This window comes from Centropristis striata, chromosome 5 (genome assembly GCF_030273125.1).
Source record: "Centropristis striata isolate RG_2023a ecotype Rhode Island chromosome 5, C.striata_1.0, whole genome shotgun sequence".
In the NCBI taxonomy this organism is placed as follows: domain Eukaryota; kingdom Metazoa; phylum Chordata; class Actinopteri; order Perciformes; family Serranidae; genus Centropristis; species Centropristis striata.
Window position 1 is genome coordinate 30889935 of NC_081521.1, and position 113257 is coordinate 31003191.

The window sequence follows — 113257 nt, forward strand, 5'->3', positions numbered from 1 at the left end:
TGGAAAAAAACTTCAGCTTTGTGAAGTTACATTTTACAGATGATCCAAGAGGGTTTTTAAAGAGTTTGTCTAGGGAAAGAAGTAAAGGTTTTTTTTAAACACAAAAAGGAACACTTTATGTCTTCAGTTTGTCACAAACATTAAATACATGGTTTTCACTGATTCTGAAGTAAAAATATTATTTAATTATTTAACATTATTCACTTTTAATATATATTTTGAGTTGCTTAAATTAAAGTACTCAAGTAAAATGCAAGGACATTAAATTTGCAACCAAATTGCACCATGACAGGCATTTAAAATAACTATATACACCGTCTCCCATAAAGTTGAGTGTACATCTTCTCAAAACTTTATTAATAAATCTCTTCCAAACATATAAAAATGAAAATGAAACCACAATTAACAGGATTGTGTCTGAAAACCAGTGGTGGAATGCAACTTAGTACATTTACTCTGTACTTAGTTTGAGGTATTTTTGCTTTACTTGAGTATTACCACATTTGTAATTTTATACTTCTACATTTTAGAGGCAAATATTGTACTTCTTACTCCATCACATTTACTTCAGTAAGTTTTAAATGCAGGACTTTTACTTGTAGTGAAGTAATTTTTACAGTGTGGTATCAGTAATTTTACTTAAGTAAGGGATTTAAATACTACTTCTTCCATCACTGTCGAAAACAAAATGATTCCAACTTTATGGGTGACTTTGTTTATAGAAATAGTGAATATTTTCACTGATTGGGTGCTCATTTAGAGGAATCAATAATAAATTGAAATGGTTTCATAACCTGTTAAAAATTAATTTGTAGAGAGTTCAAGTACAGTACTTCAGTAAATGTACTTAAATATATTCCACCACTGGTCTCTGTTGATATTCTGCTGATTTACACTGTGCGTTTTATCTATCTGCTGGATTATACAATATTATTCACCTGAGACTGTATTGTGATGTGAGGTTTACCTCCAACTGTAGATAGGCTTGTTATTAATGTGGAAATGAGGGGGGACGTTGGAGGCTTTTCCTGGTTATGGTGCATTATCTTTTTATATGGCAGGTTATTTCTCTCCTGCCTCCAAATGATGGAATATTTGTTAACAAGGAACCGGTGGCATTATTTCTCTGATATACTGGACATCTTTGGAACACACCCTGTAAATAATGTAGAAGGAGGAAGAACTGCTACACCCCAGGTCTATTTCCTTCCACCATTAAAGCTACATTACGTTGGTCGTGTTTGCAGCACTGGAAGGAAATTACTGAGTGGTTTTGCTTTGACATCTAAGCGCTATAGCTTGTGAATGTGAATACAGGTAGGCAGTGAACCTGTTTGCATTAACAAGGCCATGGGGCAAATGAAGAGGGCGAGTCAGTATCAGCTGCAGCAGACGCACAGAAGTAATTGAGTCTTTTGAAAACCCGCAGCCAGAGACAATTTGTTATTTGCCTGTTAATCAGGATTGCCGAAGAAGAGTAGATCCAATCTTCAGTGACAGGAAGCACAGTAGACCCCCAGACCCAACCTTCAAGTGAAAATGCAGGGTGGGGGCTATGATAAGCTCCCAATTATCTAAGTTATCTCAGTAACAATAGCCTGAATGTAGACAGCCCAGTATTTACGCCCTGGTTTAACCAAATTAAGGAAGGGAGTCAACCGAGATCTGGTTAAACTCAATATCACTTAGTCATTAGAAAGGCATGGAATTTTTCTGATGCCTCATTTGTCACAGGGTTTATTACGAATTACTTTAATTAATGCTTAAGAACATAATTAAGGAATAAGGTCAAGCAAGTTCACCTATAGTTCAATTCAATATAGCAGAAAAGTCAAGTTATTATAGCGGAAAAGCAAAGTCAATTAAGTTTTTTTCCCTCGTCTGGGGTTTTTGCACCCATCTTCACAGTCTTGATTTGAAAATAAACACATTTGAATGCTCATTTATTATCAGACATGAATAATTAATTTGAATTGAATCCTCTGAGGTTTATGTAAAAACAGCAAAGGGAATCAGCTGCTAGACATGTGTTTGCTTTTATTGAGCTTCATTAGCTGTAGTGTCCCAACAGATAGTACATTAATGAACATTTTCTATCCCTTAGTTCCACTGAGAAACAGCTGCTGCAAAGTCAGACATTGTATTTGAAATAAATGCATATCCAAGGTAGGAAAGTAACCAAGTACATTTACTCAAGTACTGCCCTGGAACACAGTTTGAGGACACTTTCACTGTACTTGAGTATTTCAATTTTATGCTACTTTACACCTCTACTCCACAGGTCGGAGGGCTTTTTTATTTCACAACATTTATCTGACAACTGTAGTTACTTTTCAGATTAAGATTGTACAAAACATACGATCAATTTATGAAATATTGTGCCAAAGCTGGGTGATAGTTCAATTATGATAATTTATTGTCTTTCATATATCATATATTACGATATTTGTGATATACAGTTATGCCATATATTGAGTATGTATATTTATTTTTCATGTTGTTATGAAGAAATGAAATTACCTGTTTTGAGATAGAAGATTATAGCTATGTCGCCCAGCCTTACTGTGCTGTAGATTAAATAATGGTATGTAACAGCAGATAAAGTAATTCAAATGTGCTTCATCTCCACCAGCTGTAACATTAAAATTATGCATATGTAATATTTTAATAACATGATCACAAAACTACATAGTTAGATTAAAGGTATGTGATTCTAGAGGATGATAGTTGATTGTTCAGTCTCATTCCCAGGATGACATGGAAACATTAGAGAATTGCAAACTGTACTTTTCAGGCAACGAAATAACTTGGTTGGGTTCAGTAAAAGAACATGGTTTGGTTTATGATAAATCCGTTATTTTACTAGGGGTCTGGAGATATACTGGTGTAGATGATAACTATGATATTTAAACCATGATATTTAAAAAATGAAAATTAAATCATGTTATTAATACATATATGAAAATATTTTGTAAATAGCCCAGTGCCTTTTTTGTTCAGCTCATCTGGTTGCCTTTTTAATATCAGTTATTTTTCTTTTTGAATGCTTTTGTAAAGTTATGGTTACAGTCTCTCTCTCCAAAACCCCCCCAAAAACAATATGAAAAAATGAAAGACGAATGGTAGCATTTTAAGCATTTAAACATTTTTTATAGATACTAGGGGTGCACCGCAATTTTCTGCCCGATCACCGATCACCGATTTTTAAAAAGTCTGACATGCCGATTCCGATTTTGGCCAATACCGATTTTTTTATAACTCACAGCATACACCTTCAATGTTTGAATCTTATTGTATTGAAAAACAATAACACAGCAGTATTTTTCTTTAACAAATAAAGGAAATCACAATGTCTGAGGTAGTTAATAAAATATTGAATTTAAAATAAATAGCAACAATTTACAGGACAAACGCTGTAGAAGAAGAAACAAACAGAGGAGAGGGTTTTCCACAGCGGGACAAGTTAACCCCCAGAGGGATTTAGAGACTCCGGAGGTGACGTATGGTTTTCACCGTCATTAACTGTGCACAACGTCAGCAGCTGAAAGCAGCATGTCTAATTATGTACAGTGTCTCCGCTTATCATAAACATAGTGATTGTGAATTAACAGCATCACTAACTGTGCACAGAGTGTCCGGTGCTTGTTGTAAACAAACAGAGATCGCTAAGTAAAGACCTCCTGCAGCAGCAGCATATACACACTGTACTGCTACAGAGCTAACTGTAGCCACCTGCCGCTAACGGAGGCTCTTCTTAACAAGCCGGCCTCTGGCTCGTTAGCAGCTCATTAAGAAGAGTAAGAAGGAGTTGCTGGATTTGTCTCCAGTGGCTTTCTTGAAAAATAGTCGCTAAGGGGGTCTGAAAAGGTGCTAAATTTAGCAACAAAGTTGGGAGCACTGCTTCGCCGGTGGGGGGTTATTATCGAATATTTGAATATTAATCCATTAGCACCCCACGATTATTGAATAGTACTTTTGCCTAAATGCACATCCCTACATACAACACAGTCATGCAGAAGTACGCGTACTTGCAGACGCACTTTCAGACCTTTGCGGAGGTAGATAAGATCACTAGATAAGATCGGCTTGACGTCAAAGAATTGGCCGATCGCCGATCCCGCAAAATTAAGGAAATTGGTGCCTCTAATAGATACTGCAAGTTATTGTGAATTATTTTGGCTATGAGTCAAAATGTACAACCACGTAGTAAAAATCTATTTGTTTCGTTATATAATTTGTGTATTGACACAGTTAAGCATGCAACGAAGAACATAACGTACATTTGCACTTAATATAGTTATGTTAAGTAAAAAACAATTAAACAGTGACTTTCAGTTTCACGCAGGTCATGAACAGTGGTTTTAGTGGGTCGAAGTACTGGGTTTCTTTGACTATTTCACCTCGACTACCTTGCTACACAGACTTTTTTGCTCTTTATACTACATCACCTTACTTCCTCCTTCAGCTGCTTGCACAAATGACCTATGAAGTAATCTTTTTCTTTAACACTCTATGTACATTTTTCAGTTAATTCTTTTGACTTTTTTTTTTTTTTACTTGATTTTTTGCTGCATAATTTTGCTACTTTTACTTAAGTAAGCAGATATGAGTACTTCTTCCACCACTCCACATGTATCAGCATTTCTAAGAGACCATTTCCTCACATTGTTTGCAGCATCACAACTCTGCCCGTCCCTCTCCGTGCCCTTGTTTCTCTGTTTCACACACACACATAGTTAAACCCCTCATCATTACAGGTTGTAAACACTCAGGGATCACAATCAGAGCGATGGGGGACTGTCGGTGTTAGCGGCAAGACCTGGCAAGTCACAGGTGGTTCAGCTCACGGAGGAATTTATCACAGGAGACATTTTGACCTGCAGGGAACAGCCGAGTCAGTCAAACTGTGAGAAAAACAAGCCCAGTGGTCGTTATGTTTTTTTTAGTTGTTGTTTCTTTGTGCACACTCAGGGAAGGAGTGATGGTGGCATTACAATCAGACAGAGGGTGTGAGTGTTGAGGAGGGGACTTTAAAGGACAGAGGTGGAGGAGGGGATGGTGGCTCTGGCTAGTTGTTGTGTTTCTTTGCTTTTATAGCGTACATGTGATGCAATAATTCTGCCCTTCTATCACCTGGGGACAAATGTGTCATCACACATTAGTGCACACACACATTAGTACGCATACAACATGTTCATGCACTTAACATTCGAGGCCCTTCCTACTCACACTAATTCAAATCCCCCCCATCCACCCACACACACATGTACATACATTCAAGTGTGTTTGTGTGTAAACACACTTGGGAGACGGTGGAAGAAGGAGAAGACAGAGGACGGGGACAAGTTGCATTCATCTTCTGCTAGGCTGCTGCTACTGCTGCTGCGTGTGCGTGTGGGGGTGTGTTAGTCCCCTTGGATGAGCACACACACGGCTGGGGATGCAGCTGGGAGCATGAGTTCTGACCGAGAGGAGTATGACATGGTCTGTCAGAAAGCTGTGACCCTAATTGTTGACCTTTGCCTGCACAACAGCTCACTGTTGGATCAGGACACCTGTCAGGATTACCTCTTTCTGTTGTCCAGCCACAGCTCTGACCGCAAAGAAGTGGGTAAGGACTATAATTAACTCCTGATCTATATTGGGTGAAAGGCAGCGGCTATCCTGATGTGCTTTGTATGTCTCCGTGCTTATCTTTTCCTCAGAAGAAAGCCAATTTTAAAGCCTTGTGTGCACTTGTACATGAATGCCAAAGCTACAATCTGCTTTTTGCACATTTAGCATGTAGTTTAACCTCTTGTTCCTTTTGTTTACCTTATGTGCGGACACCAATGGTTGCTCAGACAGAGCTTCGACTGAGCCATTAATACATCCTTAATGAGTTTTTGTGACCCCAGGGCAACAGGGAGCAATAGGTGAATAAAACAAACTCACATTGACTCCCCAGTGTGCTCCAGAGAGCAGACCCTCTATACCGTTAATAGATAAGCCTTCAGGCTGACTAATGCCAGCTGATGCTGTCCTGACCACTCAGCCTTACGAAGAAAAGAGACGAGAAACAAACAAACCTTTTCAGAAATGTGTGTCGCTGTGCCTGGGTTAACAACAGAAAGAAACAGCGGTGTTGTGCTTTAAGTATCAACACCCTGGATTTTTGACTTATTCATGAGGGATGATTTACACATCTGTTGCAGCCTCTTGCATCTGTTGCTTTGGCACTCGTAGTGGTCTTCACCCCCTTTTAAAGGAATAATCCCTCACTCTTAATGCATTGTTAATAGAGGAGCTCTACTTCAGGCTTTGTGTGCTCTAAGTCTGCACTGTGTGAATTCTAATTGTGAAATTGTGGCGTTAAAGCTGGCAAACACCGGCTGAATTGTCTTGAAGCAGAGGGAACTGCTGAATTTAGTGTCACGCTGCAGATAGCACCATGCAAGAAATAACCAAAGGCTGTGTGAAGAATTGTAGCTCTACAGATTTAGAAAAGCGGAGCTGACAGTGTAAAGATTTTTAGATAGGTGCTCTTATGTTTCTGTGTATATTTTTGAAAAAATGCTTTATTTTTGTCTGGACAACTGGATTTAGAACTCCAATGCATATCAGGAGGATTTCATACCAATTTTTTGATATGTTGCATTTAGATAAACATAACTGTAATCTATAATAGTTTGCTAATCCAGTTTTTTTTTTTTTTATTTCTTCCTCCAACGATGGACAAATTGGTTTTTAGCTCTGTCAGCAGGTGCACAAGAAAAAGCAAATATCATTTTATGACTGCTTTTTCAAGGATGGGTCCCCGTTCAGTGCATGTCACACCAATCCTGACCAAATCCACTGTCAACTCACATCATTCTCAGTGGAGGAATTGAACGTACATCACAGTGCCACTGGCATCCACCACTGAGCTGTGGGGACATTAAATGCCATTGCATGTTATGCAGCCATTGATGTAGATTATTTCTGCCACATGGAAGCTAAAGACAAGCTGCTTCTCATAATGTTGGAGGATGTGTAGGTTGGGGGGTTGTATGAAATGTCTCCTTGTATATATTTTTCTTTTTCTATAATTCATAGATCACAGAGAGAACAATATGTGGTTGCAGCAAGCGCCATGTCCAACAAACAGAAATTCAAGCAGATGATCTTCTACTGAAAAGGTTTAGGCTGAGAATTTAGCTTGTTATTCACTTGCTTCTTCTAAAAAATGGTATTTCTTATTGTTAAAATTGAAGTAAAAAGGGTCCATTTTGCTTACAAATCAGTACAGTATCCATATATAAGGGGTGTCCCAGACTAAGAATTTGAAGTGAAATTTGGTTAGTCAAATCTTCCCTATGGTCAACTGATCTTTGAATCCTATTTTTTTTTTTTAAATGATTATTAATTGATTTCCCTCTGTTTAGGCTTCATGTATCTATATAAAAACAGCAAAAACAACAAAATCATTGGCCAAGATAAATGTGACTCTCACTTGTTCTTATGTGAGCGATACACGTATAGTTTTATTTTGAAACACTAGCTTTATGCTGTTGTTATCGAGCTTTATTGAGGCTCGGATGGTCCCACAGATTTGGATTTTGCAACTAAGTCTACCATGGTGATATATTCACACACACTAAGGAGACCAATTGAAAGCAGTTATTTTCAGAATATAAATCATCATTTATTGTGAGACATCGAACAATTCTCAAGTCAAATCAGACACTGGATTTTTCTTTAGATTTGTGTCCTTTTTTAGTCAAATTGTGATGTAATTAATAAGAAATTTAAGATCAATTTATGTTTTTATCTGAATCTTTGGTACCAACTGTTTGTGAGGGTACTGGTAATTTAATTGATTAAAATCTGTGAGGGCAGGCTCAGAAATAGTCTGTAACATTGCTTCAATAGTCCTGACATCTTGAGATTCGTCGCCTATATTCTAAGATGAATTATCATCCTTTATAAATAGTAAATAAACAAAAGGTTATTGATGTATTTTTATTAGAAGTTGAAGCTTCCCGTTTTAAGTTAGATGCTTGTGTGTTCAGACAGACAGACAAAGCGAATTCTAGAGGTCAATAGAATTGCACAATTTGATGCGAAAATGCATCTGTGCAAGTTGAGAAATGTTTCAAATTGTGTGCATATTCTGGTGCTTTATGAATCCATAGAGTGTAAGCTTAGCTAACTAGTTTCCAATTTTGAGAGTGAAATACAAAGTTAGTACCATTTTTAAATATTTTAAACTTGTGGAGTGTGTTGCATGTTTTAACTTTCTCATTGTTCCATAAACCTCAAGATGCACATTCCCAAAGTAAATCTGAACCTCCGTTGCTCCGAAATATATACACTTTGTTTTCTCTACTACATCTCAGGTTTTAGGGAAATTTAAGAGTATAAAAGTTCATTGCTTTAATTTGCCCCATTTTCTCCTCTGTGACAGCGCAAAAGAGCACATTAGGTTTGCAAACATGCAGCTGTTGAATATATCTGCAACTATCAGGCTCACAGCAGCAGAGACATTTTCCTGAGTAAAATCCCCCTCCAAACTCCCCTCTGATGGTTGTGCATCCCCTTGCTAGTCTCGAATCGATTATGATAAAATAAGAATGACTAATTAGAAAGCCTGGGACTTTAATTCCCCTGTCCTGATGCGGCTAGGAGATAATAACCCATTGTCTTTATTGACCAATTTGTTGAATCTTGAGTTGGCTGATTGTATTCCAATCAAGGCCGCGTCGGACCCACCTGCTGTGCATGTGAGAGGCAACACAAGACTTTTTCAGGGAGATAAATGAGAGCTCGTATCGGCGCCTCACACTCTGCTGAGCGAACATTTCCCACTGATCAACTGCCTGACTCAGATATTGATATTCACTCCCAGCGTTGATACAGGTTACAAAACATATCCCTTAAGCCTGTGTAACTCCTGAATGGCTGGATGCACTTATAACCCACCTCCTGCCCCCTCTCCTCCAAACAAACACAACACTCACACTCATTATATATTCCTCCTTCATTATCAGCGGCAGCTTCAGGTGTGGGCTTTGAATCGACAAGGCCTTTTATTTTTTTCACGTTATTTCTTGCACGCCCATCTCATCTTGAGGTTTATTAAACAGGACCTTGGCTGGCAGAGGATATTAGCATCAGCAGATCATTCATTTAGTTCCCACTGGTATCCACTCTCTGTGTCCGTGGTATTTTCAGGCACGGATGGTGCATTGCAGGTTGGATCCAAAACAGAAAAACAAGAACATCAAATTAACTGCACTGTGGAGATTAGAACCCCAGCTGAACCACTATGCCTTTTAATAATTAATACCCACTGTCTACTGTCTCTGTATTTTATTGATACAACATTTCACTGTAGACCACAAAAGGACAATGCTGTCTGTTCCTGTTGTGGAAGATAACACTGGAAAAAATGCCTGTCATCAAAAGACCAAACGCCAGTCCTCTAAGGCCTGTGCTATTATTGCTGTAATCATTAGAATAATAAAACACATTTTGGTATTTTTTCTTATAGCATTCCTTGAAGAAAGGTGAGTAAGAAAAACATCCAATATGTAGAATTAAGAGGTCCTCTCTCCTTACTTCGCACATTAAAGCAACATTACATAGAATTGGCATTTTTCTGCAATTTAGTGTCCCTATAGTTTGTAATTCAGAGTGCAGTTCACCTTTACAAAGCTCCCTGTCATAAATAAGAACATCTGTATAAGTCCACTTGGTATGATTACACTGCTTATGATCAAAAAGTAGTTGACAACTTTGCAAACGCAGCCAAACATCAAGCAAGTGGAGCAACACAAGACATGGCAAGCCAGGTAATTTTATGTAATTCAATAACCAAAACCCCAGTCTTTAAACCAGGAGACCAGTGTTTGTGTCTGGTTAAGTTATTTAAACCCTTATCCTGTTCTTTTCCCTTAACTATTGTGGTTTTGGTTGCTAAACCTAACAATATTACTGGACTAAAAGCACTTATCACCATATCACATTTAGTAGGATGTCAAATGAATCGCACTGTTTGTAGGAAATCATAGGAACCCCGTCATGAGAATATGTTGAGCTTTAAAATGATGATCAAACATTTAGTTAATATACATGAGGTAAGAATACAGACAAGCATCCCAAAGAAACATCTTATCAAGGTCTTTGTTGTATTGTTGCATTCAATATAACATTCCATTCCAGCTTGAAAATGCTGAGATTCTTTGCCTTCCAAGATTTCACAAATTTCCTTTCCTTTTTTTTGTTCAGGTTCATCTGGTTATTGTCAGTTGAATCAATTTGCGGATTTGTTTGTGACATTTACGGTTGACGGGTGAGTCAAACTTTTCACCCCAACAACGTAATGTGCTTCACCATTGTCTCTATAACAGATGCCTGTGTGCAGCACTGATGCATGGGCTAAGCTCAACTAAATCACTGCAACAAATATTGACATTTTTTTATGTTGGGCTCCACATTTTGCTGTTTGCTGTCACAATTTTGTGTAAGTTTGGTTGCCTTTTTTTTTCAAAAATGGTTGCCAATGTCTACTTGGCACCTGTCACTGTCAAGTCAAGTGTTATTTAAAGGTAAAGTACCGGTAAAATGTTGACATTTAACACATGTGAAAAGGTATAGGATAATCTAATGTGTTTGTTTCATGACAGCAGGAGTTCAAACCGCATTCGATGGAGTAGGGTCAGTGAGCCGGCTCAGTAGGAGGAGGAAATAATGACTGGCAAAGTGGAACACATTTTTCATTAAAGTTAATGCGCAAAAGACAAAAGTCAAACAGTGGCTTGAATACCAATCAGCTCTTCTGTAAGCAGTCTGTGAACAGCATTATAAACAGGAACGCCTTCATCTCTCTTCCTCTGATGGTGTTTCCTCCCCCCACATTTTAATTTTAAAGCTCAATGGCAACTGGGACGTCCCCAAAGGTGCTAATTTCAAGTGATGTTATCTGCTCCCCAGTTGAACAGCTGTGGAACTATCTTGAATGTGAATCCATCTCCATGAATAAATAATAAAAATCCTTCTTCCTTGACTCAATAGCCCAGATAGCACCACACTGTGTTGTACCTTGTGTCAGTGTTTCACAGGACAGTGCTCTCCACATGGCTTTCTCCTGCAAAATGCATCAGTGTCATTAATGACTGAGGTGTTAGGAGGATGAGTAATGTAGAAACCTGCTGCGTGTTATTCAGGCCAGCGCACTGGGCACGGCCTCTGCTGAGCTATTGAGCAGTAACATCGGTTTATTGATTAAAGAATCAGGCCCCAAGCGAGCAGAGCGGTGAGAGCCTCACAGGGAGACCAGAGACACGAGAGGCATAAGAATTTTTTTTCTTTTTTGCCTCCTGCCCCACTGAAGCACAACACTATACTACATATGGTACTGAAATACAATAATTGGCCATTTGCTATGTGGCATCCCCTTTGTTAGAGTTGCATGTCAAGATTTCTGCTCATGTGCAGCACATATGCAGTTTGAAACGAAAACAAAGCGAGGTGTAGCACTAGAAAGTCATTTTTACACAATGGGTCCTTGATTTCAGGCTGAGGTAGATAAATGCAGGCTTCTCCCCTTCTAGCTGGTGGTTGTTAAAAACAAGCCAACCAATAATTCTGTTCTTACGTAACACATGAATGTTGATATTGATCGAAACATGCATTTGGACCTGTAGTAGCACGCTCTTTGACAAATGGCATCACTTCTAGAAAAAAAAAATGGCATAGTCCACCTTCCGTCTGATATTTTGCCATTTGGAAAGAAATTTAAGAATGCTAGATAAATATTTAGTTGTTTTTTTGTTTTTTAAATCCAAGTGAATGGTGGAGTCCACACCCCAATTATATCTATAAAAGCAACAAGTGTGTGTGTGTGTGTGTGTATGTGTGGATGTGTGTCTAGGGCATATCTCGCTGACCATTAGTCAGACTGACCTAAGATTTCATATGTGGCTTGTGCACGACACGAAGGTGTCCATCCTTGATGTTCACGATTTTTTAATTCATTTTTCAAAACATTATTATTTACGTAGGACGTGTTGCGGCATTGCACTGTTTCTGATCGGACGCCTTTTAGGGGAGCTCAGCCCCATTGTGTAATAGGCCTACACCTGGTCAGAAACCCAATTCACTCTGGATTTCCATCCCTGACTCATCTCATCTGTAAGTCTATTTAGCCTACATATCTTTCTGAGTTTTAAAGTGCGCTACAAGGTTCAATTTTCCAATATTCTAATAGTTTCCAGCGAATATAAATGTTCAATGTGTATGTGCTGGATGGTGTGTGAATACATACTTCCTATGGGCACTGCACTAGTAATACATAATGAGTGCTTAATGAAATCAACAGCATGTCTCTCCCTCTCTCTCGCTCTCCTCGCCTTTGTCTCTTTACACTTTGACCCCATTTACACTTGGTATTAAATATGTCTTGGGCAATCGGATCACAAGTGGTCAGCGTTGAATACAACAGGTCAACAGGGGTGAACAGGGTCCAAGATGCATTGTGATCAGATCATTCAAACAACTTACCGAGGTGGTCTAGGACGCACATTTGACCACATATATTTTGAAGTGGAAATGGGATGTGTCCTAATGCGTCTCTGCAGGCTGTGTGGTGGTCGTTTTGATGGCAGAGCACAAATGGTTGAAAAAATGGAGAGGAGCACTGATGTACGTGTATGGGATGCAAGTGAAATCATATCTAACCTCGATTTGAGCTGAAGCTTTATTTCAAAGAAAACTTGACGACTCATATCGTAACGCCATTTACGAGGGTATAGCAAGAAAACAACTAGCGACTCGAGTTGTTGTTATCCGATGTAATAGATGTGCATGGGGCAATTTCACCTTCTAGAAGAAGTGGAGTAGGTAGAAAAGAAATCCGGACACAAATGGTCAGCTGGAAACCCTTGGAGACCCATGATACACACAGGTGTTAACTGCAATATGTCTCATCTGTCCACTTGTGATTTGACCGCCAAAGACATGTAAACAGGGTTTTGGCTCATGTTTTTTTAGTTTCATAAAGGCTAAAAAGTCTCTTACTACAGCCGCCATACACCACAGATTACTATACTATACTTTAAGATGGTATCATTTTTTGGTAGAAGCTTAGAAAAAGAAAAGACAAGTGGTTTTTAGTCTTTTGTTTTGCTTCATATGACTTCCTCATGTCACTGATGTCAAGCTCTTTCCATTCTCTCTTTTCTAACGAAGCCGCTTGTTCCAATTTCTCAGTTTCACTGGCTGGTTTCAGTTCGTGAAGCCGTTTTGTCATAATGGCTGTTGAGCTGTCTGTCACGGTGAGAGCTTCGGGGCCTCTGGGGGCCGACACTCCTGTCACGCTCGTAGGGGTTGATGGTGTAGAATGAGACGTGGGGCCCGTACACCTCATCACACAAATTAATGTGCAGTCTTTGAGGGTAATATCACTAAGTGGTTGAACACTAAAAATACTGAATTGTTCAGGCAAGACTAGCTTGGACCTGCAAATTGGACTGGCAGTGGGAAACCTTTTTTTGTGCCAGCATGATGCAGTTCAGGCTGCAACTATTGATTGTTTTTGTTAATCTGAAGTTAGATTCATCAGGTGGCCAGAAACAAACTTTAAATGAATGCTAATGTTCCTCAGTCACTGCTGGTGGTAGAATTTGGTAATTGTTTGCCAACATGTGCAAAAACAGCTTCATGCAGTGATAATACCTTGACTCAGTAGAAATCTGCAAAACCTGTATTACACTGTAAATGGGTGGAAATTGTTACGGCACAATTCAAGCTTGAAAAACTTAAAAACTCAACAAGGGGCTCAGAAAATACATTTTTAAAGTCTGGAAGCATTTCCTTTCCCATTTTAAACAAACTTCTGTATCCAAACATTAAGTATAGGTTCCCTTCTGTCCCCAGAGTGGTTGGCAGTTTTGTTTTTGGATGAGATTCTTGTATGTGTATGAACGTCTATGTGTGCATTGGGGTTGGAGTATTTTGTCAAGCTGTGATGCTGATTGTTGTGATTTGTGTCGCATTTGGACAAAAAATTGTGGTTGTTTAAAAAGCTCAGTAAAAACTTTCAAAATATACAGTGATGGTATGTCAGTGTTGCATTTACAAGTCGACAAAAAAAAACCCTAAGTTTACATTTTTTACAATCTAATAATGCGCTATAATTTGTCAGATTAATGTAATGTATAGGTGAGTAGGTAGGTAAGTCTAGCAAGTGCCAAAGTCGAAGTCAAAGTAAAATTTTACCTATAATTACTTTGCTTCCAAGAGGTTAAGTAATGTATTTTATTTCCAGAACCTACAGTCAAAATGCACCATCAAAAATAGTTGCTCCATGTCTGATAGTCACTATCCTTAACCGCTTATCTGAACTTGTGCCACAGGGGGCTGCAGCCTATCCCAGTTGGCATTGAGCGACTGGCGGGTTACATCTTGGAAAGGTCGTCAGGCTAACATATTCACACCAACAGGCAATTTAAAGTCACCTACCATACCTAACCTGCATATCTTTGGACTGTGGGAGGAAGCCGGAGGACCCACACAGAACCCACGCTGAGATAAAACCTCCACACAGAAGAGCCGCAAGCCCGAGTTGAATCTGTGACCCTCTTGCTGTTAGGTGAAACCGCTACACCACCATGTAGATAGATAGATAGATAGATAGATAGATAGATAGATAGATAGATAGATAGATAGATAGATAGATAGATAGATAGATAGATAGATAGATAGATAGATAGATAGATAGATAGATAGATAGATAGATAGATAGATAGATAGATAGAACTTTATTGTCTGTCACGAGTGACAGAAATTAGTTTTTGACAGGCTCATATAAAAAACACTACGAAACAAACAAACATTAAAAACACAAAAATGTGTACAATCATGCTAAAAAAGAGGGGGTTAAAAAGTAGCAGAGTGTTCATTTTTTATTGTTCAGGGTGGTTATTGCAGAGGGTATGAAGGATTTTTTGTAGATGTTTTTCCTGGCCAGTGGAACCTTATAACGTTTGCCTGATGGCAGCAGCTGGAAGCAGTGGTGGAGGGGGTGAGAAAAGTCTTCTGTGATCAGGGTGGCCTTCCTGATCACAGACCGGCTATACAGTTCTGAGAGGGGGGTTTGTGGTGCTCCAATGATTTAGCTCCGTCTCTGCTACCGTAGATGTAAAAATGGGCAACTGTTTGCTAACACGTTCACCATGATATCTTTATGAGGTGATAATGTGTCAGTGTTGTGTTCACAGCTTGTTTCACTGCCAAGTGGCCAGAAATTAATTAATGCTGGTTGGATAAATGAATAAAAGCTGGAAGGTGTTCAAACAATTAGTGTTGCATCTGTTACTCATTTCACAAAAATCAGTTTTACTTTCAAATGTACACAAAAATCTAAGAATATCTATCCTATATAACCTATCAATGAGGTTGTTTTTGAACAGACTTCAGAACAATAAAAACATGTTTTTGCTCATAGCGGTTTTGTATTATTTTATAGGGCACCAGTACTTTCTATATACCCAATATTAACAAAAATACTTTATTTCCCCTTTCTCTCAGATATCCAATTGTTACTCCCTTGTTACTCGTAGTGTTCTTCCACTGTACCTACATTTATTAAATATTTTATTGCTTTTCCATACATGAAATCACACTTGAAATCACAGGCTGTAATAAAAAAAAAGATTCTCCTGAGCATATCCTTACCCGAGGGAAGATTATATTTCAGATAATTGTATGCTTAAATGCTTACACAAGTGGAGTGACTTATTGAAAGAGTGTTGTTATTCTCATATAGACGGTGTGTGAAAATAACACACATGAGGTCCAGTCAACAGGAAGGCGTTTTCATCTGTTGCCTCTGGGAGAAGGATGTGAGATATTTTCTTTGTTCTATAACTGTAACTACCCACGAGCTATGACAAGATAATGAGGAGGAGGTCTACTACATTAAAACTTCATCCACTAATTAGATAGAGACGCTGCACGCATGAAAGGCTAAATTAAATACAAATACCAATGCTTAAGGGGCAATCCAAGGGTGTAATATGCAAGTAGCGCTGCATAGTTTTGCACTATGATGCCAACAGGGTACTGAATCCTGCCCCATTGTGTTGTGACAGTGATTGAAGATGTTTTTCTTCTTTATTTTTTTAAGTTTAGCCAAAGGGGACAAGCACCACTTTATATAAAAAACAGTCCATTATACAATGTGTGGACTTCTTTTTAGGTTATAGACAGTGCACTCTTGTATCTGCCTATAAATCTTGTATTCGTGAGCTGCCAGAAAATGTGTTAGTCACAGTGCACCTAGAACATATGGTGCCTTAGGCCCTCCGTCGGTTCAGACTATATCATTCCCATTTCCTGGAATCTCTGCTGCTTCCTATATTTTGTGTTTTCACTTATACTGCCATTAACAATCCCCCGAGGTAACATGACCCGCAAGAAGTACAACCAGGGTAGATGGGAGATGGGGGAAGGACAAACTGAATAACATCCTCATAACAAAAGACTAGGAGGCAAAGAAAAGTGTGTCTAGCATGTCAATATGTGTGCAAATGTGAGGCTATGGAATAACGAGGTGATCATGTTTCATTAAAACTAAAAGGCAGAATTTGATTTTTCCCCTTCTTTGAAAACAAGTGGGAAATAGAGGTGTGCAATTTGAGGTCTGTTGTGACATTTCATCCTCTGATTATATTAGCGCCCTCTGCAAAGCAGCCGCTGCCTGGTCTGAAATGATGTTACCTAAGCTGACAAGAATTGATGGAATGACCTTACAGCTTGTCCACCGGTGGAAAATTGTTCCACGGTTTCACTGTGAAACATCGGAGATGTGAAAGAGGCGTGTATCTCTGTTGCATCTTTATCACTAATATTACATCAGTTGAGCAACACTAGACTGTAGAGCAGGAGTTCAGATGGGTAAGGAGTTCTTATAAAACTTACAGAAAAAGCCTTTTACAACAGTGAAATATATGGTGAATTCAATATTTGGCATACAGCCAGACAAGAAGTAGTTATAATCACCTCGTACATACACACACTCTGGGGGCCATGTTCCATTATTCATCAACAGACACGTCCTCGAAATTAGCATATTTCATTTATCTGTTAGATGCAGTAATAAATATCCAGATATAGATTCTGTTCTGTGACAAAATTATTTAAAATTCATTCATTCGGAGGTGCAAGTTTTTCCTGGAAAACAATGTGAGAAGAAATGTTTTGAAATGCAAATAGCAGAAGTGGAACTTTTTCTGAAACATAAATAATTACAACAGTTTAGAAAACAGGTAAGCTCCATCTCGTGAGTTCCAAGGTTCTTCTCGATGTATAGGAGCTCACCAAGAATAAGTCTTTCAAATCAATTAGTGGAAAACAACTAGTATTATTCAGCAATTTTTTTACAGAGGAACACATTCTTTCTTTTGCAAGTAAAACGTAGTAAAATGCATCTTTCCAAATCAATGCTTTCTCACTCCCAACTCCTCACATGCAAATGCTTTTTTGTCAGTGGTCCTATACGTCAAACTATGGTGCTCCATGAATCCCTCTAGCTCAGTTTTGCAGATGCAGGGTTACAAGGAGGAATTCAGGTGACGTAGTATAAAATGTAAGGGTGTCATGATTTCAAATCTCAACAGTAAATCGATCAAAATAGATGATAACATAAGATAAAATAGATTTCAAAAGCAGGATTGACAATCTGTTCAACTGTATGAATCAAGAGTTGATGACGGCAAAGCCGTCAGTGCTGGAAAAAAGGTTCAAATTGAAAATGTAATCAAATTGTGACACGCCTAATGAAAAGCATCCAGAAGACTGCTGTTTGTGTCCCGCGTGAATAGCTCCATACCAATAATAATAATAATAATAATAATAATAATAATAATAATAATAATAATAAATAATAATAATAATACCAATAATTTTAAGAAAATAGAGGCCATGTTCAATTAGTCGATCTGTAAATAATTTCAGCTGAACATGAAAATATATTTATAATAAATAAATAAATAAATAAATAAAAGCTGTGGACAGGCAAACATGCGATTCAACATTTATGAGGAATCCAGATTCCAATAATTCATGAATAATGAATAAAAGCATGTTTATTTCAGTTTAACTGAGAATTACTCACTGCTTTTAAACTCACTATTTCACTGCCATAGTTAATACCAAAACACAGTGTTATTTCCAGGAAACTTTCAGTAAATTGTCAGGACTTAATTAAAAAATAACAAACCTGTAACATAAAGTGTGACTAATCAGCATTATACTGCAGACTTTAATTGGGCCCACATCTGTGAACTAGCTGCTCTGCATATCTATCAGCAGGTTTATTATGATTTTAATATTAATCACTATCGTTTACATGAGAGTAAGGAAATATATCTGGTGGTATATCCGTGTTGTAAATGTCTTGGGTGAATTTATTCCTGTGTGGCATTAATATTACAACAGGTGAAACATGTCGGGAGAGTGATAGGAATGAGTCACCCTAATTTACAAGTTATCAGTAATGACCTGGGGGTCACTTATGGAAATCTCTCTATGTAAATAAGTTTTAAAGATGGTAATTCATCCCCTGGTAGATCATAGCCCCCCTCTTTGACAAGCTAATCCCCAGCCAAGCGTGTAATTAAGAACAGAGTCGGGTATGCTGGGAATGCAATGCATGCATGTGACATGACAGTGAGGCAGCGCGGTGTGCCATCATCAGTGAAAACTAATCACCTGTCACTGGCTGCTACTGACCAAACACACACTTACACATCCCACGAGCCAGGTTTGGACGAAGATAGCGAGGAGGAACGCTGCTAAGTGACGAATGCAGCTTCATCATCAAATGACAGAAACATTCTGTCACATGTGCAGGATTTTACATCTGCATGAGACTGCGACAAACGGCGGATGTGTTTCAAAATGTTACACTAAAGCCGGGGGGAATAGTGGAGGTGTGTAGCCTCAGGCTTAAAGCACCCTTTACAGTGGTGGATTGATATCATATCACTGTATTACCATAATATAATCATCACTCCATTGCTGCAGAAATAGCGCACATACCTGAGGGTTTGAGGCTAGTCAGCAGTCTGTAGATGATAATATTATGATGACCAGCTTCTCTTCTACCTTCATACTGTGGTTGATAGATGGATCCACAGTTGTACTGAAAGAAATGAGGTTAAATAAAGTTATATTGACTTTTTTGACTTACATTTGATTTATTTTATGATTGGGTGCATCATAACTAAAATACAGGTGCATTATCTTTCAAGCATAGTTCCTCAAAGTGAGGCCACTGGTTCAATGGCCCTCATTTTGTCATTAAATACATGCATGATATTTTAATTTTTGCTATGCATTTCAAAACCGTCACTTTAAATAGCTTACAAATTCAAAATTCAAATTCAAAATTACTTCATTTAAAATTCAATCAGTTTGTTAGCTCTTGAAGAACGAGACAGCCTGATGGCTGTAGGAGCGAAGGGTATTTTGAATCTCTCTGTCCTGCAACGGACAGAGAGGAGCCATCCACTGCTGTTTCTTTGGTCCATAAAGTTGTTGTGTAGCGGATGATCCAGGTATTTCAAGATGGACTCAAACATCTGACAGTGCATCCCTGCACCACCTCCTCCACCTCAACATTTAGTAGAGAAGGAGTAGTCTGTCAAGCTATGGCAACTCATTAATGCTAGTGTGTTGCTAATGTTAGCTAAAGTTAAGCGTCCTTGGGTTTCTTGAAAGGTGCTATAAATTTAAGTTTTTATTATTATTGTTATTATTATTAAAGTTGCTCTTGCACTGCATTTCTGGGCAGTCCTCAATCAGATGGTGTCTCCCTAAATTGGCACAATGTAGGTATAATGTATAGACTTACACAGAAATGATTCCTATCAATCACCACTTATGACCCACTAGGAGTGTGTTGTGGTGTATGAATCTGTAGAGAATCTGTTGCTGTTGTCGAAACGTTTCTGTCAGCCTTATGTGTTGATACTTAAGTTAGAAGCTGGCTAGCTATTTAATGAAGGGTTAAGGTCAGGGTTAGGATGAAGGACAGGTTTTTTAGATAAGGATAATACAGTATCTAGTTTCTTATAAGTTGAGTCACGTCTTAATATATAATGAATCATAAAGCAGATTTTGCTTGAATTGCTCCATTTGGCCTCATATTTATTCACTACAATGTCACAGTGAAGTGTGCTTTAACTGTGTGTTGGCTCTTTCACTGTATGCCAGATATTTTAGATTAGAGTGCTTGGTGGGTACATTCTAGTGTCTATCTTTTGGGCATTTAGTGTGTAGCTCTAAGCCACAACACACAGGGTGATAGGGTTGTAGTGGAGTGATAGCAAACCAGGTGCCAGATTGTGTGCATCCAAGAGGAAGCTACAAATGGCGGACACAACACTATACATCAAGTGGACAAAGCTTGTTTGAAAACAAGAGTGAATCTGGGGTTGGTTTCACCTGCTGGCAAGCACTGCATTGATGGGGGTGAGCGCTTCTGGTGTTGTTAAGCAGGGGAGGGGGTTGACCAATATCATACTTAGTGTGCCTTGAAACGGGAAAAATTATATTTTAAAATGTATCAAATGACAATGTGAAAAGCTTTCAGCTCATTGTTTAGCTGTCACGACTTTACTCTTACTGCTCTCATAAGCCCGTGTTTGGTTTTGTGCAGGTCGTGTTCAGTGGGTTTTTAGAGTTTCTTTGTTAGAAACTGTTGCTTTCTACTGCTGGAAAGAATGTTGATGAGACCGGTGAGTGTTAACCAAGACTGTGGGCTTTAAAACCAAAACAATTGGCTCAAAGATGCTAAATAAGCTACACACAGCTGATTTAATAATACGTACATAATTTTGACCCATCATGAATATAAAAAGTGCAGCTTTTGATAGTTATTTTAGGGCTTTGTAGCCTCCAAGATGTGCATGGACTGACATCTGTGCAGCTTTAAGTGTGTTTTTGTTGTATTATAAGGACAATGATTGAATCCCCCCTCAAGAGGTGGGCTCTGCATACCAACAAGTTATTCATGGAAATGACTCTCCGACACCCTATATAACGCAAAGATAACACGTTCGATAGGAAGGGGTTTCCTATAGCTACAGCCTCTGTGGCATTTGGCCATGACTGAAGTGAAAATGTGTCAGTGTTGGAGAGCTGCCTTGCATTCAGAGTGGAGCAGGTCAGTTTGAGGGAGGAAATGGAAACACTCTCCCAGGACTGCTCAAACCACTAGAAGGAGAAGTCCTGTAATATCCGGCTTCTGCCTGACCTGATCAGGAGCTGATATATCTCTGTGGCTCAGCAGTGTTTCTATGCTTAACCTTTACCAGAGTTAGTACTGGAAGAAAACACTGTCTTTAAGCCAGGTTTCATCCAAAGGCAGTGTTCATTTTAGTTTTTTTATTATGTAAATATGGGATTTATGTTTGTTTCATGTATTAATTTAAGGAAGGTTACAGTCTCCTCATCGCTCCACACACAGTGCCTTTTTTTCCGCATCTCCAGTGGAGCTGAAGCACCAGTGGACATTAAAATCACATGCCCCATGTAGCTTATGCCATGAGTAATTTACCAACTCTGTGTCCACTGCACTTTCTCACATTTTCCTTTCATTGATATACCAACCATTCCACCTGAATCAGGACCGTTTTCACATTTTTTTAATTTTCTGTGATTCCACATTTTGCACAAATTGCAATTGTGCATAAAAAAGGTAAATACTATCTAGTATCTAGTCAGAATCTAATCGTTGTACTGTCGTGAAGGGAGTCAGATAAAGTAAGTCTTAACTTAGAGTCTTTAACATAAACTCTGTTTTTTACTTTCATATGACAATAAATATGTAAAATCTTGAATCTAATCGCTGGTGTGTTTTTGGATCTCACTTACACTTCCATGTCTGTACTCGTTGCTTTTTTCTTTGTTAATTCAGCCATAGTTGCTGATTACTCACAGCACTGACAGAGACTGTAAAAAACAGCGCTAGTTGCTACTCTTAAGTAAAAGATTGAAGTACTTTATCCAGAACTTATTGGTTGCCTGTTCATTTATCTTTGTTTCTAAATACTTTCATCACAGGAAACCATCATAAGAAATGCTGAGCTAACACTTGCACATGTGGTGCAGACTCATATGAAACTAAAGTATTTTTTAAAAGAAATTAGGGCAGGGCGATATGGCCCTAAAAGAATATCACGATAATGCAGGCTATTTTTGCGATAACGTTATTCTTGACGATATTAGGAAATACTTAAAAAGATATAGAAAATCTCAACAGTTGCCAAATACAAAAAAAATTACTCTTGACTCTTGAGTATGAGCAAATAATAAAAATAACCATTTTGGGGTTCCGGGGGCATATTTTAATGACATTTTGTAAAGGAGAATAAAGGTTCTTGTATGTTTTATTTAAGGCATCTTATTTTGACAGTCTTCTTGTAAATTCTGGCTGACTGGTGACAGACACTCAACCTTACGCCACTACATCAAGAAGTAGGAACGCCCATTGCTTATGGTCCTGCAGGACTATACAAAAGTTCTGGCACATGGTGGGGAGGGAGATTAATAGGATTTTATCTAAGAATCTGCTATGTGACCCATTATGCATCTTGCTTGGGATATCAAATGGCTTTATTGTTGATAAGTATGAGAAAAAATTGTACAAAATGTTAACTTTCTGTGGTAGAAAATGTATTCTCTTAAACTGGATAACAGATAAAGCTCCCTCTAGAACACAATGGCATAAGGTTATAATAGAATATATATCTCTTGACTATCTGACTATGCTGCGTGATAAAGATGACATCTTTCATATATTATGGGACCCTTTTATGTTATACATTGGTATGAATATTTCAACCATATTTACACGAGGATTTACATAGGATTGGAACATGTGGGGTGCTTAACTGTCATTTATTTTTGTATCTATATAATTTCTGAATCATCTGTCGATATATATATTTTTTTATTTTTTTATTTTTTCTGTGTCTGTGAGCCGAGTTGTAGTGTAGTATAGCCCAGTGTGGGTTCTTTTTATTTTATTTTATTTTATTTTTATATATTCTATTTTATTTGTTCGATTTTTCTTTGTGTTTGTTTGTTTTCCACTGTGTGCTGTGAAAACCAATAAACATATTGTTTAAAAAAAAATAAAAAAGAAGTAGGAACGTTGCCAATATCATGATATGCATTTTTTTTTAACCATAAAAAAACTATACCGATATTTTCAGGAACGATACGATATGGCACACCCCTAAAAGAAATACATAAAAATGTATGTGATGCCAGATAGAAAGAGAGCAGAGCCTAGAGCCACTTTTGTTCCTTCATTAAAGCAGCAGAAGACGCCCTCTGTTCCCTGATGCTCTCATGCCTGCACCTCTTGAGTCCAGCCTTACTAAAGTCTCTACTTTCACCTTATTTCCATCCTTTCCAACTTAATGCAGAGTTCCAGGTCAGCTTTGCTGATGCATGGGAGGATTTCAGGGGGCTGTATTAAATCTCCTCTGGCGAATACCTGAGTGGATTTTGATTTAGATTTTTATTCTCAAGGCGTCGGTCCGGGGGGAACACAGCCCTCCAGCAGGAGCTCAGATCCCTTTGAACTCTACTTAGAGTTTCTCACTGGGCCACCGGCCATAAGCAGATCCAATGTGTTGTTGAGGCCTAAGAGGACAGGAGGCGCCTGATGTATGGTTCATTAGAAAGATGAATTGTGCTGAGTGCAACCCCAGTGAGGATTGACCCTGTTGAAGTTATGTTCTGTATGTATTCAGGCCACTGCTTCATGAACATTCACTTGCAGCGAGAGAACATGTCAAGCATCCTAAAAGAAGAGCTGTCTACCTAGATATGTCAGAAACCAACACTTTTGAGATGCAACAACAGGTAAATAAAGTCAACCCAACAATACAAAGAACTGCATCTTCAAGTTTCATCAAAGTCTGACAAGCGGTGGTGTATTTGTGCCCAAATCAAGCAAATCTAGGTTTATTTTTACGGCATTTAATAGTACTCAAAGAGGGATCCGTGTAGCAGGAGTGTGTTTGTGAACAAGGATTAAGGACTCTAGTTTAATTTTCACATGGCACAAAACACAGTGTAGTACAAGGACACATGATGTGCTGAGTGATTGTTTAAATAATCTCGTGGTAAAAAGCTACAACTCCTCTCCCTTTAAAAACACACTATGACATGGCACTCTGACATTTTCATGAGTGAATGAGCCACAAAAGCTTCCCCACATGAGTATATTAAGGCTGCTGTGTCTCCTTGTGCATGAGGTAAGGTATTGTAGTGAGGGAAATTCTGAAACCAGCACGAGATCTGAAAATGGTGTTTCTGTTCTTGGGTAAACCATTGCCCATATAACAAACTTAAAGGCACTTGAAGGCAGAAAACTAAAGATAACAGCCGCTCTGTTGGAAGTCACACAAAATGCATTCGTTGTAGTCAAACCAAAGCATGATAGCTATCAGAAGATCACTGACCGTTTTGTGCAGAACAAAGGATTTAAGATTTAAATCAGATTAAAACTTTTCTTTAAAAAAAAAGATGTTAGTTAAATGGTTAGTGGCTACAACTGTGTTTAGCAATCTGGAGAAAAATGGAAAGTTAAAATAATTAGATTAAAAAAAATGGATTAAAACAGATAAAAGAAAATTAATTTTGTGTTGATTTTGGCGGTAGCAGTAGTGTTCCCTTTCATAATATTTCGTAGACCATATGTGAGGATGATTTTGCAGCCCAACTCGGCTTTTGTGCCTAAGGTGGCGGGCTCATGTTCTCCTATTGACCTTGTGGATTTTGCTGCCTCACCAGGTGGGCAGGGGTCACATGCATTATGTCCAGTCCGTGCGGTGCGCACTTACATGGATAGGATGAGGGGTGTCAGAAGGAGCGATCAGCTGTTCGTCTCCTGGGCTAACCTTCATAAGGGGAAACCTGTCACCAAGCAGCGTCTATCCCACTGGGTGGTGGAGGCGATTGCTTTGGCTTATATGAGTCAGGGTTTGCAGCCCCCTGTGGGCCTGCGAGTGCACTCGACTCGGGGCTTGGCTGCATCTTGGGCATTATTCAGGGGTTCAGGCCATTTGTGCTGCGGCGAGTTGGTCCTCGCCTCTCACTTTTGTCCATTTCTATATGCTGGATGTCTCCGCCCTTTGCATGGCACGAGCAGAGTATTTTTCCCTGTGGGTTGGTGGACGCTGGATAAGCTTGTCTGGCAATACGGGAGCAACCATATCCCATAGCAAGACATCAAACAAAATATTATGAAAGAGAACTTTAGGTTATTTACATAACCCGGCTCTCTGAGTAATATGAGTGAGATGTCTCACCAGACAACCCTTCTTGCTTGGGCGAGTGAGAAGAGGTGCTTATCTTGAATGACGTGGTGCTGTCCGCACAAACTATTTAAGGTTGGTGGTACTACCTAGGGCGGATGCACACGTTTCACCAGCCAAACAGGATTGGTGTAATGAGATTAATGCTTCTGAGGTCTGCAGCAGGGCGTTCATCCCATAGTGAGACATCTCACTCAAATTACTCAGAGAACTGGGGTTATGTAAATAACCTAAAGTTTCCATGTGTACCACCACTTTCTGTCGTAAAGATGTTTATTTGGCTGGTGTGTCCATTTGTTTTGGAAGAAAAATGCAGCTTATTTTAAATACAATTTTTCTGTTTCATACACAGGTGTTTGCAGGATGCATAGTGATGAGGTAATGTAATTGATAGTATGCATTTTGAGGTTGATTAGAGGAAGAGAACAAGTGGAGAAGTGTTTGTTTAATTATTGTAATTATTCCATCCGACGTCAGACTCATCTCTACCATACTTACAGAAGATGAATGAATTGTGACAAACACTGTACACTCATATATGGTTGTCATGGCACGGGGCCAGCTATTTTGGACGTTGCAGGATGCTGAACATATACATAGTCAACATGTCATACACAGATGAAACATATATGTGTCGGGTGTAGTCAATCTGGTCAGACTGGCCACAGCTTATATGGTCAGACTGTCATAGCTGAATGAAGTGGTCAGTGCGTTGTCAGCATATAATTATCTTACTCAAATGTACAGTATACATATTTAGTACAGTATACAGTATATATCGATATAAAAGATATATCGATATATCTTTAAATGTGATATAGAATTAGACCGTATCGCATATATTGATATAGTTCAATTTTTTTCTTTCTTTATATATAAATGCTGCCCTTACTAGGGTTTGTCATATTTAGTTATTTTGTAATGTTCATTATTCTTTTCTCATATAAATATATTTATCTCAGAAAAAGATCAGCCTATTCTATTTCATAAGCTATTTTAATTTAAGATATTTTTTATTTAAATGTGCACTTTATGGAGCTTTGATTTTTTTTAAAAAGGTACTCCTGTTGTTATACAGTATTTATGTTCACTTAAATAAACGGTTTCAATAAAACTACTTGTGACATGTCATATTTGGCTTTGACTTTGACTGAACATTTGCTCTCACTTTGCGATAAAAATATCAGGATATATATCATATATGGATATTCAGCCTAAATATATCGGGATATGACTTTTGGTTCGTATCGCCCAGCCCTACTGTGGGGAATTGCTAAAAAATCCACACTAACAGTAATGTATTGTCTCACTATTTTCTGATTTCCCATAAGCATCCTGAACAAGTCTGAGCAAAAACCAACGAAAAATAAATAATAAAAAAATAGACTGAGCATTCTAACATGTTTGTGCGAATGGACATCAGAGAATGCAGGTTTAGGTTTGGAGTTGAGCACTGACCTAGAAAGAGTGTCAAGGGAAACATCCCGAGATCCATCATGGGAGTAATGATCAAAGATGGCTAAACTCTGTGTTCGAATTACGGGAGAGCCAGGGGGGCTCAGCTCCCCGAAAAGAGACCTGAGCTCCCCCAGAGGCAAGAGAATTGAGAGTCTCGGGGGGTTATAATGCTGCAATGAATTATAACACATGTATACTGCCACATTAAAATCTCATATTTTGTTATGGTATTATTCCAAGCTGAGTATCCACTCTCAGCATGCAGTGAAGGCTTGACTTTCCTATCACACACACCTTTGTGCAGCAGGCTTTCCTTTCATATCAGCCACAAAAACAAGATTACAGAATAGAATCAATGTAGGAAACAACCTGTTCTAGCCATTTTACCACAAAAGGACAAATTATTATCAATTATCAACACTTTAGCTATGAAACTAGAACTAGGCATGAATTCCTGAACAAGTCATTGGTAGTGAAAAGCTACACTATCTTCTTTCATCCAGACGGCTTGAGGCAGTGTTTAATACTGGATAAGATCGACTTGCATATGCCCAGGTCAAGAACTTTGAGCAGCACAGTCTGTAAAATAGCATCACACAGTTTCACTCAGTTGGTGAGGATGTATTCAGATTGTTTCTTGAGTAAAAGTACCAATATGTTCTTGTAGAAATATTAAACTACAACTATCAATAATCTCACTTAAATACTATTAGTAAGTATTAACAACAACAAAAATCACATTTAAATGCTTCAGTGTGGAAACAGCATTTAATTGCCATACCTGCTCAAGACCGAGCTAGTTTAAGCTATGATACTTTAAATACTGTTAGGTAGTTTAGTTCTGAGAGGTCATGTGATGATTAATGTGATAGGGAAACAAAGTTGTTTTATACAAATCAATATTCATATTTTGGATTTTATTCTAATCCGTGGGGTTGTGTTTTGTAAAATATTGGATATTTTCCTCTATTTTGGCCTGAAGCAGTTATTTTAATGAGACTATCTCAGAGGGAAAGTAGCTCCTCAGTGGAACTGCCAACTACTCAGACATCTGAAACATGAGTCAAAGGGCTCGTACTAGAGACTGCTCTGTAAGTGGTCACAAGCCGGAAAACAAAACAAAACACTGTCATCATATTAATTTTAACAACAATGTATTTTAGAAACGTAATAAATGTTCTCTATGTGAAACCCTACTCCGCAAATAGGCAGTAACTGCAGCTGTCAGACTAATAGGCAAGAAAAAGTACAATATTTGAGAAAATGGAAATACTGGAGGACAAGAACACTTCTTGAGTAAATATCTCTCTGGCTTTGTGACAATGGTGGAAGAAATATTCAAAACTTTTACATGAGTAAAAGTTGCAATACCACAGTGTAAAAAGTAAGTTTAAGAGTTACAGCAGCAAAGTGGATGGAAAAAAGCAATATATAGTAAACAGAAGTATAAACGAGAAAATTAAAACAAAAATAAAATAAAAACATTAGGAACATCATATACAATGTAGACAGAGTCAGCAGTTGGATATGGAGATAAAACTGAAAATATTTTGTTAGATGTAAAGTTTTGCATTAAAATCTGATTTTCGATAAGCATGAATGTGAAAACTGCCAACTATTGTCACACATAAATAATGCCACAAAATCTAGTGGATTAAATATTACTGCATTGACTCCCAAAATGTTGTGGAGTAGAAGTATAAAGTAATATACAAAAGAGAACAGTACAAGTAACTCAAAACTGTGCTTAATTACACTTGATGAGCTGCTTTGTAGCCTGATCACAGAAGATCATAATGACTGCCACAGCTCAGCAAAATGTTTTCTCCATGGTTCACTTAAGACTCCTATAGTGTAACATATATTGTGCTATGAAGCGTAGCTATTTATCTGTTTGGCCCCTGGAGTAGTCATCTACCCACAGTGCTCCCTAATCAGAGTTAATCAACTTATGTTAGCCAGGTACAGATGCTCAGATTACTGCTCTAGAAGGAATACCTTTATCCAGCTATCCAAAAGTAAATACTGTTGAACTTGTGTGCTCTCTGACACCTGCAACAGCTTACATCTCATATCGGAGTGTTTTTGTTGGTTGCCCAGTTTCCTCAGGCTTGCAAACCACCTGGGCGGCATGTCTGACTTTCAATTGTTTGTGGTTGCTGCTGTTTTGCAGTTATTTCACCTTTTTTCTATTTATTTACCACGCTATGCTCTCTTCTGTTGCAGCAAGCATGTAAAATGGCACCATGGTGACCTTTTTCTCTGCAAAACAAGCCTAGACAAAGAATAAAAATGTCTCTGCTCACTATGGTGGCCCTTGATGCCATCTTCAACATCATCATCATCATCATCAGCTGACAAGACAATTCACTGCCTGCAGCTTGAAATCAATTATATAAGGTGAAGGAGAAGAAATACTTGTACACCTGCTGTTTTTCATCTCACATGCTATCTCCAGGTGTAGTTGAAATAAACGAACGCCTGCTGAATTAGTACCTCCACCAAATGACCATATTGGAGAATTGCAGATGTACTGGAGGAAAGAAGGATTCATTGACTGTAGCAACTATGCAAGACCATGGCCGGTAATATTTGGATCAGGCAGGGCCTTTGAGAGCTTTGCTTCAGGCCCTTGAGCTGTGTTATGACCCTCATTACTCCCGCCCTGTGATCATGTTTGCCTTGGGCGATTTTTGCATTCGACTTGGTCTGACCCTGCTGTAATCCTTTGCATTTATAATAAGGAACCTTGCTGTTGATTCTAACATAGTCAGGCCACCGGTTATACCAACATCCTCAAGCCATAGAAAAGCAGGTTATGAATACCTACGATGGTGGAAGGCTGAGCCAAACTGAGACTTTTTGCCCCTCCACTCATTACTGTCCATAAGGGTGCAATAGAGCCTGTAGACCAGCCAGGATTTTACTCAATTTGTTTGTACAAATTGTCAACAAATGTGTGTTAAATACTAGAGCCCAAGTGATATGGCAGTTTTGAGACCAAAACCGTATTGATTTTAAAGTTTAAAAAAATAACCGATATCGTGGTATGTCATGAACTGGAATGAATGTAGAACTTTTTTGTATAGATTTTGCACCAATTTTGCACCGAAATGACTGTGCAAAGGTACGCAGAAGTGTGCTTTCATAAACAAATAACTTTATTAAATAATATTTAACATTATTATACATTATAATATGTAATGTACAATATTGTCAACCAATTCTAGAAATGATAACTGAGCAAATAATTAAATTAATATTAGAAGTGTCAGTCAATTACTGACCATTTAAATAAGAATACAAATAGAATAGAATAAAATAAATAGGTTACACCCCGAATCACCCCAATCACCCTTTAATGCATTATATATTGTGTAAAAAAAATCGTTCAGCAGACATACACTACCGCTCAAAATCACTTAGAAATGTCCTTGTTTTAAAAGAAAAGCAAAAATATTAAAAATCAAAATAACATTTAATTGATCAGACATACAGTAGACATTGTAAATGTGGTAAATTACTGTTAAAGCTGGAAACGGCTGACTTTCTTATGAAATATCTATTATATATTGTCAGCAACCATCACTCCTGTATTCCAGTAGCACATTGTGTTTATCCACATTTATAGTGTTGAAAGGCTGATTGATCATTAAAACACCTGCTGAGCATTATGTTAGCACAGCTGAAAACTGTTTTATGCCGATTTGAGAACAACATGGTCTCACAGGAATCCGTGAAATAGCCACTGATTCGCTTAACTCAAAATCCGTGGAATAGCCACGGAATCACTCAAATTTCCGTGAAACTGACACGGATTTCGCTACAATGCAAGTTAATGACATAATATGACAATGTCATATCCCGTGGCTATTCCAACATACAAAGTGATTATGTACATTCACTGAGTGAATATTTAGAAAATAAAACATATATTTCTCACTAGAAATGTGATCAAAATCCATTTTTATGCAGAAACTAAGTCAAAATATTGATTTTTTTTCACTAAAAATGAGAGAACTGTCCGCCATGTTTTTTGTTCTGACCGCCGGGACCTTGAAATGCATGTGACTTGGACACAAACCATTAGGAAATAATATCCATGGATTAGCCACAGGACATGACTGTCATTAACTTGCATTGTAGCGAAATCCGTGTCAGTTTGAGTGATTCCGTGGCTATTCCACGGATTTTGAGTTAAGCGAATCCGTGGCTATTTCACGGATTCCTGTGAGACCAGGTTCTTTGAGAAGCAATAAAATGATCCTTCCTCAGGCTAGTTGAGTATCTCGAGGTAAAGTTGGAGATTTGAACAGGTTAAAATTATTATTTCTACTCTTGTCAATGTCTTTACTATATTTTCAATTCATTTTGTAACTCATTTCATGAATAAAACAGTTTTTTTCATGGAAAACAACACAGACATTTTCTGGGTGTCTCCAAACTTTTGAGGGCTAGTGTAACTATTCTGGCTCTATTAAATACACCTTTCTAGTCTTGAAGTGGATTCCAAGAAATGATAAAAGTGTGATAGTACTTAGGCTCTCAATGTTCCCCAAAAAAGTTTTCTACTGAATCGCATTAAGGAGAGTGGAGCACCTGAAATATGAAACCATATCAATGCACACAGACTTCAACAAGCCAGAGGGAGAGACAGCAAAAACTGTTATTAAATGTTCAAAAATCTTTCTGTGTGTGTGTTAATTTGTGGCCTCATATAAAACCAAACTAAAGTTTTTTTGCTAAACTCTTGTTAAACAAAACATTTTGGGCTGTCTTTGCCATTTTATGTGAGTTGAGCATTTAAACCGAGCTAAAATAAGAGTACCTATTGGTCTTACATTTGTCATAGAGGTGGGAATTCCCAGAGGCCCCACGTTACGATTTTATCCCGATACTTGAGTCACGATATGATATTATTGCGATTTTAAGCATTTTTCGATATGGTGAGTATTGCGATACAATATATTGTGATTTAACTGTTTTAACTGCATTTTTTGTCCACAAAATTAAATTCAATCAAGAAAAATGTTGTCAAATAAGAGAAAATTCTCAGTCTATTCATCTCACTTCAGTCTTTTTATTTCTCCACAATGAGTCAAACCCACAGATTGACCAACAATGTATTCAGTCAAATTGAACTGAACTGATATTAAACCAGTGTCTTTAGCATGTAGCTAAAACCATTCTAACTTTGCAACATGATTTCAAGAACTTTCTGACAAGCTATCCTAACACACATGGTGCGATTCTTTAGATCTTCTAGTTCCATATGATACCAGTATCTCCAGTATAATCCTAAAAGTGAGGCTGCAAATACTGACGCTAAATAAACGCTTAATATGCTTGCCGATACTTGCCGGCCATGGATCAATATAATATTGCCACGCAAAATATCGCTATACTATGCTGTATCGTTTTTTCCCCCACCTCTTATTTGTCAGGTGGCCAGAAAGGTGACTTAATGCTGATGTGTAAATAGACAATTATCTGCATACTGTACATGTTTGGCATGGCACCTTAATACTGTTTGGCCAATGTTGTGTTAACAGGTTTTTCCTTTCCTCCCAAAGTGACCATGAAAATCAATTAATAATGTTCTAAGAAGCCTGAGATTTAAAATGTTTACCTTTAATTATCCCACTGTAATTACAAAGATTAAAGGGATTTGTGAGGATACGGTTGGTAGGAATGTACAGCATGTTTTGTGTATCAACTGGACTTTAATTACAGTTCTCCACACTAACAGTTAAAATGTCCATGTTCAGTCAAAATTTGGCTGTTTTATGTCCAAGATGTCATGTCTAAGCTGAGATTCCTGACTCTTAATTACATCGATCTCCTCCTTTACATCTCTCAATACAAGATGAATCATGTTTGGGGACAGCAGTTTTTTTTCTCTCAGTTCATACTTATTGTGCTCAGCTACATACTGGCATTTGTTTGGCTACCCCTCATCAGCAGTTTACCTCGAGCTGAGGTATCACCAACCCTCCGCTTACACACATCAAGGGCCTGTCCAGCCGCTGTCAGCTGATTGTCATGCTGTTCGCTTCTTATCCGTCATGCATTGTTAATGTTTAAAGAATATTGTTGTGTAGGCTGTTTGCAGCAGCTACATCACAGGAAACTGGGTGATGTGATTCGACTAAAGGATTATGGGTGCATCTGTTTCTTTGATATTAGTTTTATTTTTGGGTGGGTGGGTGTGTGTGTGTGTAAGGTGGGTGTTATTCAGCTTACAAATGCTTGATTTGAATTTAATTGTTAAAGAAATGAAAGGACGATGCTGTAAGTCAAAATTACATAAAGCTTCTTAGCGGGGTGTGCATCGTGTTGAAGCGGTTGGTGATGAAATCCCCAACGTGATCCAGTGTTGGGATCAGACAGATAAAACTGTTTACTAATGCAGATTTTGCTGGAACTGATCTCTGACACCAATCTCTTGTTTCATTAACAGTTTTTTGTACTCGTTCCACAGCACATGAATCAAAAATATATGTGTCAACACTGCAAATGCACCTAAAATGACATAAAACCTGCAACAAGTTCTTTAAATTACACAACAAAACACATTGTTTGATTGAAGCATTTTTCTAATCTCATCTGACACCGATTTGTCTCCCTTGAAAAACCTCCTGCCTGTGTGGACTTTGTCGTTCTTTATATAACAACATCACTTGTCTTTCTCTTTTTCTCATCATATGAGTGCTTTGCCGTTAAACATATATAGTTTTGGTGCATTTGCTAAAAAGACTGCAAAAACATATTGAGCATAGCCACCATGATGTCACCCATTTGTTTTGGCATTTTGATGTGCATCTTGTTTTTTTAGACAGACAAAAGTGACCATATTGTTATATTGGTGACTCTGGCTGACAATCTGTGAACACAATGCATTAGGGCTGTCCTGAATACCCTTTTTTAGGTTCTGAAGCTTTGAATCTTCGCTTTGTCTGGGGTGGGGTGACTTTTTTCCATTCATGACTGGGCTAGAAGGCATAGCGCTGCAGTCAGCTTAAGCCTATCGCACTTAACACTGAATGATATGAGAAGCTGGCAGACTTTTCCTGAGCACATAGCCTTATCTAGACAGAACACCACAGTTGAATTTCAGCCTGCATTGCACAGTCTTTCAGCCTAACATTGTTGAAACAGAGCAGCTAATATTGGTAGCAAAAGCAACAAGTTAGGGGACTGCTGAGTCGTCACTGCAGCCCATCTGTGCTGAAACATGATTTAAGGAGAGGAGAGAAACTATCCAAAACGAAATAAAGACTGGGAATGGAAACACTGCATTGCAACATGTGTCTTCTGGTCTAATTAAAGGCATTAACTTTTAAGGATTCTCTTACTCTAAAAAATGAAAATACCCTCATATTACTCTCATATTATGCTAATCGCTGCACCTCTATCCTGATTGACAGTTCGCTGTGGTTGCAACTTTTTAATCACAAGGTAGCCATGCCCAAAGCATCCCTGCTTTAACATCTATTTTACTTTAATGGGACAATAATAACATCATACTGTGTTGAAGAAGACTTGAACTAGTGATTGAGACCTTTTTTTTTTCTTTCTCACAGACCTCTATACAATCCATCTTCTTTTTGCATCAAGTAGGGTCGCCCCCTGCTGGCCAATAAAAATAATGCATTTTTAGGACGCTTCAGCGGAAAAAAGTCTCCATACCTCATCGGTGTCCTTCTTACTTTCAAAATAAAATATGCATTAAGGACAAGCCAACATATTGCACTATCTAGTTTTAAAATATTCTGCAGGAGTATTTCGGTGTAATACATAATGTATTAGCGACTGTAACAGCAAAGAAACCCCCTCAGCTGATAGAGCCGTGCTGTTCATGTAATCCGGAACACACTTTCTAGGATATTACATTCTGAATGCTTGCCAACTGCACCATTTCATACATGTGTGCAGCACTCCAAATGCAATTAATTTCTATCTATTTTGTCAGTGTTACTCATCCAATTGATTTCAAGGTTCTCCTGCAGTCGGAGCCCCTGGTCAGAGAAGCATCCTCTGCGGACCACAGCCTGTTGAGGAACTGATGCTAATCTTGATAGAGGGAAGACTTGGGGGCTGCACTTTCTTCCCCCACCCTCCCTTCTCTCTCTCTCTCTCTCTCTCTCTCTCTTTCTCTCTCTCTCTCTTGAAGATTGTACTGATTGTGCTGCAATATGTCGCATGACCACAGTCAGGACTGCAGACTGGGGTGCAATTTCTCCCATGCTTATTAAATCAATGGTGTGTGCCTCTTTAAGCAGTGTGTGGATATACATGTGTTCATCACAGCAGCTTACCGCCGGCTCTCTTGACACAGAACAAAGCAAAGGCTTGCATGTGTTGCTCATCAAAAAAGACTCCCTTTTGATCCCGTATGACGCATTTGCCTAATGTCATTCTATATAGAAATAAAACAACTCTTTGAATGTGTTATCTGGACATCTATTGAAAGAAAAGCTTTGATATTCATGAGGAAGCCCTCATGTATATTCATGATCCTCAACTTATGCATGTTTCCTTTCTTTTGCTGCATTGCCTGTGTTTTTAGGGAGCAAACAAACATTTCCTTGGTGGGCTTCTTTTTTTTTTGCTTTTCTCCTTCACAACATGTTTAGTCTCCACGCTTTCTGCAAGAGAAGTTGAAGTGGCTTTCGGGTGCTTTAGCACAACAAGATTGAAGTGAGAGGCTATTGAGCTTGTTTGACTGTTCGCTGGGCTGAGTGAGGGATCTGCCCCTAGACATTTGCTCTACAGTATCCTGCTGACTTGCTTGCTTGCTCACACTGCCATAGAAACTGGGTTCCTGAGTGCAGTGGAGGCTCATTCTGTTCAGGAGCAAGCAAGGGAGAGGATCGGGAGGAGAGAGTGGAAGGGGAGAGAGAGAAAAAAAGAAGAGACCAAGAGAGAAGAAGAGAAACAGGGAGGGAGAAGTGAGAGAGAGAGTGAGGGATCAAGAGAGGAAAAGTGAGAGACTCTGTCACTGGTGAGTACAAAGCTGTCACAGCAAATTGAATCAGTTGTTGAAATCTCATGCTTTGAGCATGTTTTTTCCTTCTTTGTTCGCTTTTAACTATTGATTTCCCCGGCTTGATTTCACTGCTGCGCTGAGGTGTTGTGAAGCAGGTTGCAGGTTGTCAGTTTGTTGGGGGATGTGTGAGGGTGAGACGCACGGCGCTGTGCTCTCAGATGCGGAAGACAGATGCAGAGCAGAGCAGCGGTGGCTCTTTATTTGTTCATCAGTCATTAATTCTGTTGTAACCTCTCAACTGGTAATCTCTGGCGAATATTTACTTTTGAATAATACATGCTGAGATAAAACTACTTTTCCTTTTTTGGCAGCCTTTCTGACTATATCATACTCTTCTCTATCATTTATGAAGCACTGTGTTAATATTTGATAAGAGTGGATGTCTGCAGCTGCACTTTCCGCCTCTATCTTACACACCTCTGCCCATTATACCGCTGTCTGAACCCGGGTGAAAATTGGCTAGATATTGACTTGTCCTTTCCACAGCTTTTTATCAATTATTGAACAACTGATCTAATGCTTTTTGTTCACAACTCCACCTGCATGGCAGAGGTGAGGAGACTAACTCAGCTGCACAATGTTAAGTCAGGTCACCGCTTTGTGCATGTTTTCTATTTGTGTCTCTGTCTGCTTCTGTTTGCACATCACTTTTTTCCCCCTTCCTCCTCGCTCTTGCTGGGTTTGATCAATGTGCATCATGACACTTTGATGAAGCGCCAGAGCTTTGGGGCTAATAGAGGGGGAGAGATACAGCAGGATACCCCGTGCCTCATGCCAGGAAATTGTGTTATTCTGATCATGGTCTGCCACATTGTCACTAAGGATTTAAAGTACTTTAGATGAGTTAATTTGCAAAGATTCCTGCCTTGAATTATTTAGAAAGTATACTTGAAAACGTACACCACAAAAATGTACAACCTGTTATGTGGAGCGTTAATCCTGTCAGTGTTTGTGTTTATCTCTGCGGTTCACTTGGATCCCCTGCCTCCCTTCACCTGTTCCTACAGTGCAGTTATATTTTTCCCTCCCCCTCCAGCAGCAGCAGCAGCTTGGGAGAAGGCTGAATAAAACAAATCCAGCCAGCCTTATCAGTTTTCTGCTGGCTCCTTCCATGACTGGACCCCGGTGGCCCTTCCTGGCAGGCTGTGTATATTTGTGTGTGTGTGTGTTTGTAGATGTGTGTGCGGTGGCTCTGCTCTGGATGTGTTACAAAGCACATGTGACCATGTGCATGCATGCATGCGAGTGTGTGTGTGAGCGGCGTTGACATGATTGTGTGTGATGAGGATAGCCGCAGGGGTCGTTTTGCTTTTCTTTGTGAGAGGATTCAGGGAATCTGGCATTTGTTCCCCTTCCTCTCTCCTGTGACATGTTTTATGACTTCTTGTTAAAATGTCACTCACCAAGGCTGGACTGTATAAATGTCCCTGTGCGGGAGCTTAGTATGTGAACAATTGTGCACAGCGGTGTGATAAACTCGGTAAATCACACAGCTGGGAATGCATGGATGCAGGGTGCGTTGAGATAATACCAAGCTCTCTGACGGCCCCCTCCAGGCACAATTTGTTTCAATACAATATAAAATTGGGCTGATTTTTGACAGCTCTGTGGCCTGGATCAATACCCCGGTCGTCCGTGAGAGGCAACAATATTGCTCTTGTAAACGAGAGGATATGCTACACTGACAATGATCGCACTTGTTTAGTGGAAGCACGAGAAGCTAATGTTAGATAAAGCACCTGAGAGGAGCATCCAGTTTATGAGGCGGCCAAATGTTGCATCTCTGAATTGTTAGAGAGAGAAAAAGCTCTGCAGGGCATAGCTGCCACTGAAATGCAAATGGCTGTTTAGCAAGTGGGGGTTCTGATAGTCAGTTACATTTCAGTAAAACACCTGGATTTATTTAGTTTAGAGACCAACAAATCCCTTATCAATTTTTTATTGACAATCACTCTTAGATATAGTGTCTTCTGCCTGTCTGACACTGCTGACGTACACAAACATATGCTAACTTACTGTTAATGTCATGGAACCTAACACCAGTTCCACAGTGTGCATGCACTTTATCAAACGCTACTAACAAGCAGAGGAACAACAAGTGCCCTTCTCAAATATTTATCTGCTGTCTATCATGTTAAAGCAACATGCAATCCAGTCACCAGAATGAAAGTTGGCATTTTACATTACTGCAAACCACTGGTATGTCGAATCAACGTTTTTTGAACCGCTGCAATCCACTCTCATTTCCTATTGCAGTGGTTATAAATCTATGTTGGGAAAAAATCATACCGACACACTTGGTCACTGTTTTTAATATTATCAATTCAAACAAAATGAATTAGTTAGGTTTAGGCAACAAAACTACATGGTTAATGTTAGGGGGGGAACACATCAGGATTTGGGTTTTAAAAAATCTGCTTCTGTTGGTTTTTTACTGGACTCAATCATGCAGATGCTTAAAAAATATACAGGACGCAGTTACATGAAACAAAAGTAAGTTAAAATTGATCAACCCAACCTCCTTCTTCCACAGACAATCAGTATACAAGGTCACAAGCCCCTTGCTAAAGCTAAAAGGTGACAAAAAATAGAATTCCCACTGCATTGATGCATTGATTAAAAAGAAGAAACAATCAGGACAGGGTTAATGAATGTCGCAGAGCACTGACCAAAACGTGGTGAAATCCATGCAGCCTTTAAGGTCTGATACTGAGTGAAATAAAAACGGGAACTAACAATTATTTTTATAACTGATTCATTTCATCTTCTTCTCAATAAATCATTTGTCCACAGAAATGTCAGAAAATTCTTTTTTTAAAGGCCTGCATTTATTTAATGGGGAACAAATTGCTTCTTTTATCCGACCAACACTCCAGAACCTTAAGATTTTCAGTTTCTTATCACAAACTTTCAGCCTTGAATGGTATACGGTTCTGCTTGACCCTACTCGACTCGTGTTAAGCACAGAGATCCTTTTCTCTATTTCAATTTTACTGCTGATTACCCCTCAGTGTAGGTGGGATTCTCAGCTCATTGCCAAAGCACCACTGCATGAAACTGCCATGATATCATCCTCAACATGACACACGCTGAATCCTATTATTGGCAACCAGAGAGTGGAATGGTTAGTGCAGGGTGCCCTGTGACCAGTTTCACTCTGACCAATCAGTGGTCTGCAGTGTTTTTATTCCACCTTGTATTATTGCATTAGCTCGCTTTGAAACCTTGACCAAGGCAGTAACAAAATATACAACTTTTGCAGCTAAAATCTGTGAAAATGAACAAACATTGCTTTTTTAATTGGGATCAATTTCTGTTTGGGCTTCTGCACTCTACATCCTCAAATAAAAACACAAAATACCTTTTTGGCATACTGAGTGTAGCTGCTAAAAAAAGCTATAACAAGGAAATAGTTTAAGCCAGACAGCCCATCTATAGACGAGTGGTATGACATCATCTACGAAATTTTTGTAATGGAAAGAATCACTTTCTCTGTGAGGCTTCAGAATTTGAGGAAATCTGGGACAAGTGGAGATTGTACATCACCCCGAAACGCCCATCTTTTGTTTAATATTATGTAACTTTCTTTTTTTGTTAATTTTTAATCTGTTTTACTACTTGCTGTAGATGAGACACCCCAGGTTCTGTTCGTTTATGTTTATAACTAGATTAAAATCTGAAAATATGGATCACAATGCCAAATATCATGATGGTGATGACTGCTGTAATGTGTTATTGAAATGTGATTCCAAATAAAGAAAAAATGTAAAAAATAAAATAAATAAAAAACAGAAAAAATCTGTGGAATTGGTGCTGAAAAGTTGTAACGGGAGAATATCTGGCTTTTTTCCTCAAAAAAATGTTATTAGATTATTTAAAAAATAGCTACTTATTATTTCCTTGTTTTTTTCCTAACTAATCTTTAAGCTCTAACAACATTTTTATTTCCCTCCAAACAAATTACCTGCAAAGATTTGATGAGGGATTCAGATTGTATAAAATGCTGTCAAACCTAATTTCTATTAACAAATAATTTACATTTAAAGGTTCTCAACCAATTGTTGATAAATTGCTCTTTAATTACACTTTCTATCTAGCAAGAAAATGTATTAAATATATAAGGATATTATGTAACCCAAGACAGTCATGAGTGGCAGCGGGCTTAAAAGCCTTTATTTCATTAGCTTCGGGCTTTGCTTCTTACTGTAAGTCATGTTGCTGCTATAAACCGCAGCTTTCATCACAACCTCATGTTGTTGTTGAACACTTTGATCTTTTCCCCAAAACACCACCACCAAATATAATACCAAAACAGCCTAAAGGCTCTCTTTCACTCTGTTTTTGTCCGGTATACAGAAGAGTGTAAATTTAGGTTTCCTCAACACAAAAAGTCGATAAGGACAGTTTCAGCGTTGGAGGTGCATCCCAGAATGTTTCACAGGAGAGAAAAGTGCTTTAATGGGTTTTTGTTTGGGAGCTGAGCTGAACATATGACACGAGGCTTTAAAGAAAATATGGGCAACAAGATGAATCAATGATTAATTCATTGCTTCACTGTAAATGTACACTCGTTTCAGTTTTATACTTGATGCCACAGCCATATACAACATAGAGAGCTTCTGAGCTGCATCTGCACGATCAATATCATTTATCAAGATGTGATGGATCAAGCCGACGTATAGAGGAGACACGAGTGGATTCAGCAGGTAAACTGCTTTGTTGAGCAGCGCTGGGGTTCCTTTAAGGCCGATAAGTCTCCCCTCATGATAAAACGCCTTCTGCTTGCCATTTTTCATGTTATCAGCTGAGCTGTAATGCATCATGAGGCGACCGGCTTCTGAGCACGTGGCGCCCAAATGTCAGGCCTCGGTTGATTCAACAGAGTCAGAGTGATGGATGCATCATTTCCTCATGCTGACTTGTTGTTTGCTGCCATCATTCGGGGGCCCAAGGCCAAAGGTCAGGTCAAACCAAGGTCCTGACCCCCACTAAGAAGTCTATGTGGCAGCATTTTCTTTTCAGTGAGCGGTTTACAGAGCATGATTTATGCTGTTGAAAATTAAACACGCAGAGGAATTAAATCTGAAGAAAAATATCACAGAGATTATGTTTTGACATTTCGGGAAATAAGCTTATTGGCGTTTTTATCCCAGAGTTTGATGACAAATATCCCCTATGTCTCTATGATTAATATGAAGCAGCAGGTTAGCTTAGCATAAAGACTGGAGGCAGTGGGAAACAGCTAGCCTGGCTCTGTGCAGCACCTCTAAAGCTCACTAATTAACACATATATCTTGTTTGTTTAATCTGTACAAAACCTCAAACTATTTATTGGACAAACAACCAGAGGAAACTGCTTGATGTTGTTGGTACTGGCCCAGAAATAGTCCAATACATACATTTATTTTATTTTTTTTTACACTTTTTCTATAGGTTAAACAAATAAAAATAACTTTAGAGGTGCTGGTAGGCAGATTTTGTTACCTTTATACTGAGCTAGGCTAGCACTTCCACAGTGTTTCCAGTCTTTATGCTAGGCAAAAGTAGCTGGTTTAAGCTTCATAAATTTAACATACAGATTAGGGCTGCTTGATTATTTATTGATTATTTTAGTCAATACTGAGATCATGATTACCGAATTACCCATTAAAATCAAGTATTCATTGAACTTGAAAAACAAAAAAAACATTTTATAGTGGATTTTCTTGAACTTGAACAAATTTAAAAAAAGTGTAATATAACAAAACATTTGACGATAAAATTATATATATATATATATATATATATATATATATATATATATATATATATATATATATATATATATATATATACATTTAAATAAATAATGTATACAAATAAATTAGATACAAATTAGATCAAATATGTTGCATTAAACTGCCACAACCTACTGAAAACAAACATTTAACATTTTGGTAAACTATATTCAACACAATCTGGTCAGTAACGTGAAAACAGGCAAAGTCACACGGATGTAAAGGAAGGGGTGCGTATCAATGGTATCAATCGTCTTATCTAACTATTGATGAGAAAGCAAACAGGTATTTTATATATAAATATATAGGCCTATATATTTACCCAAAATGTAGCACTATGTTAAACTCTTGTGTCTATAGTGTCAATATGGAGCTAAAGCCAATTAGCTTAACTTAAAGATGGGAAACAAGTAAATTAGTTATTTCCCAAAATACTACTTCTACTACCAACAACAAAATTAACAATAAAAAATATTTGTATTATATAATGTGTACATATTTATTGCTACACTGTCTTAGAAACAAACATACCCATTGCCCTTACAGCCTCGGGTAAACAATCAAACATTTTAATAGGCTCTTAACAACGTGACAAAACATATTACCATTTCAATTATGTTTCTCCCACATATTATTCCTAAACCTAATCAGAGACATTAAAAAGCTATAGCATCATCCCACTCGCTTCCCATCACTCACACCCTCTCTATACACATGACAGGGTGGCTGCTGGTCATATTTATTCGTCATGATTAACAATGCAATATTTCAGGGCAATGAGGCATTTTGAGCGGAGCAAAAAGCTTTCATCAAGCAATGCCGGGTGTTTATAACTTCTGTCTGTAATGGATGTAGCACATCCATTTAAAATCCCTGGTGATGAAAATTACTGAGACTGAAAATGATCTTAAGCTGTTGATTTTCAGTGTTTTGTTTTTTACAGCCAGCTGAATGCAGCTTGTTAGTCGTATTGTGATAGCTAGTAGAAATTAAAACATCTATATAGTGGCATGCAGGAAGCATGGGCCAAATCGATAAAGGTTCTCCGCCCTTGTAAAGCCGTCCATTTTCAGTCTTTATTATTTGATAGCATCATGCAGTCCACCTGCTCAGCAGGTCTCATGAGTTCTTATTATAGAGATTCTCACCCCAGCTGGTTTATGATATTCTTTTCCTCCACATCTCATATAAAACAAATCATACGACTTCATATTGGATATAATATTTATAGCTCTCTGTACGGTAAAAATTCATTAGCCTGAGAATGATGGGGCCAATGTGAGACAAGGCTGTGGAGGATGATGGATCAGGCAGGATGCAGACCTACCACACGCCAGGTGGCCGGGGGAATGGCATGTAACCTAACTGACTGAGATCGAGGGCAATGATGAGGTGTCTCAGGGTCAGAGGCTCATAACTCCTGAATTATGGAAAGCGATCTCTGTCTAACGCCGATACATCCAAAACGAAAGTAAAGCCTGAGGGGGTGGTAAAGCTCAGGAGGTGTGTTCTTCTCAGCCTGTTATTCCTACCAAAAGTGTGTTTATAATTCAGCATCTCAAGGTTTACTTCCAATGCCAGTGTTCAGTAAGAGTAGACAGTGTGGGATTGTAAGAGAGTGGAGGATGCAAGGCTGGATAAATGACTGGTACAAGATTCCAACTGCCCTAAAAGCCCCACACCCACAGCATGTCGGGGAAAGAGCCCTAAAAGCCTGAAACAAGTCCACATTTATGCATTTCTTGTTCCCTTTTTTTAAATGGTAGGTCAGTACGCTGCAAATAGACACAACATGAGCAAATTAAGAAGAACTTCAGCAACTTAACAACATATATGCAGCATGTAGAACTTAAGAACACTTAAACATTAACTTTGTGACACAGAATATAAAGCTGACAACATGTATGAAGCTCAAGACAGCTGTTTCCCAAAGCCAAGGTAGGATCCTCAAACACCTTTCTTTGAAGGAAACAACGTCATCGATACTCGCCAAAGGACTGATCCGATGTCAAGGATACTCAGAGTTCTGCCGAGGACAGAGCCCTTCTTTCAGGAGTTTCCAGGGATGGCCGTATCCCAAAGTCAAGGATCCTTCCTTGGTAGGATCCTTCCTTCAGAGTCTGGTTCTCCAGAGGCGAGGCCAGAGTCCTTCCTATCACTGGTGTAATGCACAAATGGAACAGCCTTCGTAGTGTGCAGGTGTTCGTCATTGCGTAATTGAACAGTTATTTATATATATCAATAACAGATATTAGTGGACTGTCGGTCCCTGTTAACACAATAAACAAATGTACTTAATGTATAACTTTCTGAATGACATAGCTACGTATACTTTGCATATCGTACATCATCAGACTGACACCTATATGTGAATTAACAATTAATAACTTTAGCCGATTAAGACTGGCAATGTATCCAGATGATGTTTATTATCTTTTACCTAAATATTCTGGCATTTGTTTGCGCAAATGTTTTTGCTTGACTTTGAACACAAGTTTTGTAAGTTATGTGATAACAAATATTCAGTGTAAACCGAAACTACTTATGTATTTAAATTCATGCTGTGCTGTCAGCGTCACCGTTTCTTGGCTTTCCATTTTTTAAATCCCTCGGTTTATGGGTCACGGGCTGCATGGAGGATACACACATGCATCCTTGGAATTTGGGAAAAAGAAGGACTCTGTCCTCTGCAGGATCCTGGACAGTGGGACAGTCCTGTGAATATTGATGACGTAGTATCCTTCAAATTCAGCCGTTTGAGGATCCTTCCTTGACATTGGGATACAGCCCGTGTGTGTATCAGCTGCGCACCTCGTGCACCCATCTTTTTGTGGTGGCTGGCAAACTAGCGTATAGGTGCATTACTGCCAGGAGTTTTAAAAATGGTGGTCAGGGAGTATAACATTTTTTTTATAAAAGTAGGTTTTCCTCCATTTAAAAAAATATGTTGGAAGCACTGATGCTAAAACCACATTCACGGTGTGCATTGGTTTGAAATTGTAGTGCTGAATTGAAAGTAGAACCTGCCCAATTACACAATGATGCACATCTGCACACTAGTAAGCCTGTTCCATTTGACTGTTATACCAATGATTAGAAGGAGTCTTGCCTTGCCTCTGTAGGACCAAACTCAAAGAAGCATCGCTTTTTTAAAAACGATGCAAATATCTTTTGTCAACTTGATGTGTGTTATCAAGTTGATGTTTAGTGTGTCGTCAAATTGATGTTTTTGTGTGTCGTTAAGTTAGTTAATGGTGTCTAAATGCTGCATATGTGTTGTTAAGTAGGTGAAGATGCTTCTGGGTCTAAGTGCCACCGTATTTCTGGTTAGATGTCTGAAATAAGGTCTGCGGTTAACACCAGCTTAGAGTAGAGAAGTCTCTGCATGAAACATGTCAGTAAATGCTCCTCTCTTTTTGGTCTTTTCATGGCATTTGCTGACAGTAACAAAATGTTAAATATCACCAGACTTTCTCTGACTACTTTTGAGGAGACAGTTTAGAAATATTCAAGTTTTACTGTTGTTCTTTCTGTGGATTCAGCATAAGTTTTCCCACCAGTCACATAGCTGATGCCTTTTTACTTGTGTAAACAAGACAAATCTACCGCGTCTCGAGGGGAACAGAACCGAGACATGAAGGCGTGTTTTGCACAAAAATCGGACTCAGCACAGCTTGAAGAACTAATTTACACTTCATTTAAATTGCAGCAATCCTTACAAAAGTTTTTTTTAAACATCTTTCAGAATTAATCTTGATGCCAAATATAGGTACCCGTTTTACTCCATTATTTATATACATTGCTGATGCAAAAGAATATTTAACACAATATAGCAAACCTTAATAACTTAATTGTAGTTTTAATTTGTTTCTGTGTGTAGTTGCTGCTCTTAATAAGTTAGTGTGGATGGAAACACATTTATTTGGTGTAGAATGATACAAAGGATTTTTATTTTATACAAGTCTTTTAATTTGACACTGTAACACACATGTACTATTCCAATATTGTCATCTCTGTACGTACAAAAAAAATCCTACCACCCTATATCTTCAATTTCTTGTTCATTCTTTTATGCCTGGTACAGCTAAAGGTACATTTGTTAGGACAAATATAATGATAACAGCAAAAATAGCTCATAAGAGTTTAATTTTTTTTTTTAAGATTAATTTTTTGGGCATTTTTACTGCTTTATTAGATAGAGACAGATAGAAAGGGGGAGACAGAGGGGAAGACATGCAGCAAAGGGACCTCAGGTTGGATTCGAACCCAGGTCCGCTGCAGCAAGCACACGGTAAGCAAGCACATGGTAAGCGCTCTACCAGTGTGAGCCACCGGGACGTCCCCATAAGAGTTTAATTTAAGAGCTGACATCTAGCCATTTTCCATTGCTTTCTTGATAATGATTTTGGTTTTTATCAAGAAAACCATGGAAAATTGCTAGATATCAGCCATCTTTGTCCAAACAAATGTACCTTTAATTTTACCAGGCATTAAAATGAACAATAAATTGAAGAAAACAAGGGTTCTCTAATAATTTTTTCCATGACTGTATAAACATATTTTTTCTTACAACAAATTACAATTTTTATTTGTCATAAGTTGCTGCAAAAGATAAATTTTAGGCGCTGTTAGGCACCAGTTAGTATGTTTTAAAACATAAAACGAAACTTTTAAGATAGATGTTTTAATTTAGCGCCATATTGTGGTAAATCAATATTCAATTTGATATTTGCCTCAGGAAAGTTAGTGTGTTTTAACTGCTATGAGTAAGGGATCGATTCTGCAATAAATCTCTCATAAGTAAGGTAAACTGCAACAGTGTGAACACCTAGCGCTCTAAATCTTTCTATTTTTGAATGTTTATTTTCTCTTGAACAAGCCTCTGAAGCTAAGCAATCTATTTCAACATTTGCTCTCTGCAAACAGCCCCCATGAGTAACGGCAACCTGGCAGGCTGAAAGCTGTGCGACAGAGATAGGGGCGCCTGGTCAACAAGCAGGTTAATTGTGTGATAGGACCAGATGCTAATGCTGCACTGAACTCGACAATCACAGCTCGGCGGGACGCTCCCCTGTGGCTTCTGATTGGCCGCAGAACACAGCAATCAAGTCACATTTGACTCAACAGGAAAATAAATGGGCTCAGGCCAAAATGTATTGACTTTTGTAGCGAGTTTAATATTCCAACTTTTCTGGATAGATGACAACAGTGTTTGAACCGTTTGGAGGATTAAACGTTGCGCAGGGGAAGAGAGACTGCACTTTGATTAACTTCACACTTGTGAAGGCGATAACAGCTTTCTGAGAGCCTCTCCTGGGTGGATTATTGAGTGTGAGCGCTGGTACATTGTATGAACCCTCTGAAGTCCATTAGCAAACTCAAGTCATTACACAGTGAAACTGTGGGAACCCAAGATATAGAGTAAGCGTCTTCTGGGTGGCGAAAAATGAATTTAAAACCAGTTGATTTCTAATAAACCTCAATACAAATCAGTTAAAATGATTATCAATACATGTGATACCTGTTAGAAAACTGTAATAATATGCTTAAATTGATGTCCTTTAATAGGAATCATGAATTCACACACTCATTCAGAATTACTTATATCCTTCACTTAGTAATATGACAGTCTACAATACTCCATTACAAGTAAAAGTAATTTATAGAATTAGTATAGAAGAATGTATTGTCAGCAAAGGTACAGTTACTTATGAAAAATGCTTCTTTTGTTATATTATTATAGATTATTGTTCTGTTTTTATCACTGTATCTGTGGAGCCAGTGCTTGAAACTACTAACTATACTACTGTTGGTGGTGGGTTAGTAGTATAACACTTCATCATATCATCTTATATGTTGTTTTATGTAAAAAAGTATGTTACTAGAGGTGCAGTTTACATTACAAGTTTCCCTCTGAAATGTAATTTAGTAGAAGTATACAGTAAGTACAAACATGTCAAAATTGTTCTTTAATACAATACTTTAGTAAATATACTCAGTTACATCAAGCAGAAAAAATTAAAAGAGAATGGCAGGGGTTTAAAGGAAATTTACACAATAAGTTGTTTTATGGCAAAAACTGTAGGAATCACAAAAGTAATGAGTTGAAAATGCTAAATATCCGCAAAAAGAAACATCCGTTAGCTCAAAGGGACAAAGCTAGTTGCATCTTGCGCTACATCGATCTAGTCAGAGCTCTGAATTTTATTAAGATGATGGTTAGATTTGCACAGAAAAGTGTAAGGGGTACTTTAATGCTCATTACCCATACTGAATGTTGAATGTTTTGGGATGCATAGGCGTAATATCTCACAAACCTAAAGCCCTAACTTTCTGAGGCTCCCATCATATCAAATTGCTTTCGGATAATGCTTGATCACATGGTGTAAATGCACTCCAAACACATTTAGGACAGAAAATGATCTGAACACAATGTTTTCAGTCCACATACGAGAGCTACCAGCTTCTAACAGGTGCCGACGACACAGAGCACACAACTTTCAGTCCAGACGCAAAGAACATTTCCATGCAGAAAAAAGAGAAATAAAAAAGATTCACAGTGCAGCCTGGTGCCGTTGGTGCTCAGACGACAGCGCCTGATGCCGTTGGATGATGCACCTCCAGAACGTCCCAAAAGCTTTACTTCAAACAGCAGATCCCGGCAACATGTCTGTGGTGCGCTGTGGCTGCTGTGCGACTCTTCTGTGAGGAGGCAGCAGCAGCAGCAGCAGCCAGATGGTCGCCTCGCCTCTAAAACAGCTGAGAGCTGCAGCAGGAGGAGGCGGTAAAGAAGGAAACCGTGTACGGTTGTTTGAGCTGGACAGATCGATCCAATCATAATTTGAAGACTGAAGACAAATAATAATACCAGATGTAAATTAGAAATCATATCTTGGTACAATCTGGATACAAGACACATTGTGATGCCAGGTGTGAACAGGGCCTGAGTTTGCATTACTAGCTGTGATGTCTCACTGGTATCCTTCCAGGTGTCACGTTAGCTAGCCATAGTCGACAGATGTTGCAGTAATGAATGCAACATATGAATTAAGCTGTAAACTGGTTTCCTATAAGTTGCTTTTTCTTCTAAATAATTAATATAGTATATCCATATTTATACTTAAATTACATAATTTCCAAATGCTGCACATCGTGTGCTCTATGTTTGAGAAATAGAAAAAAACAATAGGTAAAAATTTTGGGAAATATTCTCATTTGCTAAAAAGGAGATAAGATCAACACTTTCTATCATTGTGCCCCTGGCCAAATATGGTCCCAGTAGGACGAAAAAATGTACTATGCTCATGAGGTGGATGGCCACATGGTGACATTGTTGTCACATCCAATAATGGTCCAGTCAGACCTCTCTCTCTCTCTTATAAATCAGGAAATAACCATAATAGCATTGCTAAGAATAGAGCAAATGCATGTGTCTTTGTCTTTACAAGAACATTTGACTGACAATGTATTTGGCTGTGATCAGTCCACATTATCCACATTATACTAGATTTTGGCATTTTACTTTCAGTTTATATGATGTATAAAGCTGTCGAATGCTAGCAAAATAGCTTAAAATATAATGTTTTGGTCATGACGTATTTCGACGTTGCATATATGTCCAAAAAGGACGTCCAGCTAACGTTCAACAATATTTATTTAACGTCTCAATGTCTGCAGGGATAGGACATGTTATTTGGTAAATTTAAAAGGTCCTGGTAGGTAGATTTTGTTACAGTTAGACTAAACCAGGCTAGCTGTAGCCATTTCCCTTTGATTCCAGTCTTTGTGCTGAGCTAAGATAAGCTAAATGGCTGCCGGCCTTACTGTATATTGATAGAGTGGTATCGATCGTCTCATCTCTCTCGAAGGTAAATAAGCGTAACATAAAATGCCCTACCTAACAAATTTAGGATTAACAAATGCTTTAATCCTCATCTCCTTTTGGAGCAGTTACTATCTGTTCAGAAATCACTGATGCATGAGCCAAGCTCGTTAAATTATGCGTGTGAGTAATGTTAAATATGTATTATTAAGCATTTCTGCTGCAAAATCTGTCCTTGTGGGTGCCTCCATCCTTCAGCTGTCACCGAGTTTGAACATTCTCGCCGTGACAGTTTCCTGGACAAGACATCTTTGTCGCTTATTTTGGCAAAACGGAGACAGGAGAAAAAAAAAATACACCTCCCCTCTCTAACAGACAGCCCTAAAATATTTGAACATATTTCCACTTGACAGTATATCTTGGCCTCGCAGGGTGGAGCTGTCAACCAGACTGAATGACTGAGCTGATAAACAACGGCAAGAGAAGGTGCATCCTCCCAGTCTTTTTGTATGTGCTGTTGCATTTGACGTAGTACCCAATTTTCAGTTCTTTCCGCTTAAGGCTGCTGAGTTCACATAATGGAGAAAAAAACGTATCCATTGTGTCTTTAAGGGTTCAGTCTCTTTTATCTTTATTGCCAACACAGCTGGGCGCGCTGAGTGCAGGTTTACTCTGGGATGAAATACAACTTTAAGTTAGCTGAAAGAAACATCCCAGTCCATCCCTGCTACTTTCAGAGTTTACTCACTATTTCAGTCGTTAAAACTTGTTTATTCACCCTATTTCTCTATAAATTAAAGCAATCAATAATGCCTAAGGAGTTTCCTAATATAAGCTTCACTACTGAAATGCTTTTTTGAGCCTCATTTGGAGAGTTTCTGCATAAATATAATAGCCTTTTTCTACCTCGGTGTGCTGTGAAAGTATAATGTTTTTCTCCACGGCCGCAAATTCCTCTTCACACCTCCGGCTGATCTGCTGCAGCCTAAACTCCTCTTCGCATGTGGTGGGGCTCTAGGATTTGGGGATCTGGGGGATTATGGGATTTTCTGATTGCTCTGAAAAAGACACCATGGGATACAGAAATCCAAAAATGGCTGAGGTACCCACATCAAGATTAGAGCGCATTATATCCCCCCTTAGGGAAAGAGGACAGGAAAGCCACTACTGACAGCTTTGAAACAAGTGTGCTCGGGAAACATTTACAATTTAAGGAGATTGTAGTAAAGTACAAAGCTGACTTTGTGCAGAAAGCAGTTGTGCAAAGTCTGTGCACTTTTCCAATTTCAGTTAATGTCATTGTCAGTTGTTTAAAGTGTACTTTTCCCAGTTTAATTTCCTCTGGAAATTGTAACCATTAATAACAAGTCGACTGCACATGATCCTCTTACACTTAAATGTTTGGGCTGAAATTGCTTTTGCACTTGCTGCAATTTATTCATTACCATCACTGCACAGTGTGTTTTCTATCTTTGGGTATTGAAGGGTGATAAACAATAGATATTAATTTGTCCCAAAAATTAGCATCCTAAGGAATATAAATCACAGAAAGTTTACTTCCAACTTTCCTTCTTGTCATAAATTGATGCTTGCCCACATTCACATGTTTTTTGCAGCTCATTTCTTTCCCCTGTGGAAATATCGGATGTCATGTGTGACAGGCAGAGAGCATGAGTAATTGTAGGCTACAGGGCACAGACGGCACCAGCACTCACAACCATCTTTAGACACTGGCCTTTAGGTAAATGAGGCCAGCAGTGCACGCCACAGCAGTCCTCTTATTGCCCTCCCAAGAGTTATGGATGAAAACAAAAATACTGCAACATGTCAAAAAACACAACTATACTGAATTATTATTATATTCACATGTTCAGTTTACAACAATAATGGCTGCAGTCTGTCAGAATTGACAGTCATTTTTAAAACAATGGGCTTTCTCTTTCACATACAAGTTAACAAATGCAGGCCGAAGAATGTTGTCAGCTCAAAAGACAACTGTGAACAAAAGCTAATGCTAAAACTCTGTAAGTTTGTCTCAAACTGCCTCAAACTAACTTTTTAAGGTTTTAAGATGATTCGCTGACATACAGTACGTAGGTTATATGATAACTATATTATATTCATGTATGTTGTGCTTAAAAGACTGAAGCTAAAGCAACCCAGGCAAAATAATAGAAATAAAGAAGCAGTATGGGTAGTGCTAGTGTTATTGTACAATCCCTTTTCCAAAAGAACACATTTTTAAAAAAGGAATGCATCAATTTCCACTTCAGTGTGTATATCCCAAAAAAAAACTAAAGTTTTCTGTGTTTGTGACGTATATTCAGTTGGAACTGTACAGTATATGTTATTTTCAAAGGATTAGCAAATGATCACACTGTTTTATTTATGCTTTAGGCTGGGGTCACACATTTGAGATAGGTGAGTGACCATTGCCTGATGGGGGATATGTGCAGCCATCACATGTTAGAAAAGAAAAGAAAGTGAATCTGATGAGTTCAAAGCCTCAAAATAATATGTACTTTTGTCAAAAGTACAATATTTATCTTTCAAATGTAGTGAAGAAAAAGTGATTAGCTTATTATATATACAGTATATACCCTAGATATACAGAAATATATAGTCAAAAAAAGTAGTCACGCTATCAAGTAAATGTAATTCGTCAGCGTCCAATGGAAGCTAGTTAGCAGAAAGTTAGTAAAGTTTACAGATGACGTTAAACCAGATAAACACTGTTGAACTCATTAGTCTTTTTTTAAAATGTATTTATTTAAATCAATGCCAATGTGGGAATGTCTGTTGGTAGGGATAATGAGTAATCAGATCCAGTGTATTCGATTTTTTCTTAAAACTGACATATTGGCTTTCTGATGCTTGATTTTTACAACAAGTCTTATCAATAAAAGAGGAATTACCTAACCCTTCCCCAGGATAATTTCGCAGACTCCCTTACATAACAACTAACTGTATTAAAACCTATATGGTGTTTTTCCATCACACCTCAGACTTCTGTAAAAGGTACTCAAAATCATTTTGACGTCTCTGTGACCTGTGTGTGTCGTCTTCAGTGGAACAGACTTCTACCAAAGATGAGTTCATTCATATCAGCAAACAGAGAGAGTGCATATTCTCTCTAATGACCGGGTTACTATGGAAACCAGGTTAGATTTGAAAGCGCTTGACGAAATAAAAAAAGAAAAAGTAAAGCCCTCGGGCTTCACTTTGCTCTTCGGCTCGACTTCAAAACAAACCTTGATTAAATTTGTGCACCCTGAGAAACACCTGATAATGTCCAGCCAAGCCCTGTTTTGGTGAGACAAGCAGCATGAATAAGAAACGTCAGTACTGAGTCAGACAGAGAACGCACTGAAACATGAGAGGTGGCAGCTTGGAGGGTACAGCCACCGGTTGCTTACTGCGGAGCTCGATGTGGTTCGCAGCTTCGTGGGAAAGGGTAAGCATGCTACAACATTTTTAGACCACCGAAGCATCCATGCAAGTCACCCGGCTCGGAGGTCAATATCTGAACGATTTTATTTCTAAAAACTGAATGTCTTTCTTTCACACAGCGGTGACTCACTTCCTTGCCCTTTGCACCTGGCCCTAAAAGCCACCTGGAGGAGCTTTACAGTTAGATTGAGTAAGCTTCCAAGGTATTGATTGTGAAAGGTGTTTTCAGCATGAAAGGAACAGAAAATACCCCTTTGATTGACTGCAGTATAGCAATAGTCCACTCTTTCATGGCGTGGGTGTGATCATTAATAGTGTGCTAAACCCGGAGGTCAGTCTAGTCTCACGCTGTCAGGTCCAGAGGGAGTAATACGTTCATACAGCTCTGCTCCATTACCCATCCGCTCGGAGAGGAAGAACAATGGCTTTTCAATCACTCTCTGTTTCTCTTACACTCCTGCCTCTCTCTTTCTGTCTCACTATCCCTGCATCATTAGCTCTCTGCATAAGAGAAAGTCTCGCCTGCTCAACACTAGAAGGTACAAAAAGGACTGAGAATTTAACACTTCTATTTTTGCAGTCATTATGGTAGAAATACTTACTGTACTCTAGGCCTTGCAGTGGGAGTCCTCTCTCATTAACCTTATCGTAAAGACAGATGTCAGCTGTTGTGACTACCCACCACAAGGTAAAAAAATATATATAAATACATTTTAAAAATCACAGTTTCTACTGTTATGTGACTCATTATGTCTGAAAGTCTGCTTGCACTTCTCTTTTTCTTTTTTTTCGTACTTTGATGAGAAGGTTTTCAGACTGCGAGGTTTACTTCACGCAAAGAAAGTGCAAATGAATGGTTGTTTCCATACACATGCAGGGAAAAGTTAGGACTTGGTTCACAGAGATAAGGAGTACCTGGCACCAATTCCCCAGTCGGAAACCACTATACCATTACAGAAGAAGGTGCAACAAGATGACACATTTAAAAGAGCGCTAGTTACTCAAATGATGAAAAACAATGTATTGGATTGAAATATGAAATTTCAGTTTGTTTTAGTGCTCTAGCCCTGTGCTTACTCCCTCTTGCCTTATCAAAGCGGCCCAAATTTAGCGCAGCGGACCCCAGGCAGTGATGGGTGTTACAGCGGGCTGGTGGCTGCAGCAGCGCTGGGTCTCAGCAGCAACAAGTTGCTTATCCATCAGGGAGTTGAGGCAGTCCAAGATTAACGATAAATGTTAGTTTGACTCACTGATTTGGGCCGTGTACTAATACAGTCAGCAGTTGGTTCTCAAGGCAGCGTGATCTCCTAAAAGTTACATTCCCATAAAACTAATCTGCATTGTTAATTACATTTTGAGGAAAACATATTTCCTCCTGAATTATGAAAAAGACATTTTCCCCATTAATAAGAGTTGCATTGTAAAAGAGACATCTGCAAAATCAGTGGATACATTATTTAAGTGTCACAATCGCCAGTGAAACGCCTTCTTTCACAATCTGAATTTGATCCAATTGGTCCGATAATATGTGGAAAGTCTAGAAGAGCTGCATGATTAAATTAGTTATCGCAATTCAATTTAGCTGGGACTTAGATTAGGTTAAGTTAGCTGGCTTGCCCAGCAGAAGTCTCTGGTGCGCTTGCTCTTCGGGCCCCACAGGGCAGGAGATGCATAGAGGATCCTCGTCATTTTATACATGGAAAACAAACTTGTTTGGCTTCATGAGTCACTAAGCAATCATCATGTTTCATTAAGTTTGCTTCAGTATCAAGTTAGTCAAGTGGTGGTTGTCTGTTTATTCAAGGACACGTTGCAACACAGGAACTGCTAATAGCTTTTTCCTATTTTATACTTTTAATAGGGAAAACTGCCCAAAATGTAAACAGAATATATAGGCTAGCATACTGTGGCTCACAGCACAACTCACTGACTTTATAGCAACATTATACTTCCTGCTGCCATCCCCAAAAGCATTGTGGTTCCAAAAGTTATGGCATTATTATCTACCAAACAAATAAAGACAAAGAACTGTCTTCATTTTGTCTGTAGGGGCCCCACACTGTCAGACTTTGCTTTAGTGGATATTGTACTTTGAAGGGTGCTGCTGCAGTGGAAAAAAGTAAAACAAGTCAAAGTTTCATACTCAAATATACATTTTTGACCTGTCAACGTGTTCTGTAGCGAAAGATTGTCACCACAGGCGTCCGTATTTCAGTTCCACAGCGCAGGATCTGCTTCAATTTGCCGTGACGGCGGATGAAGACTCTGCGAGCGACAGTCCAGTCAAGACGAAGCTTTGTGGGGAGCTGTGTGAAATTTCAGATGACATGGAGAGGCCAGGGCTGTGGACAGCTGAGAAATCCTCCTCAGGCATAAATCCTCCAGACTTGAAATCCTGTCCACCGCTTGGCTAAGCTATAAATTCTTCTTAGTGGACACTCTATTTAGTTTGATTTTTAACATGAAAGCTCTTAATTTGGGAGGAAAAGGTGGTAAATGTTAGTCTTTGTAAGCTTATGGTAAACTAAGGATAGTTTAGACATGAAAGCATTAAAAGTGCCATTTGAAATCAAAGACCAGAGGTGGAATTATACTTCTGCCTCTCTACTAATCGTACTTTTTACTCCACTTCAATTATTTGGCAGCTACAGTGAGTGATTACTTCAACGATTTTACACACAAAACATGTGGTGACTTTATAGAATATGATACATGGCTACAGGTTAAACAATTCACTTTGAAACTACAAAATTTTAGCTGTAAAATAGTTCAAATTAGTGTATCCTTGAACTGCTACAAAATATACCAATATCTTCATAAACTACTTTTACTTTTTTCCCCCTATGGAATTAGCACTTAGACCCTTTGCCTAAGGAAAAGTAGCATATATATACCATAACTATAGCAATGTTAAAAAAGCAGCAAAAGTACTCATGCATCAATGTGTAAGCAGAGTTTTACTGCTACACCTACTTTATATAGGTAGTTTCCAGGCAGTGGTTCCTAACCAGGGGGGTCACACCCCTGTAAAGGATCGCGAGATAAATTTGGGGTTGGATAAATTATTCACGTGGAAGTGAAGAAGAAGTTCTTCTCCACACATTTGTATTCATATTTGTGGATTTTGTCTTCTTTTTGTCTGAAATATTCGATAGTTTTATCTTTTGGGGCCTTAAACAGTTCAGTTTGCTCAGTGTGGTGGCTCTGGCCATCCCCATCTTGACTGTCCCTGATTTCCCCTAGCAAATCCAAAACCAGGCAAAGAGGTGGAGCGTGGGGGGAGCTGGTTGGTTCTACATCAACCAGCCAGAGCTAGAAGAAGGGCAGGAAGGCGGGCAAGACCATAGAGATAAAACAGCAGCTAGGAGTGTCGAAGACAATACTGAGAAAAGTCAAAGATAAGTAGATGAAAAACAAAGAAAGCAATCGATGGTGAAACAAACAAGGTGTTTACCTGCAGGCATACATTAGAAGCATTTGTCAACAAGGGTTTGTGAAATTACCCTCATTGCCAGAGGAGCATTGATAAAAGTTTTAGGTTTAAGTAAAGCATTTGAATACTTTTCTGATTTTCCATGTAAATAATAAGTCTTCTCGATAAACCTAACCACACCTGCAAGTTTTGGCGCTTGTCCATGCTCATATTTTGCTGAAGTGTGGAAAGGTTGAGCCGGGTAAATATTAGAGAGAGTTAATTCAATGTGCCTTGAAGCGGCTTCCTGCTATCTCTGGAGTGTTATGTGGAGACGGGAGTTCAGGGAGCCTCTGAGAGGCCACAGAATCGCTCTTCAGTGTGAGTTATTGTAGATAAATCCGAGCAATCACGATGTGTGCAAAAGAAACACTCCAGCGAAATTGAGAGAATTGAATTGAATCAGGACCAGGAAGCGTGGAAAAAACATTCCAAATATCAGGTGGAGAAATACAATTACTTTAAATCAAGAAAGGAGGGACTCTGGCAAATGTCCTAAAAGGCAAAAGCCAGAGATATAGCATTGTATGTTTCTGCATTTGTTCTTTTTCCTTCAGTCCCCGTGAATCCTTGCAGAGTGCTTGTCAGCATTCTTGGTGCGTCTCCAGGTCTTTGTATGCCGCTTGTTCCCTGGGAAGCACATTCAAAATGCTGGAGAATAAATGAGTTTCAGTGTGCCCAGCTCCTCTTATCTGTTTCATGGTAAAAAAAAATAAAAAAAATAAAAAAATAAAAACCATGACACCCTCTATTCCTATGATTATTCATTTTCTTTAAAATTCAAATACATTATATGTTGTTGTTTTTTTGTCATTTGTCAGACTATAATTATTTTTACCTCTGATGTACCTTTGTATGTGTATATATGCATGAGTGCATTCCCATACATTTGAATTTTGTTTACATTAATATTCTTTCCTTACCCCTTGGCTGAACTGGAGACTAATGGAGGTTACTTTAATATTTATGAAGCACATCTCCTAGTGTACTTGGCTTGCGGTCCATAGTCTTATATAAAAACCTCTGATATAGCACCAGAAGAATCATGTCCTAATAGACTCTCTCTCTCTCTCTCTCTCTCTTTCTCTCCTCTCTCACCCTTGTAATCACCATCTGTTTGTCCATATTGTGTGATCCTCTGTTTCTGGTCCCCGTGGCTCGTCACCAGACGCTTCTTTTGGCCTCCTGCTCTGTGTGTTTGTGGTCTGCGGCCTGGCTCTGTTGGGCCTTCTTACATTCATCTCCTGGAAGCTGTGCTGTGTGCCTTGGCGAGCTAAGGCCCATTTCCCCGGTCCGTCCCTTACTGCGCCCTGTGACCTAGAGGACTGCCCAATCCAGCCGCCTCTCCTTCTGCCTAGTCCCCAGCAGCCACTGGTCACCATGGCGACAGAGAAGGTGAAGGACCCCATGGGTTCGATGGGTTTCCTGGAGGCGGCAGTGAAGATAAGCCATACATCTCCCGACATCCCCACCGATGTGCAGCTCTCCATGAGGGAGCACTTCCTGCGCCGCACGCAACGCATGCAGAGGCAAACCACTGAGCCGGCTTCCTCCACTAGGTTAGTCATATATATAGATTGTGCGATGTGGTTATTCATGTGTTAAGATGCTTAGGGATACATACAAGCATGGATGCATGCACACATGGGCGGATTTTAAGACTTAAACTCGTGTTGTGTAATGCTCCCCTAATGAGGGTTGAAATGTTCCATCTAAGCAATTTGGTATCTACAAAAGTTAATTATAATAAATACTGTAGGTCCTGTTGCCTCAGAGGCATCTCTTTGTAAGTCATAATGGTAAGGCTAATTATATGTGACGGCTTCTTCATGAGAATAAATGGAAAGAGAGGAGAAAAAAACACTTTGCTGAAGTAATACTAGCAGAGCTGCACGTTCTCACCATGTTAATAAGTGGACATCAGTACATTCTGCTTATTATGCAACTAGATTTTTAAAAGCACATCTACTTATCCTTCCACTAAAGCAGCAAAAATCTCCATTTAGGGTCCTGACACAGCAAACCACTGGTCACCCCTAGGCCCTTTCACGCTCATTAGGCTGTCACTTGCTTTCTTTGTTGTTGTCATTTCATACATTTATATTTCACCTACATCTTTTATTGTGTTTTCCTATTCCACACACAAAAGACTAGACAATCCCAAAGCAAAGCAAAGAAAAGCCAAAGTAAACAGTGCTGGATGCAAATCAGACATATTCTCAAATTGGTATTCCACACATGAAACAACGCTGACAGTGGCATGAGAGTAGCAGGCTATCATAGCTTTCTATGATAATTGTCTCATGCATTTTTAAAAAACAATATAAATACAGGCCACAGGCCACTGGTTATTTCCTTTCACTCAGGAAATAACTCGACTAGCCGTTGGCTGTTGTCTTTAATGAATTGCAACTTACAAAGAGGACGTGAGTTGACATGAGGTGACACAATCCGTCAGCTTTGGTTGCCACTACTTGTTTGAGGTCAGCTTGGTGTGTCAGGTCCCTTGCATTCAAAAGCTCCCTTGAATTCAAAACCTCTGTGTTTTGAGTTTTCCTGCTCATCTTCACTATAGCCCTTCAACAGAAGCCAGAAGCCATTCCCTGTCAGTCACTGTCTCTTTGTTTCTTCCTTCCTGTCTTTTCTGTCCCTGCAGGCACAATTCATTTAAAAGACACCTGCCCAGGCAGATGCAGGTAGGAAGCCTAGACCTGGGAAATGACTACATGGTGGACAATGAAGAAAAGCCCACCAGCATTGGCCGCATCCAGCCAGAGCTCTACCAACAGAAGACCCTGGAGTCAGAGGATTCGTCCAAGAACGGCAGCAGCAAAAACTGTGGCAGGATAAACTTCTCTCTCAAGTACGACTACGAAAACGAGGCCCTCATAGTCAACATCATCAAGGCAGCAGACCTACCTGCCAAAGACTTATGCGGCACATCCGACCCTTATGTGAAGGTTTACCTGCTGCCCGACCGCAAGAAGTTCCAGACTCGCGTCCACCGGAAGACGCTCAACCCCACATTCAGTGAGAGCTTCCAGTTTCCTGTGCCTTACGAGGAGCTGGCAGTCAGGAAGCTCCATATGAGCGTCTTTGACTTCGACCGGTTTTCAAGGCATGATATGATCGGGGAGGTGGTGCTGGACAACTTGTTTGAGACATCAGACCTCTCCAGGGAGACGAACATATGGAGGGACATCCAATATGCCACCAGTGTAAGAATTTATTGGCTCCTTTTTCTGTTTCTTCTAGATTCAATGTCAATTGATTGATTGTATAGAGACACTTATATTGAATATGTCTAGTGAGTTCAAGTATTCATTACAATCTATGTGGGTTACATGGACTCATAGCTACTAATAGGCACATTGAGGTTATGTCTACTGGAGATTTTCTGAAAATCTCAGGGGAGGGTTAAACCGGCTGCACACTGTACATATTAGACCCCCTGACTAATTTTGGACCATTTTCTTGGACGATATGATGGAGTTCTTGCCAATCACAAGTTTTAGTTGTCTGTTCTGCTCCAGTCAGCTTTTTTTTAATACTAGTGGAGTAATATTTCACATGTTGTAATGGAACCTGCAGTCTTTGACTGAGACTCCTCTGATATAAAACTGATATTTGCTGCAGAACAGATACGCCAGATTGAATCTTCAAGGCCTCTGCAGCTCCATATTTTCCTTTATTTCTTATGACTTTCCCTTTATTGTATAATTGAAAGAAAGAATGCTGACTTTGTTGTTTATCTTATTTGATAAAACTTATCAGAAATGTCCTCAGACAAACCCGACTGGAGGTTCCATGCTTATGTTCTGTGTGAGCTCCATGTCGTGGCCAGTCAATTAATATGTAGGGTTTGAGCATAAAGTTGCATTTTCACACTTATGTCTAAAAACGACGATACGGACAGCATGTTATATATTTACTTGAGTTATCCGTGTCCATTGCCTGTGTGTCATATGTCCTTTGTGTTGCTGTCATGAATTCACATTTTTTTCTCCAGTTTTAAGCCACATTTTTACAGCACACTTTTTTTAGTTTTTGGTGGTTTTTAACTATACATTATAACCAGATGAAAGGTTTTAGTCGTCCAACATTTGGATCTTAATTTATCAGAGGAACAAGCCAAGCAAGCATTAGCAGCAGCAGCTCAACTTTACCTCCTCTGCCAGCATGGCGAACAGCAGCAGAGAAACACAAATGTCTAACATGTAACTGATTTATTCAGTAATATTACCTACAGCTGCAACAATTATTAGATTAATCGAACAATAATCGATTATTAAATTAATCGTCAACTATTTTGATAATCGAATAATGGGTTTGAGCAGTTTTTTAAAGACAGTGGCCCTCATTTATCAAACGAGCGTACGTCAGAAAGTGAGCGTAAAGTGGGCGTAAGATGATTTCTACGCAAGCCTCGGCATTTATCAATTTGGACGTGAGCGGACGGTACGATCAGATCTCACATCTGCTCTCAGCTCGTGTACGCAAATTTGAGTCAGCGTGACGTCCACACGTCTGAGTCGGAGAATTGATCTTAGACTATTGTATCGATGCCTGGAGCTGATAAAACTCTGTGGTGTTTTGATTTTTAATAGTGACAAAGCTAAACATGTTTAGACTACATAGTTTATCATTAAAACATAATCCAAAAATAAATACACCCTGCGATCGTGAAATTCTTTAAACAGAATACTAGCAGAGGATATTAAATGTTGTTGTCTTCTGCTGTTTACTGTTATTATTATTATTATTATTATTATTATTATCCAGCTCCGACACCGGAGCGTCAGCATCTCCTTCACCACCGGTGGTGCCCGAATAGAAACATTTCCAATCAGCGCTGCCACACGCTCCTCTCACTAGGACATCATTATTAAATTATTATTACATTACACATTATACATTATTAAATGTAAAGAGGTCAATAATATCTCTCCATCATAATAATAGCAATATTCGGATATTATATAGATTATTAGGCTTTATATATCACGATGTAATTACTCAAACCTCGCCGGGAGTTTAATAGTCCGCTACTCTGCTGACAGCACCACTGATTTCCTTCCTTTTCACTTTTTATGCTGCCAAACAAAACTAGTTTGTTGTTTTGCAGCTGTTGGACGTCAGCGTTTCACTTCCTCTGAGAAATTCCTCTTCTTTTTGAATTAAATTAAAACAATAAACATTGTTTACCTCCTTCAACCAAAAAGCTGAAAACTTCTAAGTCCGTGCTCCAAATGTAAAATATTCACTGAACTTTTATTTCATAAACCTCCGTCGCTGCATATTTCTTTAATATGTCTATATTATTTATTATGCCCCTTTTGTTAATTGTAACGGTGCACTTTGCTAATAAAGCTGAGTTTAAAGGGTGAAAAAAACCTCTTTTTGGCCGTATTGCGCCCTTCGGTGTCGTAAACTCTGAAGGCGAGTCTTCTGAATCGGGTATATATTAGGGCGCGGTATTTAAATTATGCATGTTTCGAGCCGCCACATTTATCAACAGCCGATCATTCTTACGCTGTGATTGGCGAGATACGATCGTTTGATAAATTTGAGACTTGAGTCCAGTGAAAATGTAATAAAACCTGATAATGTAATAACTTCCCAATAATGTAATAAAGTTAATTTCCCAATAATGTAATACACTTTTAACCAATAATGTAATAAAGTATTACATTAATGGGAGGTTATTACATTATCAGGTTAGCCTTCATTTCGCAAGTCCTGATAATGTAATAACTTCCCGATGATGTAATAAAGTGCAGCAGACCACCCATTGCTTGGGTTCAAGTGGTGATACTGTGTAGGCAACACTAGCTCAAGAGTTCTAGCGCCACCAACAGGTCAAAGTTGAATGTTTATTAACTTTTGACCCGTTCATCCGTTTTTCACAAACTTTTTTCCGCCATCGTTGATTTGATCAAAAACCTTTAAAAGGCCTCTCTTATCACAAATTTTGTCTTATCTTCTCTAATCTTGGCCCAGATGATCTTCAGACCATGACACACAAATGCATTCAACATCTTCTTGAAATTCAAAGGCACTTGGCTGTGACAGCCAATCAAACTTGATGGTGAGGTCACCAAACAGGAAGTAAGCCCATTTCTCAGTAACTCTTTAGCATATTTTAACCAAACTTGCTACATATGACATCATGACATCATCATATGACTCATGACATCATCCTGGGGACACCCAAAACATCTGGTGACCTTTGACCTCTAGGGGGCCACATATTCAGTCCAATCTTCATGAAACTTGGCATATGATCTTCAGACCAAGTTGAACAAATGTGTCAAACAGCTTTTTCAAATTCAAAACCATTTGGCTCTCTGACAGCCATGATAATCTTGAGTGCAGTATCTCTAGAATGCATTGTTGCAAGTGCTTCAAATTTAGTATGAGTGTTTGTAGGGACTTAAAGATTAATTGATTTGATGGTGAAGGTCAAAGGTCTCTCCTTATATGTCCTTGATGCACGTGTTTCATAGCTGTCCAGTGTATAAAGTCCCTTGTTTTATTATAAATGTATTTTATATTGTATATTTACTTCAATTAGTCTATCTACTAAAACATGGAGGGCAAATGAGGCTTTGGTTAGTGAAGTTATTTCATATAATATTCACATTCAATAACGATAATACATTGTCTATTTGCTATTGGTTTATGGATTATACACCAGTTCAGTATATGGATGCCGAAAGAAAGTTCAAATCCATGTTCAAAATTGCCATGATGAAGACATCAACCATAAAGAAGTTCTAAAATGGTGGCTCTAAAATGAGGTTGCTTTTCTGGATAGGTTGCTTTTGTTGTGTGTTGAAATTAACTGAACAATACAAAATTGTTGCATTTGGAGACCACTGCTATTTGCCAGTGATATTTAAAAAGTTCAGAGCACTGTTGGTAACACTATACATTACTGGCTTTTCTGGATATAGGTTACTTTTGTTGTGTGTTGAAATTAAATAAATAAACAAATACAAAATTGTTGCATTTGGAGTCCACTCCAATTTGCCAGTGATATTTAACGAGCTCAGAACACAGTTGGTAACACTTTATTTTACAGGGTCCCTAATACAATGTATCCAACCTATGTACTTAGTAAAAAGTAAAGTGTTACTGCACTGTTTGAGCAGTGCTTTGTAGCCTAATATTGCTGTTGATTATGTGAAAATGTTCTGAAAGCACTAGGCACAAGTAGTTACATATAGTTTGGAATAGAAAAATAATCCATTCCAAAAACATATAAAAGCTGCAAGCAATGATGAAGGGGCATGTATAGTGGATGGCACCAAGGCTGGTTGAGACCAGGTTTTTTTCCTAGGTTCTAAGCCGGTTTAACGTCAATAAGAGTTAAAGTTTAACACCAGGATGCTCAAATATCAGAATGGCAGCCAAATTCAGATGTGCAAAATAGTTTTGGAGCTATTTGGAGAGGTCTTGCAATATCACCAGACATTGAAAAATAAGTTTGCAATCCACTTATGTGAAGATATAGGAGTTAAAACACATTTTCGATATTGCACCGCCCCCTAGATGGCAAAGTTCACCAAATTGTTTAGGTGTTCCCAGGATGACGTCATGACTCTATATACCAAGTTTGGTTAAGATATGTTAAAGGGTTGCTGAGAAATAGGCTAACTTCCTGTTTGGCGACATAGCCATGAAGTTTGATTGGTTGTCACGGCCAAGCACCTTTAGATTTCAAGAAGCTTTTGAATGCATTCGTGTGTCATGGATACCTCGTTGGTGAAAAACGGATGAACGGGTCAAAAGTTAATAAACATTCAACTTTGACCTGTTGGTGGTGCTAGAGCTCTTGAGCTAGTGTTGCCTACACAGTATCACCACTTGAACCCAAGTAATGGGTGGTCTGCTGCACTTTATTACATTATCGGGAAGTTATTACATTATCAGGACTTGCGAAATGAAGGCTAACCTGATAATGTAATAACCTCCCATTAATGTAATACTTTATTACATTATTGGTTAAAGTGTATTACATTATTGGGAAATGCACTTTATTACATTATTGGGAAGTTATTACATTATCAGGTTTTATTACATTTTCACTGGACTCAAGTGCAGATTTTTATTACATTAACGGGGTTATTACATTAACGGGAATTTATTACATTATCAGGTTCTACAGGGCCAGTAAGTCCAAATTCTCTGAATTCAGCTTCTTCAACGTGAATATTTCTGGTTTCGTTGTTCCTTTATGACAATAAACTGAATATCTCTTTAGTTTGTGGACAAAACGAACAAAATTTATATTTTTTAACATTATATTGACCAAACAACTAATTAATTAATCTTTTAAATAATCAACAGATTAATAGATAATGAAAATAATCATTAGTTGCTGCCCCAATATTACCCATTTTAATCACCAGGACAGTTTGTTCTGGAGAGGATGAGACCTCTGCGGATAATTCTACTACTAGTAGAAACCAGTTGAACAATGAACACTGAAGGGAATTTAAAAGGGAGAAACTAACGGCAATGACCCGATTGCTGCATCTTTTGCTATTGTTTTGCTCAAGAGACTCTAGGCCCTGGAAAATGATATACTGCCAATTTACCTTAACTGTACAAGAATAATAAATGCACAGCATCTGTCAAGCTTTAGCCACCAGTGGAAAGATTACATTCTGCAATTAAAACTTATGCCAATTTATTGGCTGATCCCAGTACTTTTAAACTAAATTGTTTATTTGTGACAGCGCAATGACCTGTGGAATGTTTTCTTGCAATGGCATTCAATTTGCCTTTCTGTGTGCTTGGCACACACATTCTACAGGTGGGAGGTTTATTCAAATAAGGCAGCGCACTGCAGTTTTTTGGTGGAAATTGGATCCCAGACAATGTGCTGATAATAGAGACCTCTGAACCAGGTCTGTTTCTGGTGGAGTGACATTCTGTTGCGTCATGAGAATGACTAGCAATCAGCTCTTTTTTAATGTCCCATCTACTGTCACTCTCTATTATTAAATGTGAAAGAAGTGTAGTGATGACTCAAAGAAAGAAATAATAAGGCTGGCTGGTAGTGGGTTGTTTGGGGCTTACCTTGAGATGGCAGCTGGCTCAAGTACAGGCCAGAAGTGGATTACCCAAGCAGGATTTCTTATGCAAGTTTTGTTGGCCGTTGTTTTCCAAAGAGAGAATCTGGAGGTAGATAGATAGACAGTTTTCAGTAAAAGATATAGTCCAACAGTAGCTTGACAAAGCTTCCAGCTAGCCCAAAGAACAAAGAAGACTGACATTAGTTTATTGTCATTTGTTGAGCTTTTTCTGTCATGCCTCATAGATGTGCCTGGCTGAGAGCGAATGTATTAGTCACCACACTTTCCGATCTACATTTAACTTGAGCTCACCCATTTGCACCTTGCACTGTTGCACATACATTAACCAAAATAGTACGTTTATTTGGAGACACTCTTAAACTGGATGTCGTGCTTGTCCTAGGGTCAAAAATGTCAAATTTTCACTTCTTGTAGGCTAGGAAAAAAAAAGGATTCAGCATTCCTCCTCCTGATTTTTTTTTTTTTTTGCAGCATCTCAGTATCTTTGTGTTGGAATTGTATTTTTTTATTTTTTTTAAGAGAAAATGCAATTTAACAGTGAACTCAATGGTTTAAAGTGTAAAATCCAAACAAATAAAACAAATTTAGAGACCTTACTTGTCTGGTTAGCATTCAGTAAGGGGCACATTGATGGAATTAAAATCCTGGCTACAGCCTTGTAAATTGAATCTAATGACTAGAAATGCAACAACATTTGCATTATCAAGTATCAGATACATAGCTCAACTGTCACTTATCAAAATACATAAAGGGACTGGCTGCTGCCTCGAGGTGTTAACATCTCAAACAAAAGGATGTTTTTAACTCACAGGTCACTCATGCAATTATTTTTCTGTTGGCTTTGTTACTTGTCGATGATGTTCAGGGGCCCTTTTCAAGAACAAAGTGTTCTTTGTTTCAGACACCACAGAGCCCTCATCACTTTATCACCTCCACTGTGTTCGTATATCACAGATTTTCCCCTCCTCCAGTTGTTGAACTTGAGCTTCTTCAATGGTTGTTCAATAATCTCAACGTTATTGCTTAGGAGGCAGAAAAGCAGGCCGCCCTCTCCTTGGCACACAAACTTTATTGAACCACCAAATGATTTTATGACAGAATCCCTTGCTCACATTAAAGTCAAGATTGGCAACATAAAGAATGCACAGATGGTGGGGTTCAGTAGAAACAAAGAGAAACAGGAAATGGAATCTTGGGTAAGATAAAGACTCCGCTTTACAAACACTGCTAACTCTTAATGAGTGGGAGGGACACGAGTATTTAGCAGAGAAAGGAAGGGTGAAAGAAAAGAGCCAGCAGCTTTCTTCAGTTCGTACATCAAAGAGAGATATTCATCAATAACACCAACTTCGCATTACTAAGATAAAGAGTCTGGAGGGGAGCAGTATACTTATTGACTTCAGACTATTTCTCATGTGTGTTCGATCTGAGCAAACTCTTTTGGGAAGGTTTCTACTCCCTAATCGGTGGCATGAATGGAGGAGATGATTTGTTTTGTGGAAGCGCCTAAAAACCAAGACGTAATCATTCTTTGTAATAAGGCATCTGTAGGGCATAATAAATACAGTCCATGAGTAAAAAGTAATTGACTTCACAGACTATAGTCTACAGCCATACTGTGAGCAGGGCTAAAGGCATGCTAACATGCTCACAAAGACAACACTAAAATACTTAGAGAAGCATGCTAGCATTTGAAAATTAGAATTTAAACAGTGGCTACAATTTTAGTCAAATTCTGATCTGCCAGTTGAAAAGTAAGGAGATTGTGTGAGCATGCATGAATATCTGTATGCCTACCAAATTTATTTGCAATCCATTTAATAGTTGTGTTTTAATAGTTTTCACTCAAAACAACAAATGATCACCATTCTAGTTTACCACGTTAGCATGCTAAAACTGGATAATTGGAAGTAAACATACAGCTGAAGTTGATGGTAATGTAATTTTGCAAGCAATTAAGTTGGATTATTTGGAGATATTTTGAAGGAGAGTCAACCGTTCACCAAATGTATTGCAATTGAGAGAGGGATGTGGGTGTCCATGGACCAAATTTCAAGGCAATATCTCAATTAGCTGTTGAGATATTTCACTATAAGCTTAAAACGTCAACTTCATTGTGATGCTAGAGGAAAAGTCAAAATCACCCTAATTATTAGGACACAACTTCTTGGAACCATGAATTATTTTTTGTAAAAAAAAATTATGTGCCTTCAGATCCTATTCATGAAAGGTGTTTCTCTCAATTATGGCAAAAAACAGTGTGCATTAAAACTTTTGCACGATTGACCTTTTGTTAAGCCCCTCCCTATAAAGGCCATTGTCCAATCCTACGTTCGCAACCGCAACTAGGCATGGGAAGCTCGTCAAGCTTTCAGGATTTTGTCTAACAAGAGCATGTAGATGGTAACATTAACCGTTGATTGGGATGGATGCAGACTTAAGGGATAAGGAGTTGAGGCTTGGATCACTTTTCCTTGTCCCGCTGATCGTCCCATCTGTTGTGTGTTAGGATGGATGTGCTTCCATTCACAAAGTTTTTATACAACAGTGAAGCAACACTGACACACTGTCCTCATCAGCTCTCTCTAGGTTGCTGCTGTCGCTGACCTGAATATTTTTCCATAAATGTCCTATTATTTCCTTTAGAATAGGTGTCACTGACGTAGTTGAAAACACCATCAATATGCCAGGTGAAAAACCCTGACAGGCCTAAGCAAAGGGTCAACCGAAGAAGTTTTGCTGAGCTTTGTCTGAATGGAAACATGGATAATGTCTGTACAAAATGTCACTATGTTATATAATCATAGATATAGATGTTTCAGTCTGGACCAAAGTGCTAGAGTGAACTGACGACCGACTGACAGAATGACGTCCCTGGAGCTTTGAGGCTAGTGTGGCTAAAATATGATTAATGCATTACATAGGATAGTGACTGGCACAAAAACAGCCTGTGTTTCTACAAGGACAATCAAAGTGTCACTTCATGCTTTTACAACACTTGACATTTCTGCTGCGCTCTCACATTATGGCTGAACCTTCACACCCTTCAAACGAAATCCCTCACTTCCACAGCGGAGAAAGCCAAATCGCAGCTGCATGTGTGAAGAGACATTAAGACTGCAGCGCTAAGACAGTTGTGTTGGGATTTGCCAATCATTGAGGTTCTCACCAAACTCATTCGGAGTGATTAGGGGCTGATGAGACCTTAATACTGTTTATAGAAGAGGGCTACCATCTCACATGGGGCAGATAACAGGACTTTCATTAGCTCAGTAGGGACTCATATAGGACTGTCTCACGTGGCATTTTACTAGACCGGTTGTGCTTGTCTCAAAAGTAATTTCAACTATAGGAAACATTCCTACATGAGGGAACTTGGTGTTAGAAGTCTCTAAATATTTTTCTAACACTAATGGTAATTTGGGTTGCATTATGTTGAGACTGCAAATTTGATTGCCTCTCCGTTTTTACATTTTCATTTTATGTCTTGAGTAATGATGACATCTGGAAATGTAATAAGAAGTTGTATTTTTTTCTGTCCTAATTTAATGAAAACTGCAATAAGAGTAATGAAATTCGCTTGTTTGGCATAAGAGTTGATTGGGAGTCGGCCATGAATTTAGAAAAAAACCTAATTGTTTCAAGGAGAAACTGACAGCTAAATAACCTCAAAGACTTGAAGTGAAGCCCAGTTGTTAAGCGATCTCTTCTAAATTAAATTGCTCTCGTGCTCTTCAGTTTCTTGTCCACAGGTGCATCAGGGTATAAAAGCAATAACTTTACAATTCACTCTTCAAGAAATGCTTGTTAGATGAGAAGCTCAAACTCATGCATGACTGTGCATTAATTATCACCACACGACAATTCTACCCCCTAAACAAATTGTCACTAACAATTATTACTGTACTAATGACTCTTATTGCACTACACCTTGATTGTTTCCCTTTTTTCCTGTAAGTCGCTTTGGATAAAAGCGTCTGCTAAAGGACTAAATGTAAATGTAAACTATGGAGCTACGGCTGATGATTAGCTTAGCTTAGCGTAAAGACTGAAAGCAGGGGGAAGAAGCTAGCTCCTTCAAATTGAATTGCATTTGTTTGTCTACTACAGCATTCATATCTGCTCTGAGAATCACACAAATTTTCATATTTTTTGGTATAATGATGGTGCCCACCATTTCTGCACCTTATTTTAATACAGCTAACAAAATCTTGAATAAAGCAGTGTTCATCAAGAAGCAGAACAGACGGTCACACTGAGGCAGACAGCAACCTGCTGCACAACACCAGAGGCACAACAACCCACATTAGCTGCTAAAATCTCCCTCTTACAAACAAAAACGATATCTTATCCTGCACTTAAGCCTGCTCAATGAGCAACCAAACAAACATTCACAGTGGAAAAGTTCACTGCTGACGTCAGTTTGCAGGCTCGACAGCTAATTAGCTGCTCAGTTGCAGCACATTAAGCAGCATGTTAACTTTAGGTGCTGTGCCTGATCTTACTTTGGAAACTCACCAACACATTTCACTTTGGTCCATTTAAATGCTGGTGTGGCCCTTCTCTTAAATACCCCTAACAACATGCTGTCTGACCATGATCCCTGTGATTTAACCATAGACTGTCTAAATAACACAGGCTCTCTGGGAGCCTGCAAGCTGCTGCCAATCAAACCCAGACGCTGACCGGAACCTCCCGCCAGCTCAGACGAAAATGAACATTTCTGATAGAAGACCTTTTTTTCTTCCTTTTAATCATAAAAATTATTAACAATTCATTTACACTTTAACCTTAATTTACACTTAAACCTTTAAAAAAGAATCTTCTGAATCTGATTTCATCCACCTCTAACCACTATTTGTAACCCTGAATCTCATTTGTTTACTTTGTACACAAAAAAAAGTAAAAACGACACTTAGCCATGTTGCGCAATCGACTTAAATATAACATCCTCTGTCAGAGCATTAACAGCAATTGTATAAAGAAAGCAACAGAGAGTCAGTGGTACAAATACTGTGTGTCTTATTGGCTCATTAACGACAAAGATATCGACATCTTTACAGCTCAGGGAGCTTTTCCTCTCTTCAATACAACCCTAATAAAATCAAATGAGCACAATCCTCTTCCACTCTCAGGTGTAACCAGGCCTTTGGACACACTGCTTTATTGAACAATCTTCATGCTAAGCTAGTCAAGCCAAATTTATTTTTTAAAGCAGATTTAAAAACAACTCATGCTGACCAAAGTGCTGTACAGGTCAGAGAAGGTAGTTGAAGTTCAAAGATAATAAAAACATTGACAAAAACAGCACAGAATAAAGAGACGGATAAAGAAATCACAGGCTCCAGTCTGAAATCATTCACACAAGCTAAGCTAACCTAAGCTATGCTCGACATCTCTGCAGTAAACAAACAGTCATAGGAGTGGTGTCAATCATCTTTTATAAATCTCTGCAGAAAGCATATTTACATCTACATTTTTATTGTCCTTCGTTAAGAAATGGCAATAACTGGTTCTCGTGCCCTGTGCTTTACAACAAATATTATCCATTTGTCTTTAAAAACTTAACTGCTTCCCTCCTGAGCCTGATGAAAAACAAGGCTGCACTAACCAAACAACAAACTCATAATGCCGTTTCTTTTCAGCCAAAAATGCAAATAGAGAAGTTGCATTATTTTGCATCATATTACCACTTTTTATACACCTCTGTGTGTAGTCTGCGCTCTAATTAGCTAGTTTAGTAGTCTCAACTGTGGCCATATGATTTTATTATTTGTGGAAACAAGAGGCCACATATAAAATATACCATGTTTTTAATGATAAAAGGGATAACACATAACCCAGTTGTACAAATAAACATAGTAATGTGTTTGCTAGTCCCCAGGGACTGTGCTCTAGCAGAATATAAACAAAATGTAGTACTGATCCCAGAAGCGGAGGATGAGACGCAATGGTTATTGTCAGTGTGGAAAGTATAGTTATATAATTTGAGTGCTGTACTTAAAGGAGCAGTGTGTAGAATTTAGCAGCATCAATGTGTGAGGTTGCAGACTGTAAACAACTGAATAACCCACCCCTCACCCCTCCCTTTCCAATCTTTCCAAGCATGTGGCCCATAGATCCCACTAACATACTGGTCCTTTGAGTACAATTTTTAGTTACTTATACGTAACTTTATGTTACTTTCTACTTCTACTCCACTACATAACAGAGGGAAATGTTGTACTTATTACTCTATTATTATTATTATTATTATTATTATTATTACTATACTCTAATATTATTGATCACTTTAGTTAATTTATATGAATCAACTAATACATTTTCATATTATCACAGAAATCTACCCATCTCTCTTTAACAAAAGAATCCAAAGACAAAGAACTTCAAAACAACAACATCATACACTCCATACTCCAATCTGACTACTGCTACTCATATGAATTGGCACGCCTGCACAAGCTTGAGAATGTTGTAGCAAAAATGTTTGATAGTAAGATTCTGGCAAATATGCATTTTGAAAGTACTGAGCATCTGACTGGATAAATTAGACGTAGATTATATTGCATGAGTTGTGTGAGAGTTTGAAACTGATATGTTGATGTAGTTTTGCTTAAACCTGGTCTCCACTTAATTCAAATTGTTAAGGATTTACGTTTTCAGTCATTTTCAGATTCTCCATAAAACTTGAAGCCATGCATGAAAGACAACTTTTTTTTTTTTTTTTACAAATTTCATTTAACATGTGTCAAATATTTGATATCCAAATGGACATTTTAAGAGAGAAATATTCCTGTAAAATCACATTTACCAGCTGTATCATTAAAGTGGTGTACCCTTGAATGCATCATTAATTATAATCCAGTAATATTAATATTAATTCTGCATGAGTACTTTTGGTAAATAAAGTATATTATGATGCTAATACTTTTGTACTTTTTCTAAAGTAAGAGTTTGAATGCAGCACTTTTATTTGTAACACAGTACTTCTTCACTAAAGTAAAAGATCTGAGTATTTCTTCCATCCCTGGTCTTCACTGTCTGCTTCGCTGACTGTGTACTCGAGCGTTCACAGACGATGAAACAGGCCTTGAGGATGAGACACTCGTTGTACCTGACATTTGGTCATCTGCATCGAATGTAAATGTGAAACTGAAAGAGATTTTTCTTTTGCTTGTGTGTGTGTTTTTCACAGGAAAGTGTCGACCTTGGGGAGATCATGTTCTCACTATGCTACCTGCCCACCGCAGGCAGACTCACACTTACTGTCATCAAGTGCAGAAACCTCAAGGCCATGGACATCACTGGATACTCAGGTGTGTTTGTGTGTGTGTGTGTGTGTGTGTGTGTGTGTGTTTGCAACCATGTGTGTGTGTGTGTGTGTGTGTGTGTGTGCTCAGTGGCTCAAAATGAATGATCCCCCCTTTGAATATCCAATTGTAAGCGTGTCAGATAAAGTGAACAAACAGTGGAGAGCCGTGTCTACTGCTGCGTTCTGTTTATTTCAGCAGTTATTAATATTCAACACTTGCAATATTAAGACATTGTCAGCAAATAGTTGCAGGCGGTCTGTTTATTGTAATAGACTGCTGTTCCACTTTCCCATTCCACTACTAATATCACTTGTATAACGTGACATTTATTGTGCATTAAATGCCAGGGTTCAGGTGTAATTCAGAGTTATTTTTTCCTTCCCATGTTTAATGATATTTCACAATTAAAGCCCAACGAGTCCCCTTTTTTTATTTTTTTTAGTTGTCGCTGTCTGTTGTTATTCCAATCTGTGCATCATAAAACAGTAGCAGTAAAACTGTGCCTTCAAGCATATTAGGCTGCAAAGCAAGCACTCTTGTTTGTTGTTTATAGATTTAGTGCAGCTCACATCTGACTGAAACATGGCATAATGGATAATACGAGGCGATTTGCTTCTGACGGATGAAGATTGAAATCAACATTCATCAGGAAGCTTTCTTAGTCGTGCTGTTTAAGCTATCTATGGCCTCTCATGCTCTGTGTTTACACAAGCCGTTGACTCATCTACTTTTATGCACATTACCAATGCCAGGTCCTCCAGGGTTGCTTTCATGCTTAAGTACAAAAAAAAAACACACACTGGGTGATGAATTAGGCCACTGATGGCTCTATCTTTACAGATATCTTTGAAGATGTTTTGACAGTCAAGGCAGACATTTGTAAAAGCTCTGTTCTGTAACAAGCCACGGTAATCTGCTCTTGCAGTTTCCTAAAAAAAAGATGAACAACTTGGAACATGATGTTTCTATTATCAGCACTTCCTGTTGAGATAAAGTCACTCCTTTTCTTCTCACCACAATTAGATCCCTATGTCAAAGTGTCGCTCATATGTGACGGGAGACGTTTGAAAAAGAAGAAGACGAGCATAAAGAAGAACACTCTGAATCCCACCTACAATGAGGCCATTATCTTTGACATCCCGCCAGACAGTATGGACCATGTCAGCCTGCACATCTCTGTCATGGACTACGACTTGTACGTACAAACCAAACATCTCATGTGAAACCAGCAGATCAGGACAGTGAATAAAATGTTGTTTGTTTTGTTTTTTGTGGATGTTTTACCTTCACTATGCAGAATTGTGTTTGTGCATTCATCTGTGAAAGATGGAAAGTTTCTCTCTAAAGTTTAAATAATTTACATACAAAAAAGGTTGGCCGTTGTATAAAACTTAAATTAAAAAAGAATGCATTAAATTCAGATTTTTTTTTTTTTTAAAAGCAAAAGTTTCCATTTTGAGGATTAGATATCTTGTCTCTGTACTTTGTAGTCAATTAAATGTGTAGATTGCAGAGGATTTGCAAATCGCTGCATTCTGTTTTTCATTAATATGAATTGGTGTTTGTAAGAGCATAATTTTGGTGCAAATCGTCATCCAATATGTAATTTGCACAAACATGAAACTTGAAACCTACAGCACACAAACACTGAGAACGGATTTTTTAGTGACGGAGGCAGGCATTCTGTGTCCAATACTAACTTTTTAAATGAAACAGGGTCGTTCGTTTTCCACCCTGTTAGTTTGTAGTTTCTCACCTTCCAAATGAAAAAGTCCACATTTCCATTCAGACCTTTTTTTTTTAGAAAGTGATGCATATTTGTGAGACAGAGCTCAAAAGACTAAAGTAGGGTGAGTGTAAGCTTGATCTCATGTCACTTTTTTTTTTTTTTTTTTTTTTTACATATTTCACAATTTTAATCTGTTTGTCACACACTTAAAATTCCATCCTGTTTGGCTAAATTATGAAGAAAGTTTTTCCTTTTAATAAACATAACTAAGTAGTTTTGTTAGCTACACCTTTAACCACATTTAGAACTGCGAGTGTAAACTGTAAGAAAATATGTTTCCCCCAAAATGTAATTAAGAGGAGACAGGGTTTTGAATAGAAAGCCTATATATTAAGACTTTTTTATTAGCTGCTTTTTGTGGAAATTTGTCTGGACAGGATCTTTAATGACATGTTTTCTTTTGATTATATTCCTCATTTTCAAATTGTAGTTCTTGAGAAGAGTGGTGCACTCCACTCCTTTACAGTATGTGCAGCTATAACAGGAAAGAGAAAAGCAGATGTAGCGCAGACAGCTGACAGAATGAGATCATGTGTGTTAAAAGGTCAGACTGTTTTTTTTACTGTGTAGCATAAAAGGAGCAGACACTATTTCCAAACCTAGCCTCCTGTGTTTTCTTTATCTCTGCTCTTCAAATCAGGTTGTGCTAATAATAAGGGATTAGCAGGTCTTTCATTTACACTTCAAATAGTGTCAAAGCTGCAAAGACCTCCTTCCTGAGATGAGTCAATTCTGGTGTCACAGAGACAATCAGCTGCAGAGTCACTGTATCAAATCGACAGGACACCCACATTCAAATGTGTCTCCTTTTATCACAAAATGCCCTTCTTGCAATTAGAAACCACAATTTGATGTATGAGATGTCTTGTCAGGTTAGGTCAGATGTATTCATACAGTGTGTGTGTGTGTGTGTGTGTGTGTGTGTGTGTGTGTGTGTGTCCACAGGGTAGGTCATAATGAGATCATTGGTGTGATGAGGGTTGGATGTCATGCCGAGGGACTTGGCAGGGACCACTGGAACGAAATGCTGGCTTATCCACGCAAGCCCATTGCACACTGGCACCCCCTGCTGGAGTCCAAGAAGTCTGAGAAAGAGGTAGGTTTGAGTCTGGAGTCATTTTTAAAGGAGTATTCTGTAAACGTGGACATATTTATTTAGGATGAGGAGTCAGGCACTTAGGTTGTAATTCCAACCGATTTAATCAAATTGTGGGGAGATTTTGAGAGGAATCATGAGTCAACAAACAAAGTCTACTGCATGTGGTTGTAACCCACACTTTTAAGCAGTGTGCCTACTCAACCCTTCTAGCAAGGCGTCTTATTCTTTTGAACTGGAAGAGTAAGCGTCCCCCCTCTTTTGGCAGGTAGATTTGTGAGGTCATGCATTTTCTCAAAATAGAAAAGATAAGATACACAATACAGGATAGTACAGTGGAAAATTCGATGCAGTTTGGCAGCCATTTTTTTCTTATGTGAAACGGCTTAATTGGCCACTTTGTATGTATAGTACTCCGTGAACTGGTGCAGGTTATGTGTCCTGTCTGTGTCTTTTTGTTTTTATTTTTTAGTGTATATATTTATTTATTTATTTGCTGTCTTGTTCTCGGTTGGTTTTCTGTTGTGCTTGATTTCGATCCTTCTCTGTTCATTATATTTGTATCGTTCATGTTGTGACTGTACTTTGCCTAAATGAAAAATCAATTTATTTATTTTACCTTTTGTATTCCTATTTATGCTGTTAAACATGCATTTAAGCAAGTTACTGCACTGTAAACATATTGAAAATTGCAGTTTCATCTTATCTGGTTAAGTGCCCGGTCGTATATGTGGTCCTGTGGTAGTGTCGCTGAAAAATTGTGGCTCCCTCCAGCATTTAAATTGCCCATCCCTGGTGTAACTTATAGTAACCTAGTAGCTTATTTTGCCATTATTATGAGTACATTGTCTAGTAGGCTATTATGGTGCACTACAGTTCCGTGGTTTGTCCAAATGGGGTTGCCGTACATCAGCTGTTGCTTGACAGTTGGTACAATTAATGTAAAATACTGGCAATTAACGTAAGCTAACAAATAACGTAAGTCACTCAAATCTGAACACACAGACACAATACACATCTTTTTGGAATCAACATGACTTACTCTTTCTGAAGATATCATTATCCCCGATGTTGCGAGTAAACGTCCATAAATCCGCGTAGAAAAAAGACGTTTTTCATAAATCCAGAACTTGCCTAAAAATCTTCCCGTTTTTAGGTTTTCTTCATTATCAAAGTTAAACAGTGATAGTTGTCTGTACATTCATGATTATTTATTTTTTTAGCTAATTTGGTGTTTAATGCTGCTAATGTCCCACATCGTGGACAAATATCTATGTCAAAAGAAAATGTGGCTCAAGTTGTAGGCCAGTTTAACTTTATCCTTCCTGTTTACATCCCCCGAAGCATTATGGGAACAATAGTGACAAAATATATTATTGACTTTTTTTCGTGTTGAAAAAAATATTAACAATTCATCATCAACATTGTTCTTATATTTTATTTCTTTATTGAATATATGTATTTTTGAAACATATACTTTGATAATGCTTTCTATTTTATTTGGGGCATAAGAGGACAGGGCTTTTGTTTTTGTAGTTTTGATATTGTGAAGACCAAAGGTGCTGACAACATTGTGTGTGAAGAGTTTATATTCCTTGAATGAATGTTTTCAGTCTCTTTTATTATGATGTCTGTGCCAATTCTCAGTCATTTACGTCATTTATCAAAGAAAGGGTTGAATGTTCAAACAATCAATCAAACTTCATTTATATAGCTCTTTTCATACATATAAATGCAACACAAAGTGCTTTACAAAAAATAAGAATAAAAACAGACAATAAAAATGACAAAACCCACCCCTCCCATCCTCACATACACATCTGTATGTACACATACACATACATGCACACACACGCACATAGACACGCACACAGCACACATTGATTGACAGTGTAGAGATATGGCAAGGCATATGGCATGTTGTGCTTATTATAAAAAAAAATTCTGTACTATACTAAATGTGAAAATTAAATAAAAACCTGCCCTTATATTCCTGAAACACTGGTATCTTTATACTCATATTTGCCCTGTGTTGAAAGTGACCTGAGAGTGACAGTGCTGCACCATATGCGTTATGAATCATTTCCTTGTGTCTGTGTGTCCTGCAGTGGAAGGCGAGGACAGCCAGCTTTGACAGCCAAGGCTCCTGCCCCTCACCCAGGCCCCCCGCTAGTCCCTGAGCAGAGCCACCTGTGACCCAGCAGCCCAGAAGGGGGTTTCCTCCCTCCTGCTGATCCACTTCCTGTCTGTATGATCGAGGAGAAACACAACCCCACTGTCTCTCTCTCTCTCTCTCTCTCTCTCTCTCTCTCTCTCTCCCTAACTGTCCCTCCCTTCCTCAAGTCTAGTCCCAGAGCACTCCCAAGAACTGATCTAGGACCACTGTCAAGTCAGTTAGTTGTGTGAAGCACAGTCTTTTCGGGTTTAAAATGTGGGTGTTGTGATGACCCAAAGCTGCCCTCGGTGTTCCTCAGAAGCGATTTGCTGGACATCCAGGCTGCAGACGTTTAATATTGGGCTGTCCGAGCTTAGGTGAAGGAATCTGATTGTCCTCACATGCAGACTTTCCAAACACTGAAGATTCAGTTTTGTGCTGCAGAGACTCTTTGATAGATAAACTCGGATGTAGCTCCACGAGAGCTGCGGAAGTTTCACAGCGGAGGACACGTCCAGGGAAGAAAAGAGACTTAAACTGGATCTGAAGCTATTTCAAAACTCTCCAGCTCTCTCTCATTGAATTTCCAGTGCTGTATTAGCATAAAAATCATACTGAACTGTAGCATTTTGGAACTATTAGATGTTAAACTGCTCCATTCGTCGTTATTGTCTGTGAATAGCAAAACTGAAATTTCAAAGCTCCAGCTGAGTTCACTGTACTTCCAATTTCATCAATAACATAAGCAATTATCTGATCTGCAGCTCATTGAGGAGAAAATGGATCAGGCTCAAGCTTTAGTGTGTTTAAACGAGCAGCCAAGAAGTTTTATGTAGCGAGGTCGAGGGAATAACAACATTATTGGTATTCACACAAGAGCAAATTGGCTGCAGTGTTTATACTGATTTCAATTCTAAAAAACAATCTTTTCAATCTTTTTCAATTTTCAATACAAAAAGTAGAAGCTTTAAACTACCTGACAAAGGCACAAATAGCTTAGTGAACACAATAACTAAAAGCCAGATTAAAAAGGAAAGTTAGAAAAATGATTGCAAAAAAAAGCTTTTTGTCGATGGAGGTTTCTGTAAACAGGGAACACGCGAGCACACTTTACCTCCGTCTCTGTTTGATGTTTGCTTTTGCGCAATTCTCACCCTTTTCTTCCAAATGAAAACTCATACAAACACTCATGTTTTCCTTCAGAAAAACACTGTTCAAAAGCACTTCCTTGTCTCCTCTTTTCTTTTTTTCTGAACAGGTTTTGGTGGATGTGTATAGTTTCATGTACAGCCGTCTGCAGGTTACTGTATGTATGTTTTGTTTTTCTAACCAGAAAAGATATAACTACAGGTGAAGATTAAAAAAAAAATCTATATAATGACATTTTGAATATATGTAGCTTTGTTGGTGGTGATGATTGAGAAAAACCTAAACTCTGAAAAAAGGTGAACATATTCGTCTTTTGAACTTAGAAACATGCAACTTTCTTGATGTTTATCATTAATCATACTGTTGTACAGGGAGAACATGTGTTTGAATTTGCCACCCAGATGCTAGATTGGCAACATGTGGTTAATTGATTATTTTTGAAGATTAAGAAAAAGACAGCAGCAAAGCTCTTGTATCAGATTTATTTGCACCAGTACAACTCTTTTAACGGGTCCCTCTATATCAATAGCCCTTTTTACAATCACTTACAGTTTTAGTCAATAAGAGATGCACAAAATTTCAATTAAGGCCTGGATTATTGTCTATAATAAGGGCTGGGTATCGGTACCCGAATTGTCTTACATAGCCATCCCTCTCGCCACGGTGCTGGAAAAAATGTTTTTATTTTTATTTTAAAAAAAGCTTCGGCTTGTTTGTATTTCTTTAAACCAAACACAATCATCCTAGGCATCATAGCTAAGATCACGATGTAGGGATGGTGCCCCTGCAAAACAAATTGCAAAGATAGTGGAGGGGTAGGAGAATGCCACCTGAAATCGGTTATAGCAACTATCTACATCCAGTAATTCACACGAGTACCAAAAAAAAAACCCAGTGCCAAGTAGTATTAAATCTTTTCCAGTCAAACAATACATGCATTTGATCCTTTTTGTATCCACAATCACCATCACCATTCTTGGTTTTAATTCGACGTGTGATTAGCCCATTACCACTGCAGCTACAACCCATAGAGTCTATGGTGTTTTGAAGTAGACCATGGTGTATCAACGCTTGATTTATGACACTGCTTTTCTAGGCAAGACCTGCTCTGTGTAGCAGCCTCATTGAATGAGGTTGACCAACTGGTCAGGGGACAGGGAACAAATCTGTTACTGGAATGAATGACATGGATGCCTGGCCAATCTTTGCACTTGAATGCTACACAGAGTGGCTCTTGCCAAGAAAAGCAATGGGATCCATAATAAAGTGAGTTGGCAGTTCACTGTGTAGTGTAATTCGTATAGAAATCATTTGGCCACCACCACTACACTAGAGAGGAGCTGTGGTGGTAGTTTACACCACTGAATGCTTCCATTCACATGATGGGTATCAAAAGTTTCAAATGAAGTCATCTATTGGTATTGGTACCACTTTAAGGCCACTGGTATTGTCATTTTTTTTTACCTAGCCCTACTTATAACTGATGCTGTAATTGTTCAAATGGAAAACAGCAACAGCGTTTCATTTAAAATAGTACATAATAAAGGTTCAATATACCTTTGAAGTGAATAAAAGAAAAAATTGGTTTAGAGGATTTTGCTCCACTTTTTCCTCCAGTAATAGCAGTAGTTTTGTTTTGCTACAATTGGCAAACACTGATATCATCAGTACATACAGGCTGGGAAATATTAAGGTACAGAGTGGGTGTGATATCTGCCAGGAAACATTCACAGATTATATTTGGAGCAATTTGTACTCTTCATGTCTTTTCGATTGGAGGACAATTTGCTGAACAGCATCTGTATTATCTAAGCAGCAACTTAAATCTGATATGTAACAATAATTGCTCTTGGCTGTTGCTTGGACTGGTCTAGACTTCTGGTGCCTGATTCTGCAACAGAGGACAAGTGATACTACAGCTCAGTGCACTGTACAGTGAAGACGCTATATATCAGGGTTTGGGAAATTGGGGGCCAGACATCAGGACATGAGCAGATGCATTCAGCAGACCCAGATCTGTTTTAGCCATTTCCTTCATGGGTGAGTCTACCCAGAGAGGGCTGTTTAGTACCTCAGTGTGTGTTTGTGAGGCTGAGACGACAGCGCGGGGGCAGCTGATGGGTGGACAGGTCAGCTTCTACAGAGCAGTGACATTTCTCTAATTGGCACTTGTTACAGAGGGATTGAGTCAGTGCATTATTGTTCGTGCTTGGCGTAATCCATCATCGCATCGACACCCCTCCACTAATGTGACAGTTTGCAATTTGTTCTCATTCACACAGTTGTTTTGATGGTGAATTTCCTCTCTCATAGATTTCTAATATCTTATTTTAGTGTTGAAACAAGTGGTTGAATAACGTCTTTTTTGTTTTCTAACATGTGCTTTACAATGGTCATATATTTCTCTGACAATGTGGTGTGTTTTCATAGTAGAAGAAACCTGTTAAATCAATTGCCTCTGTTTATGGACTGTTTTAAAACCTTCTAGCTTTGCCTAATATTGTAATGCTTCTTGATATGATCTTGTATCCCTTTCAACTGTTATGATAGCACTGAATTTCCAATTTTTTATTGAACATTTTGTATTTGTAATAATAGAAATGTTTGAGAAAATGTTCTGGTAATCGATATCAGCAGTTGTTAGTTGAGACGAAAGTCTATTATGAGTTCCTAGATCATTATCAAGACTCTCAATATGAGTGACCCAGTGTGTAATAAAGAAAACTGAAATATCGTACATTATTTCAACCACAGATTGTCATTCTTTTGTTTCAGCAAAATCGACAACAGAAACAAAAAGTTTGTTGTTTTTTTCTCCCATGGATGTGTTATCAGTTATGTGATATGATTTTCTTTTCTTTGATTAAAAGACTTATGCAAAAATGGGCTGTACTGTGAGTTTTGTGGTAATAAAACACTGTATATAATGGCAGCACAGCCAGTTGCTTAACAAGCAGGAAAGCCAGCACAAAGGAAATGAGATTCCGCCTGAATTAAATGGTCAATTTAAATGAGGGAGGACACAAAACACCACATAGCAAGCAAGACTAGACAGCCTCTTATTAACTGAGTGGCATTTTCAGGGCGGTTTTTGTACATGACACACAGAAAATAATCAAATTAATAAATAATAGTTCAAAGGCTATTTCATTTGCTTAAAAATATGTGATGTTATGGGTGATCTGTATAAAATCGACCGTGAATGAAGAGTCTCCAGGCTACTGAGAGACATTTGGCTTAGCATGTGTAAATTTACTGCTCCTATTCTTTATCATTGCCTATGAAAACTCGACCCCACCTCCCTGCTGTCACACCAGGAGTTTCCGCTTCATGCTCAGTCTGTAAATGATTTGGTAGCCATCGTCCCAGCCGTAGAGCTGTTTCTCCTCTGGGTTGTATTTCAGACTTGCGTGGGCTCCGTACCTCCTGGGAAAGTAGATCAGGGGAGCCTCCTCGCTGATCACCATGTCATTGACGTCAAACAGGCACTGAATTCGGGATCGGCTGGGCGTGTGGGTGTTATAAACGACATAGACGGTCCCACAGACTACAAAAGCCGCCTCTGCGTTCTCTCGTGGGCACCGGGTGTCCCAGATTTGTTCTATATCGAGTGTGGCGGGGTCCATCTTTGCAAGGTTAATGTTGGGCTCATTGTCGCTGGCGGCGTACAAGAGCCAGAGGCCTTCATCATCTGCTGCGAGGTCCGCAACAGTTTCTGGGTTGAGGTTGTAAACAGTAGCGCGGCTCTCCACAGGGAACATAGCGGCGTCTGTCATCGTACCACTCAGCAGGTCAAATTTGACTACCTGCATGTCCGTATCAGTTTCCTGCTGTATGTAGTACAAATAGCCATTATAGACAGCGCTCCCGGGCCCGCTCCATTCAGACGGAAGCCTGATCTGTTGGCTGTCGTTCACACTAGGAAAGCGGGAAAAGTCTCGTACTGAGTTGAAATGGTAGAGACTGTCTCCTGATGTCCCGTTGAAGACGTAAACCTTGGACGACCTCGGGTCTCTGGTCCACATGCCCTTGGGACTGCCCACTCTCTTCAGGATCTTCACTGATCTGATGCCAGAGATGATTTCCACACAGTCTGCAGTGAGAGAAGAGAATGATTTTGAGCTCAAAGGAAACGACTGTTCTGTCGCTTTGCCTTTCAAGCCTTCATGGGTGAAGTTTGACTTTAAGACGGAAAGCTTGAGAGGCATTAAAAGTAATTGTATCAGCTGACATATGGTAAATGTGAAATTTTTCTTTTCAAACGTCCCATTTTGGTCAAGGCCTAGAAGTAGTCAGCAGTATGATAGCCTCAGCATTACTTAACATAAAAAAGACAGGACTCTCCCAGATAACAATAACAGGCGCTCAGGTTTATGTTATGGCCACTTGAGTGAATGAATTGAATGAATTTCCTGAAAGTCAGATTTTATACGTCATTTTGGAACGGCTCAGAATACTACAATACCCATGAGTCTAGTTTGCCGTCGCCATGGAGTAGAAGCCAGCAAGAGGTGCCTATCAGAGAGATTGAGGATTAAAAACACTTTCATTACAAATAAACCAGAAATCCAAAAATAAATTGATTTAAAGTAATAATCTCTAATATTTTAATTCAAATAAATGTATATTAAGTCAATATTGCCAAATGAGGTAACTTGTATATGAAGTGCAAGAATTTTTTCTGTGCCTTCAACTTTTTATATCAACGGACGAGATATTTTATAACACACACATCTTTTGAATTGATTTGTGTTTTATAGTTTTAAACTGTAAAATACCTACAGATGTTTTATCAAAACTTGAATTTGGTTCATGATTATTCAGTCACAAATATTAAATATTAAAGAGATATATTTAATATCCTACTTTAATCCATCTCACATGTGAAAACTGTATCTTAAGGCTGCTGCACCACAGATTACATGTCTATCTATTTTGAAACATTACACAGTTATTACAAAAACATTTCACAGATGTGAAGTTAATATAATAATTCGTTTCAGATTTCTCTCTCGCATCTGGCATGATTAGTTCCATTAGCATGTCTCAGCAAAGTACCTTTCCTCAGCTGAAATGTGTATTTGCAACCTAACATTTAGAAAACATCAAGCAGCCTGCAGCCTGCAGTTAATATCTGGCTCTTTCAAATTGAAGCAAATTCAAAGCAGTGAGGGGGAAATTGGACACACAGACTCATATTTTCTCTCATTATGAGTGCAGCACACAGACAGCATGAAGATGCTCTCTGTAAAAGAAGATTAATACAATGCTCTCACAAAAACACACAAATAAAGGATGTTCCTCCTCCCGATGTGTCCTGGAGCGAAATTAACATTATGCTTACAAATCAAAAATAGGTCCCCACAATGCAGTAAAGTTTGTTTTGGGTCACTTGACAGACATTTACAATGGTTCACTGTGTGCAGAGCGAACATGAGCTCGGAGAGTAACAGCACTGACCTCAGGGCAGCTTCCTGTCCCTCCTCTCTGCAGAGACACGGCTACAAAATGCACAGGAGATTTTATACCCAGTAACTACAAGAAAAAGCCCTTTCTCTGCTTTGTACTATCACCTACTTTGATTTGAAACATCTGAATGAGAGAAATCTCCCTCGATTATGTAGAGCATGACTGCAATTATTATTCTGAACAGAGCGTTTAGGATGTTACTGCATGAATTTATGTACTATCGACTGCCTTACTAAGTCCGCGTGATTAATGAAGGAATCAATATTTTTTTCCATTTGGTTTTGGAAGAAGAGTTTGTATAAATGGTACCAAAGGAATTTAATGATCCATCATCACTGATTTAGCTTTTGGAAACAATTAAAAATATAGATTTTATATAGATATGGATTAATGTGCACATTCAGAGAAATCTTACAATATAAAGACATGTTTAAAATGTGGTTTTACAACTTTCCACATCATGCTCTAAAAAGGGTTATAATTCCATGTATAATACTGTGTAAATGAGTCATTGCAGCAGTTATATCTCAGCATTGTGTGTAGCAGAACGCCTTGGGATCTGAAGATTATAACAACAAATGCTGTGTTCAAACAGCGCAAGCAGGGGAGTAGCTCAGTTGAAATAAATTGAGTTGCATCAAGCCACATTTTTCCTGGAAATCATGACTGCTCCTTGACTCAAAGCACTCCGTTAAATGACTTGTAACAGTCCTCTGTTTGTTTCCCATTTTCCAGAGGCATGGCTTTTCCAAGACAGCGACTCTGCTTGGTGTGGTGTGAAATGCTAAACTTAACCGCAGAACATATAACTTATATATCCATTAGGTTCTGACTGTGCCAGGGCTCCATCATGAATGAAAAGATCAAACGCAGCCATCTTACAGAGGACTGTTGGCTGAAGAGTGTTTGTACTTCCCTGCAGCTCACCAGAGACTCTGGAGTGCAGCTCCTCCCAGTCTTCTTCCTCCTCTTCTTCCCCTCTGCTCTCCTCCAGCCTCCAGGCCCCCTGCTCCACCACCTTGTCTGCTTTATTCGCACAGGCCCGAGGGGAAGTCCAGGTCTCCACGTAATCCATCTCTCGCTCCACCCGGTCAACTCGTACTGCAGCTCCTTCCAGGTCTTTGAACATCATGCTGTGCTCATTCTTCAGCCCATCCGCGGCCTCAGCAGTTAGCTTTTTGAAATCCAGAAACTCTGTGTGGTAGCGGTGCGTTTGATCATGCCACAACTGCATGCGGTCCTACCAGACATGGGCAGAACAAAACAAGAGTTATAATAAACTGTCAGGTGAGGTTTTTGCTGGTTTTTGCTCAAGCTGCCACCTGACCAGCCTCAATGTTAGAAGCCCTGTTAGGTTACAGTAGTGCATTGATTTAAATGCTAATGCCAGCATGCTAACATAGTCACAAAAACCATGCTCACATGCTGTCCAACAGGAATAACGTTTACTATGTTCACCATCTTAGTTTAGCCTGCCCACATGCTAACATTAACACTAAATACAAAGGAAAAGTTTTGCAGGTGTTCTGGTCATAAATTAAGGATTGGGCAAAATATAATTTTAACCTGATGGTGGTGCTATATAAAAAGTAAGGGGATTCAGAGTTATTCTATTAAGTCATTCTTAGGGTAACATTATTGTGTGCTCTCAATTCCATGAAAATTCATCCAGTTGTTGTTGAGATATTTCACAAAAAGTCAACTTCAGGCTGATACTACAAGAAAAGTCAGAGGATTACCAAGATCGCTATGGTTCATCCTCTGGGGGTCATGAATGTCACTAACCTCACTACATTTACCAATCCTCACATGCTTCTAATCTTCAGAGTAGAGCAGTTTTTAACATCCTGATGACATATCTCACCACATAGACACAAGATGGACTGACCCAAAATTTTGGATGGAAATTATGGTTCCCAGTTCAGAAAGTGACCTGAACTCAATGGGTCTGGCAAATAATGTTCGGTTTTGATCTGGACTTCTCGACATGGCGCTTCAGGTTCTGCTCAGTTTTTTTACGAAGTTCTACTTCTCCATAATGGCTGGACGCTTAAATAAACAACAGCTTGCTAACATGTTGCCACATCAGCTCAAAGTGATGATATGTCACCGTGTGCTAATTACTAAATGTTAACATCTTTAACCAAGATTGTGAACATGATCCTTTTTTTGTGTGCAAAAAAACACCATGTGAGCATTCTCGTTGGTAGCCTTTTGTTAGCATTTAGCTCATATTCCAACATCACAGAGCTGCTAGCATGACTGTAGACTCTAAGTCATTTTGCCTAGGCAGGCAGAATATATCACAGAAAATAAAATGTCCCTATTTGAATCAAAGCATCATCACATCACCACATCACCAAACAAAATACAGTTCCTCAGTGCAGTGATTGACATGGCCAGAGTGACAGGAAAATTATTTAGAGCGAGATGTAATAACGGTTCGGCTTCTCCACTGTCTCCTCCGCCACAGTTTCATTTTCTGCCCGTGCCTGCTGTGGGCCTGTGGTCAAATGGAAATGAAAGTTCAATGAAAACTTGTTTGATGAATTGTCGTGTTCATATGAATGCAGAAGTCGAACCAGCATATTGGAATTGAGACTGGAGGGAAGCCACAGGGGGCTGAAGAGAGTGGGATTTAGCTGTAAATAGACGATTCATTTCATGCGGATAACAGCTTTAAGATTGTCGTATTTGCAGCCACACAGAGGATGAAAAGGAAAAAATTCTGACTGTGAAAATATACTCCAAAAGAATACATTAAAAGAATTATTTAAATGAGAGTTCACTGAAATTACTCACAGAGGCAAGCAGACATGTAATCCTCTTGCATTTCATATCATAAGCCAACAAAAGTCTTCCCTTACACAAACGGTGCTGTCTCATAACCTCCCTTTATAAACACAATACTGAACTCTTTGTAATTTGATTTCTTCCCTCAGGCACTTTGTTGTTACTCAGCTTCACTCTGCCTTTGCAGAGCACATCTTTCTATCAGGATGCTGGGTGTTGTTTCACATCATGGCAGCAAAGGTTAAGCTTGTACTCATTACTGATGTGTCATTGCCTTAAAACGCTGAAGAAATTGTAATGTTGTCGGACAGAAGCTGCATGTTGCGTGCATCGACTGATACTCCCTCAGTGGCCCCTGCAAAGTTGATGAGCTGGGCAGAGATTGCATTAATTGGGCTGCATCATTTAAGACATTAAATTCACATAAAAGGAGGCAATCAGGAAAATATCAACTGTGGTTTCTAATCTTTTAATGATTATTACTTTAAATATCTGACTTAATGTGTTAGATTAATGCACATTTTGGGGGCAGGGGTTATTATCCCTGCACATTGCACATATTCTTATACTATTTTGCAGATTCTTTTCATTTTAAAAACATATTTAACATCTTTTGTCTTATTTGTATTGTAGTTTCTGTATTATCCTTGACTTTTGGAGTACATATTTACTGTTATGCCTAAAGATACTATGGCAAATTCCTTGTGTATGAAAATATAGTTGGCAATAAAACCGGATTCTGATTCAGGACGATATGTGCTGCCACAACTCGTGGAAAACTACAGTATATTTGATCAATTATCAGTCATTTACATGATATTGCTTCTTACCTCAATAGCCAACAACCTGTTCTCCAGATAATCCATAAGCCCCTGGTAGTAATACTGGGCTCCAGTGAAAGTCCAGGCGGTGGAAACTAGGAGGACAAACACCGGCTTCATTGTGAGCCGATCAATGGGGACAGCTGCGTTTCTTTGTCTGTCCAAACTTCAGATGCTTCTTCAGGGGTTTTTTCCGCCTCCTTGATGTGTAGACCCTGCAGAGCTTCACACAAACCTATAAAGACTTTGGACACAGTGTCACTTCATGTGCAAAGAGGTGCGAAGGATAGAGAGTAAGTAAGAGGCCGCTCTGAGAGTTTCCAATTCTTTGACGGTTCTCACTTTGCTGGAATGTTTTCACAAACTCTCAGGGAGGAGCCTTGAGCCTCTTACCCCTCTCTGTCCTCAAAAAAGTGAATGTGCTCCACTCAACTCTGTGCATGTTGGTGTTTGTTGCACATGTTGTACACACTGTCTCAGGCAAACAAGGAGGGATTATAGCGCAGACAGAACACAACTAAACTTAATAACTGCAGAAGTATTATTGTGCATGAGTAAAATCATAGACTGTATAAAATAGACATACCCTCTGGATCTGGACAGTGAAGCCAATCCAGAACTGCATTAAACCTACATTAGGGGGCGACTTCACTGGACTGATCGTATAGAAATCTATGAGAAAATGACCCTACTTCGCACTTGACTTATTACCTCACTAAACATTTTCTTAATGAGTTTATGGTCTCAATTTCTACTTTATAGTCTTCTTCAATGCAGCATGAGGTTTATTTTGTAAAATATGGTCCCATTTAGACAGAAATAGAAGATAAAGCAGTATATGCTTTGGGACAAATCGCTACCACAACATCCTGTTAATCAGGATAGAGGCATAGCATTGCATATCAGTGGCTCTGAACACATTTAAAAAGCTGTTAACTTGTTTTTAGGTAGTGTCCATGTTTTCATCTTGGATCTTGACCATTTCTCAGTGTGTTGTCAGTTAATCAAAGTTAATTGGAACATTTTTCGTTGCCTAAAAATGTCTTGTTCAGTGTCAGTTATACTAAAAAATACTGTGAGGTTTGTTTGAAGCATGTTTTTTGCTGGCCAAAATTAGCATCCCAATTTATATCACAGTTAAGGTAAATTAGAGGCCCCTTGATAACCAAGCTAAATAGCTAGCACTAGCTATGATCATAACATTAGAGGATTACCGATTTCCTTTTGTTTCGATAACATATAGTTTAAAAGTCTACCGACCTCGAGGTCATATAGTGACACTGTGTTTGTATACATGTGCAATATGTGCTTTAACCCCATCTCCCTCTGTGGCTGTGAGCCTGCTGTGATGGCTCTGTGTAATTGGCTGCAGGTGAACCTCTCTGATGAAAAGTCTCATTTTCTTTCAGAGCTTCCAGCATCCTTCACGCTGTGCATTAGAAAGTTAAAAGACAAAATAACAAAATTTGAGCCCTTCCTTTGTTGCCAACAGGATCAACAGAGTTCAAAAACACACACAAAAAGATGAAAAGAAAGTCATCGTCATCATTATAAAACAAACTAGGTAATAAAAGGCGATTAAATAAAAAAAAAGGTCTGATTACACTGGGGGGAAAGTCCAAGGATATATATTTCTATTAACAAAAGAAAAAAGTTAAAGAAAACTTTCTTCAAACTGCACTAATTTGAAAGTGGGGAATTTGTTACATTAAACAGGAGTCAGACTTTTATGGCTTCACTGGTACCCACGGTTGATCTGCCTTATTGGCTCAAACATATAGCTCCCCTCTCACGTTGACAGCTAGAATTAGTCAATAACACTTCATTGCTGCTTGGAAGGAGATTGCTTTCCTCTGATGTGAGTGAAAAGCGTATACTGTAGATTATCCTCACTGCCAGGGGCGGCGGTGCATGAGAGTGTTTGATTACACTGGCGATCACACTGACTGACAACACCTGACCTTTCACCCCAGAGGGAGATTTGGAAACTTCTGAATAACTCCATTTAGACCACAGACATGCAGAGATTATGAGAAAACAGGCCCCTGGACACAAACATGTAAAAGACCCTTCACCTGCACAAGAAAGACAACAATAAATGATACAGGTACGTTTAGAGTCTCTTAATGCATGTTCCTGGTCCTTTTTCTTTCATTTGTAGTAATTTTTCTTGCACTTTTTCTTTCTTTTTCATCTCTTTGAAATTAATTTAAATGGCTCTGTGGACTACAGATATTAATTTAGTCATTCTGCATCTCTTTTAAGTCATTTTGCGGCTCTTTGTCGTTGTTTTGTGTCTCTTTTTGGTTGTCTTGCAACTCTTTGGGACCATTTTAGTATTGTCTCATATCTTTATTCATCTCTCTCTCTCTGTTGGCATTTTGCTGAAGACTGAAAGAGACAAAACAACAAATGATGCAGACATGTTTAGCTCCTGTTTACATCTCTTTTTAGTTATTTTGTGGCCCTTTGTTTTGCAGCCTTTGTTTTGTGGTTGCCAGTCCCTCTCTGCAATTGTTTTGTGTGTCTTTGTGGTCATTTTGCATTTCTTTGGAACCGTTTTTACTTCCTTTTATAATTGTTTTCCATGTCCCTTTCTGTTCCTTGAGGTTGTTTTGCAACTTTTGTGTTCATTTTACATCTCTTTGGGATAGTTTTATGACACTTTATAATTGTTTTGCAGTTGTTTTGTGTCTCTTTGTAGTCATTTGATTGACTTTCCAACACCAAATGTTAACAGTAACTTCATACAGAGGCTCTGGTCCAGGAGCCGCACCTGGTTGGCCTACCCTCTTGTCTTGCATAGCAGGACCTTTTTGATCTAGCTGCACCCATAATCATTCTGTGATAAGGGGAAATAAAACTCTACAGCATTTTTTGAATGGGTTGGTGGTTAGATGCCTGTTATAGAGTCTGTGGTTAACACAAGCTTAAGAGTTGTTAGCATTCTGTTGTGCAATGTAAAAAACCATAGTAAATGAATACCCCCACATCTGTATTTTGAAGTTTTTCACATGTCCGTAAAAATGGGTTGCGGGAACTCTCTCACTAGTCCGCCTTTTAACCTCTAGTCGTGATTTCAGTGCTCTTGCAAACTATTGTAGATTGTAGATTCAGATAATAAACAATTTATTAGGCTACAGTTTCGCTAGCTTGTCAAAACCATTGATTAGCTTGTCAGAGACTGTTTGAAGCATAACGGTAGTAACGCTGAAGTCATATGACCCTGGAGCAGTTCGCTATAGCATTACGTTAACTTTTTACTTTTGTCGGCTGCATAAACAGACAAGCATAAACAAACAGCGTAAAAGTTTTGTTCATTTGTGAAGATAATCATGATGAACAAAACAGATATGTGTGTTTGATACAGAGCTTAATTTTTGCAGTGATCCAAAACACAATGCAAAAACCCTATAGACTATTTCTCAACAGACCCCATTGTGATGCTAACTCCCGGGTTTCCCTACAAATACACGTCACTTCATTTGCTCTCCATTGACAGGCTTATCAACAGTAAAACATCCACTGAGCCTGGCAAACAACCTTCTGACTACTGTAGGAACAGGCTACCTCTCTGGGTCCACCCCTGTTTCACCCCTTTGCTACGGCAGATCGAATTATGAACAATGAAAGCTGTTTTACTTCAGGAAACCAACCACAAAGTGAGAGAAGTTCGGGGTCAGTGATCGCCGCTTGTTTCTGTATCATCACAGGCTGATTAAGGGTCGGTGCCAGATACTCCAGCAGTCTAATGACTGCGGTCTAATCATGCTCGTCTTTGATTGTCTGCTGCCCTCATCTCTGCAAGTCCTGAACTGAACCACAACCCCTTGTCTATTTTTATGACCGCAGACACCAGACCAGACTGCGAGTGTCGTCATGGTAACAAAGTGCCATACAGCTGCTTTTAGAAATCGAAATGGGCAACCTGGAGTTTGATCTAATCTGGAACACATTGCCTGTCTGGAGCTGGCAGGCGAGAGCACTGACAGGCCAATGGCTGTAAAATCGTGTGTTTATGTGTCTGTGTGTGTGTGTGTGTGTGTGTGTGTGTGTGTGTGTGTGTGTGTTTATGCCCCAGAGGTTTCTTTTTCAATCATAGTTCTTGATTGATGTGCGTAATTACAGTTTTATCCCTTTTTTCCCTCCATTTTGCTAAATCGATTTGAAGCATGCATCGCTCATACTACCTGCCACTCAGTGTGGATTTTTAATCTATTATTAATTACCAGATTAATTGCACCATTGAGTAGTGTGATGTGATCAAAGGGCAAAGCATCATTCAGGATTCATTATGTTCAACTAAACATTGGCATATTGCAGTCTCATAATCTTTTAGCTCGAGGCTGGTGCACAATGAGAGGGTGTAACTGTAGATCAGACATTTGTTTCAGGGCGAGACTCAGTGATTCAATTTATTCAAGGGACAGAAGACAGAAATGTCCTGTGGCAAGCTTCACTAACACACAACTGTGTATGGTGCTTCATAAAGTTTTCCACAAGATGGCAGCATCTCTCTTTTTGTGGAAAAAGTCAGCGGTGAACAAGGGTGGAGGAAGTGCTCAGACATATTAATAAAGTATGAGATACCAATGTGAAAACAACCTATTACAAGTCTTAGATTTGAAATAGTACTTTTGTGAAAGTAGCTATATGTATCATTCGTAAAAGTACTGTTACGTCAAAAAAAGGGGACTTTTTATTATATGTCACTTACTATATTAATACAGATGCATCCAGGTGGAGTTAGTTTAATCAATTGAGATTAAGTTAGATAGTTTAGTCCAGTGGTTCCTAACCTAGGGGTTGAGTCCATCCAAGAGTCGCAAGGTTATTCTGAGAGGTGTTAATTAATGCAGAGGAAAAAACAAGATAAACACAAAAAAGTTTAGGGACTTTTCCCAGTAAATGAAATCATCATTAGAGATGCTTAAGATAAGAAATATCTCTTTGGAAAAACTACTTAGACACCTTAAATGTGACACTTTTCTTAAAGGTGTCACAATCTTAAAGTGTTTATATCTTAGCAATGTATTCTATCATGAGTATTATATAAAATATTATTATGAAAAGTCGGTCGTGACTATAGCTGTAAAATTAAAGTAGTGAAGTAAAAAAGACCCTCTAAATTATTGTGGGGTAGAAGTATAAAGTAGCAGGAAATGGAAATACTAAAGTAAACCACAAGTATCTCAAAACTCAACCTTAATACAGCACTTTGGTAAAATTTACTTTCCACCACTGAAGATCTAAAGTAGACATTCTTTGGTTTTATTTCTGTTGGAATTGGCTTTATATTCTCACTTTCAACTGCTTTGTGTGTAAAATAATAAAAAATAACCACAAAATATAACCACACAATTTCTGATATGTGAGAAAGCATCAGGATTGTAACCTTTCAATTAATCAAAAACTGCGCTTGCAAAACGTGCAAAACCTTGGTTGTATAGGGGGCAGAAGAAAAAAAAAATCAATAAAGTTGCAATGCAAGGACCCGTCCACTGGACCCGTTAATTTTATCTAGGTCTTTCTCAAGCAAGTACCCACAGTAAGGAAATTAGGGACATGTAAAGATATGAATAGATATGCAAGCATAACCTAAATGAGTCTCGCACGAACCTTTGATCAATATGTCAAAAAAGATGCAATAAAACATATCAATCAATTAATTTAGCCTGGTGGGTGCCACAGGTTGGCAAGAAATAAAAAGGCAACAAGAGTCATTAAAAGACAAATGAGTGAAATACTCATAAAAACATCATGGTGGAGCTCTGATGATCAAACTGTTGTAACCATTAGAATTACAGACTTATTTGAGATGTGGTAGGGTGAATTCTCATTGGAAAGTTGAAAAAAGTTATTGAGCTAATAAAACAACATTAAGTATTTTTTTGAGCTCTTAAAGAGGGCCAAAGAACATTAAGGGTAAAATATCTACCTCAATAAAAATAATCAAATGAAAACAGAGTTTTCCTTTAAATAACACATTCTCAGAGATGGATTACCATGAGGTATAAAAAAGCTATTATTTTAATAATTTATCTATCAGAAAGTGTTAAACCGTCTTTATTATAACTTCTATTAAGAAGACATAAAATATTCTCTAATATCATTACTCTGTTTATACAACAGTCTCCACTTATGGGTGCCAACTGGAGGATTTTTAGTTGTGGATAAATACATAAAGACTTAAAAATGTCCGTATATCTGCTTACAGCTGTATTGTAGTATGATATAAAGCATTTATTAAATGTATATGTACAGCTTTTAAATGAGAAATAATGGTGTTTAAATAGAGTGTGCATTTGAAAATGCTCCAAACTTTGATTATGAGTGTGTGTCTATTAACAACATATTTTATACAGTCTATGATTAACGTGCATGTGTTTGTGTGTGTACGTGTGTGTGTGTGTGTGTGTGTGTGTGTGCATACTTGACATAGTGCAGAGGATCTCATGTAATCTCAGGCGTTTGCCTTCACACCAGGCGTCAGGAGCCGCCCATAAAAAACTTCCTTTCCTCTGCAACTGGACAAAAAGCCAAACACCCGTTAAATGCAACATTTTTTATTGCCCTTTCGTATTGATTGAGAGAAAACTTAGCAGCCTGGTGCCAGGTCGTATAAAAGCACAGACCGAATGGGTGAAGCAACGTAAATCCTTTAGTCCCTTGTAAATAGCTTTAATACACCCGAGGCGCCAAATCACTTGACCTGCGTTAGCCCTGCCGTTTGGGGGCTTTCTGGCTGACTGAGCAGTGTGGAGCCAGCACTTCTCCTCCCATTCTCTGGCTGTCAGTCCAGGTAATAGTCAAGGCCTTATTAGTGACAAGCTTGCTCTGCCTGGCTTCGTGGCATCTCCTGTATTTAATCAGCCACTAAGAGCCACATTTTAGATAACCAACTCTTTTCTTTTTTTTCTTGTTATTGTAAGAATTTGCAGTTCCATTTTCCTGCAAGTTGAATATCCAAGTGCTGGATCTCTGTGTTTGTGTTATTGGCCACATAATCTTGGAAAGTTAACAGCTTGCTGTGACTACAGACCAACTTTTGGGAACATCCACGGAGCATCAGTGAGTCATGTTACTACCAGGAATTGTGAAATGGTTTGAGGTGTGAGGTGTATCCGAGCCAGATTTCAATGAGGTATGCATTATGTACACACATCAAGTACGCACAGTACACAGGTGTGTCTTGTTTTAATTTGTTGCATACAGGGGCTTCTTGAGAGAAATATTTTTTCAGCATGATATCTAAAGTTGGCCATGCGCTATAATGAAAACTGTCTCTCAACTTGAATGTTCATTTCTCACTGCCATGACAGCCTACATGCACTTGCCTGGGTTGCTGAGCAGAAGAGTGCCTGAGGGGCTGTGGACAGCTGCTTGCTGGGGTAAAAACTCCTGACAAAAGCAGCATTTATCCATGGTGGGTGCTGCAATGGGAGCTTGACCGCTGGAAATAAAGACACAGTATGTGAGAGAATATCCAAGGAAATGCCGTCACAGCCAGTTGTCCCTGGACTGGAGCACACAGCTGTTAGCCATACTGCTCCCCGGTCCAGACACTGCTCTCTGCTGTGCTTCACAATTTCTGAGCATCCACAAACATCATTATATTAGGCAGTTAAATGCATGAATCCAAATTTTTTTGTCTGAAAAGCAAATTCTCATGTCCATATTAAGCAGTTTTTGAGTGCTGTAATCATTCCTCTTGGTGATACTGGACATTAAAATATCACTTCCCTAACATCCACAGATCCACAGTCCTTGTTATCTGCAAAAATATATTCCAAAGTTTGTCTTAAAGCATCTATAATCTTGATTTTTTTGACAATGTGAAAGGGGTCACTCATAGAGATGAACTACAGAGAATTATCAGTTAAATCTTCAGCTCCTCCCAGCTTTACTGAGATTTATAGCAGGTTTCAGCGCATGCTTTAGCTGTCTGACCCACAACCTTTGCTTTGCCACAACTGTTTTGCTTCACTCTCACTGCTCTCACGCCGTTGTTTTTGCTACACTACTTGCTAAGCACCAAACAGCAGACAGACACAGTCTCGCCACAGTTCCACTGCATGCTATGGAACGACTCAACCCAACAGTTTTTGGGTTTCTCATTTGCAAAAGTTGTGGATAGTTCCTCGTACCATGTTCTTTGGTGCCACTTCGGTCAAGGTTCCAAGTGAGCTGCTGGCAGGCGGAGTATAGAACTAGCCTGGAAACCAGACAAATCTGCTGACTGTCTGGATTCCATTCACTAAGGCGCTAAATGGGCTAATCATTGCCTTTACATTGACTAAAAAAGCCTTATGCGCTATTATCATATTTAAAAAACTTTGGAATGTATTTTTGGACAGAATTTGGTCTGTCAATTACCAGTACATAGACTGTATGTAAAGATGGAAGGTAAAATGTCTTAACCGCTATGGGGGTCATAAGCTCCGCCCCCTCTATATTCATGGATAGAACATGGGCAAGTACACGTCAAACACATTTTTCCAAAGACAGTTGATGGATATCATGTTGATGTATGTTCAAGTGTTTATTTTTGTGATGAACCCTTGAACATACATGATATCAATCAACCGTGCAGTTTGCTTTTAAGTTAAATTTTATACTATAAAATGGGGGTGTAATGTCAGAATTGACAGATGGGATTGACTTTTGTCAGGCTAACCGTGGGACTCTAGCTCCAAATGGCTCTACCTGTATTTGGGAAATTTTGGGTTGTTTCTGTACAGCGAAGGTTGTCCACTCTTTTCACAGTCTATCGGCCGGTATCAACATACAGGAACAATCACTGCAAGCAAAAACTGGTTCAATGTACATATACGGGCATGTGAGTTAAGACAGACTTGTTGCATTTTCTGTCAGATTTTGGTCAGGTGTAAAAGAGTTTCACAGCTGTCAGGAGTACTTGGAGTTTTAAACGAAAGATAGCTCCACACAATCGGATTATATTGCCAACCACTCCTGAAGCAACACATGCGTCCCAAGCTCGTCTACATGACATGTTTCGGCATTGTTCTTGTTGCTGTTTCTGCCTCTGGAGCTGAGTGGGGAAACATAGCAGGAGGCGGGCTCGTGCATACCATTATCTGACAAAGCACTCATTACAGGAGTATCTCCCATATCCTCTATACCAGCAAAACATGTCACCTCACGCTCTCCGCCTCATTCTGAACACCGCAGCACTCAAACCCAACACCTCTCTGGCACAGGGCTCCACTCTAACCATGACTCACTTGAGTGAAATGTCTCAAACATTACGGTTGCCAAATTACGAAGTGAACAGAAATGTATGCATGGGGCTTGGCCTCTTTTTCCTGTAAGCGTAGGGAGGGGGGGGTACTTGACGCAGCCACTTGCCACCCACCTGCAAGCCCCCTTTTCATCAAAACAAACCGTCATGTTTTGCCACCATACATCATGAGTACATATATTTTATTCACTGTCAACACCAGAGCAATAAAAATGAGGTAATAGGCTGCAGTCGAGAACATTAAATTAGAGTTATAATTGCTGGAGCTCATTATGTAGGATCTGTGCGACATGCTTCAGCACTGATTAGTGCATAAACACCTGATCACAGTAGTTATCTTTATGAAAATCACCACATTATCTGCCTCTATGTTTTGTTGAATGATCATGTAAATGGGGTATACTTCTTTTATAAGGTAATTACATGTTTAGTGGCTCCATGTCTGGATTAGTGAAAGTATTCATGCAACCTACCCTGAGATTTCTCTATAGTTGCTCTGTAATTACCGCTTATAAAATAAAATAAAAAAAACTCCAATGCATCAGCCATGACATCCACTGCATGATGTTAACCTGCGATCACCCTGATAAGCAGCTACAATTAGCTACAGCATGGTGCTGTAAGATGGAAACAATTTAGCAGTTCCTGGACCTCCGTTAAATTAAATCAAATGTTGTAGGAAGCCCATTAGGTATTTGTTTATCAGGCTGTCATCTTGAGGTATGTCCTGAGAGTACCTTATCCGAAAAGCCAATGTCACAATCAGAGCAGACTGGAGCAGGGCTCAGGAGAGATGGAGCTTGTCAGCAGCTGTTTCAGTCCGTCGCACGGTGTGGAAAAGCTCTGTCATGGCCTACCTAATGGTAATTGTTTGGAGCAGCGAGGGCCCACCGTCTTGTCTGCATGCTGGTATCTCAGGGGTTTGGGGTGGAGAAGAAGGGGGGGCGGGGGAGATATTACTCTTAGATTTCTGATTTTTTTCTCCCACATTTCCTCACTTAATAAAGTCAAGTTTGTTCTCTTGTTTCAGGGGCAAGTGAGGGACTGTATGAACATTATCAGGCGGAGGTGGGGTCAGTAAAGGGGAGGGGTTATATATGTCAGAGGTGGCAAAAATACTCAGACTTTTACTTCAGTAAAAGTAGCAAAAGTACAGTGTAAAAGTGCTCTTTTAAAAGTGAAAGTCCTGCATTCTAAATAACTTAACTAAGAGTGGAAACAATTTCTTTTTGCTAAAGAGAGTGTGGTCTCATTTTTTGTGCAGAGCAGAGAAGGGCTTTTTCTTTTGTTCTCTTACCCCAGGTTATATTTGATTTGATCCTTTCTTTGAAAGATTTAAATAATAATAAACTTAATAAGTGGTTAGCACTTTTACCTCACAGCAAGAGGGTCAGAGGTTCTGTGTGGAGTTTGCATGTTCTCTGCGTGTTCCCTCCGGCTTCCTCCCACAGTCCAAAGACATGCAGCTTAGGTTTAACTGGTGAGTCTAGATTGCCCATACGAGTAAATGAGAGAGTGAATGGTTTTCTGTCTCTATGTGTCTGCCCTGTGATTGTTTGGCGTCCTGTCCAGGGTGCAGCTGGGATTGGCTCCAGCCGACAGTGACCTGAATTTGGATAAGCAGTTAAGGATAATGCATTACTAATAATGATAAGAATAGTTATAAATGATGGTTTATGTGCATAATGACCCATAAAGGTAAATGGACTGCATTTATCCGGTAGACATATCCAATATGCGCCGATATTTATTCTTTACTGAAATGGTCAGTAATTGTCTGAAACTGAACAAACAGTACTGATGTTTGTTTAGCTATTTTTTTCTCAGTTTTCACTTCTATAATTGGTTGATTATGTAATGAATTGCATGTATAGCAAATTATAATTATAAATATTCTTTAATTAAGTAATTTGTTTCAGAAAGGAGCCTTCTGAGTACCTTTGCATGGTCAGATTGAAGCAAAAAAATTGGTGTACAAGTACTCAATGTGCAACTTGCTGTGATGTGTGCAAAATAAATGGAATTAGAGCTGATGATTTATGTCAGAAGTTAAAGAGTTGTAAATTTGTAATAAAGACATTAAGGTTGAAACTGGTGTGCACTGTCTTAGTTAAATGATTTGTTCTTTGCCTCATTAGATATAAATGATGAAAAGAGTTTAATCAATTGATTGCTGTTGGATTATTTTGACATGCCGGGGGAGTGTGATGCAGATTTTTGGCGAGGAGGACAAGGGCAAGAGCCAAATAAAATATTAATATTAAAAATATTAATAACTGTGTGGAGTTCCAGCTTCATATTCACACCCAGGCCATTCTCATACTGTCTGTAAGATAGCAGGAAAGGTGAGGAAAGAGGAAAAAGAGGCAGACAGAGAGACGAGGGGACGAGAGAGAGAGAGAGAGAGAGAGAGAGAGAGAGAGAGAGAGAGAGAGATGGCGTCTCAGACAGACTGTCTGGCTGCACCGGGATCTCCAGCACTCAGCGTCATATGATTTTGGGGTCAGAGGTTATCCCCACTGATGAATATCGGGCCGAGCCTCGTCTCCCTCACAAAAGAAAGGGAGTTGTTTTCACTCCCTGGGTCTGGAAAGTTTATTTCATCCTGCCAGCGCGAGACTGTAAACCTGTCTCAAGGCAGAAGAGTTACGTCCACAAATATTACTTCTTTTTTTTTGTAACCGTTTTATTGGCCTGCCAAAACATCGAGAGATGCTCTTTCTCATCCAAATGCATCTAATCACATAGCAGTGGGAGAAAGAGGGTATACAGCGAGCGTGTATATTTACTAGTGAAACATACATCCCTGGGATTTTGACAGGATTTGGAAGATTACAGTTTGCAGTCTGTGAACTGTGTGAAAGTACACTGGTGTTTTGTGTTTATCCTTTCATACTGAACGCCTCATCCCACAAGCCATCTCATTATATCCCTGCGTCTTAAGGTGATAAAACACCAGCTTTTTAGGCAACAGTCCCAGCAAAGTAAAAAAAAAGAGAAAGACTCAGTTAAAATACATGTCGGATTATTTCCCTGCAAGTTATTTTTGTCCTTACGGTTATTCTGTGCATCTTCATCTTTCCCACAAATGTGTAAACTCTGTAATGAATAATCACATGGGCACTTCAAATAACACTGTCAGCGGGATTTCTACTAAAAGCTTCTGGGAGATTATAGCTGCCCAGGAGTGACAAGTGTGATATATGAGATCACACATGTGAACAAATGGATGGCAGACGCCTGGGCATTTATGAGCCTACTGGATCAGACTCCGCCAGGATATATACAATCATCTGACAGTCTTGATCTGAGTAATGAAAAACCACACCAGCTCTCCCTGCAGAGTGAGAAAAGGCTGGTCTGACACTGACTGAGGTGTTTCAGAGGGAGGAGTAGGCAGACGTTTGAAGCCTCTTCCCTCAAGTCTGCAAGAGCAAAAACACCCAAAAAGTGGATTCACCAAAAACTAAAAGCGAATGGATGGCGCTGTGATGGAGGTTAGCGAGGCAGGGTGTGGTCATGTTGGAGGTTTACAATTCTATAGGGTAGTTGTGTGCACACAAGGTTGATGTCCGCAAACTCACAGGAGTTACTTTTGACGATTTAAAGAGCCAAAGAGCCTCTCAGGGGAGGGGATCATGAAAGAAGACCTATTCAACATGAAGGGATTTATTTTCTCAATACCATGTCCTCTAATGGTCTAAAGGAGGACTTTTATATTGAACTGTTTATATATTATGCTCTTTTCATCCCTTCAGTCCTTTATAAACTGTTTAGTAATTATTTTTGATTTGACTATGGGGTTTTTTAAATCAGATTGCTGTCCTTGAATGTTGTGTCATGTGTTTCTTGGAGCTTATTGATTTGTCTTTTTTGCTATTCCTTTGCTATATATACAGTTCCTTTATTTATTAATGGAAAACATTATTAGACCACCCATTCTTCTCTTCAATTCCCTGTTTATTTTAATGCCAGGTAAAGGTACAAATATAACGATAACAACAAAAAAAAGCTCACATGAGTTCAATTTAAGAGCTGATATCTATTTTGATTATTATTAAGAAAACCATGGAAAATGGATAGATATCATCTCTTAAATTAATTTTTGTTGTTATCATTATATTTGTCCAAACAAATGTGCCTTTAGTTGTACAAGGCATTTAAATGAACAAGAAGATAAGAAAACAATGGTCTAATAATTTTTTCCGTGACTGTATATTTCACCTCGATGGATTATTAATACCAGTATGTATTTGTTCCTTTTTCTATTGTTGATTGAAGGCTTCTCTTTGATCAGTGGACAGCCTGGTGGTTTTAAAACACCAGCCACTAATTATTGGCTAATAAGTGCCACAGCCTATAGAAAAATGTTACATGCCGCTTCCCAATAATCACAGAAAAAAATAATTTTGTGAGTTTTTAAGTTATGATTCCCTCTGCAAATGTATATTTAATCACTTACTTAACTTATTGCTTATGTAGAATAAGTGTCAGGACCAATCAAAAGCTTTCCTAAGTGCATTAACTCTATTTAAACCGGCAGTGCAGAACTTTTGTCTCCCCCGTCTGGCAGTGAGAGCACATACACAAACACTGTTGATGCATGCTTATGATGTTTACCTGCAGGTGAGTTCCATGTTTGTCCCAACAGCAACCTCCTGACTGTTCAGACTGAGATCGCATTGCAAAAAAGTAGACCTGTATCTGATTTAATGCCATATATGAAAGTGGGCCAAATCAGAATTGAGTAGACCAGCTTAAATGTGATTATTGCTGTTCACACTGTATGAAAACCTGAGTCACATGTGGTCCAAACAAAAAGAGAGCTTTGGTCTACCTTTGGCTGCAGTCTGAACATAGCCTTTGTTAACTAAATTGGATTCACTGCCATTTAATATAAGAGACTGATTTCTGTTTATGAATGAAACCTAAGCAAAGGAAATCAAGGCATGCCACTGAAATAAAGTGAGACAACAAGATCAAGTGCTTCAGTTAGATCAATAGCTATTGCTCTTGTAAATTTCCCATTTTCAGAGGCTGACAATAATGTATATGAGCTGTAGTTCTGGAGTAACTGGCCTATTTTAACAGTAGCCGTGACCCCAATCATGAACCGCATGCTTCATCACTCTGGGGCCACTCAGCCTTTATAACTGCAAGGCCTTATCTTATCCACACCATCAACCTCAGACTCGCCACACCCTCAGACATGAGCTACCGGCCTACAACATGAACATGTCTGCTGTTCTTATTCCCAGGAGCCCCCACGGCTGAGTTGCCTCACCTGCACACACCCCCGCTCTGTCCTCTGCTATCACTGGGGAGAAGATAATGAGGGATATTTGCCCTTATTAGTCTCAATAGTGCTGTTTAAGACCTAATCATCTGTCATATGGAGAGGCATGCATTACACTGGATGTATGACATGTTTTTCATAACAACTGAGCTCAGTGCTGCTGTTGCATAAGAAAGCCTGAGAACATACTGTTGTAACTGGAGGCTTAGGAGAATTTGGGAAACTGATGGGAATTAGCTAGTGGCTAAATCTGGTAGGCTATATGAGACAGCAAAGATACTGCATGTAGTTAAAGGAACAGGTAGTTCATTTCCTTTAACTGGTGGTAGTTATTGTAGTTTTGCCACATACACTGTCAACAGTTGCAACAACTCATGGAGGCAATTTAGGTACTTAAGAAAAATCAAACTCATTCTTGGACTAATAACTCTGTCAAACACACACACACACACACACACACACACACACACACACATGAAACACATAGTTTTAAAGTTACTGGGACTTTTCTGTTTCTGATGATATCTTTATCCATGATGTCCATCGCTTAGAATTCATATTTTTTTAAAAGGCGCTCCTTCTGCGCCAAGAATTTGCCTGAAAATCATCACATTTTTAGATTTTCTTCAGTTTCAAAGTAATCCAGAGGTAGCTGTCTGTTCGTCCATGAGTTAATGGCAAACAGGAACTTCTAATAGCTAATTCGGCATAGTTTTATTGGTGTCAACTTGCCGAAATGTAAAGAAATATAGACTAAAAATATGTTGTAACCCACAGCCCAACTCACTGAATCCAGCAACGTTATGTTTTCTGTTATTTCCCCTAAAGCATCGTGGGAATTGTAGTTTCAAGTCAAAACTCTGAGCATGATTATCCCCAATTAGAAATAAGGTGGCAGGAAGTGCCAAAAGGTGCAGGTGTCTCAGTTTTGGTTGAATTTGTGTCAAAAGAATTTCTCAGTGTTTGTTACAGTGAAGGACTTTGAAAACCCCTAGTTTAATCAGAATCTAAGCCAAACAATTCCTTGTTTCCAGTTGTATCGTAAAATAAGCTTATCTGCAGAATCTGAAGGCAAAAGAACAAGATTTTGATTTTGGAAGCGTTCTAGTTTCCATTTGAAGTCTGTTTCTAGTCCAAGTAGTATTAACGAATCATGTATGAGAAGGGCTTGGTTGACTGCAGGTAAACAGTCGAAAGGCATTGGCTGAAAAGTACTTTCAAAACCCTTTTGGTATCGTCTGATGATGACTTCACTATTTATGAGATATTATCCAAAAGCTAAAACAACTATAAGAAGTAATAATGGAGTTAATCGGCCTGTTAATGATCGGCACTTGGAAGAAGTAGTCTTAGCCTGGATATCTGTTACCCAGATGTCTGCTGGCTACACTGGAAACCTCAAAAATTGGCTGTTGCCTCCAGAGGCAGAGGCACAAGAGTGGTATCAATCTTCACATCTGACTTCACGTCTTAAAAAAAATCTAATAAACGCCATTCCCAAAATGTCAAACTACTCCTTTAACACACACAAACACAAGCAGTGTAGTGAGGCATGAGAGAAGTCAGACAAAACAGGTCCCAAATTACCACAATAGGTCTTGGGTCTGCGTGTGCAATTGTCCCTAATTATGACAATGATTCAAGGGAGCTCCACATTCCAGTGCCTCTTATGGTTTTGCTGCTATGTATCTTGGAGCCTGTGGAGCCATTAACACGATACCAATCTCACCAATGGCTCCAGTTTGGGCCTCCCATGGGCTCCTGAATGCAACCTGTCCAGCTCAAGGGGATCCAAACATCCACCCAAACCCTCCCCTCCCCTCTACACTCACACATTTTTCTCCCCGAGGAGGTGGGCATCAGGACAAACAATCAATGCCAATGACAGATCCACGTCAGACAGAGCGTAATTATGGGAACAGTGTTCTGAGAGATACTGTGTCATTAAAACCCACCGTCTCCACTCCAACTACACCAGACTCTTTCCTGCTGCCTGTCCATGCTGTGAGGTGTGTGTGTGTGTGTGTGTGTGTGTGTGTGTGTGTGTGTGTGTCAAGCTGGACCTGTGTTTCTAATGTGTCCCTTGTCCTCATATAACTTTTTGTGTAATTGCACCAGAGGTTGCTGAGTGAACCTGTAAAGGTGCAGAGATGTAGACATGTAGACATGAGACCAAAAAACATTTTAGGGGCCATGCATGACTGAGGGAAGCCTCAATTGTACTTGACAGCCGCAATTTGAGAACTAAATTGCTGAAAATACTGACATAGCTGCCGTCTGATTTTGAAACCACCTAGACACCATGAATGCAAGATTATTCTGAGTAAGATGACACATTCAGTTTGCATGGGCCACAGAAACGTGGTCATGGCACTCAATTTGCAAGCATATCAGGATAATGTCCCACAGGCTCTGTGTTTCTCTTCTTCTTCTTCTGGGTAATAATTAAGCTGCTGAGCCAAACAACAAATCACAAGGTCGAAATAAAACCCCAGAACAAATGAATATCAAATAAAATCTGTCTCTTTAATTTAAAGCCCAGTGACAAATAACTGAAATGACAGCTGAGCAATGAAACACAGTGAAAATCACTAGCAGTGGAAGAGGTACTCAGATCTTTTACTTTGCTGATTTTCAATCGGCTTTGTGTCATTACAGCTTAGGCAGAACATGCAGATGAATGGTGTTTGGCTTCCCCCCATGTTGTCAGCGCCTGGAGCTTCTTGCTTTTTGGCAGCAAAGTCTGCCAGATGACGTGTTTTGCAAACAGTTGCTTGTCTACACATCAGTTCTCAAAGGTAAAGTGGTGAAAATATTGTAAATATTAAACTGATATTGATTTATTAGATTTTGTTGCTGCCCGCGTCTACAGCAGTATTTTGCTTAATTTACCAGCTGCAACCTCTCCTGAAAAAAGTAAAGCCAATGCATAAGGTCCTTGAACCTGCATTCTTTCAAATGGTCAGCAGGGGGCGACTGCACTAGTTGCAAAAAGAAGCCTGTTTGTATAAAGGGTGTTTCCACTACAGCATTCTTTTGACGGCCCAGTGGAAGAGCAGGGCTGTTTTTCTTCCATGAAAAAACTGTGGTTGCTGATTGGATAGAACTCTTAGCAGGATGTGACGTAGTACTCAACGCCACAACAACACAGCCATTTGTAAAAGCCTGTGAAGCAGTGTTGCAAACTTAGTAACTTTGTTGCTATATTTAGCGACTTTTCAGACCCTCTTAGCGTTGCGTATGTGATCACGGATCACATGCTGTCACTAAGCAATTACGCGACAATCGAAAAACCATACGTCACCTCCGGAGTCTCGTAAATCCCTCTGGGGGCCTTTTTGTAATGGAGACACGCAGAGTGAGCGGACATTGGAGAGGGCGTGATTAATTGCCTTAGTAAACATGTTCCTAATTCATTTTTGGTTTCAATCGCTATTTTAAAGTCTTCATCAATACAGCATGATGTTCATTAAGTAAATTACTGTCCCATTAAGAATAAAACAGAGAATAAAGCAAGGTATGCTTTTGTATGGGGCTATGAAGTGTGTTGTTGTCTTAGAACTTTGACCTTTTCAGAGTATGATTTCACTTCAGGAAAATATGATCATTTTGGTGCCTAAAAGAAAACAAACATCCAGACTTTGACTCAGGAGACAAGTGTTCAAGTCCCATGTGGAACCAAGACTCAAAAATGGTATTTCACATCAACTCATTTAACTGCGTCCAGTAGTTAAGTTAAGTAGAACCTGTTTTTAAGCACAATCCTGTTATTTTACCCTAACCTTAGTCAAGTGGTTTTATTGCATTAAGTTAAACAAAATTGTGAACAAGAAAGTTTATTTTGAAAGGCCACTGTGCACCTTTGTCTGATCCATCTCAGCCCCAATAAGGTCATCTACTCATAAAACCAGATAGATGAAATAGATTTCATATCAACCAAAAAGGTTTACGTATGAAAAAAGTTGACGAAAACTAAGGACAATTTCACTATAATTTTAGTTAGTTTTAGTTGGTTTTGTAACCACAAAATACAGTTTCAGTTAGTTATTGTTTTTTAAAAAGTCTCGTTTTTATTTTTATTTCAGTTCACAAAAATGTTTTTTCAATTCTAGTTTTCGTTATTTTGTTAGTTTTTGTTAACTATAATAACCTTGGTTGGGACAAAACGTTATGTGACGAGTTTGGAGGAGTACTTGTTTGGTGTTAAGGTCCTGTTCGTAGCCTGTGTAGAACTAAAAATAACTATTTTTCAAGTTAACCTGTAAATAAAGTTCTGTACATAAATAAATCACATCTTAATGCTCTACATCACCTACTTAACTGCATCTAGTACTTTTCTTATTTTTCAAATCTTTATTGAAACTGTGTCTAGTAGTTAGGTACCGAAGTATTTTTTAAACCCAAACCCTGATTTTTTCCAAACCATAACCAAGTAGTTTTGCTGCCTCAACATAACCAAGTACATTTAGCCACTTCTTTAAAACTGTGACTCAGTGTGCAACAGGTAGGGAGTGAGAACAGATTGCAGCGGTTCAGAAATGTTGAGATTCTATATATCTTGTATCTATGTTATTTTCATAAAAGTAAAATGCTAACATTTATTCTTGCGACTGGGTTGGACACCTTTCACATACTTGATTCATTATCTTGTATTTAAAAAAAAAAAAAACAAGTGTCATTCTGGAGGACGATTTCCCACAAACTGGAAACCCAAAAGCTGTTCTTATTTATGTCTTATAACAGATCTATAGAACACTGTTAAATGATTTATTTAGATAAGCAAGGCCATTGTAGCCATTGCAGCTGATAAACCTCATTAGAAAGTAATAAGCCTACCCAAACACATAATATTAGTATGACATACAAGTAATGAGCTCCCCTGCGTTACATTTATCTTTCATTTTCCCCTCCATTTGGGACGGTATCACAGCAACAGGCTTGTTTAGGGCCGCCTCAGTATCAGCAGGACTTGGACTGCTCGGCTCTGTTTGGAGTAACTTAGGCTGCTGTGAAAAAATCCAAGGCATGCTAAAAACATAATATACAGGAGCCTGGCATCCCTAAGAGAGAGTCTCACTGTCTGTTCCTCTCTGCAGGTAGCCATGTTTGGAAGTGCTGACAAACAGAGAAGAAAGACAGAATGCATGGGGTCCGGGCCGGTGGCTGGCTCCTCGCCAAAATGTCACGTCCTCCTCATATTTGTGCTCCAACTATGGTCACCTCTCATAACCATGCTTGATTGTGTGTGTTTGGAGTAAACTGCAGCACTTTTTCGAATAAAGAGAAAGGATTTGGGTTGACTTTGCGGCTTTATATGAACTCTGAGTTTGTAAAAAAGCATAAAAATGTGTCACATTGTCTCTCTTTGTCTTAGGGACGCCTGAACACAGGGGGATTTGCTTAAAGCCATCACCCAATGAGTCAGTCACTAAGGTAGAGGAATCTCATAATTAAGGCCTCATTAAAGCTACACAGCACAACTATGTTGGTTTACTGGGCAGACAGAAACCTCACAGATTCACAATGGGGCCATTCATAATACCTCACTTCTCCGAAGGAAAAGAGAAAAGGCAGTTGCTCTTAGCATTTCGGCAGATGTAATTGCAATCACTCAGCTTGTCTGATGCTGATAATGGGGCGATGGGAAATTCCTGTCAGAGTCGTGGCGCAGGGTGGTTTCGCAACCACTTTGGCAGGCTCCGTGTTCCACTGCAGGGCAGCGAATGCGTTACGGCATGCTCACATAGCTGTCATTAAACACATTTTGGAAAGAAAAAAAACATAAGACAATCAAAACTCACAAGTGTGTGCCATTCTGTTTGCTTCTTGAGCAGTGAAAAGACAAATATTATGTAAACGTATATCGTCTGTCATCCCTGCACTGTTAAACACGTTGAAAGACTACAGCTTATGAAAAAAAAGGAAAGTGAATTTGTGGCAGCACCTAATGTACACTCTAAATTCAGTCTGAGCTATTTTCAACATCTTTATTTTCATTTGTCATTTTGAAAACATCGGTAGTTTATGTAAAAACTAAGCAGTGGGGAAATAAGAACACATAATAACTGGTACCTAAAAATATGTGGCAGTTAATTTAAAAGTAAAAAAAAAAAAAAAAAAACAGCAATGTTTGTTTTCCAAATTTTGGCTTTTCAACAAGCAGCCCATTCCTGTCTGAAATGTGTGCTTCAGTGGGTGGCTGAAATAGCACGTGGGTGCAACGTTCTTGTGGTTGGTTTTTGGGTACAGTATGTGACACTTGGCATCTCAGCAATGCTTCCATGAGAAGCCTCTATTATAAGGCATTCATGCAATGATGCTAACAAGCTCACTTTACTGGCTGGACAAGCATTTGTGCAATAAAGTCCTTCTTATTAGTGCTTTGAGACCACCCAGGAAACAATATAGTGATAGGGAAGATTAGAGAGCAGCACTTCCACTTACTGCAGTACTTTATGTTGTGATGGACAACAGCTATTCAGTTTTAATTAAACTAGAAACTTGAGAAATATAGAATACATTAAAAATGGTTTTGATGAAAGGTAATACGCATTAGATTTAGTTCCCTGGACACATGATCCAAAGGGGCCAATTTCAAACACCAAGATGTTTTAGTGATATTTACAGGTAGTCATGAAATCACTTGGCAGTCTGCCAGTGTTTGCAAAGGTATTCAAGGTATTTTTACAATTCAAATGATGCTACAGAGCTCCAGAGAATGTTTTTTTTTATATATATATATATAAATAAATCTAAGACACTGAACATTATGTGCAGAGACCACATGGCATAATTTTAAAAAGTTTAATTTCAAATTACAGCATAGTATAGGTAATAAAAAAAATAACAAAAAGATATAATTTTATTCTTGCAATAATCTGTGGTTTCATGAGTCCACGAGAGTGTCAATCAACATGTGATTCATACATTTCCTCAAACATAAATACCATATCAAATTTCAATGCTTTCCAATGTTACTGGTGTATTAGTTATTATAAATTACAAACATCTATATGTCAAGAAAATAATAAAATACAGTAAAAAATAAACAGATGATAAATGATAACAAAAAATAGACTGTAAAAATAATCTTAAGGTTAAAAAAGACTTACAGCTCTCTCAGTCAAAAGGTGAATCTCGATTTGTCTGATATATTTAAAAAAGCCTCAGGGCGCGCATTATCGTGGAATAACAGCTTTTCGCAGCATTATTATGTATGTGGTGTGACTGTTCTGTGTGGATGTCCATGGGATACATAGCAGAGCAGGGATGCGTAGAAAGTCCAAATATGTTGAACTTTGACCTGAGCTAAACTGACCTTAGTGGGCACAGCCAATTGCTGCTGACCGCTGCTTGAACTACAAGACAGAATTACCAACTCTTGGAACTTCTTCCAGAAGTGTACAAAAAAACATAAACAAATTGGCCCCATAATGAGCTCAGAAAAAAACAAACAAGCTTGGCAATATATCAGCATGCACATTCATTGACCACGTTTATTACAAAAACAATTTGAGTCTCTAAAATGTGGTGATCTACCGCAAGTGAATAAAGACTGTAAAAGAAGTGGACATAGCCACTGTTTATGGATTACCCATTTTGTCCATCCCCATCTTGGTTTTTTGGAGGGGTTATGGTTCGAGGTTAACCAAAAACAAGTTAAGGGCTATTTAAATGAACACAATACCTATTGCTACGCCTCCATCATACTTGATAGGTCACCTTGGTGGCGACTTATCAATCACAAGGTAGCCCCACCCTGAAGCATTCCCCACGTTATCGACTCCAAATGGAAACAAAAATTTTACAAAATTAACATCATGCTGTATTGAAGGCTTGAAACAAGCGATTGAGACCATAATCTCGAAAAAAAAATGTTTACTGACTTAATAAATCAATTGGGCAGTAGGGCCATATTCTCATAGACTTCTATGCGATCTTTTATGCAGCCAGTGGAGTCGCCCCCTTTGGCAATGCAGCAACAATGCAGGTTTTAGGAACTTCCACATTGGCTTCAGGCTATGTCTTCTACGGTAGCGACATTGTGCTAACGTGGTGCCTTGTAATACAGTGCTACTGGGAGTCCTAGAGTGGTAGATAAAGCGCCGACCAACACAGAAGCATGACTCCTGTTTACAGTTTTAATCAGATTACGTCATAAGAGTCTGTAGCTATTCTAGCGCCCTTATGATGATCTTGTGAGGCCGTTTTTCTGTCTGTTAAGCATGTTTCCATTGTCCAGTGTACTCACAGTCTATGTACCATATAACATATATAAAAATGTGAGATTGTATCCATGATAAAAAATAAGTGTGTACATAATAGATCATGTAGACAAAAAACATTGACATGTCAGTATACATTACACATTTTCCTGTTCCCGACATCTTTCCAGAGAACATTGATATTTGGTTTACCGCAAAAGTCTTCAACAACCATGAAAAAATATACTTTAAAAGCCATATTCTTGTTTTATTTTCATGTTATTTTATTGGTGAAGCACCAGGCATCCAAGTTCCTCAGGGAAGTGGCAGTGGTGCACTGTGAAAAACAAACTCAGTCCTTGAGTTCTTCACACTGTCCTTTCACCATCTGACAAGCAGTCAAGTCCATGTCAGCCTCACTCCCTTCCTTCAAACCTCCCCTGTGGTTTGGTACTGTGTGATGGTGCTCATGAGCAGTCCATTGAAGAAGAAAAAAAACGAAACAAAAAGAAAACCGCAGCAGTGGATGGCTTGGAAGACGCCCTGTTCATGTTGTGAGGCTATACACCAAGCAGCATACCCATAAAATCGGAACCATTCTGTATTGTGATGGAGGCGCCTGCTGCGTTATCCACAAATATGGAGGTGTACTGCCCGGCCTGCAGAGGAGAGTAACACAACATTATGCAGAAAAGATCCCGACAAACATAGTTGTTTAAAGTTTGTGTTTCTTAGCGTGCTGCTCACCTGTAGCTCCAGCAGCCCCTGCACACTGACAGTGAATATCTTGCTGTTACTTTCTAATCCAACGATCATCTCCAGTGAGCTGCAATCATAATTAAGAAGAGCATTCTTTAAATAATAGTGTTTTCAACAATTGGTGTCAAACATGCAACCTTTAAAACTTGAATTGGGATTATTCGACATTGTGAAACAAGCTGATTTGCTTTACTTACCAAGAGTAAGATAAGATTTGTTTTTAATAGCACTTGTAGTGTTCCCTTTCAATTTTTCAACAAACTTTTGAGATCTTGCAACAACAACAACAAAAAAGCTAATTCAGGCCTGTTTCCATTAACTGGTTTGGGGTGAAAAAACTAAGACCCTGTTTCCATTTAACAGCAACATGCAGTCTGAGTGATCGGAACACAAGTGGGCAGCTCTAAATAAATCAGCTCTAAAATTTGAAGGTGGTTCAGGCTGCATGTGTCCACATTCAGATACTAGTGAGAACAGGTATGCCTATTCAACTGCCGTCCCCTGCCCGAGCGGAGGTACGTACTCGTTCGCGCGACAATGGCGTCATAAAAGTGCACAGTGGCAGGTAAACAAACAACAGAAGATCAAAAACACCAATGATGGATATTGGTGGATGGAGTATGCCGGACACCCATTGCCTGATTTCAATTTGGGCTGACGAGTCCGAGGCTGAAGATTCATATCGCAACCGGCCGATTTTCGTAGCTATATCTAAAAAGATGCAGGAGAACGGCTATAGCAGATTTTGGCAGCAATGCTAACGTAAGATAAAGCATCTGAAAAATTCCTTCCAAAAGCCAAAAGATTTAAATAACAAATCCGCGGGGAAGTGGAATCGGATCACAAGTGGTCACTGAAGACCCGTGTGGAGACGCATGCTACTGCCAGGTGAGAACACACAGACTGAGAGCTGTCCACTTGTGTTTGGATCACTCAGACCACATGTTACTGCTAAATGGAAACAGGGTCTAAGCTACAGAGTAGTTTTGTCAGAAGCTGGCGCTGAAGGCATTTCACAGCTGTAGTCCGCCAATATGTTTCATGCTGTCTGGGGGCGTAGACAAATAAAGATATTATCAAGGAGGACGCAACAGCAGAAAAAGACTTGTGAGTTAGAGATGTTGTTTCTATTCAGCTCTGCTAATGTGCATAAAAATATCAAAAACATCACAGCCAGTACAGACGGCTACGTCTAAGTGTGAGAGATTTTTTGCGTGTAACAACAGTATTGTCTAGTAGAGTGGTAAAAAACAAAAGGTTGACACTGATTGTATAATATTTAATTGGGCATGACTCCAAAGTATTTTTCCCAGTAAGCTTTGTGTTTAGTCTACAAGTCCTGGTGTTAAAGGATTAAAATTTGAGGCAAAACATGCCGAAAAATACAAAAATGTGTCACCCAAGGGGAAGGCAAGTAAATCAGATATCATGTAGCCACCATGTGGAAAATAATTGCCCTCCGCTGATGGTTGTAACATCGCTGCAGGCCTAAACCACACAGCAAGAGCACTGGCTCCTGTTAAGTGGAAAACGTTACATTTTTATGGCAAATCAATCATGTTTGTCTTCACTCCAACTGCCATCACAATGAGCCGCATTGCACATTCTCTGCATTTTCATGTGTGGGAGGGTGAGACTGGCTGGGGCACTGGCTCGAAAAA

General features: G+C 38.8%; 3 protein-coding genes and 1 long non-coding RNA gene across 4 annotated transcripts in view; 1 reads left to right on the forward strand and 3 right to left on the reverse strand.

The window, feature by feature from the left end:
• Positions 1 to 5399: 5399 nt before the first annotated feature.
• Positions 5400 to 77970, forward strand: syt6a (synaptotagmin VIa). The gene is made up of 7 exons (XM_059333011.1): positions 5400 to 5611; positions 57555 to 57945; positions 59043 to 59604; positions 72686 to 72806; positions 73827 to 73998; positions 75538 to 75688; positions 77797 to 77970. The coding sequence occupies exons 1-7, from the start codon at positions 5419 to 5421 to the stop codon at positions 77866 to 77868; spliced, it is 1662 nt and encodes a 553-aa protein (XP_059188994.1). The 5' UTR covers positions 5400 to 5418; the 3' UTR covers positions 77869 to 77970.
• LOC131971509 (uncharacterized) lies at positions 48369 to 77041 on the reverse strand. Its single transcript, XR_009394392.1, has 3 exons — positions 76731 to 77041; positions 65474 to 65572; positions 48369 to 48490 (listed from the first exon to the last, which is right to left on the reverse strand). It is a non-coding gene; the product is annotated as an uncharacterized LOC131971509 (long non-coding RNA).
• A 3516-nt stretch (positions 77971 to 81486) lies between the features above and the next one.
• olfml3a (olfactomedin-like 3a) lies at positions 81487 to 88357 on the reverse strand. The gene is made up of 3 exons (XM_059333012.1): positions 88085 to 88357; positions 85389 to 85701; positions 81487 to 83085 (listed from the first exon to the last, which is right to left on the reverse strand). Exons 1-3 carry the CDS (start codon positions 88193 to 88195, stop codon positions 82301 to 82303), a joined length of 1209 nt encoding a protein of 402 aa, XP_059188995.1. The 5' UTR covers positions 88196 to 88357; the 3' UTR covers positions 81487 to 82300.
• A 21066-nt stretch (positions 88358 to 109423) lies between these two features.
• c1qtnf12 (C1q and TNF related 12) overlaps positions 109424 to 113257 on the reverse strand; it is a 20956-nt gene continuing 17122 nt past the window's right edge. Inside the window, exons 7-8 of the mRNA XM_059333097.1 lie at positions 111585 to 111663; positions 109424 to 111496 (exon numbers count right to left, since the gene is read on the reverse strand). Of these exons, the coding sequence (XP_059189080.1) occupies positions 111398 to 111496; positions 111585 to 111663 (178 nt within the window). The 3' untranslated portion in view covers positions 109424 to 111397. The remainder of the gene's footprint in view (positions 111497 to 111584; positions 111664 to 113257) is intronic.

Bases quoted from the DNA above. Each gene is read 5' to 3' on its own strand.
- olfml3a (XM_059333012.1), bottom strand. From the start codon at position 88,195: ATGAAGCCGGTGTTTGTCCTCCTAGTTTCCACCGCCTGGACTTTCACT. The intron at 85,702-88,084 runs GTAAGAAGCAAT...CATGTCTGGTAG, and splicing joins ACAGGTTGTTGGCTATTGAG to GACCGCATGCAGTTGTGGCA. The intron at 83,086-85,388 runs GTGAGCTGCAGG...CTCTCACTGCAG, and splicing joins GCTGCACTCCAGAGTCTCTG to ACTGTGTGGAAATCATCTCT.
- syt6a (XM_059333011.1), top strand. From the start codon at position 5,419: ATGAGCACACACACGGCTGGGGATGCAGCTGGGAGCATGAGTTCTGAC. The intron at 57,946-59,042 runs GTTAGTCATATA...CTGTCCCTGCAG, and splicing joins GAGCCGGCTTCCTCCACTAG to GCACAATTCATTTAAAAGAC. The intron at 72,807-73,826 runs GTGTGTTTGTGT...CACCACAATTAG, and splicing joins GGACATCACTGGATACTCAG to ATCCCTATGTCAAAGTGTCG.